The sequence below is a fragment of the Melopsittacus undulatus genome, chromosome 16 (genome assembly GCF_012275295.1).
Source record: "Melopsittacus undulatus isolate bMelUnd1 chromosome 16, bMelUnd1.mat.Z, whole genome shotgun sequence".
In the NCBI taxonomy this organism is placed as follows: Eukaryota; Metazoa; Chordata; class Aves; order Psittaciformes; family Psittaculidae; genus Melopsittacus; species Melopsittacus undulatus.
Genome location: NC_047542.1, coordinates 3,209,494 through 3,324,217, shown reverse-complemented (window position 1 = coordinate 3,324,217; position 114,724 = coordinate 3,209,494). Strand labels below are relative to the sequence as shown.

The 114,724-nt window shown below is 55.6% G+C and overlaps 5 protein-coding genes across 10 annotated transcripts; 4 read left to right on the top strand and 1 right to left on the bottom strand.

Annotated features, from left to right (window-relative positions):
- The first annotated feature begins 6,186 nt into the window (after window positions 1-6,186).
- ATP2B4 (ATPase plasma membrane Ca2+ transporting 4) lies at window positions 6,187-49,861 on the top strand. The gene is made up of 22 exons (XM_034069926.1): window positions 6,187-6,338; window positions 23,124-23,543; window positions 26,706-26,903; window positions 27,640-27,897; window positions 28,607-28,732; window positions 28,825-28,950; window positions 30,534-30,569; window positions 32,054-32,215; window positions 32,300-32,514; window positions 32,606-32,848; window positions 32,954-33,195; window positions 33,448-33,682; window positions 34,596-34,775; window positions 35,393-35,480; window positions 35,589-35,695; window positions 36,538-36,729; window positions 36,842-37,055; window positions 37,763-37,974; window positions 38,579-38,686; window positions 38,975-39,157; window positions 41,225-41,341; window positions 46,256-49,861. The coding sequence occupies exons 2-22, from the start codon at window positions 23,348-23,350 to the stop codon at window positions 46,559-46,561; spliced, it is 3,744 nt and encodes a 1,247-aa protein (XP_033925817.1). The 5' UTR covers window positions 6,187-6,338; window positions 23,124-23,347; the 3' UTR covers window positions 46,562-49,861.
- A 2,499-nt stretch (window positions 49,862-52,360) lies between these two features.
- Window positions 52,361-70,242, top strand: ZC3H11A (zinc finger CCCH-type containing 11A). Of its 3 annotated transcripts, XM_034069748.1 has the most exons (18): window positions 52,361-52,474; window positions 59,066-59,118; window positions 59,470-59,664; window positions 59,868-59,987; window positions 60,699-60,822; window positions 61,250-61,453; window positions 61,610-61,726; window positions 62,238-62,318; window positions 62,701-62,811; window positions 63,513-63,575; window positions 63,838-63,933; window positions 64,143-64,208; window positions 64,733-65,230; window positions 65,834-65,907; window positions 66,433-66,748; window positions 67,040-67,209; window positions 67,801-67,868; window positions 68,344-70,242. In XM_034069748.1, the coding sequence occupies exons 3-18, from the start codon at window positions 59,611-59,613 to the stop codon at window positions 68,606-68,608; spliced, it is 2,427 nt and encodes an 808-aa protein (XP_033925639.1). In that variant the 5' UTR covers window positions 52,361-52,474; window positions 59,066-59,118; window positions 59,470-59,610; the 3' UTR covers window positions 68,609-70,242. The 3 variants fall into 3 exon arrangements, with proteins under 3 accessions (XP_033925639.1, XP_030899717.2, XP_030899716.2); XM_031043857.2 differs by lacking the exon at window positions 52,361-52,474 and having other exon boundaries at window positions 57,687-59,118; window positions 62,238-62,315; XM_031043856.2 differs by lacking the exon at window positions 52,361-52,474 and having other exon boundaries at window positions 57,688-59,118.
- A 198-nt stretch (window positions 70,243-70,440) lies between these two features.
- Window positions 70,441-72,413, top strand: SNRPE (small nuclear ribonucleoprotein polypeptide E). The gene is made up of 5 exons (XM_005143183.3): window positions 70,441-70,527; window positions 70,615-70,641; window positions 71,170-71,232; window positions 71,469-71,547; window positions 72,139-72,413. The coding sequence occupies exons 1-5, from the start codon at window positions 70,474-70,476 to the stop codon at window positions 72,192-72,194; spliced, it is 279 nt and encodes a 92-aa protein (XP_005143240.1). The 5' UTR covers window positions 70,441-70,473; the 3' UTR covers window positions 72,195-72,413.
- Window positions 72,414-74,136: 1,723 nt separating this feature from the next.
- Window positions 74,137-106,476, top strand: SOX13 (SRY-box transcription factor 13). 4 transcript variants are annotated; one of them, XM_034069923.1, is made up of 14 exons: window positions 74,137-74,441; window positions 99,793-99,994; window positions 100,548-100,653; window positions 100,818-100,904; window positions 101,473-101,645; window positions 102,102-102,170; window positions 102,288-102,399; window positions 102,477-102,562; window positions 102,644-102,803; window positions 102,968-103,077; window positions 103,180-103,276; window positions 103,353-103,496; window positions 104,309-104,525; window positions 104,602-106,476. In XM_034069923.1, the coding sequence occupies exons 2-14, from the start codon at window positions 99,794-99,796 to the stop codon at window positions 104,861-104,863; spliced, it is 1,824 nt and encodes a 607-aa protein (XP_033925814.1). In that variant the 5' UTR covers window positions 74,137-74,441; window position 99,793; the 3' UTR covers window positions 104,864-106,476. The 4 variants fall into 4 exon arrangements, with proteins under 4 accessions (XP_033925814.1, XP_033925811.1, XP_033925813.1 ...); XM_034069920.1 differs by having other exon boundaries at window positions 102,285-102,399; XM_034069922.1 differs by having other exon boundaries at window positions 102,285-102,399; window positions 102,480-102,562; window positions 104,602-104,863.
- A 459-nt stretch (window positions 106,477-106,935) lies between these two features.
- Window positions 106,936-114,513, bottom strand: ETNK2 (ethanolamine kinase 2). The gene is made up of 8 exons (XM_031043829.2): window positions 114,244-114,513; window positions 110,936-111,195; window positions 110,530-110,667; window positions 109,284-109,426; window positions 109,101-109,184; window positions 108,801-108,961; window positions 108,100-108,173; window positions 106,936-107,951 (listed from the first exon to the last, which is right to left on the bottom strand). Exons 1-8 carry the CDS (start codon window positions 114,511-114,513, stop codon window positions 107,879-107,881), a joined length of 1,203 nt encoding a protein of 400 aa, XP_030899689.2. The 3' UTR covers window positions 106,936-107,878.
- Between the last annotated feature and the right edge of the window lie 211 nt (window positions 114,514-114,724).

The window sequence follows — 114,724 nt, the reverse complement described above, 5'->3', positions numbered from 1 at the left end:
AAGACAGTGCAGGCTGCAGCCAGCCCTGGCCCTGCTGCTGGCTCCCCTTCCCTGTGTGATTTACAGATGCCGTGAGCTTCATCTCTCCTCATCATGACTCATTTCTTTCTCACTGAGGCTTTAATTTTTAAAGAGGCTCTCTGGGGTGCACAGGGTTTAATACCTGCAGAGGCTCCCATCAGGTGCTGTTGAGCTCTCCCCATCACCATGGATGGGGATACAGGAGGAGGCATGGCTGAGGCTGGTGGCCCTGAGCACCACTGCCATCACTCCTAGGACCACACTGTGATCGACACATGGCCAATGGAACTGAGAACGGGATCCCATTGCTCAGCCCACAGAGGAAGGATGCAGAGAGGATGGGGATGTCCTCACTGCTGGGAAGCAGGAGCTGAGAGGGAAAGAAAGCACAGGGGCCTTGGGAGGGTTCCCTTGGCCCTATAGCCTGTGATAACCCCCAGCCACCAGCGCTGGCTTCACCCAGCTCCAGGGACAAGCTGTTTGTGGAAGGTGGGAATGGCTCTGGCTGCACAAGCGGCCTTGACCTCCCTCTGCTCGAGGAGGAATGGAGCTGCTGCAGGGGCAGTGTTTGCCTGCTGCCATGGAAAGGGATGGGATTGTGTCCCATGAAGCTGGGTTTGTGTCCCATGGAGGGTGCTGGGTCTGTGTCCCATGGAGGGTGATGTTTGCTGGAGGGATGCCAAGCTCCAGCCTGTTTGGATAGTGATAAGAGGGGTTCCCGGCTGTGTTTGCTCTGTGCGTGTCAGGGTGCGAGGGCAGCTCTGTTATCCTGCTCCCAGTGCTGCAACGGCAGCTGGAGATTGCTCCAAGCCCCTGTGTCCAACCTGGCCTTGAGCACTGCCAGGGATGGGGCAGCCACAGCTCCTCTGGGCACCCTGTGCCAGCACCTCAGCACCCTCACAGGGAACAGCTTCTGCCTAAGAGCTCATGTGTGGCAGGTTAAGGCCATTCCCCTTCACCTGTCACACATTTGCACTGTTTCCCAAGGAACTGATGCTCATCCAGGACCAGGACCATTCCCCATAGCAAAGATTGCTCATCACCCCCAAGTCCCACTTCCTAACCCCAGACTGCTGGTCCCAGTGCTTAGGGACCCTCTGGAGCCGCTCTGGCTGGTGAGTGTGGGCATGATGCTCCTCAAGGAAAGCTTCTCCCCCATTGCTGTGATTAATGCCTTGCTCCCACCACGGCCGCCCGCAATCCCATCTATATCCATGGCTCCCCACTCCTCCTCGCCTCTAAAATATTTATAACCCCCTACATTAGGGCTCTTCTGCTCTCTCTTTGCCTTTCTTCTCCTTCCCCTCTGCTTTCCAGCCGGGCTCCCCAAGCCGCACCAGGAGCCGCTTCATTTGGATGTAACTCAGCAAGAGGAGAAGCTGTGAGGGATAATTTGGGCTTTGCTCAGGGAATGCGATGCTTTTTTTTAATTGCAGTCATCTGCAGCTCCTTAGCAATGTATTATTGATGCTTATTATTCAAATAAAGCAGTCCTTCCTTTTTGTCTTCCTGGGGATGCAGTTGGAGCCATTGAATCCTTTCGGTTGGAAAAGACTCTTAAGATCATTGGGTCCAGCACTGCCAAGGCCATCGCTAACCCATGTCCCAGAGCATCACATATACATGGCTTTTGAATGCCCCCAGGGATGGTGACTCCACCTCTGCTCCAGGCAGCCTGTTTGGACATCCCTTTGGATAAAGGCATCTTTTACAGTCTTATCCTCCCTGGTGCAACTTGAGGCTGGTTTATCCTGTTGCCTGATATCTGGGAGAAGAGATGGATCCCACCTCACTACAGCCTTCTCCAGCATCTCCATGGCCTCCTCTGCACTCGCTCCAACAGCTCCATGTCTCCATGTGGGGTTCTTTGGGCTGCAAAGGCAGGATTTTGGGAGCAGCAGGATGAGGGCAGTACCCTCTTGGAGGGCTGCTCCTGACCCCACAGCATTAGGAAGAGGCAACAAAAGGGCACAAACTCCCCCCCTGAAATGGACCTGCTGGGCTTAACCCTACCACTGCCATGCTGTCCCCATCCCTGCTGCATCCCTGTGCCATTGGCCCCATATGGGCTTCGCAGCATCGCTGTGCCGGGTACCAGAGTGCCCAGGCTGGGACCAACAGCATCTCCTGACCCCAGCCCGGCTTCTCCCTTGGCTCTGGAGGGAAGGCCCCAAAGCAGGCTCAGGAGCCTGGGTGCTCCTCCAGCTCCGGGGCTGGCAGCCTGCGAGGGATGGAGCGGCTCTCCCGCTGTCACTTCCCTCTCCTCCCTTTCAGCACTACCCACCGCATTGTCACTCCTGGCAGCAGGGACTCTCCTCAGTCCCACTGAGGTCCCGGAGCTGTTACCGTGATGCAAACACCGAGTCCAAGGTTCCTCCTTTGATGTGAGGAACGAAACGAGGTCGGAACTGGAGGGGAAATGTTCATTTTGAGAGGGAGCTGGGGATGCTGCTGCTTCCCTTCCTCAGGAGGGGACCCCACATCTCAACGTGCATTGCCCTATCCACAGCCTGCTCCATGCAGAAGGAACGAGCTCCAATGTGCTGCTGAGGCTTCATCGCATCCCTGTGCTATGCTGTATCCCCCCCTGCCCACAGGTGCTGGGGAAGGAGCAGCTCAGAGGCTCCTCCTGACAACACTCAGGGTTTAATAACGAGCATTAACACATGTAGAGCCTGTGGTGGCTCCAGCTCCGAGTGCAGGGGTGGGGAAAGGGAAAGCGCCGTCAGTCACAGGGCTCCCAGGGAAAACAGTGCGGCTGTCAGCTCCCTATGGATGCCTTAGGTGAGCAAACACTTTTGTCTCCTAATTACACCCATAAAGCAAAACTGGGCCCAAACCCCCCCCCCCCCCCCCCAATGAAGCAGCTGCTTAATTAGTAATTAACAGGTCTGTTAGAGCAATAGAGAGCAGCTCTGGGAGACGCTTATTAGCAATAGCACGGCAATGGGTGTACTGGCAATGCAATGGCCGTGGGGTTTTCCTGGGGCTGCAAAGCCATGGGGAGCTGCCTTGGAGCAAAGGGAAAGCCCCGAAACAAGGGGAGCAGAGCAGGGAAGGGCTGTGGTGTGATGGGAGCCTTCCATACCCATCACATAGGCAGGAGCCTGAGCCTTGCAAACAGGCATCTGTGGGTGCTGAAGCTCTGCAGTGCTCAGGGAGAGGGAAAAGAGGATGTGGAGGAAGGAAGAAAACCCGAACCCCCTTTTGCACCAGCCCCGTGTGGCTGCAGCATCACTGGGAGCACCTCGGATAGCCCTGACATCCCCAGAGCCATGGACCCCCCGGCATTCCCAACAAAGCCTCTCCCGCAGCAGCGCTCCAGGGTTTATTTATCCCAAGTGAAATCGCTCTCCCTATATTTAGCCCTTGAATAAAGAGAGATTTTACAGATGCCCGACTGCCTTGTGCTCAGGAGTCAGTGTTTCCATTAGAAACCCTGCGGGTCCAATCCTGCTCTCCGGCACCGTGACAAAAACCTTCCCCGCTGCTGGATTTGTCCCTGTGGGGATGAGATCAGGATCTGGCCTCGGGTTTTGATGGGTTTGTAACTTGGCTGATACAACTTGGCTGATTCAATTCATTCTATGCTGAGACTCCACCTCCGAGTTCCCAGCCTGGGAGACATTAAAGGCAAATCCTGACCGAGTTCCATACTGGTTTTGAAGGGAAACCATCAGTTAAGCCTGGTTTTAACACAAGAACCCTGCGGGCTGAGCTTCTTCTATTTTGGGCTTCTTTATTTCATGTTGCTGCTGGGCTCTTTCAGGCCTGCCACTGCTCAGGCCAGGGCCTGCTGCCTGCTTTGCTTACAGAGCACCCAGCAGGAAAGCATTCGGCATAGGAAGAGGTGCCAAGCTCTGGATCAGAGCCGAGGTTCCCAGCGCAGCAGGGTTTAGGTCCCTGCCTGTGGGCTCTGATGCTGCTTGGTCACAGTGGGGCTCTGCTAAGAGGGGAGAGCATTGAGGACCACCAGTCTCAGCATCCCTGCCCTGCCTGCATCCCTGCCATGGGAGCCAATGTGGCTGCAGCAGCTGGAGCTCTGGATAATCCTGGATAATCGGGGGCAGAGGAGTGTGGAATGTGGTTCAAGGCTTGCTGCCTTCTCCTTTTGGGTGCAGAGCCCCCTCACCTCCCCAGGGATAGCAAAGCCTTGTGTGTCCCAGCAATAGAAGAGCGGATGGCCCTGAGACTGAACAGGAAGGAGCAGGAGGGAATCCTGGGAAGCAGGGGCAGGAAGAGCCCTTCAGAGCGGGTTTAGATCCGCATCTTCCACGTATGACCCCAAAACACTCCACAAAGGAGCCTTTCCCTGGGGGCTGTGGGGATGCATTGGTGTGAGCAGGCTCCTGGCTCTCCTCCATGTGCTTTTCCTTAAATGTGGAATGGAAGGGGCTTCCAGTGCAGTGTTTATGGTTGTGCTCGCTGTAATGGAAACACACCGGGCAGGAGCTGCTGAGCTCGGTAATTGCAGGCTGCCACTGCATGGGAAGGACGGTTTCAAACGCATTTGGGCTACTTCAGCGAGCACAACCTCCCTTTCTTTCCCCACCAGGCACAGCCCCAGCACCAGTTCCCTGTTAACAGCAGCTTCCCGGAGGCAGGAAAGCTGATTTCCTTTCAGGACTTCAAATCCAGATGGTCACAGATCCCTCCCAGGCTCACAAACCCTGGTTTAAAGGCCATGATGGCCTTGGGGACTCAGGGGCTGCTTCTCTGCTGCTGGAGGGTGAGCTGGGCACCAGCTGAAAGCTGCGTGTTTCTGCCCCCTTTCCATCCATGGAGCTGAGAAATGGAAGATGCTCAGGTTGCTTTATGAGATGGAAGTGATGAGTGTTCCCTGCCCTTGTCCCAAGCCCCTCTCCAGGTTCCCTGCATCCCCTTTAGGCACTGGAGCTGCTCTCAGGTCTCTGCTTAAGGAGCCTTCTCTAACCCATCTCTTTCCTCCCATCCCCATAGCAGCGCTTTCCCCCTCCCCTGCTGCACAGCACAGGAGCAGCTCACTGCTTTGTGCCGCTGATGGAGATGCTTTATCACACCCAACCCTGCTCCACACTCATTGACTCCAAACACCCTCCCGTGCCCCACAGCTGCCCTGCAATGGGCTCATCCCCTCCCTGTGAGCCCAACGGAAGGAATTCCACCAGCACACGGTTTGGGTTGTGGCTCCTCAAGCCCTTGGGGAGGAATTCCCCCCCCCAAGGAAAGGGCTGCGGGTGCTCTATGGGGCTCTGTGCTCAGCACCATGACCCGCTGTTGCCTTGGGACGGCTCAGGAATGCAGGATTGTGGAGGTGCAGCCCTCGAGGGGGGGAAAAAAACCGTTTCCAAGGCTAATGAGGGTGTGCGTGCACAGATGTTCCACTGGTTTAACTTGCACCGGTTGCGTGCCCAAACGTGGGGATCCCGGCAGGATCAGCGCTCATTTAAGGTTGCCTACACCCAGCGCTGCGGCTGCAGGGATTTCGCACGTGCTTCCCACCCCGCTTCCTGCTGGAGGAGGGATAGGGTTGGGAGCGTCTGCTCAGCCCCATGCAGCTTATGGGGTGCTGGGGGACGTGGGCACCCAAAGGGGTCTCCCAGGGCTGTGCCACACTGGGGGGGGGGGGAGGCTCAGCACACCGCAATGGGCACACAGCAGGTTCTGGTGCTCAACCGCAGTGCCCATGGTGAGCCCCATATGAGGAGCCCCGAACCCACAGTGCCTATGGGGAACCCCAGTTCTGCTCACGGTGCTATAGGGATCAACCCCTCCCCCCCCACACACACACCCCCCCTTTCCCGGAGCGGGGAGCACTGTATGCATAAGGATGCCCTCACTTCTTGGGGTACCCCTGTACTGCTTTGGGATGCATTAATGATACTGGGACGGTTGGGGGGGGGGGGGGGGGGGGGGGGGGGGGGTGCCCACTGGGGTCATTGTACTGCCTGGGGTGGACGGAGTCCCCCATTGCTCGGGGGTCCCTGTATTGGCCAAGTGGTCCTTATATTGCTTGGGGGGGGGGGGTGGGTGTACGTATACGATGCTTTACTGTGGTGAGGGGGGGGTATCCCCATTGCTCCCATAGGATTACACCATCCCCTCCCGTCCCCCTTAAAGCAGCCCGACGGGGCGGGCCGCCACCTTAAGAGAGCCCCTCCCCCGGCGGGTTGGGGCGAGCCCTGCTCGGCTCGGCTCGGCACGGGTTGCCATGACAAGCATTTTCTCCCGCTAGCTCCAGGTCCGTTCCCTTTATATCCCCCCCCTTTTCCCCTTTCCTTCCTTCCCATGGCCAGCCGAGGGGGCTCCGTTGCCAATCGGGCGCTGCAGGGATCGAGGTGAGTGGTTTTTGGGCTGATTTCGGGTGGTTTTAGGGTGTTTTAAGGGGGGGGGAAGCAACGTGCCCATCGCCCCACCCGCGGCTGCGGGTGGGGCGATGGGCACGTTGCTTCCCCCCCATCCCATTCCTTCCCAGTGGAATCACGCCTTCGGACCCCCCCTTCTTTTAGCATATAGGGTGGTGTAAGCTCCATTCAACTTGTTGCCTGCCCTTTGATGGGGGGGTACTGGATGGAATTGAGGAGGGGGATGAGGTGCTGTGGGGTTAATGGCTCCGTAATTCCCATAGGGAAAGGCGGGGGGGGCGGGGGTTTGCGGCAGCACAAGGGTGTGTGTGTGGGTCTTTCCGCATCCATGGGGCACGAAGGAGGTTTGGGGGGGGGGGGAACGGACGACTGCATGGTGTTTGCCTGTGGGTCCCCCCCCCCACACTTTGCCTGTACCCACCCGGCTGATGGGGACCAGGAGGAGTAAAGGGGAGGGGAAAAAAAGGGGAGGAAAAGCGAAATCAAGAGCTAAAAGCGATCCCTGCCCACATGGCCGGCAGGCAGGAGCCTCTTCCGCACCCCCCCTTTTACCCCTTCCCTGCATCCCAAGCCTCCGAGCATCGCTCCGGGTCCATGGAGCACCATGGAGTGTGGTGGGGGTGATGTTTTGGGTGTTCCCTTCCCTGCCTGGCCGGAGGGGAGTGGAGATGTGGCGAGGGGAAGGAATGGAGGAGGGACAATAGGTTATTGTGCTCTTATCTCTGGAGACCTGGGCTTGGGTGGGGGCTTGCATTGCGGAGCTCAAACCAGCGCAGCCTGTTTGTGCCCCGAGGTGGGGTGCAGAGGAGGAGCCCCCCAAGCCCTAATGGGGCAGGCGGGTTTGTGCCCTCAATCTTTCGCTTCCTTGAGCGCTCCAACGCACCCACATTATTTAATCATGAGCAAGAGGAGCTGACGTCCCCGGCAGCCCCACCTCGCAGCAGCACGGGCTTCCCTGCCCTGCTCCATGCGTGTGTCCGCCTGGGTCACCCTCCAAGGAAATCCCAGCCTTGGGATCAGGGGGGCTGGAGCTGCCCCCAGGTAGGGAAGGAAGGGGCTGGGTGGAAAGAGCCTTGGTGACGGTCTTGGGAGGCCTCCCGACCCCTTTGATCCCCTAACGCCCGTTGGGAGCGGATCCCTCGGAGATGTGCGTTCTGTGCCCCGTGCCAAGGCGGGTGCCGCACCGGTGCGGCCCAAGGGATGCTCGGGATGGTGCCGTTGGTGCTGAGCTGCAAACGGAGCTGGGAAGCACCCAGGGCGTTGAGGCAGAGCTTCCCCATTCCTTGTCCTTGCCCTGCAGCTCGGAGCCCGGCCCCTCGGGGTGCGGGCTCCATCCTTGTCGCACCCGGGCTGATGCGCGGGGTCCTCTGCAGAGCTCTTGCTGCAGGCGAGGTGGGGTGAGCGCTGCGGGTACAGTTTGAGGGGTGCCGGCTGTTGTTGGGTGTTGTTGGGTGTTGTCGGTTGAGCGGCTGACGGAGGGAATTCCCTGCTGGGGATCCGGCTCCTGCCGTGCGCTCTGTGCCTGGTGGGGATCTGTTGGTGCCGGTGTGGATGGAGCAGCAGGAGCTTGGGATGGGATGTGCTGGGAACCCCGGGTCCTTGGGCAGGGAGGCCTCTGCTGCTCCCCTCCACTGTTGCTCTGCAGCAGAAGCACCGGGGTGGAGCTGTGCCTGGAGTTCCCTCGTCTGCTCCAAGGCCTTCCCCGGCTGCCTGTGCAGGGAGATGAGCCTGCTCCTTCCTTCCCTGCCTGCTTCTTCCTTCCCTGCCTGCTTCTTCCTTCCCTGCCTGCTCCTTCCTTCCCTGCCTGCTCCTTGCAGGGGCTGCAGTTTCCCTTCCTGCTTCTTGCTCCTCTATTGGGCTCTTTGGGATTGTTTTCCACCTTTTCCTGTTGTTTTTCCTTTGCTGTTAGGCCACGAGCAGGGCTTGCCCGCAGTGGTCGCCTGTGCCTGTTGCAGCAGCCCTGGAAGGAGCCTGGTGCTGAGCAGCAGCTCTGCAGTGGGAACTTGCTGCTGGTGCTTCCTTGCTGCTGCCTGTGGCAGGGACCAGGCTTGTGGAGCAGCTCAATGTGGCCGTGGCAATGGGAATGCAGGTCCTTGGATAGGGGAGATGGCTGCTGCAGCACAAGTGGGTACCACCTGCTTGGTGTTCCCCACCTCCTGGGTTGTGCTGGGGGCATCTGGGAGCGGATCCAGGCCGGGTGAGGGATGCTGTGTGATGTGTGTGGGCTGCCTGGAGCTCTCCTGATCGGGATGGATGGAGGCAGAGATGCCCTCTCCATCCTGATTCTGTACGTGTGCAGATCTGGTGTGCAGAGGAGGAGATAGATCTGTGAGTGAGCTGGAAATATGAACCCATCACTCTGGCCCTCGTGCTGTGCCTGGGGGGGAGAATAAGGACCCGTCCTGTGTTGCTGGTGATGGAGATGCTCCTGGGGGATGGGGTGAGGGTGGTTGGTGCCTTCCTCCTCTCAAAACCGGGGCATGCAGAGGCCTCCAGCACTGAGCAGTGATGGGATGGAGGAGAGGGATAGGCAGGTGACAGCCCAGAGCTTCCCACTTCGGGTCCAGCCTCAGGGTCCCTGGGTGCAGCCACAGGAGCCACGCTCCTACCGAGCTAATGAAGCATCTGACTTTGATGTTTTAATTACTTGCTTTTGGCTTTAATGCAGAGGGATAATAGAGTTTCCATGGACTTATAAAACCTGCCCCTCGATTTGTTCATTAGAAAGAGGAAGGGGGGGTGAGGAATCCCAGGCAGGCTCATCCTGGGTAGAGAAAGGAAGAAAGCAAATGCCTGAGACACACGGAGCGCTGGTGTGTCACCCCCTGCATGGTGACTCTTTTAAAGTAGTAATTAAGCAACTTAGATGCTGGGAGAGCTCTCTGTGAGTAACCCATGAGTTCTGTGTCCTCCTGGATTTGTGAGCTTCTGGGAGGGGTCTTGGATTTAAACGTGGGAAGCTGATGCACAGCGATGTGCCTCAGGGGATGTGGGAGTCCTGGCTGGGAGCATCCCTCTGCCTGCACCACCTGGGCAGGAGGGGGAGGGATGTGGGGACCGGGGTGAGGTGGGATTGTAGCATCATGGAATGGTGTGGGATGCAGGCCAACGCCTGCCCCGGGCAGGGACACCTTCCACTAGAGCAGCTTGCTCCAAGCCCCATCCAGCCTGGATGCTGGGTGCTTCTGGGATGTTGGTGCTTCTACATCGTGGCGTCGTCCTAAACACTGTATGGACCGAGGGGGCAGTGCACATTGCTGACACTGGCCCTGCTTGTGGTCCTCTCCCTAAATCCCATCATTAACTCACTCCGGAGCAAGGCAATGGGCATGGGGAGGATCACCCCACTGGGCAGTGACAAGGGCTGGCTCTTTGCATTGCCGAGGGTCCATGGGGAACCCATGGGGCTCTGCTGCTCCCCACTGCGGGGCACGGGGACTCCTCAGCAGGGCGGCAGGAGCCAAACCTTGGCCCCTTGTCCCTGTTTTCTGCTGACGGGGAAACTTTTCCTTCTCCGCTTCCATGGCAGGGATGAGTCGGCAGCAGGGCTGAGCCGGCAGCCAGCGGAGCCGCAGGGGCCGGGCTCCATCGCCCCTTTTCCGCCTGTTTTCTGCCGTATTCCCGTGTTTTCCTGCTGCCGCTGTGCTGGGCAGAGCGCGTAGGAGTCCCTACCCGGAAGAGTTTGTCCGGTGGGGACAGGGAGGGAGGAATCCGATCCCTCCTTTTCCCAGGCTGGGATCCCAACCCGCTTGGCTTCCCGTGGCCCCTTCCAGCTCCCGAGCCCCTTGCGTGGCTCCAGCCTCGGTCCCGGCTGGCACGGGAGAGCCCCCGGCACAGATCCGGTGACTGCTCCAGGGCTCTTGGCATCTCCTCTTTGTCTCCGGCACGGAAAGGTCAGCGCTGCCGAACTCACTGCTCCGGAGCTGGAAATAACCCGGATCCTGGTGCTGATCCCAGCATCCTCCGTGGGCAGAGCAAGGATGGGGCCGGTTGGCGATGCCAGGCGGGGGGGGGGCAGTCACTGAGGCCCGAGGCACTCGCTGTGCCAAGGGCAAGAGCCGGGATCGCTGCTCCCTATCCTGCCTTCCCAGGCTAAAAATAAGCTCCTGTCCCTCATGGAGCTGCCTCTGCCGGGGGGGGGGGGGGGGTGCATGGGACCAGCCCTGCACCGCGGCCTCAGGGCCTGCCTGGGGCTGCCCGTGCCCTTTGCTCTTTGAGCATCGGATCCAGGGATGGGATTTGCAGGTCCGGGCTCGTGTTTCGGACAGGAGGTGTCCGATGCTCACTGTGGTCTCTTGAGATGCTAATTCAGGCCCTGCTGCACCAGATAGAGCTTTACTGTTCCTTCTCCAGCCCGCGCTGCCCCGTAGGGTGCTGGTAGCCCTGGCCAGCCCCATAGTGTGCCCTCGGCTCTCCTCACTCTTGGAGATGCTGATGCTCCATCTCTCTGTGCTTCAGCCCTCCCAGGGTTCAGTGGCATTGCCATGCTCCAGCTCTTCTTCATCTCTTCCCACCCTTTCCCCAGCCACTTGAAGGTAACCCTGGGCTTGCTGGAGCACTTGGTTGTGTGATGCTGTGCGGGTGCTGGTGGAGAAGCTGCTTTGTCACTTACAGCTCGGAGGCTGTTGCTGCTGCAGGCAGCTGTGGGGCATGAGGATGAGGGAGCAGATGGCTCAGTCCTCGAGCATCCTCCTACCTCATCACCCCCTTTCTGCAGGGTTAACCCCCCAGCTCATCACTGCCCTATGGGAGAGCAAAGGCTCCGGCTGTGGCATTCGGGTGCCTGGTGATGCTCCCATGAGCGTGGCACCTGGGCAGAGCCGGCTGCATGCGAGCCCTGCCGTGACATCCTGCTGCAGCTGCCAGCCGGCAGCGTGTGCCGAGCTTCCCGGCATTCCCAGCCCGCTCCCCCCGGCATTCCCAGCCTGCTCTGGAGGGGCAGCCCCGTGGGCACGTGGCTGAGCTGGGATCCGGTGTGGGCTCTGGGATGGAGGCAGGCCTGGAGTGACCCAGCCTGGGAGGGAGATTGTGCTGAATGGGAACCTGGTTAAATATTAGAGCTGCCTATGGAGAAGGGAGAGGTTGGATGGAGGGAGGAAGGGGTTTGCAGAGAGACATCAGGGGAGAGCTGAGAGCAGCTCCAGGGCCTAAAGGGGCTGCAGGAAAGCTGGAGAGGGGCTTGGGACAAGGGCCTGTAGGGACAGGCCAAGGGGTATGGCTTGAACCTGCCTGAGGGGAGACTGAGCTGAGCTCTGAGGCAGAAGCTGTTCCCTGTGAGGGTGCTGAGGCGCTGGCACAGGGTGCCCAGAGCAGCTGTGGCTGCCCCATCCCTGGCAGTGCTCAAGGCCAGGTTGGACACAGGGGCTTGGAGCAGCTGCTCCAGTGGAAGGGGTCCCTGCCCGTGGCAGGGGTTGGAGCTGGAGGAGCTCTGAGGTCCCTTCCAACCCATTCCATGGTTCTATGGCTCAGTGACATGCTGTGTCTGTGGCTGGTGCCGGCAGCCGGTACCACCAGGCTGGCAGCGGCAGAGCCTGATGGGATTTGCTGTGGGGCTGGAGCAGGGCTTGAATTGTGCCTTGTGAGGGTCGCATCCCTGGTGCCAGCAGCGCGCAGGAGGGCAGCTCCAGCACCATCCCACCTCTCTGCATTACTCAGTGCCGGGGGCTTATCCCGTGTGCGGGCAGAGCTGGCAGCGAGTGCCTGGGGGTGCTGGGGGAAGGAAGCGTGGGGTGAATCAGCTGCAGGAGCTGGGACCAGGAGCTTGGCTTGGAGAAGCTGGGAGTGTGGCTGGATCATTCCGGGGTGTCCTGGTGCAGACGTGGCTCTGAGTCACCGCATCCTGCTTGGGGAAGTGCAGGGACCCACAGCTCCCATCCGAGCATCCATGAGGGGTCTATGGGTGCTCACCCGTTCCTGGGGGGAGCAGGGCTGTGCTCGTCACCCTGGGGCACATCTGGAGCTGGGGGGACCCTTCCTACAGGCAGTGTCCCATAGAGCTGTGATGGTGGGAAGCTGCCCAGCCTGCATTTTCCGGTGTGACTGGTGCTGCCTATTTTGAGTTGTCCGAATGAAGCTTGTCTCAGTGATGTCTTCTGAGGTTTATTTGAGGGAGGAGGCCTCAAGGGTGTTATTTCCCAAGTGATGAATGGTTCTGGAGCCTGACCCCAAAGGGGCCGTGTGTCCGAAACACACAAAGGGAAGGACAGAGGAGCTCAGTGTGCCCTGGCGGTTGATTCCTCTTGGAGAGCTTCAGGGAGTACCTGGGGGTGTTTCCTAAGCCTTTTCCTCATGGGGGAAGGAGGAATCAAGCAGCCAAGACCCATTCACCTCCCCATGGGGGAGAACCAGCTGCATATCCTCATTCCGCTCCCTGCTGCAGCATCCTCGGGATACACTGCATCCCTGGGAGCATCCCGCCTGGCTGCTCCATGGAGGATTAAATCCATGGGCTGCTCTTCCTAGGGCAGTTTGAATTCCTTGGCGTGTGCAGCCTATGGGATGGCAGCTCCCTGGGTGAAAGGGGCTGCTTTGCCTGCTGGAGCCATGGGTCAGGGAGCTGCTGGTGGCTCTCTGGGTACCCAGTGGATGCTCAAAGCCTGGGTCCCCTTGATGCAGCCATGGGCCTTGCTCTGGTGAGCCCAGATCCTTCTGCAGTGTGCTCCGGCTCCATATCCGCCCTTAAACCCTGTTGTGCTAACTCCTGACCCCGCTGCCTTTCATCTCTTTCCATTCATTGCTTCCCTTCTTGGTGTTGTTTTTCCCACTCTTTCCATCTCTCCCTGCCTGTGCCTCCTCTCTGTGCCTCTGCTCATCTTCCATGCCTCTGGTCCCGCCTGGCTGGGCAGCAGCTTGGGCATCCCACACTCCTTTACCTGGGAATGGCCCTTCCTCTTCCTCCTTCCCTTCCCTTAGCATCTGTGTGTTTCCCTGCAGGGACCAGCCGGGGGATCCTCTCCTCCTGCAGTTGAACGTGAAATGCATCCAATCCTTGCAGGATGCTGCAGTTTGTGCTGGTGCTGTGTGCAGGTGTCCTCTGCTCCCCAGGGCAGCTGCAGCTGCAGCAGGAGGCTGGAGGTGTTTCCTGGCACTGTGCTTACGGGACTGTCCCTTTTCCCTTTGGAAAGGACAATGAGGGATCCTCCCTTCCTCCTCCTGCTCCCCCCACACGCAGCTGCCTGCACAGCCTGGCTCCAGCTCATTGAGGTGATGGCTTTGGGCAGAGCACTGCTGAGAAGGGACCCAGAAGAGCAGGGAATGGAGGGGCCTCCCCAGTGGTGTAGGTGGTGCTGGGGGACCCCGGATGGTGCTGGGGGACCCTGATCCGAGCAGGCTTCCCTGGCAGTGAGACTTGATTGCTGTATTCCATTGCTTTTGTACTGCAGAGACTGAAACCACTTGCTCTGACCCTGCCTGGGGTCATGGTGCAAGAGGCCGATGGGGAGGATGATGATGGATCCCACAAGGGGATGCAGGCTCATTGCAGGCAGCACAGCTGCCTCCTGTACCTGGCTGTGGTATGAGCTGTATTCCCTGTGGATCGCTGTGCTCCATCCCTCCATCCGCTGCTGGCTGCCAGCAGTGCCCCTAACACCGGATTGCAGCAGTAATCTCTGCCCTATCGCTGCTAAAGCTGCCATTTATCCCCAGATTAGTGCTGGGGCTCAGATCCCACCTCCCTAAGCGCTGGCCATGGGCAGGGAATGTGGAAAGCTTCCCACCGCTCCATGTCCAGCGCAGTGCGGAGCGGCCGGTGTCCGGCTGTCACCCGGGGTGACCCTGGCCTGTGCCATGCAGGGCTGCTTTGTTCCTGTTGCTTGGAATCTGCCGGCCTGGCTCTGGGCACTGCTGGGCTCTGAGCCCCACTGTACAATTGGGGTGTCCTTGTCCTTGTTGTACCTTGTCCCAGCTCTTAAACAAGGGATGCTGCTTGAAGCAGAGCTCAAGCCAAGCTTGGGAATCTCAGCATCGTCACAGGCTGGACCCCAGGGGGGGTGTTTTAGGGGGGCACCATCTCCAGGCTGCCCTCTCCCAGCAGGGTGAGGTGGGATTTATGGGCACAAAGGATGCGCTGGAGGGGGTAGAAGGCACCATCCCACTCGGAGGGATGCAGGAAGTGGGAACCTCACCAGCGCTGGCACTTGAGGAAAGGGATATCCCAGTTTCCCAGTTGGGAGCCTCTGGGGCGTTGCCTGAAGCTGGAGGGAGTGCGTGGGGTTGGAGACGCTGCATAAACAGGGTGGCAGGTCAGGATGGTGCTGGGTGCCTGCGGCACGAGGGTGTGTGCCTGCATGGAGGTGCGACAGGGCCGGGAATGGTGGTGCTGGGGATGGCAGTGCCCAGCACATCAGGGCTCCATTGCTGCATCCATAGCATTGGATTGGGTCCTGTTTTGGGGTGCAGTGGCTGGGAGCGGATGTGCTGTATCCATGAGGATGCTGGTGCTGTCGGCACAGAGCGCTGCAGCAAACACCTCTTGGCAAGGGCTCAGCCTCCATAGGGCGACCTTTAAATGGATTGGCACTTAATTAAACACGGGAGCAGTGTTAAAATGCATTGACACCTTGTGTAGGCAGAGGGCTGGATAAGGCCAGGAATGTGTTGGCTGCCTCTGGATTACCTTGGGGCTGTGGCTGGCGCTTCTGGGAAGCGCAGCTCTAACAAAGAGGCTTTGACGGGCAGATCCCATGCGTGTGTTCCCCATCCATCCTGGCACGTCCCCTCCTGGGTGCCCCCAAAGCATCCATGCAGTGGGATGCAGCCATGGATGAGTGGGAGAGCCAGGCCTGGAGTGGTTGAGTGGGATGTGTGTCCGTTTGCCTGCTGGCTCCTGGTCTCCTCCTTGGCATTGCACACCCTGTGCGTGCAGCTTCGCTTCGGTACCCATCTCTCAAGCAGATCCCTGCTATTGACATCAGTAACCAGCTCTCCAGCCATGGGACATGTGGTGATGTGGAATGGGATGCATTTGCCTTCCTGCACCACTCTGCCTTATCCCAGCAACTGCCTGGGATGAGCTGCTCCTTCCCTGCCCCTCCCCGTGCTCTCCTGCCCATCTGGCTGTGATTTCCCTCTTGTGCTCTGCCCACATTGGATCTCCCGATGATGCCAAGGGGCTTTTGCTCTGCAAGGGTCTCATTTGGTGCCCGGGATGGAGGCTTTCTTCCCTCGGATAAATACTGCCCTTCGGTCCTTCTGCGTCTCTCCCTCCCTCCCTTTAATTAGACTTCTTACTGCATGGAACAGTTTGCAGTTATATATGGAAAACAGCCTACACTTTCCCAGGAGCAGGGCATGTCGGGAAGGGAAACGGGAGCAGCCGGCGCGCTCTCCCTGGGAGCTCCTGTGTTTTTCCTATCGCAGACACGCTTTTCCCGGCTCTATTCCTTAACCCTTTGGAGCAGGAGGGTCCCCACAATCCCCCTGTCAGTGACTCACCCCCTTCCCCTGGAATTCCCCTCTCTGCTTGGACTTTTGAATGGGGAAGCATGGATTTGAGGTCCAGCGCCACGGATACCTCCTAGCCGGGATCATGGGGGAAGGTCTCCAGTGCCCAGCACATCATCCATCCGGGATGTGATCCAGAGCAGGACTGCGCGGGAGCCCTTGGAGCTGGGTTGGTTGGGAGCTGTGGGTGCTGGATCCGGGGGCATCCATCCTGTCCCTCGTGTGGTGAGGGCGGCTGGAGGGATGCTTCCATCCCCAGCCCTTTGCTGTGTCCTCATGGCTGGGATCTGAGCATTGGGTCAGCCCTGTGCTGGCTGCTATGGGGTGGCTGAACTCGATGGGGTTCTCCTGTAGAGCATCCCAGCTTTGGGGGACCCCACTCACCGCTGTGCTAAGTCACCGATGGTCCATGTGGTGTCAAACAAGCTCTGCTCCCCCTGCCTCAGTTTCCCTGTTGGAACAAGAGGGTATTTCTTCGTTCTTGCTGCTGGTTTGGGTTCTGCATTGGGGTTTTTCCTCTCTGCCACACTAGGCAGGAGCAGCTCATTGCGATGCTCCCATTGAGGTTGGTGCTGTGCTCCCCCAGAGACCCAAGGGCTCAGCCTCTCCTCCCGCTTCCAGAAGCTGATGCTTCTCCAAGCTGCTGCTGGGAGGAAGTGACTGGGCCTATTTTAAGCCCCCGGGGATGTTCAGGGTAGGAATCCCCTGTCCCTGTGTAATACTGCTATAAATACCCCTGTACCCATGTGTCCTGCCTGGGTGCTGTTTGCTGGGGAGGCTCCTGGTGCTCTCTGGGTCTGTTATTGCCTGCTGGTTTTCACTGGGTTTCAAGCTGAAGAGGATGGAGAAAGGTGGGAGTTGGGAATGCCGGGATCTCCTCCCTGCTGAGGGCTGGGAGAGCGCTGATGCTGTGCTCAGTGTGGTGCTGCCCCGTGTGTGTAAGGAGGAGGGATGCGTGGGGAGATGAGTCCCATTGGAGAGCATCTGCATCTGGTGCTGGGCTGCCCCATCTGATGGTGGGAGCCAGGAGAAGCTGCGTGGGGATGGAGCATCTGCAGGAGGATGGGATCCCAGCTGCCCATCCCAAGGGATCATCGGTGTCATCTCCCTCCTGCAGCAGGGTGCTGAGACCAGTGAGCATCTGGGTGTGCTATGAACTGGGAGGATCCAGGTTGGTTGGAGCGTGGGGCTGGGATGTGCCGGTTGCTCAACATCCATTAGGTGCTGCAAGAGGAGTTTGAGAGGTGGAGTCCCAGGCCTGGTTTGCTGCCTTATCTATCATCATCCCTATCTATCCTCATCAAGTCCTGCTCTGCAGTCTTGAAGTCACCTAAATCCCAACCCCTTCCCTCTGTTCCTTTGGTCTCGTTCGCTTGTTTTAGGCTGTAAACCCAGCACAAAGACAAGCCCAGGGCTGTGTCTGTGGTGGGGCTGATGTGTTCCATGGGGGAAGCTGATGGGAGCTCCTTGCCCTGCACACCTCTGCACTGGGGCATTGCAAAACACACTGATGGGAAGGGAAAGAGTGAAGAGTTGCCCAATGTGATTCCTCATTGCCTGGTACCCACCGTGCTCCCGGTTGGGGTGTGAGGATCCCGTTTCATGATGCTGTGAGAGGGAGCAGGGATGAATGAAGCCTGGTGCAGGGTCCATGGCAGCCCTGCCAGGGGTGCAGGGCAGCAGGTATGTGCTGGCTGGGGTTTGCTCTCTGTGCTGCTGCATTCCTCCACCGCCTGTGCTACCTTGTAAAGCACAACAGGATAATGAGAGGAGCGGGGCTGATGTAGTGCAGGCGCCGCGAGGAGAGAAATACCAAGGCCTTAGATGGAAACATTCCCCTTGACAGCTCGCCTGGAGACTCCCTCCTTCCCTTCCTTTTCCCACTTCCCTGGAATTCCTCTGCTGCTGCCCCCTCTGGCTCAGGGAAGCCCCGGGGCTGAGGGCAGATTCCTGAGCCCACAGCACCCACCAGGGCTCTGGCAGCTGATGGCTTTTCCATGTGGATGTGAACAGATGCATGGGGATGCAGTGGGGTTTTGGGGACCACGTCATGGATCGCGGCGTGCTCCACGCCCCCGCAGCTTGCCCTGTGTTCTCCTGCCTCCAGCCCCTTCCCTGCCTCTCACAACAGCTAATTGCAGCCCCAAACCTTTTCCTACCTTCGTTAGGAGGTTATTCGTTAAATACCAGGGAAAATGGAGCTGTAATTAGTGGGCTGATGGCAGCTGCTCGTGTTCCCTGCGGAGCGGCCTGCAAGGAGGGATGCTCTCTCGGAGGTTGCCTTTGCTTGCCTTTCACTGGTGCTTTCCACAAAGCCTTGGTCCCCAGTGTGTGGCTCAGAGCTGCCTTTTGGTCCCCAGCCCCTGGTGACAGAGGAGGAGGATGGTGTAGCACTGCTTGGGCAGGGCGATGCTCTGGTTTCTTCCTCATCCATAGAATCATGGACTGGTTTGGGTTGAAGGGACCTTAAAGCTCATCCTGTTCCAACCACCTTCCACTAGAGCAGGTTCTGCTCTAAGTCTCCCCAGAGCCTTCTCTTCTCCAGGCTGACCCCCCCAGCTCTTACCCTGTGCTGGTGTTCATGCTTGGTGCCAGCCAACCCCATCCCAGTGAGGTGATGCCTTGTTGGGGACACGAGGGCTGCTTCATCCCCTTGCCTGTGTCTCCTTGTTCCCGATGTTCGCTCCCATCTGCGGGAAGCGTGTTCCTGGGCACAAGGTGTAGGAGAACCACTCCAGTTCTGGGGGCTGTGGTGATGGTGCCATCGGGACCAGCAGCTCTGAGCCTGCCTCTGTGTGTGATGGCATCACCCTCGCCTGCAGGAACCAGGTGGATTCTGCGTGTCCCCACTCACTGAGGGTGCATAGGACTCAGCTGGGGACTGGGACTTGAGGTTGTGCCCTGCATGGATGCAGGAGGAGGTGATGCTGCCTTTCCATGGGGGTAGAGTGGGAGCAGCCTTGAGCTGGCTCTGGCCCTGCAGCACATTTGCACTGGGGTTGGTGTCTGTGGGTGCAGCATCAGCCCTGCCCTGTGCTCTGTGACTTGGTTACCCCTGGGTTGCCACCAGCACTTCCTGGGTGTTTGCAGCTCCTTTACCACCTCCAGTGTGTGTTTAGTTCCCCCCCCCCCCAGTCTTGTAAGATGAAGGCTGAGAGATTCTTCCCCCTCGTTGCAAGGATTGCTCAGACAATGAAAGGGAGATGCCCAGAGAAGCTGTGGCTGCCCCATCCCTGGCAGTGCTCAAGGCCAGGTTGGACACAGGGGCTTGGAGCAGCTGCTCCAGTGGCAGGGGTTGGAGCTGGAGGAGCTTTAAGCTTCCTTCTCACCCAAACCAGTCTGGGATCCTGGGGTGCTGCTGTCACTGGGGTCTCCCCCATCCCAAGGCTCTCCCACCCCCATAGAGCATCCTGTGGTTGGTGTCACGGGGGGGGCTTCCTCTTGATGGGTGCTGGGGTGGACCCATTGGGAAGGGAAATGCCCCTGGGGCAGCCCCAGGCTGCTGCTGGGGTGGAGGAAGCGGATGCTGCAATGGGAGGAAGAGGTAAGGTCCTGTGGGTGCTGCAGGTCCCTGCCCGGGTCGTGGTACCCAGGGCCTGCAGGAAGGAGCACAGGAGGATGCTCGTGTTGCAGGGAGAAGGGACTCGGATCCGGTTCCCTCATGCTGCTGGTGCAGGATGCTCTGAGTTCTCTGTTTGGCGTATTCCAGCCTGGCTTTCCCTCTTCCACCCTCCCCTGTTTGAGGCATGGCCCTGCTCTGTGCTGTCAGTGTGGACGGTGCAGGTTCCCACACCACGACCTACTCTGGCATCCGTGATCCTGCTCCTCCTCCTTGGATGTGAGCGAGCACTGGTGGAAGCTCAGCCTCTCCATTGGAGCTTTCCATTTCCAAAGGGAAAAATCTTAAACCCAGGCAAGGAATGGGGAATTTTGGGGGTTTGGGTGTTTTTTTCCCCTCTCTGCTTGGCAACATAAGCTGCATCCCTGACAGCTTTACATCGAGTTTACCATGGCAACCTACAGGAGACCAGCGTTTCCAATGCCCCATCCCTGAAGTGGGAGAGGAGATGAGCCCTGGTGGGTGCTGTTGAGGGGCTGGGAGTGAAGGATAGCGAATGGGATGGCCTCTGGTACTGCTGCAGCCAGGCACATGCTTGGGGAATGGGATAAACTGTGCTCCACATGGTCTGAGGGTTGCTCGATGGGCCTGATCCTGCCTGGTGAGCGGGTGGGATCTGTGGCTCTGGGCAGGGGATGTTAATGGCTGGTGTTGCTCTTCCTTAGCCTGGTGCTTCCTGCCCTGGATGCTGGGAGATGTCCAGGCTGGAGCGAGATGCAGGAGGAGCTGAGGTGGGAATTTCCCTCTCCTCCATGGGTGTAGAACCCAGAAGAGCTTGCTCAGGGCTTGCTCCCTCGCTGGTGCTGTGCTGGGGTGAGCAGGATGGTGCTCACCATGGATCTGAGTGTGCAGAGCTGAGAGGATTCATGCCCTTTCCTCCTGGCCCCAGTGCCCAGGCAGCATCTACAGCCTGGTGTGTGCCGGGTGCTGCACCACACAGCCTAGTGTGGCTGAAGGTGTCACACATGGCATGGGTTAGGTACCCCTTGTCCCTCCGAGCATCCTGCTTCCCTGTCCTTCATGCTTCCTCCTTGTGTCCCACTCCGGTGCCAGCCTGTGGCCGTGTTCCCAGCCAGGACAAGGTCTAATGTGGCTGTTTATTATTCCGGGCAGGTTTGTCTGCAGCACCACATCCATCGGCTCCGCTCCTCGCCAGCCTCTGCTCCTTCCCCCGGCCCATGGAGCAGGAGCATCCGTGTCCTTCACACTGCCACCTCCAGACTGCTCCTCGCCTGCAGCCACCCTTGTCCTGCTCAGGGATGCTCTTTGGGGGTGATAATGCATCGCTTGGGGGTCCCATGCAGCCATTCCCACACAGGGAGTCAGGCTTTTCATGGGTGCTCCCCTCTGGGCTGTGTTTTCCTGCCCTGGTTCCTAGGGGACCTCAGGGAGGACCCTTCTGCCTCTCCAGTGCCCGGGGGCTCTGGGAATGAGTTACTGGAGTTGGGGACAGGTTGCTGGATGCTGCTGGAGTCATTAGGAGCTCATTGGAGCGTTGGCTGTTAGGGAAGGCTGAGTGCAGCGCCCTGATTGCCTGGGATGGATGCTTCCAGCCCCTGATTCCTGTGGATCAGGAGCAGGTTCATGCTCTGACCCCAAACGGGGCTGGAGGAGGATGCTCAGAGCAGACAACAGGAGCTTTCCTCCACCATGGTCCCTCCTATCATTAGAGCAAGCCCCTGGGGCTGGCACTGCTGGAAGAGCTGGGAATGGGCTGGTGATGGTCCGTGAGCTCCTCCAGGGGTAATTATGGCCTAGGCTCTACAGTGTTAATTAACTGTCTTTCTCTTAACCTCTAAGCTCTCATCAGAAGTTCTTGGTTGCTATGAAAGAGGGGGGAAAATGAGCGTGTTGAGGTGGGGGAATTAGCTTTTTACTCTTAAGCAGCAGGAGTCTGTTTAATTGGACCTGTCACCTCCTGCCCCCCACTGCCAGCAGCTTCGTGCCTCTAAAACATAGATGAGTTCAGCTCCATGAGGAGCCATGGGGTGACCGGGCTGGGCATGGTCAGGGATGCTGGGTCAGGGATGCTGGGTCAGGGATGCTGGTGAGCTCTGCCTTATGGGGCAGCAGCAATGCTCTGCTCAAGGTGCACATTTGGGTGCCCCAGGAGCTGCAGTGCATTGAGGGGAGGATGTCCCCTGTGCTCCCCATCCCTTTGCTGCCTGCAGTTAGTGAACAGGGCCCTCCTGCAGTGATGTCCCTGAGGTTCCGTTGGTGCCCGTTGCCTCCTGATAACACCAAGAGCCGCCCTGGGTGTTGCTGGTGGGGTTGGAGCTCCCCAGGACCAGGGTGTGCAGGGAGGGGGGTGCAGAGCTGGTGTGCTCAGGGCTGGAACTGGGAGTGTTGGTTGCAGGGTGCTGTTGGGATGGTCCCATGGTGGTCTGGTGAGTCTGGGACGGCTGGCGCAGCCCCTGTGCTCCTGGGAAGCAGTGATGGATGGTTTCCCTCCTCCTTCCCATCTCCTCTGCTTGCTCTGTTGCCTCTGATCCTGCCTCGGTGCTGATGCTGTCTCAGTGACCGTTCCCCTTTTGTTACTCATTTATATTGCTCTAGGAAAGGTTTCATTTCCTCTCCATAAAGAGCCTCCCTTGCAGGCTCTTTGCCTCTGTAGTGCTGCAGAGGTGCCTGGGAGCATCACTGCTGCCATCGGAGCTTGCATCAGAGGAAGACTTTGCTTTCCCCCTCTGACCAGAGCAGCTCCCCCTCCAGTGGACCCCTTCCATAGAGCAGCTGCTCCAAGCCCCTGTGTCCAACCTGGCCTTGAGCACTGCCAGGGATGGGGCAGCCACAGCTTCTCTGGGCACCCTGTGCCAGCGCCTCAGCACCCTCACAGGGAACAGCTTCTGCCTCAGAGCTCAGCTCAGTCTCCCCTCTCTTGGGCAGGTTCAAGCCATTCCCCTTGGCCTGTCCCTACATCCCTTGTCCCAAGCCCCTCTCCAGGTTTCCTGCAGCCCCTTTAGGCACTGGAGCTGCTCTCAGGTCTCCCCTTCAGGAGCCTTCTCTTGTCCAGGCTGCCCCAGCCCAGCTCTCTCAGCCTGGCTCCAGAGCAGAGCTGCTCCAGCCCTCGCAGCAGCTCCATGGCCTCCTCTGGCCTCGCTCCAACAGCTCCACATCCTAAAATTCCCATCATAAAACCCTTTAGGCTGGAAAAGACCCATAAAACCATTGATTCCCACCGTTAACCCAGCACCTTTTAGCAGCTTCCCTGCTTCCTGCCGAATGATTCACTGATGGAAGGTCTGGGTGCTGTGGTCCCATCCTGTCGATGCCATGTCTCGGGATGCTCCCTCCTACCTGCGGTGTTCCGGTGCTCCCGTGCAGGAAGCAGCTGTTTTCCACTGCCGAGGTGTATTTTTAACCCCGGTGAATGGGAGCATTCCTATGTGCTGTGGGGCCGGGTTTGAGTGAAGAACCACCTGGGAGCTCTTCCTGCCCGGCCCCCGCGCTGCCGATGGTTTTCCCTGCACTCAGACACCCCACACAGCCCAGGCCGAGCCTATCCCAGCTCTCTCCCAGCCCAACTCCTGCTCATCCAGGTCCTATGGTGACCTCCAGGGCTGGATGAGCATAAAGGTGCCTCTAAACCACACTCCTCCTGGTGGGTGCCCATCCTTGGGTCCTGCTCCATCCCATGTGCTTACGAGGAGACCTTCCGATGCTGATATTTTTGTTTCCCATCCTTGTTTTTGCAGCTCCAGTTGCTGTGGTATCCAGGGAGCCCTCCTCCTTCTGCAGGAGATGCACGCTGGTCGTTGCTAAGGTCACCTCCGCGGTAACATGCACATCCTGTTTACACCTTTATCCGGAGAAGTTGGGCTCGGATAGAGGCACCTGCTTCACCCCAGGGAAGGGGCATCCCGAGCATCCCCTCAACAGAGCCTCCAAGGAAGGTGCTGCAGGAGCCACCGGCCCCAAGATGACGAACAACGTGGCCGACCACCACCCTGGGAACTCGGTGGCTGAAGGCAACCATGAGGGGGACTTTGGTTGCTCCATGGTGGAGCTCAGGAACCTCATGGAGCTGAGGAGCGCCGAGGCGGTCGCCCGGCTCAATGACTCCTATGGCAGTGTGCAGAACGTCTGCAAGAGGTTGAAGACGTCGCCGGTTGAAGGTAAGGGGCTGTCCTGTGCCTGGGGACCACTTGCTTGGGTGCCTCTGGGATGGAGCTGGTGGCTCAATGTGGTCCCATCCCAAGCCTTGTGGGATGCGTCTGAATGGAATAGTCACTTGAGGTGGAGAAGGAGGTAAAAGAAGAAAGCATCTTCCCTAGGAATCCCCTGAGGCATAGCCTGGAGCCCTGCATCCCCTGGATGGATGGAGGGATGCAGGCAGGGATGAGGAGCTGATGGGGCATAAGAGGGATGTGTGGGAGCTCCTCTCTGCTGCTGCCCCCCAAGTCAGGACCAGCCGTTCCCCCATATAATAACAGTGCTAATGGAGGGCTGTGTGTGCTGGGGGTGAAGGAGAGTGTGAAGGTAGCAGGGGCTGTGTGGAGCTCATCCCTTACCAGCGAGCAGGCGCAGGCCCTGGGTGCCTGTGGGTGTCTTTGCACCCCTTCCTTGGCATTGAAAGAGGGGGAGAGAGCCCCTGCTTACCTGGGCTTGGGAACAGGATGCGGCCCCAGGGTGCTGTGTGGGCTGGGGGCTGTGCCTCGGCGCTGAGAACCCGGTGTTATTCTTAGTGCTGTAAGCTGGGGATTAGCGTGTTTCCCAGCTGTGAGCGGGACCGGGAAGGAGAGACAATATCGGGATGTCATTAGACAAGGGGGGGGAGTCCCGGTGGAAATACCAAGTCCAGGTCACAAAACAATGTGCTTGGCCTTGCCAAAGGGGGAGCGGGATCCTAGGGGCTGGGACGAGAGGGGAGGGGAGGGAGAGGACCCAAAAGGCTCAGCCATAGGCCCTTGGGAAGGCTGCTCCTGGATCCATGTGCTGCTTCCAAGCGCTATTGGGAGTTGCTGTGTGTGGTGCTTCCAGTGCATCCCTGCCTCACATCCCTGCCTCTGGAGCTTTGCTGTGTGTCCCAAGCATTGTCCTGTTGAGCACTGAGAGCAAAGAAAGGTGATTTCCTATAAGCTGGGATTTTTAGGAAGGGAGTTTTAGGCCTGAGTCACCTCTGTCTGATCCCATTGGAGTGAGGTGTTCGGCTCCAGCTGTGCCAGGGCTGTCTATGCTGTGACACCCAGGGAAACCCCAGCAAGGCTGGAAGCTGCAGGCTGGAGCATGTCCCTGCCTCCGTGCATCGCTGGGATCGGGAGTGGGATCCATGTGGGGTGTGTGTGCAGATGGGATTCCCCAGCTGGGGTGTAGGGAAAGATACGGAATGTGGGGAACAGCAGCCACATCTTAGCATGTGCAGTGTGGGATCTGTGTGTGAATTCCCCCATGGGATAATCTGGGTTGGGAGGGACTTTGAAGCTCATCCAGTCCCATGGGCAGGGACCCCTTCCACTGGAGCAGCTGCTCCAAGCCCCTGTGTCCAACCTGGCCTTGAGCACTGCCAGGGATGGGGCAGCCACAGCTTCTCTGGGCACCCTGTGCCAGTGTTCATGGTGTGAAGGGTGAAGGTTTTGCCACCCAAAAGCAGCTTTCCCAGCCTGCAGGGGCTCTGATGCAGGGGGGTGTTCTTCTGCTGTCCCTTGTGGTCTCCATCCAAAGCTTCCCATCCACCTCCCCACTACCGGGTCCCCCCAGCCCCTGCAATGGCACTGGGTGGGAGGGATTTGCTGGCAACCTGGAGCCACGGTGCCCATAGCATCTGCTCTTTGCAATAGGGTGAACTGGAAGCCCCAGCACCTCCCAAACTGCCCCAGGAGGGTGTGGGAGCTCTGGGGTCATGCCTATGGATGGGACATAGGCTTTGGAAGGAGCCACGTGTCCAACCTTCCATGCCCTGTGGCAGCATCCCCAGCCCTGGCGTGAGTCAACCCGCAGCAGTTAGCCACATTTTCCATGCATCCGGCTGCAGCCATTGGGATGGGTGGGAATGGGGCTGGGAGATCCCAGTCACTGTGGGGTGGGGACTGGGCACTGCTCCAGTGCATCCCCTCCCTGCAGCCCGGCTGTAGCCGCAGCAGGAAATGGGATGCATGGAAGGGGAAAGGGATTCATCCGGATGCTTCCTTCTGGATGGGATGGCAGAGCTGGTCCTCCTGGGAGGGCATCGCTGCCAGGCTGCTCCAGGCACAGGGATGCATCCCGGGCCCCTGCCCAGTGCATCTCGGGAGCTGGCAGCAGCCCCATGGGCCATCTTAAGGTGGAGGGAGCTGGGGGGGCTCCGTGCAAGCCTTGGTTAAGGTGGTGCTGGACAAGGGGGGGCTGTTCTCACCTGGGACCCCATCGGCTTTGTAATGGCTTTTAAATGCAGGAGGTGACCAGAGCAAAGTGTCTGCAATTGCTGGCCCATGGCCTGGGGTGGGAAGGCTCCTGTGCCCCCCTTTCCAGCCCCCTTTCCCCCCCCTTTCCTCCCCCCTTTCCCCCCCCCTTTCCTCCCCCTTTACCCCTCCCTTTCTTCCCCTTTCCCCCCCCTCTCTTGCACCGTGTCAGTGATGCTTGGCTGAGCTCAGAGACTCTCCCATTGCACCAGGTCGGTCCCCTTGGAGCTGGCAGGAAAAGAGTGAAGGCTGCTTTGCCCCCCTCTTTCCCCGCTCTATCCCCCCTCTATCCCCCTCTATCCCCCCTCTATCCCCCCTCTATCCCCCCTCTTTCCCCCCTCTTTCCCCCCTCTTTCCCCCCTCTTTCCCCCCTCCTTTCCCCCCTCTTTCCCCCCTCTTGCCCCCCTCTTTCCCCCCTCTTTCCCCCCCTCTTGCCCCCCTCTTGCCCCCCTCTTGCCCCCCTCTTGCCCCCCTCTTGCCCCCCTCTTGCCCCCCTCTTGCCCCCCTCTTGCCCCCCTCTTGCCCCCCTCTTGCCCCCTCTCCCCACGTCCATGGGGCCTGGCTGAGCTCGCAGACTCTCCTGCTGTGCCTGCTCGGAGCTGGCAGGAGCACAGGGATCAGGTGGCTCCAGCGGCTCCGGTGCCAGATTTACGGCTAATTTGATGCCGGCTGTAAACAAGCCGGGCAGTGCCAATTGGCATTAACCGGCACTCGGGCCCTCGCTGTGGCTGCAGCACCGGGGAGAGGCGCCTCATCCTGCCCTGCCTGCTCCCTGCCCCATGGGGGGACAGGAGCCGAGCACTGCATCCCCTCTGCCTGCTCCCCATGGCCCTGTGCAGGCAGGGAGCTGCTCCCTGCCAGGGGGGGGTTTGTTCCTATCTCCATCTCTCCCCTCTCCAGGCTTGTCCGGGAACCCGACGGACCTGGAGAAGAGGCGACAGGTCTTCGGGCAGAACTTCATTCCCCCCAAAAAGGCCAAGACGTTCCTGCAGTTAGTGTGGGAAGCGCTCCAGGATGTCACCCTCATCATCTTGGAGATCGCAGCCATAGTCTCCTTGGGGCTGTCCTTCTACCACCCGCCGGGTGGTGACAATGAATGTGAGTCCCCTGTGGTGGTGGTGGGGCTGCTTCGGCTCCCGAGCAGGAGCAGGGCTTGGGATGGAGGCTGTCTCTGGAAGGCCTCCATGTGGGTCGCTATAATGCAGATGGAGCTGGGAGCCACTTCTCACCCTTCTCATCCTTGGGGTCTTTGGTGTGGTCGCATCCAGACACTGCATTGATGGATGTGTCTGGGCACAGCCGGCACCATGGCACAGCTTGGAGCTGTTCCTTGCTGCTCTCCCAGAAGAGATGCTCAAAGAGCAAGAGCCCATCCAGTCCAGTGGCTTCCCAAGTCCATGGGGCTTCCCTTTGGCTTTGGACATGAAAGGACAATGTTGGCTGTCCCCTGGTAGCTCCAACTGTGACACCCACATGTGGCTGGGCAATGGTGTTGGATAAGTTTCTCCTCCCTGGTGCTGGAGGAGCCAAGCAGGGATCCAGAGATGCAGGGAGATGGTGACTTACTCAAGGGTCAGGGAGCAGAGGGAGGGCTGAGTGCTCCAACTGGGAATAGAAGCCGGTTGTCCTGCCTCTTTCAGCCCAACTTTTGCTACACATGAGAAGTAGAAAGAAGAGGTGAAAACTGGAAGGAATCAGATGCCTCCAGGGATGTGAAACCCCTCTGGTGGGAGCAGGGGAAGCCCTTGGAGCAGCTCAGGGAGGAGTAATTGTCTCTATTCATGTGTTACTCAGTGGGGAGCAGGCACAAACGGGGTTTCTCCTCCGCCTGCAGTGTGTGGCCAATCCACGGGTGGTGTGGAGGACGAGGGCGAGTCGCAGGCCGGCTGGATCGAGGGGGCAGCGATCCTGTTCTCGGTCATCATCGTGGTGCTGGTGACTGCTTTCAATGACTGGAGCAAGGAGAAGCAGTTCCGGGGCCTCCAGAGCCGCATCGAGCAGGAGCAGAAGTTCACGGTCATTCGCAAGGGGCAGGTGATCCAGATCCCGGTGGCGGAGATCGTGGTGGGAGACATCGCACAGATCAAGTATGGTGAGTGGGGATGGATGGGGCTGCTCCTCTGCTTCAGAGCCCTTTTGCCTTGAGGAGGGAGCGTTGCCTCCTCCAGTGGTTCTATTCTGCAGCATGCCATGGCAGGAGCAATGGGAGATGCTGGGGAGGTGATGGAGCTCTGCTCACCTTGCTGGAGCTCAGCCAGGCTCTGCACACAACGTTGGGCTGCTTTAGTGACCTGTGGGACTCAAAAAGGATTCCTGTCCTTGTTGGTGAACCATCCTTTAGGAAGGAGATGTAGCCCTTGGGCTAAACTAGGTCGGGCTCCTTGTGTACCAGGGGGAATGCTCATCCCATGCAGCTCCTGGCAGGAAGGAGATTGGTCCAACACAGTCTTCGTTTTCACACAGAGCTTTTCCCTTTTGCCTTCCTTGGCTGGTGTAATGTGTAGCAGTTTGGGTGGACTGGGAGGCTTTGGGCTGTTGACTCAGTCGAACCAGACGGGAGAAGCACTGATTGAGCAGGAGTCCTCCCAACAAATGCCTTCCTACATCAGGGAAGATTTGGGGCCCATTGGATATCATCTTATAATAGCCATCTGTCTTCAAACACCCATCTGCTGCCTCTCCCCTCTCTAGGTTTGGTCTGAGATCGAATTCTGAGTCCTTTTGCTGATACACAGAGCATCCTTCCTGCACTGGGGTGGGCAGGGTGAGCTGTGCTGACCCCCTCTCTGCTCCTGTCCTAGGTGATCTCTTGCCAGCGGATGGGATCCTGATCCAGGGCAATGACCTGAAAATAGATGAGAGCTCCCTGACCGGGGAGTCAGACCAAGTCAAGAAATCCATGGAAAAAGACCCCATGCTGCTCTCAGGTGAGGAACTGCCAGGGGTTTGTGCTGGGGTAGGCAGGAGATGGGATGTGGTGCTGGTGTCCTGTCTCACCATGGCCTCCCTGCTGTGCCAGGTACCCATGTGATGGAGGGCTCTGGCAGGATGGTGGTGACTGCTGTGGGTATCAACTCCCAGACAGGAATCATCTTCACTCTTCTGGGTGCAGGAGAAGGAGATGAGGAGAAGAAGGTGAAGAAAGGTAAGGAGATCCATTGAAGCTGCCTTTTCCTTCCTGTTGCCTTTCTCCCTTCCTGGGAAGCATCCACTGCTGTGTGTCAGGCTGCCCCCCTCTGTGGGGTGTGTGTTAGTGCCCATGGCCCAGGCAGGTATGGTGAGCTCTGGAGGTGCAGGGGGATCCCTCCCTGCTCCCTGAGGAAAGCCTCCAAGCACCCAGACCTCGGCTCCTTTGGACGTGGCTCCAACTGTCTGTTGCCAGCAGCCATAGCCTGGGGTTATGGGATGGGAGGGGGGTCAATGCTCAGTGGCCGAGAGCGATGCCCCACGGTGCTCATTGCGCAGCCTTGGTGGGAAGGTGAGTCCTGGTTGTCCACAGGGGGATAGAAACCCATCCAGAACCTTGAGACGATCTCTGCTGGCATCCCTGAGCTCCCTGGTGATGGAGGCAAGAGGGGAAGGAGGGTTGGGGAGCAGCCCGGCAGGCTGAGGTGCTCCTCGTTGTGCTGGGACTTGATGCCTTGGTGCTCACATCTCACTGCTTATTGCCCTGCTCTGTGCCAGCTTTAAAGCCAGCATCGGCACAAGCCAGGTTGCGGAAGCTCCTGCTCTTCCCTGTGGTGCTGTGCTCATTGGGAGCAGCCGTGAGGTGCAGGGAGCTGGCAGGAGGGAGCTGCTGGCGGCAGCACCAGGGAGCCCTTCCCGGGATGTGATGCCAGGTGGGGGGAAGCATCCGGATCTGCTCCAGGCTGTGTCTGTGCTGGTTCCTGCAGCTCTGCTCACCCAGGCCGAGCAGCTGCCTCCCATCGCTGGCACAGGGAGTGGAGGAGCGCTTGGGGTTTAGCTGCCAGCTTGGAGGTGGGAGTAAGGGATGAGACGTGGGAATGGTGCTGGTGTGGGAACAGAGGCACCCAGGCTCGGTGCTTTCCCAGCCTTTGAGCTCTGTCACTCAGCCCCACAGCAAACCAAGCTCTGTCACTCAGCCCCACAGCAAACCAGCTCTGTGCCTTGCAGCCCTCGACTGGGGAGTGAAGTGGGGCAGGGGCTTCACCAGCTCATCCCCTTCATGGTGCCAAGGGATGATGGGGAGTAGGTGCGTGAACCCCTTGTCACTCCAGGCTGGCTTCAACTGCAGCGGCCCCATGTTGTATATAGGCACACGGGGCACCCCCTTGCCCATCACACATTTGGGGGGCAAAGCCCCTCCCTCGGGGTGTCCATGGCAGGGGACAAGGCTGTGCCTCCTGTGTGGATCCACCTGCACCCACAGCAGCAGGAGGTAGGGAGCACAGTGCCTGGCATGTGCTGCATGAGGACAAGCTCTGCTGTGTGCTTCCCTCTCTCCAAAGGTCTGAGACACCACTGGGCACCCTTGGAAGCAGGAGGTGCTTTGCAGGTGGGGAAGCCTGAAGCCTTAGGGATGGGGGTGCCTATGGGAGCACGGGGCGCTCCGGAGCCACAAGCTATGGACCGAGTGTGGTGCCAGCAGAGAGCTGAGCCCTGTGTGTGGATCCCATCAGAGCAGGGCTGGCCCTGGGCTGTCCCAGCAGCTGGATGATGACCGTGGGTCCATGTGCTGAGCCCTCCACCCTTTCTCTCTTTGAACAGGTAAAAAAAGTGGAGCCCCCGAAAATCGCAACAAAGGTAACCAGCCTCTCCATCCTTTGAACCAGCACCACACTAACTACTGAGCATTCCTCCTTCCTTCCTTCCTTCTTTCTTCTCATCAGTCTGTGCTCTTTGCTGCTCCGGCAGGACTCTCGCCTCGTTGTCCTGGGAGAGGGTGCAGTGGTCCCGTGGCCAGTGGCCCCAGCATGGTGCCCTCTGGTACCCACCACAGGGCTGTGTGTAGCTGGGATGGGGCTGGTCGGCTTTCCCCAGGGCCACGTTGCCCTGCATAGGGCAGAGCTCTTGTGCAGGAAGGACAGGGCTTTTCCAGCAACCTGGACCACCAACAGAGCATCCCTTTATCACCCATGTTGACACGGGCCTGGCAGTGCCCCTCGGAGGCTGTGCCTTTGCAGGGCTTGTGTTTGGGGAGAGATATGGGTCCCCTGCTGCTGTCTGTGGGGTGATGTCCCATGGGGCCTGGCCAACGTGACGGTTGTACCCTCTCCTCCCATGGCCTCGACTCCGTGAGCGTCTCCTCGCCAGTGTTTCTCACCCTGTTCTTTGCAGGCTGTGGAGGAAGCCCATCCCTGCACCTCTCTCTCCACCTCTCTCTTTCTCTCTCCTCTCAGCAGTTTGAGTTGCTCTCCTTCCCGTCAGACTGTGTCCGGGTGCTTGTTCTGTCCGTGTCGGGTCTGTTGTAACCGTGGAGGTGTCCGATGTGGAGCTGCTGGAGCTACCGGGGTGACTCCAGCAGCAGCAGCAGCAGCCAGGAGGGGACAGGTCCTGGGGGGCCTGCAGGCAGCTTTTGAGGGGGGGTTCCCACCCTCTTCCCATCCCTCTCCAGAACTTCCAGCTGAGCTGGGTCTCCTGGTGCAGACCTTCACCTGGACCAGGCCATTATAGCCACTGAAAGTCCGGCTGTCCCGGGTCCTAAAGACGTGATGGATGGCTCAGGGCTGGGATCCAAGGAGCTGCTCACTCCTCTTCAATCTCCATCCCAATGGCTAACCGTCCCCCTCCATCTCACCCCGTCACTCCCCTGGCAGGCGATTGCTGCTGAGCTGCCCACAGGGCACTGCACAGGTGGCACTGGGAGGGACTGGGGATGCTCATCAGGAGACTGGGAGCACTGGAGGCTCTCTGGGGTCAGCCCAAAAGGCTTCCCCATCTGCTGCAGGGTGCAAAGCACCCATAGGGGAGGCTAGAAGAGACCTGCTTCCACGCCAGACCCTGGCCAGACCCTTGCAGTGCTGCCTTAGAGGTGTGACTGGTGCCAGTGTCAGCTCTGAGGATCCTTTATCCATAGGGCTGGGGTAGATAACAGAAAACTGCCCCATAAGGAAGAGGCAGGGCCCCGGGACAGGAGGTTTCCATGTGCTCGGATGCGTGTGTCGTCGGGAATGGTTCTTGTTCTGGGTTTTCTCTCTCTCACCACCATCTTTCTCAGTGGTGTCCCAGAGGTTTTCCTGGTCTCTCTCCTATTCACACGTGGTGTCTTGTTTTACCCTGGGCTGTAGCTAAAACTCAGGATGGTGTGGCCTTAGAGATCCAGCCCCTGAAGAGCCAGGAAGGGGTGGAAAATGAGGAGAAGGAGAAGAAGAAGGTGAAGGTGCCTAAGAAAGAGAAGTCTGTTCTGCAGGGGAAGCTCACACGCTTGGCAGTCCAGATTGGGAAGGCAGGTAGGTGGCCTTCCATGAGCTGTCCCCTTGCTGTCCCCTTGCCTGGCATCCCCTCACCTCCTGCTCTGGCTCTGCTTCCCCCAGGGCTGATCATGTCAGCCATCACGGTCATCATCTTGGTGCTGTACTTCGTGATCGACACGTTTGGGGTGCAGCGGCGGCCCTGGCTGGCAGAGTGCACCCCCATTTACATCCAGTACTTCGTCAAGTTCTTCATCATCGGGGTCACCGTGTTGGTGGTGGCTGTGCCTGAAGGGCTCCCGTTGGCAGTCACCATCTCCTTGGCCTACTCGGTGAAGGTGAGGCCATGGGGCAATGGGGTTGCCATGGTTATGATGAGGGATTTCAAGGCTTTGGGCTCTGACACGCCTGTTGTGGTACCTGTTGCAGAAAATGATGAAGGACAACAACCTGGTGAGGCACTTGGATGCGTGTGAGACCATGGGCAATGCCACTGCCATCTGCTCAGACAAGACGGGCACGCTCACCATGAACCGCATGACAGTGGTGCAGGCTTATGTGGGGGATACCCACTACCGCCAGATTCCTGATCCTGAAGCCATCCTGCCCAAGACCCTGGACCTCATTGTCAATGGTGTCTCCATCAACTCAGCTTACACATCCAAGATCCTGGTGAGTTGGAGAACTGCAACCTTGTGTGCTGGTCTTCCCACCTGCAGCTCCCATCCTGCTCTATCCAGGTTTGGCATGTGTTTCCCTTTCCTTTTTCCCCTGCAGCCACCCGAGAAGGAAGGGGGGCTACCCCGGCAAGTGGGGAACAAGACCGAGTGTGCCCTGCTGGGTTTCGTGCTGGACCTGAAGCAGGATTACCAGGCTGTGCGGAACGAGGTGCCAGAGGAGAAGCTCTACAAGGTCTACACCTTCAACTCGGTGCGCAAATCCATGAGCACGGTCCTGAAGAACAGCAACGGTGGCTTCCGCATGTACAGCAAAGGAGCCTCCGAGATCATCCTCCGCAAGTAACCATCCTCCTTCAGCACGCTGGTCCTCTCCCCATCCCATGGGCTTTAGGCTGAGATGCACCAGGGAGCTGTTTGGGGGGGGATGCAGGGTGAAGGATGCCCAGTTCTGGAGCAGGGAGGTGCTGCTGTGGGATATGTTTAACTCTTTTAGGGTGACTTTGGGAAAGGGATGGGGAAGCTGGGTGACTGGGGGAGCAGATGCTGGCACCATGTGCTCCTGCCTCACCCTCCATCCTGCTCCTGCCTTAGGTGCACCAAGATCCTGGACAAGAACGGTGACCCCCGGGTGTTCAAGGTGAAGGACCGGGATGAGATGGTGAAGAAGGTGATTGAGCCCATGGCCTGCCATGGGCTGCGCACCATCTGCCTGGCGTTCCGGGACTTCCCTGCTGATGCTGAGCCCGACTGGGACAGTGAGAACGAGATCCTGTCTGACCTCACCTGCATTGCTGTGGTGGGGATAGAGGACCCTGTGCGGCCAGAGGTACTGAACCTTCTCCATCCTGGCTCCTCTGCTGCCATCTCTGAAGTACCCCAGGCTACCAGCTCCATCCTGCTGGCGTTTCTCTCCCCTGCCTGCCCAGAATGGCCTGGTGGCAGGGTGTTTCTGCCCACTCTTTCCCCCCATTGCTAACAGGGGTTTAGTGCATTAGGGTTCTACACCACTTGAGGGCTGCAGAGAGGCACCATACAGGGGCAGTGGGGATTTTGGAGTGGGACAGGGCTGATGCAGCTGGTTCCTCTCACACAGCTCCGCCTCTGCTGGGGCAGGCAGCTGGGCTAATGCAATAAGCCCTCCAATACCTGCCTCCTGATTACATTTTGGAGCTTGCCCCCACTCTCCTGCCTTGCTGCATCTTTCCTGATTAGATGTTCAAGTATCTGGGGCTGGGAATTGCATTACAGATGCCCCGTCTGCACCAGCTCTGGAGGCCACTGATTCAATTTGCTAATTCCTCACTAATATCCTCTTCCCCCACCACTCTGTAATGGCTAAACCCATTAGTGCTGCTGGAGCAGGGTGGCTCAAGTGCCCCCGTTGTGATGGATCGCCTGGCCAAGGCCTGGCGCCCAGCACCGCAGCATGATGGGGGGAGGCAGCGAGGTTGCCTCCCCCTTGGTGCTGGAGGAGCTGCTCTGGACAGGCACATGAGGCTGGGAGCAGGGCAGGCATCTTCTCCAGTCCCCAATGGCTTTCCCTTGATGCTTATGCTGGTGCTGGAGGGGGATTTGTTGGTTCAGCATCTCGTCCGCAGTGTGAGCACTGAGCTCGGGGTGAATGCAGGTTCCTGACCCCACCAGGGCCCCTTCCAGATCCTTTTAGGGAGGATGGGAGAGGAGCTGCCTGTTTCAGGGGATACTTTAAGCATCCAGACCCATGTGTCCTTGTCCCCCAGGTGCCAGATGCCATCCTGAAGTGCCAGCGTGCTGGCATCACGGTCCGGATGGTGACTGGGGACAACATCAACACCGCCCGTGCCATCGCCACCAAGTGTGGCATCCTGCTGCCAGGGGAGGACTTCTTGTGCCTGGAGGGGAAGGAGTTCAACCGCCTCATCCGCAATGAGAAGGGAGAGGTGGGAGAGCAGCCCTGGGGGGGGGGGGGGTTCCTCTTATCTATGGGTAAATGCAGCTGGTCCCTCTGCTTGCTGGGATCTGTACCCAGTGCAACTGAATTATCTGGGTGCTTGGAGGTGGAGGCTCTGTCTTGTCACAGCATCATAGAATGGTTTGGGCTGGAAAGGACCTTAAGATCATCCAGTTCCAGCCCCCTGCCATGGGCACGGATGCCTCACACTAGGCCATGTCACCCATGGCTCTGTCCAGCCTGGCCTTGAACACTGCCAGGGATGAAGCATTTACCACTTCTCTGGGCACCCTGTGCCAGTGCCTCAGCATCCTCACAGTGAAGAACTTCCTTATCTCCAGCCTGAACTTCCCCTGTTTCAGTCTGAACCCATCACTCCTTGTCCTATCACACTGGTCCCTGATGCAGAGTCCTTCTCCAGCATCCTTGTAGCCCCCTTCAGACACTGGAAGCTGCTCTGATGCCCATCCTTGTGGCTTCCTGTGGACTCACTCCAACAGCTCCATGTCCTTCCATGAGGACACCAGAACTGCACGCAGTGCTCCAGGTGGGGCAGAAGGTTCCAGGGGGGCTCCTGCCCCTTCTCACACCTGCTTTGTCCTGCAGGTGGAACAGGAGCAGTTGGACAAGATCTGGCCCAAGCTGCGTGTGCTGGCGCGCTCCTCCCCAACAGACAAGCACACGCTGGTGAAAGGTGAGCTGCTGCCTCCCACTGTCTCATCCTGCTCTGCACGGGGGCTTTTGCAGCCCAGACCCTGCCTTTGGGGCTTAGTTTCCTCTCAACTGCTTATCTCTGTTCCAGGCATCATCGACAGCACCATTGGTGACCAGAGGCAGGTGGTGGCTGTGACTGGGGACGGGACCAATGATGGCCCAGCTCTGAAGAAAGCTGATGTTGGGTTTGCTATGGTACGGATGGGCAGTGGATTTCCCACTCTCTTTGGGTGCAGAACTAATGGCACACTTGGTTATTCTCATATTTCTGGATTAGCGGAACTTGATTTGGAGGTTTGGTTTAATTCTCATTAAATGCATAGCAAAAGATTGATGGAAAGCACTCAGTGGGATGCTGCCTTACTGGGCTCCTCCATCCCAGCTGCAGGGACCACGTCAAGCTGCAGGTACCATGATCCTTGCAGGGACCTTCCTGGCCCTGGTGGCTGAGCTGTGGGGTCAGTAACTCACCCAGTGAGCCACCATGGCATGGTTCATCCCTGCAGCTCTTCATCCAGGCTCTTCACGTGCAGGAGCAGCCCTGCCATGGGGCCAGGCACTGAGCTTTGCTGGGGGCAAAGTGCTGGACCTCCAGAGAGTGGGGAGCAGAGGGGACATGGCACAGCTCTGTCCAGCTGCATCTGAAGCTCACACCCTGCAGCAGCAGCCTGGGTGTCCCTGCCTGAGACAGAGCCGGCTCTTTATGAGCCTCAGTGCATTCAATCACTGCAAAGCAAGCGCCTCTGTGTGCCAGCAGGGAGAAAAGCAGCGAGCTCAGCTCCTGCACAACAAACGTGGCCAGTGTGGGGCTGAAAAGCAGCAGTGACCCAGAGCCCATGTGTGTTCTTGAAGGCTTCACTGCTACAGAGCCTCTGCACCCCTGGGTGCTGTGGTAGAACTCACTGTCAAACACAGGATGGGCTCTGGCTCCTCTGGCTCTGGTGGGTTTCTCTCTTGGGAAGAAGCAGAGCCAGGCAGATGCCAGGCATGGAGCTTGCTCCATGACTCACCCCTGTGCTTTCTCCCTGCTCCTCAAGGGCATCGCAGGCACGGACGTGGCGAAGGAGGCTTCGGACATCATCCTGACGGACGACAACTTCACCAGCATCGTCAAGGCAGTGATGTGGGGCCGCAACGTCTACGACAGCATCTCCAAGTTCCTGCAGTTCCAGCTGACTGTGAACGTGGTGGCCGTCATCGTGGCCTTCACGGGGGCCTGCATCACGCAGGTAAGGGGGTGCTGGGCTGGGTGGGAGGAGAGCGGAGGCTCCTGTGACACCAGGAGGGAGAAGAGGGTGGGTTTGGTGGTGTGATGTGTTCTTCCCCCCATTCTCTCTGCAGGACTCGCCGCTGAAGGCTGTCCAGATGCTGTGGGTGAACCTGATCATGGACACCTTCGCCTCCTTAGCCCTGGCCACAGAGCCCCCATGTGAGTCCCTGCTGCTGCGCAAGCCCTATGGCCGCAACAAGCCGCTCATCTCCCGCACCATGATGAAGAACATCCTGGGGCATGCCGTGTACCAGCTCGCCATCATCTTCACACTGCTCTTTGCAGGTGAGCTTTGAGGCCCCAACAAACAGGATGATGGTCAGAAAGGGGCAGATGTCCCAGCCCTGCATCCCTTGTTCTCTGTGGTCACTCGGTGGACTTGTGTTGGCCAGGACAGAGCTTATTTAATCATAGAACTATGGAATGGTTTGGGATGGAAGGGACCTCAAAGCTCCTCCAGCTCCAACCCCTGCCACGGGCAGGGACCCCTTCCACTGGAGCAGCTGCTCCAAGCCCCTGTGTCCAACCTGGCCTTGAGCACTGCCAGGGATGGGGCAGCCACAGCTTCTCTGGGCACCCTGTGCCAGCGCCTCAGCACCCTCCCAGGGAACAGCTTCTGCCTAAGAGCTCAGCTCAGTCTCCCCTCGGGCAGGTTCAAGCCATTCCCCTTGGCCTGTCCCTACAGGCCCTTGTCCCAAGCCCCTCTCGAGCCTTTTTGTAGCCCCTTTAGGTACTGGAAGGCTTAATAATAACAGATGGGAAGCAGAAGGGTAATAAGGAAGAGGGGTTTTAGTTCTAGAGGCAGGAAAGCAGCTTTTCAACATCTTTAAGCATTCATTGGGGGACTCCAACTGGGTCAAGGGATCATCAGCAAGAGCCCATGGTCCTAATTCCCCCTCCCGCAGTGCGAAACAGAAGTGAGGAGCCAGGTTCTCACCTTCTCTCTTCCCTGTCCTTCCCCATCCCCTCCCCGGTCCCACTTGTCTGCTTAGGGGAGAGGTTTTTTGACATCGACAGCGGCCGCAATGCCCCGTTGCACTCACCACCCACCGAGCACTACACCATCGTCTTCAACACCTTTGTCATGATGCAGCTGTTCAATGAGATCAATGCCCGCAAGATCCACGGCGAGAGGAACGTCTTCGAGTCCATTTACCGCAACCCCATCTTCTGCTCTGTGGTGCTGGGCACGTTTGCAGCTCAGGTGAAGCTTTGGGAATGAATGGTGGGGCTGGGATGGGACTGTGCCACAGGAGGACCGGTGTTTGCTGCAGTCGCTGCCCTCAGCTTGGTTCTGTCCCTTTTATTCTGCTCCAGCAGCTTGCTGGTGACACAAAGCCTGGTTATTGGGGTCTAGAGTGTGTTGGGAGGTGGCAGGGCCAGGCAGTGCCTCTCTGGTGTCCTGTGAAGTTAATAACATAGGTCATAGATCATTGAATGGTTTTGAAGTTCATCCAGTTCCAACCCCTTGCCATTGGCAGAGCTGCCTCACACATGTTGCCCAAGGCTCTGTCCAACCTGGCCTTGAACATGCCATGGATGGAGCAGTCACCACTTCTCTGGGCACCCTGTGCCAGCACCTCAGCACCCTCCCAGCAAAGAGCTTCTGCCTTATCTCCAACCTGAACCTCCCCTGTTCCAGTTTAAATCCATCACCCGTGTCCTGTCTGAGGTCCTTGGCTCCTCCTGTGATCCCTGGGAGGGGGGGAAGAGCTGTGTGGCCTTTAGGGGACCCTGTGGTCCCATGGCTGCGCTATGCCAGCCCCTGCAGCTCCGTAGTGTGTGACTTGTTCTCTCCTGTGCTCTAGATCCTCATTGTGGAGTTTGGGGGGAAGCCGTTCAGCTGCTCCGGGCTCACCCTCAGCCAATGGTTCTGGTGTATTTTTATCGGAGTGGGAGAGCTCCTGTGGGGCCAGGTAAGAGCCAGCCTGAAGAGCACCCCATGTGCCATGCACTCGCAGCCCAGCCTGCCTTGTCCTCCTTGTCCTCCCTGGTGTTAAGGCAGCTTTGCAAGGGGGGATGCTCCATTCGAGCTCCATCCCAGCAGTGAGGAGGGGAGGTTGTGCATCTGCTCCTTGTTCCCACCCTGCTTCCAAGCAGTGCTCTGCGGGTGTCAGCTGAGTCCTGGCAGTTTGTTGCTTGCCTTTGGTGGTGGACTCCACGCTTGCCCCAACGTGCAAGCTAAGGAGCTGCTCTCTCCCCAGCTCATCTGCACTGTCCCAACCAGCCACCTGAAGTTCCTGAAGGAAGCTGGCCATGGCATCACCAAGGAGGAGATCCCAGAGGAGGAGCTGCCTGAAGACGTGGATGAGATCGACCATGCTGAGATGGAGCTGCGGCGTGGGCAGATCCTGTGGTTCAGGGGTCTCAATAGGATACAGACACAGGTACTGTGGGGCAGTGGGGACGGGGGGGGCTCTTCCTTCTCTCTCTTTCCTTCTTTCTCTTTCTCTCCAGGGGCTCTGCCTGGAAAGAGGCTGCTGCTCAGAGGATGCCATCACCTCCTGGGCTAGACTTCTCCCACCACCTGTGCCTTTCTGGTTGGGAAACCAGGACAGCCTGGGTCTGGGCCAGGGGAGGCACAAACCTGTTCCTATGTGGAACACAGTGTCCTGCAGCCTGAGGCCGGATGTGCTGCTGATGGGCACCTCATGCAGCACAGGAGGGTGCTCAGAAGCTGTGGGGTCAGGGCACGGAGCCTCCAGGGCTCTTGGAGGTGTCAGCTCTGAAGCTGCTCCTGGTCACTGTGGGGCTGCTGCTTCCAGAGGGGAATGTGCCCAAGAGGAATCTGCCTGCAAGAGAGCCTTGCTGCTCTCACTCCTCTGCTGTCCTTCCTGACAGCTCTTTGGCCAAGGGCTCTTGCCACCCCTCCCTGCCAGTCTGCAGTCCTCTGGCCTGGAGCTCTTGGCCGCATGGCACACAAAGGGAGGAGAATCCATCTGTTAATGTGGTTTCTACATCAGCTCTTTCTCCCTGACTCAGTTTTTGCCTGAAAGGGTGCGTTTTTGAACCCTGGAATGCTGCTGGGCAGGGCAGGGGGAGCTCCCTGCAGTGAATCACTGTCTCTTGTCTTTCCTCAACACCGGGGCAGAGCTGCCCCATGGAGGAAAGCTGTAGGTCTCCCATGTCCCCTGGCATGCAGGGCTGCTGTGAACCTTCTGTTCATCCTCCTCTGCCCCTCCAACAGATGGAGGTCACCAGGGTGGCCCAGACATGGAGCGAGCACAGCAGCCGTTCAGTGCTGTGTTAACTTTGCTTCTCTGTGAGCTCTTGTCTTGATGCTTTCATGATGAGGGAGAGCCCATGGTGAGGGGCAGAGGGGCTTTTGTGCAGCCCAGGGCAGTGCATGGGGCTGAGCTGACAGCTCTGTGTGGCTCGTTCACATGAGAGATGTGCTGGGAGCACTGGGCTGCTCTGGAAGGGTCCAGTTGCATATGAACAGCCCCAGTACCAGTGGCCACGTGTGCCGCTGAGGCTGAGCCTCACAGGTATCTCCCTGCAGCTGGAATGGATTTGGGCTGAAATGAGCTCTTGCAACATGAAGAACGTTCCTGGATGCTGGCACGTCCTGGAGCCTCTTGAGCAGAGCAGTGAGCAGGTTAACCCGAGCATCCTGGGGCTTCTGTCCTGACTCGGTGTGTGTTGGAGAGCACAGGGCTCTTCCCTGCAGGACTCCTGTGCACTCAGGAAGGGAGGTCCCTCTATGCAGGGGGATCAGCCTGGAGGAGTGAAGCAGTGTGTAAAACACCTCCAGGGTGAGCGTGAGGGGCTGGAGGAGGTGTCCCTCCCTAAGGAGCTGTGCAGCCGAGGCTGTGCTCTGGTCAGGATGGGGCTGGAAGCCACAGTGGTACCTGGATGCTGCTCGGTTCCTCTGGCCTCGGTGTACAGTGACAGAGGAACTGTGGCTCATCCACTGAGGGTGCTTCCCTGCCGCATCCCTGCGAGCCCTGTGCAGAGCGTGAGCCTGGGGCAGAGGCTGGGACACCTCCCAGCATGGCCGGCTGCCATGGAGCATCGTGTGTCCCAGGATTCAGCCTCTCCATGTGCATCCCATGGGCTGAAGGCCCAGAAACCCTTCCCAGTGCAGTTTTCCAGACCCCCGGCTGCCAGCTCACACCTCTGCCCACCCCTCTCTCTGTCTCTGCTCCTCCTGCAGATTGTCGGGATAACCCAAGGTGTTTCCTCTGTCGCTCCCTCCCACCACAGCCTCCTTCTTGGTGGTGGGATAAACCCTGAGCCTGGGACCTCTCCTCTGCTCCCAGAAATGCCAGCCACAAACCCGGTGTGGGTTTATGGGAGTGCGGGGTGGGGGGCTCCCTCCTTCCCACCTCTCCATCCTCCTTCTTCCTTCCTGTCCCTGTGTGTCTGCCCAACCTCCCTGCTCCCTTCCATCCCCATCCCCTCTCCCTGTCTCTGGCCGGGGCGACGCTATCTCACTCTCTGGTTCTTTGCAGATGGACGTAGTTTACACATTCCAGACCGGCGCCTCCTCTTTGCAGGGAGCCCTCAGGAGACAACCTTCCATCGTGAGCCAGCACCACGATGTAAAAAATGTTTCTAGCCCAACCCATGTAGCTCTTTCCTCCGTCAATTCCACTCCCACCACTTCTGCTGTTGCTGCTGCTGCTGCATCTCCTCCTGCGGGCAGTGAGTGATAGTCTATTACAATGCATGACTTCTAATAACCACAGAGAGCACCTGCACCAACCTAACCCAGCCTGTTCTCTCTCCCTCTAAACCTTGACTCACACTCATTTCCCAAATGAAGGATGGGGCGGGAGAGCGTTTTGAAAAAGGAATAGTTTTTATGCAGTTGCATCTTTAACCCTGCTCCTTTCCCCCCACCCCATCCCTTGTTGCTTCCTCCAGTTTTACCTCTTCTCCTCCTTTGCAGGACTGATGTTTGAGTCCACCCTCCTGAGGGGGGCCAAAAATTGGTGGTTCTAGTTAGAGAACCTTTGTGTTCACGAGCAGCTAAAAAGCATTGCTGTGAAAAGGGCACACTGCACCCAAGAGGTGTCATTGCCTTCCCATGCGGCTCTGCCCAGCCCTGGGATGCCCCAGCAGGGCAGGGATGGGCAGAGACGATGCTTTACCAAAGCTGTTTGGAGGCAGAGTGGCTGCTCAGACCCTCCCACAGTACTGAGTGTGCTATTGGGATGGGCTGAGCCGTGGTAAGGGGCTGCCTGTGTGCTCCCTGCCTCTCGCATGGCTGTGAGAAGGGCTCTTTGCTCCTCCGTTGGGAGAGCAGCCGGTTACCGCGGCTCAGCCAGCCCATGGTGATGCATCAGAGCTGCCCAAAGCCTTGCAGCTCAACCTGCTGTTTCAGAGCTGGCTTGTAAGCAAGCAGCATCCCCATCCTGCCTGTGAGCTTGCATGCTGTGAGATGGGGCTGAGTGAGCCCTGGAGCTCGGCAGGGACAGCACCAGGCTCCACCGGTGCCCAGCTTGTTCTGCACACACTGAGAACCAGCGTGTGCAGACCAGACACACGCGACTCTTGCATGCAAATGGAGATGGAAAACGTGGCCCTGCTGAACACCAGTGGGAAAGCTGGATCCTGGATCTAGCTGTGGGCTTCCAGTCCAAAGGAAAGCCCTCTCTGGTGCAGGGCCCCTCTCCGTGTTCATTGTGATCTGTATGGACGGGCTTGGGAGCACATGAGCGTGGATTCTCTCTGCAGGGCTGTGCCAGGCTGGCTGTAGGTAGTGTTTCCCTCCTGGATAATTGGCTTTTTTATTGCACAGTCATTTTCTGTGTTCTGCTCTTATTGAAGAAAGACCCTTGGTGACTCTTGGACTAGCTTTCAGTCTGCACTGTTTGTGCACGGTGGGAGAGAAGAGAGAATTCCTGATCATTTTGTTTTCTCTCTATTTAGCTGATGCTGATGCTCGAAGTTGATTCTGTTTAACCCCAGTGTTTCTGAAGCAGCGCAGCTGCCTTCTGTTCCTGACTGCATCCGTGCACCACCGAGACTTCCTAATGGGAAGGAAACCTGCTTAGAGGGGTCTCAGGGTAGTGGGCTTGGGTGGGTGAGACCAAACCATGGCTTTTTTGCAGTCTGTGGATGAATGTTCTCCCTGATACGCAGCAAGGGGCTAGATAACTTGGATAGCTTGTGCCTTTCCAGGCAGCAAACAGCTTGACAAGAAGCTAACCCAGGTTGCTAAGTCTTCCCTCTGTTTCCTGCCTGGACTTCTCTCTGTTTCCCTCTGCTGCTTCCCTCTCCTCTCTCTATTCCCTCCCTACAGATTAACAGTGTCCCTCTGCCATCCACTGCACTTTTGAGGGATGTGCCCCTCTGGAGTGCTGGAGGAGAAGGAATCTCAGCAATGACCCTCAGGAGATGGTTTGCAGGGCTGAGCTGGTCTCCCATGGGGGTTTTGCCCTGCTTTGAGGGAGCTGGGCAAAGCAAGTCAGGGTCAGTGGTGGAGCTGCTGCTGGCTTCCCACAGAAGATGTCATTCCCATCTCCACGTGAGCAGTGGGGTTTGCCCAGCACATTGTGGTGCTGCAGGGCTGGTTGTGAAATGAGAAGGATGGAGGCTGTGCAGGTTGTGGGTGGAAAGGAGGGAGGTGGGATGTTGGCTCGGTGGGGAGCGTTTTGGTTTTGCTCTTTCAGAAGGCAGTTCCTTACTGTTGGATTCCTTTGACAAGGGAACAGCTGAATTAATTTCACAGCAGTTACTGACAGAGATGGTTAAATCAAAGTAAGAAGAGCTTGAGGAAAGCCATGGCTTAAGTTTATTGGTAGAGCAGTGATGTTTCTTGTGAGCAGTGATGAAGTTCATTGAAGGCAGGGATGTGGTAGATGGGGTCTGGACTCACCAGTGCTTGAGGCAGTGAGGCAGGTAGGGCTTCTGTGAAGTTATTCCTGCCTCTAAGCTTGTAGCAGGCTGCCCAATTCACTTGGGCTCTCTTGGTTGTGGTTGGTTCAGTTGGGTTTGCACACTGCATTATAGGGGCAGGTGCTTTTATCAGTGCTTGCAGTTGCTGTTGTTAAGGTGTGGATGATGTGACAGGTTCTTGGTAGAAGGTGGCCTGCTTGGTGGTCTCCTTTGTGCTGTGCATTCACACTGAACACTGAATTTACCCAGGATCTGCCTGTGGGGGTTAGTGCAGCAAACACAGCTCTGGATCTCTGTTCCCAGCTACATAAACCATCCCTTTTGCAGGCCAGCTGGTGCTCCAGCATCCCGGGGGGTACCTGGCCCACACTCCTCTCCTCATGAGTGCTTGTCATCCAGCTCGTGTGTGTGTGCATTGGTGTGTGCAGAGCTGGTGTGTTTGTTTCCAGCTGGGATGTGCTGAGCCCCGTGCCTGGGGGTGCCACGTTGCTGCCCCAGGGAGGGCAGCACCATCTCTGAGCCAGATGGGGAATGGATTCAGCCCTCCCGAGAGGGGAGCCCTGGAGCATCTCCCAGGTAAAACCTCCAGGGATCCAGGCATGAGACTCTGGGTTACCTCTCAGGTCTGGTTTTGTGAATACTCTGTGCTGATACCAGAGATCCCCAGGAAGCTCTCGCTGGCTGTGCTGGTTGGCAACTTCCCTCCTATCCTGCCTGTGTACCAGACTGAGGTGGACACTTTAACCCAGCTCATCTCACCAGGAAGAAGGGTGTCTTCTCTGTTCACCCACCAGATCTACAGCCCAGAACACACACACATCTTTATCTGCCTCATCAGCTTGCAAGGGGATATGTGAATCAGTCTCTCTCCAGCAGCTCTGCACTCCTTGGGCAGTGGTTGGGTGATGGGGAGGTTCTCAAGGTGTAGCTTAGGGATGCTGCGGAGGAGCACCCCTTCTGTGGGATGTGTGATCTGCTCCTTTTTGCGCCCCAGCTTCAGTCCCCAGGGATGCCATGCAGGGAAAACGGTGGGGACTGGGTTCCTTGGGTGGTGAGAGCAGATGAAGGTAGCTCCTGCTGCTTCCACGGGGCAGGAGATGGAGCAGGATGACTGGCACTGCTACAGAGAGGTGTTAACCAATGTCCCTGCTGTGCCCAGGGATGCTGAACAAAGTCTCACAGTGTTCTGGAGGCATTTCCTTCCCAGAGGAGAAGTGGAACAGATCTCCCGCTCCCAGATGACCTCTGCTTAGCAGAGTAAAGACTTCTCTTGCTGTCATAAGACACATGAGAGCTTGTGCAGGATGCTTCGTGCTTGCTGACAATGCTTCCTCCTCTAGAAAGGCAAGAGATGTCCCAGTTCCCTTGGGAGACCCTGAGCTGTTCGGTTTGTTAGCTCTGCTTCAGAACCCCACATACTGCATCACTCTGCTGCAGTTGATGCTATCTGACATCTTTCGGAGTGATTATAGCCCCAGTTCACCCAGGACAGCTGGAGCTCTGCTGCACTTGGGATGCACAAGTCATTGTCTCATGCATGTCAGTGCCTGCACTGGGGCAGAGGGTTCTGCTGCAGCCCTATGGTGCTGCCACCTCCTGCCCCTCTGTTCACTGGGTCTGATGCTTGTCACCCATCCATCCAAACTGTGACTTGGCTGCAAGGGAGGCCAAGAGCTGGAGGCCTCAAGGCTGGATTTCCAGAGGAAATGGAGGGATCAGTGAATCCATCACTTGCTTGTTTCCAGACCTCTCCATTCCAGTGCTATGGAGGTAGCAGAGCCATACCCCAGTTGTCCAAACCGGGCTCTGGATCTGCTTGGAATACACTGAGTCTGGCTTGTGGCAGGGCTGGCAGCCTGTGGATGTGTGGCCAGGCTTTCTAGCAGAGTTTGAGGTTGTTTCTCATGCAGAGCATCCAAAAGAACAACGGCCTTTGGAAACTGCTGGGTCTTCTTCAGCATGTAGGGAAGGATCCAGAGCTTCAGCCCAGGATCCAGGTGGCAGCTGTGTGGGCAAACTCGCACAGATCTGGCTTCCTTCTTGCATGTTTAGCTGGGTCCAGTTTTAGTGCTCATGGCATCCACTTGGACCTGCTGCTTCACATGGGCTTGAAAAGTTTGTGACACCTTTTTGAAGCCCATTCCTTTCTATAGGTCTAAACCCAAACTAGAACACACACACACGTGGCTCCCACAGTAGTTTTTTGCTGTTTGTCTAACCCACCTCTTTTTTGAGTCGTAGTTCCACTTGTCCTCGTTTGTACACACAGATAACGCGTGCGCACCCATAATGACAACTAATGCATTTTGGCTTCTGTTCATTGGAAGTGATCTGGGGGTTGGTTGTGGTTTTTGAGTTGTTTTGTGTCTTTTCTTGCAGCTTCTGAAGTCGCCCCATAGTCGGTTGATTCCCCATCACACACCTAGTGCCTGAGTCTGATCCATGCTGGCCCTCCTAGTTCACCATAGATGTTTCATTTCGACTTAGCTGTCTGCTCAGTGGTGGTTCTTGTTGTTGTTGTGCTTTTTGTTTTCTTGTGTCTTTATGAGTTACTTTGACTTTCTCCTGGGAGCTCTGGCCCCTCCGAGCAGGTACTGACCCCTCTTCTGTTTATCCCCCCCGCTCCTCGCCTCCGGCAGATCAAAGTGGTGAATGCGTTCCGTAGCTCCTTGTACGAAGGCCTCGAGAAACCCGAATCCAGAAGCTCCATCCATAACTTCATGACTCACCCAGAGTTCATCCTGGAGGAAGACGAGCCTCGAACACCATTCCTTGACGGCGCTGAAGACGACCCCGAGACTGACGGACTCAAAAAGCGAGGTGGGGGTATCCTGGGGGGATCTACACCCCTCAACAGAAATAACAATGCAGTGGACAGCGATCAAGCTGAGCTCACCGTTCCAGAGCCCGAAAGCCCCATACACAGCTTGGAGACATCAGTTTGACCTTAGAACTTTGAACCCCCTCTCCTCCTCCACCTTCGCCCCTCGCCCTGTGTGACACCGGCACCAGTAACTGATCACACACTGCGGTCACTTCGTGTCAAACTGCTCATACGTATATCATTTTGGTGTTTCATTTTGGGGGGGGTTGGTTTGATTTGGGGTTTTTTTGTTCTATTTTTTACCATTATTTAGCAGTGGGAACCAGAGTACCACGATGCTGGGTGTTGGGAGAGAGGCGAAGCCAAACTTGTGCATCTCCATCCCTCATTTTCAGTGGTACTCGCCCAAGTGAAGCAGCCAGGTTATTTCCTCTCCGAGAGTTGGGCTCCATGTGTCTGATGTTTGGGGGGGGGGGTTGTCACATTGCAAAATGCATGTTCAAAGGAAGTTCAAGTTGTAGTCTTAAACGCACGTGCTCAGCCTCGGGGCTGGGAGCATTTGTGACTTTGATTTTTTATTTCTTCTTTTTCTTTTAGGGTTTTGTTGGGGTTTTTTTCTTCCACTTGTGGTTTTTAGGGTTTTCTTCTAACAGTGGGGTTTGTTCTGTGCTTGTGGGATTTGCCCCCCAGAACTCCCCAGTGGGAAGTGGGGGAGAAATGACAAATAAATGAAAAACCAACCCAGCCAGGGGAAGGTGTTTACTCACAGGTTTGACAGATACAGGGATGTATACACCAGTCTTCCACCTTGAAAATGGTACCTAGCCTTTGCAGTTCCTCCTCCATGTGTATGCGCACACACTCCTCTCTCTGTTTCCATTGGTAGATCAGGAATGAAGGTGACTTGGCTGTAACCTTGCTGGATGTAAAAAGCTTCTGGTTTCTCTACAAAGCAAGGCGGAGGTGAAGTGGCAGTAGAAGGGTGGTGAAGGAAAAGCCCACGGTTGTGGGAAGGGCTCCTTCCTGGGGAGTCTTAGGGATTAATCTCTTCTGCTTTTGAAGAGCTGTGAAGGGAAGAACCTTGCAAAGGTTGAACAGCTCCTGCCAGTGAGAGCAAAGGGACTTCTGCCTGTTCTGGCATGTCTGTAGTGTTGGGTTAAATAAGCCTTTTGCCTTGGAGTCCAAGCTCTGGTTAACTGCCGAGGAACCCCAGAGGATGCTCCAGCCATGCCCACCAGCTCTGCGCATCGCTGCCCAGGTGTTAGCAGGCTGAGTGGAGAACAAGCATCAGGTTATTTACCCTCCAGTGGGTCAGCCTCACAACTGTGGAAGGGATAAGTCAGGTTCAGTCTTTAGGCAGTGGAAGGGGAGGAGGCTCTAGCACCCATAGCAGGACCCTTGATTTGCCTGAGGTGGCAGGTTGGTTGGTTGGCTGCAGGTCTTCCAGTGAAGGTGCTGCATGGAGGCTTTGCCTTGCTTCCTACTTTCTTGAAGGTCATCTCTTCACCCTGCATCCTGCCTCACCTTGGTCTCTTGTGACTATTTGGCAGGAGTCCTGTTTTAGTGGACCAGAGGCCCCCCCAGTGTCCTCTGAACTTGACCCTCTTGTGAAGCCATGGGACTGAGCAGGAGGCAGCAGTTTGCTTTGCTTGGGTTTAGTTTCTTCCCCTTGCTGGTGCACCCCTGGTTACTGGCCCCAGGCAGGCAGGGCTGGAGGAAGCTCCGCTGCCTTCTCTCCTTCATCCTGTTTGGCTTGGTTGGAAGCAGAGAGAACGTGGTTGTAACTGGCTGTACCACATCATTGTGTTTGCCTAGCCTCCATCCCTGGAAGCAGAGAGCTTTGAGCAAGAGGGGGGGGCTGGCTGGTTTCTTCTTTCCTTTCCTTTCTGAACGCACAGCAGAATCTCCCGTGCCTTCTCCAAGCACTGCCTGCAGCACCACCTGCCACTCGAGGGCCCAGTTCTTTGCCAAGAAATAAGTGTTCCTTAACCACCAACACAAACCAAGTGTCTTTGTTTTGTTGCCAGCCCAGCACCAACTCGTCCCTTCCTTGGGGTGGGAGGAGGGAAGGACGAGCTCACCCCATTCCTGCCCGGAGGAAAGGTCCTTCTCCCAGGTGTCCTGCCTCGGTGCTGGCAGAGGGGGGGAAGGCTGGGCTCTACACTGCCAACAGCAAGAAGCAATTGCCACCACTGCCCATCTCAATTGCAAATTCAATGTCAAGCCCCCTGCCCTCCCCGTTCCTTCCATACACGAGCTGAGACCTACCCTGGGCAGGGCAAGGGGGGTTATTGCCAAGTGGCAACAGGAGAGCCAAAAGGGGTGGTTCTGGGGTTTGAGGCTGTACTAAAGGTGACATTGCTTCAAAGATCACTTTTTTTCTATGTTAAATATTTGAGAAAAAAGAAAAAAAAAAAGGTGAAAATATGGTGTTCTTACACAGAAATATTTATTAAATACTTTGGGGGGGAATGCACCAATTTTCTTTCTTTTGATATTTTTTTAATACCTCAGACCTGTTGCAAAGACTTAAACCAACAACAAAAAGCCAACTTTGGAGGCTCTCAAAGTTGCTCCCAGAAGGTTGCCACAAGGGTCTGGTTGGTCCTGAGTTGATCTATTTTTGTTGTTCTAGTTTCCACATTAGGGGTGGGGGGGGAGAAAGAAGAATTCTATATAAATATTATGCAAAAAAAAAAAGATATGAAAAAATATAGTTTTCTTTAGCTCAGAAACTGATATTTTTACGTCAGCCATATGTATTTTGTTTAAAAGACAAAAAAACTAACTAAGCCTTGAGTCGCGTGGCTGTGTGACAGCAGTTCACAGGCGGATGCCAGTCAGCTTCCTTTTCTCCAAGCAGCCATCTTTATACTAGATGTTAGTTGGATGACAGAAATGGGGTTTTTATATATATATATATAAATTATGTTGGTATGGCTGGTTGCTTAAAGTATCAGCGTTTATTGTGCATACATCCTTCTCTTTGGGGTTTTTTTTCCCTGTAAAGTATGTTTTCTATTTAGTTTCTGTGATATACTGGCAGCAGATTGGGTTAAGTTATTGAGGATGTTACAAAAGAGTTGGGGGAGATTGGTGCTCTACGTTGAAAGGCATGGTCAAGCAGCATGAACTTGTGGGGACTCTCTGCAACATGCCTTGAAAAGGGGGAAATATATATATATATATTATTATTTTCTGCTTTGTTTGAACTGCCACGAGTGTGCACGGGGGGAGAGTGCCATGCCCGACAGGAACCGAAGTCATACCCTGTGCTCCGTGTTAACTTGCCTTGGAATGCTTTGTTATTAAAACACTCTGAACATATGTTTGCATCCAGTTCTTAATACCAGTAGGGTCGCTGCTGGTGGTGGTGGTGGATTTAATGTGAAATAAATTGGCAGATTGGTACCAAAGACATTACACCACGTCCCGTGTGTGTTGCTGAACCGGCATTTTTAGGCATTTGCATTCTGTGATGAGGTTTCCTTTGATTTGCACAGGGGTTTTACTTCAAAGGTTTTTGTGCAATAAGCTTGGAGGAAACTTTTGAAACAATCTCAAGAAGGAAACAAACTAAACCAACTTTTAGCATGGGCAGCCTCTGGCTTTCCCCAGTCGAGGAGAAGCCATCCTGTAGTGCTCAGCCCCTTCAGAAATGCTTCTCGGGGGTGACACGACATTGGGGTGAATGGAAAAGCCCCATCCCAGCTCCAGGGATGCCGTTGCCCTCCTGCGGGGACCAAGCACCTCAAAGAAGAGTCCCTGCAAGCTTTGTACCTCTTGGCGCAGGACAGATGTACCCGTCTGCCATCGCTTCTCACTGCTTGGTCCAGCTCCTTCAAGTTTATCAAGCCATGGAGCACGCAACCCATAAACCATCCTCCTGCATCCCAGCCCTCCCCAATGGGGCTCGGTGATGGGGGGACCCCTCTCCTACCTGCAGGGCAATGCCTGGCTGTTCCTCTCCAGCATCTCTCTGCTACCCTGCCATGGAGCTGGGCTGATGTCTGGCTCTGCCTCCGTTATCCTCCTGCTCAACAACAGAATGGAGTTTTCCTTCAGCAAAGCCCATGGCTAAAACTGCCTTTAGTTTATTTCCTCCCCTTAAATAAATATATATATATACAGTATTAAATCAACATTTATGTGTGTGTATATATATTTACGCAATGCTCTCACAACAAACCTTTCTTTTGAAGAGGGCACGCAGACCTGAGTTGTTTTTTTTCTTTTCCAGTAACTAAGTATAATAAGCACTGGTATTTTTGTACAAAACCCCCAAAAATACAAAACAAAAGACTATTATGTGGTATGCATGACATTAAAACAAAAAACAATGGTGGTTTCAAAGCAATATGTACCCTGGTGTGTTTGCCATATCCTAGAGTCCAGCTTCAAGTGCACCTGATCTGTAATGCATTTTGATATTAATCTCTATGTACAATGTTTTGCATGTAATTTATATGGTTCTCGGGGAGAAAAACCAAACTTGAATGAATTGTCAGTTGGTGGCTTCTGAGACAACAGACTCCAAGCAGGGATAATAATCCAAGTGGAAGCAAAAGAGTGGTTGAGGGGTGGGAAAAGGGGGTACATAGGAATCTGAAGGGGGAGAAGGGTCCTGGTTTGGAATCAATAAAGCTTTGGCTGTTGAGCAGAAACACTGCGCGAGTGCATCCAGAGAATAAAATGTGCCCACGTGTACCTGATGTGTGTCCACCAGCCTGTGAAATCCATCCCACATCCTTTAGGATGCTCGGGCTTCCCATGGGAGCAAGCTGGAGTATGGAAGTGGGGCCTGTGGGGTGGGAGGAGGGATGGGCATCAGAAGCATCCCATCCCTGAGCAAAGCCCAGCACTGGCTGACAAGGGACGTCCACACCAGCATGGCCGGGCTGTGCACTGAGGGGGCCTGGAGCAGATCCTCCCTCACCCCCTTCCCTCATGGCACCTCTGAGGTGCTGCATGGTGGAAGTTGTGATCCCCGGTGCTCAGGGACTGGCTTCAAGCCGTGTCCTCACTCTGTGCTGGGGCTGTTGTGCCTCCATAGAGGCACAGATAAGGACAACGGGCAATAAACCCCCTGAAATACCCGATTCCCAAGCGTCTGGAGCTGTTTTAACTCCCTGCCTTCAATGGAGGACTGGTTGCTTCTCTGTAACACCAAGGCCCAGCCATGAGGGGAAGATGGAGCTGGGGGAGGCTGTAGGGATGGGGTTCAATCCAAACCTTGCCCACACTGACCCTTGGAGCTGGGTGACATGAACAAGGTGCAAGAGCTTCCCTGTGCAGCCTCAGCCCTGCTTTCTGCGGCGGCATCCATGCCCTCTAACACCTGGGACACCGGGATGGAGGGAAGCAGCTTGAGGTCTATGATCTACCATGGAGCCTCCCATGCACCTCCCTCCTTTGCCAGCACCTCAGAGATGTCCCCAAGGCCGAGGGCGAGCACTGGGAAAACCGGCTTAAAACATAACACAGCGTCCAGCTTGGAAAGAGCAGCTCTGAGGTGAGGCATTGCCACAAGGAGATGGCTCCCTCAGACACCCCGGCCTGGCGCCATGATGGGCAGGGCGCACACCCCGACTGGAAGCCGGGTGCAGGGCACCGCAACCGGGCTAGAGATGGAGGGGAGGGGGGAAATGATCCCATTCCCACCGTGGCGAAGGGATTTGTCCGGAGCTAAAGGAAACGCTGGGATTCGTCGGAAAACGGCTCAAAACTCGCCCGCCCGCTTATGTGTTTACGCTTCCTGCCCGCCCGCCTTGTTTATCGGCGCCGCCCGCCCCTCTGTGCGGCTCCAGTGGGCGGAGCTCCGCCCCACCCGACTCCAGCGGCCGGAAGTGGCGGGCGTGAAGCCGCTCCGCCCGCCATCTTGGCAGCGGGTGCTTGAGGTTGCCCGTGCGCCGGCGCCATCTTTGAGGCTGGCAGCGGGGGAAGCAAGAGCCCGACCGGCGGCCGTGGCGGATCGAGGCGACGGCGGTGGCGGCAGCGGCGGTTCCCTGGGGTTCGGTAAAGTCCCCGCTCGCCGGTAACTAGAGCCGTTCGTAGACCGCAGGGGCTGGGGAATGGCCTCTCACCGGCACCGGCTCCTCTGCGCTCCCCTCAGAGGAAGCAGGCCGCGGGCCCCGGGCCCGGCGGGGCGGGCGCCACAGGCCGCGGCCCTGAGCCCTCCGCTGTGGGGTGTCCGTAGGCAACGGAAGGGGGGTGCTGGGGCAGGTCGGGGGCTCCGCAGACAGCGGGAGGGGGGAGGAAGCGTTGTCCCCGGCCTCGGTGGGGCTTTGGGGACGGGGAGTGCTTCCCCTGTGCTCGAGGTAGGCCCCAGGCCCCGCTCCCCCATTACAAGGCCGCAGCTCTCCCGTTCCCTACCCCGGCCCTCCCCTCCGCTGTTAGTCCTGTAGGGCCTGGCTCTGTCCCCTCCGCCCCGTTCCGGTGGTCTCCTGGGAAACGGAATGCTCGGGCAGCCCCGGGGGGTCGGGTTGAAGGTCCCAGTGCAGGTGCTTTACAAAGGTATGGGGTTTTTCAGTTAAACCCTTGTGTCTTCCCTCTGTAGCAATGCGTATAAGGGGCGTGCTGTAATGTAGTCATCTGACAAATTGCTCCTCCGTTTCCTGAAGGAACTAATTGCCTTCAGGATCTGACTAACTCTGGATGCACCCGGTTGTCATCTTAATTTCTCCTTTAGGTTGCTTAAAAGAACCCAGTTGGGTGACATTTGTTGTTGTTTGTTAAGAATTGGATCCAAGAGGTTTCTGTTTTCTTACGCTGATGCTCATAATGGAAGTGAAAAGTGATTTTTGCTGTTGCAGGGATGAGTGTTGGGAGCTCATGGAGTGTTTCCAGAGCTGGTGTTCTGGGGTACATGCTGAGATGGAGCTCTGGGCTATCTGTGGTTCTAATATAAACCACTGTGTTATTTGGTTGTTAAAAGAAGGTCTCCTGAGGACAGGGGGTTTTGAAAGGGTGTCAGAAGCACCACTGTGGCACACGGGTGAATTTGGACACACATGAAAGTGCTCCAGCTGAACAGATAGGCTGGATTTCTTGCTGGGTAGTGAGGTGTTCCAGGAGGAAAGCCAGTCTGGAGAAAACTTCCTCTTTCTGGGGCTTCTCAGCTCAAAGGGAGCCTTTCCAAATGGCTGCTTCCAGGGGAACCTGGTTCTTTTTGAGCTCCAATACAACGCTTGGGGAGGGAGATGAATCATCACAGTAAATTGCTGCCGGGGCCTGGTGTTGGTTTCAGCTAAAAGACCCTTGTTCTTTCTCTATTTCTCAGTATCCCAGTCTCACCCAGGAGTAGCTGTAGCAGCTTTAGCAGTGTCCTTGTTTTGGAATTGATTCCTGATGGACAATTAGGAGGAAAAGCCAATGGACAGAGAGAATAATAGAGAGCCACCCACTAAAAATATAGGAAGGAAAGGGTTATGCATTAAGGGAAAGCCACCACATAAAAAATTGGTGCTATGTAAAAATCAGTTAGAGATTTGGGACCTGCAGGTACTGTTACACCTGCATGTGCTGCTGTCATGCCTGGTGCCTGAGCAGGATGGAAAGAGCTTCCTTGTGGACCACAGTCTGTTAAAGCACCCATGGTTGCCTGAAGAAGAGCAAAGACTTCAGTTGTGGGACACAAAAAGACTCCAGACCATTCATGGCAAGCCAGGTACTTGTCTGAGGACACTGACTCCTTGGTGACATCTCCATGTTGAGTATGTTGGCTGTCTCCCTGATGATGTGCTAACAGTGGTGTTAGCAGCAGGAGGACTGGTGTTTCAGCTGGAAGAGGAGATGAGTGGACTGCAAAATGTGTCTGGGGAAACGTGAGCTATCAAAGAGATTGGCCATGGATATGGCTCGTACTGGCACAGCCCTTGCAGTAGTTGTGGATTCTGGAGCATCTGGAAAAGACAGAGGGAGTTTACTTCATGAAAGCAATACTGCCAGAAATACTTTTGGTGACAGAAATTAGGACAAATGCATCTGTTGTATGGAACTTCTCGGTTGACCCCCAGCATACCTGGCACACTCCTTGCAGTGCTGGGCAGGGACTTGCCTCAGCACTTCAGCAACACTTGCAGACTACATGTCCTGGACCTCTGTGATGGTGCTGCTGCTAACCTGAAGCTTGGGAAGCACTTCTGGGTTTTTCTACTGTTCCACACAAAGTTTTGCTCTGTGAAGGTGATGTATTGAGCTAAGATAGGCTTAGTTGGACTTTAACATCTCCAGGCTTGGTTGTTCCTGTTCCATCTTTGACTACTGAGTGTGTGCTTGGTTGAAGAAAAGACATGAATCTTGGCCATGGGACTCAAGACTCTCAACCTCATGCTGCTCTGAAGGAGCTCAGATATGAAAATGCACTTAAATAACAGATTAAAAGAACTATTATAAAACTGATTATTGAAGATACTCATCTGAAGGCCAACTTATTAGAAGTTCATACAGATTGCAGCACTAGACTGTCAGTTCTATCTCTAATGTGACTGTATGGCATTGTAGAAGAAACATTTTCCACGGCTTTGGAGAAAGCATAACACAAAAATACACATTTAACTCCTGATATGTGGACCCTGAACCAACCACAGACAACCTGACAGTGTTGGCCCACTGAAGATCTTTGGATACACTGCAGCATCAGAGGTCCCTTTTTAGAAAGCAGCTCCTTCCCCCTGGCTTTACTAAAACTTGTGCAGTAGGAAGTGTCCTACAAGAACCAAGTTACCAAATTCATGTGTGGCTTTCCCTTAATCCCTCACTGGCTTTCCAGCTCCTGACAACACCACTGAGCTTGTGCACACAGCGCTAGGTTAAAACTAATGATTTGAGCACAGGAGCACTGAGAACAGGTTAGCAGGCACTTAAGAGATTTCCTTGTTCATGCTGCTAAGGCCCATCAAATTCTTCAGGAACTCCAGCATTCAAACCGTCTTCCACAGGATCACTTGAAGCAGGAAATTGCTGTTCAGTGAACCTTTCATTACCTTTTATGTGTTAAAGTGACTTTAAACCAGCAGAAGGTGAAGCAGCATCCTTCCCTGAGGGAGAATGTGGCTATTCTCAGTTCATTCCAGTAGTCCCAAGTGTCTGATGGGTACAGAATTCTTGGCCTGCAGGTGGAGGCCGGTGGAGAACTGTAGTTCTTAATCAACTGCTGCCATCAGTCCTTCTGGCTTTGCAGAGCATGTAGTAACTTTCAGCTGAAAGGTATTATTGTCACTCTTGGACTGGGAAATGGGTGAAACTGATCTTTTACAGAGCTCAGATCTGAATGCTTTGTCTTGGCCAGGTCACTAGGTCCCTGCTTTGAGTAATTCCTTCTGCATCTGTATTCAGTTCAGGGTTATTCTTTGACAGCCAGTCAGCTCTTTCAGGAACAGACTGATTTGCCTCTTTGAAGGAAGAATGTCCTCAATCAGATCCCTGAAGTGTCACATCTTCAAACAGAATTGCTCTAGTGAGGGGCAGCTGTGCCTCCCAGTAGTAGTAACTCACACCACAACTCATTGCTCTGACTTTCAGAGATCACGATGAAAGATGATCCTGACTTGGTGGCAGAGGAAGCTGGGCCGATCATCTGCTTTCACCTTTGCTTTCTTGGCTGGCAGCCTTGTGGTCTTTGCTCTGCAAGGCTCTTGAGTGCTGTCACGCTCACTCAGCACATGCCTGCAATCCATCTCTAGGCAGCATTTAACAGCTAGAGTTGACTAAAAGAAACGTAAAGAGTAAAAATGTTGAGTATTCTGCTTCTGCTTTGGACAAACAAGCCTTAGATTTACAGAGAGAGTGAGATGTTTTAGCAAGAGGTTGTTCTGCACTTCAGATTCTGGTGCTCCTCCTTCCTTGTCATCCAACTATTCCAACAAACACGGGTGTTAAGCATCTTTATTATCTTTTAAGAGGTTAAAGGCACAAGGTAGAGCAGCAGGAGAGACTGCCCAAGTGAAATACTTCATACCTTATAACCAGAAAATGCCCATAGGTAGGTGCAGTAATACTTCCCTCATGCATTTGTTGGAGTGTAAAACCATCCTGTTTGTTCCCTTCTTGTTCCTTGATCCAGGACAAAGGCAGGGCAGCAAGCTGGAGGGTCAGAGCAGGGAGTAGGGCTGTTTCTTCAGTTCCAAGAATGACAAGCTTGTAAAACAGACTACACACTCTCCTTGTCCTATTTATCTTCCCTTGGTCAAAGGTAGACTTTATGGCACTTGTTGACCCAGAAAATCCTGACCCCCACCCCTACTGCATCTGTAGTTCTTTTATTTTTCCTAAAGGAATTCAAAATCTCTTCACCCAAAATCTTTGATAGATTTCTGGAGAGAAAAAAAGGGTTTAAAATTCTCATCAGCTTCCATGAGAGACCTGCTGAGTGCTCCAGAGTTACTCATTTTTACTCAAGAGTTTCAGGGGTTAGTTCAGTTGATCTCTGCTTAGTGCTCAGGTTGTGTGTTAACTGCTCCAAGGTTAAAAAAAGAAACCCAAAGAGGTTTTAAGTTAACCTTTTTTAAAATAAAAGGATTTTTTTAAATCTTTTTTTTGTGGGTGGAAAATTTGGTGGTTTTCTCTTGTGTTTCTTTTAAAGTTTTGCTTTTTTTTCCCCATTCCTTAAACAAGATCCATTCACATTCTGAACAGCTCTTGAAGTCTGCTCAGGAATATAGAAAGCAGCAAGCACAGTGCTGAGCTGCTCCAGGGGGATTTCTTTTCTCCCCCATGGTAGTGGATAAAGTAATGTTGCATTGTACAGGTGTCTCTCACTTCCTAGGGAAAAGAAATGCTTCTAGACTGTGAATTCCTTCCCATTTGTGTTTGAATGGCTCTGCTCAGCAAAGCAGTGGTCCTCAATTGCCATCTATTTCCTTGTTGGCTTGTGCAGACTCGAGAGGCGTGCTTGAAATCTCATTGAACTATCAATGGTATTTGGAACACGTTTGGAGAAAGGCTTCTTGGCAAAGCTCTCCATGAAGGAGCACCAGTAATTTTTAGCAGTAGATGCACAGGGATCTGTATGACACCAAGTCTGTTTTGGAAGGTGCTGAAGGTCAAAAGCAAATAGTCCCATCGGTACTGAGGAAGCAAAGAAGCCCTTGCACTTAACCACTGCTCTTATTCCCTCTGTCAAGCGGTCAAAACCCAGTAACTAATATGAGAACCCAATTTTTGCTCTCTTTATTTTAGATTTGGGAAAATTCCCTGCCAAAAAAAAAATATCCTGGGAAATTCACTAGTGTTTGTGTGAGTAAAAAGGTTCCAACCTTTTATCCTTAATTTGTAACAACTGTTTCATTCAGTTTTGTCCAAAAGGCTCAGAAACACTTTGCACAGAAATGTGCAGCATTTTAGTGAAAGAGGTTAGAATCACTTAAAATTGAACTTTATCTGGTCTGGTTGCAGGTTTTATGGCATTTAGTATCTTAAATAAGAATCAAAGCATCTGACTTCACATGAAAAAAACCCCAAATTGCTTGTAGTGAAATAAAATCAGTTCAGCTCTGGTGGCACCAAAAACTCATCCCTGTTGAATTGGACCTAAGCCATCTTTCCAAGCCTCCCATGAACTTACACCAGTGGCTGATGATGGATATATGGATTAGGGAACAGCATATGATGGCAAATTCGTAGTGTTTGCTCTGCTGTGAAAACAAATTCTTTCCTAAACCCAAAGGAATTCTAAATTGTTAGTATCATGCAGCCATGCCACTGGCCAAGTGAACATTTCCCTGCTTCCCAAAGCTTGTCATACCCTGACGTGCTGCCTTCCTGCTGGTGATTGATTGCAACTCGACGTGGCTGATGGGGGCTCAGAGCTGTTCTCCACTCGGATATCATACAACATGTACTGTGCACGTGTGTGTGTGTTTCCACTGTATGCATGTACAGACCTATGCATCTTTGTGTGCTGGCCTCAGATCACCCCTGTTCCATATTTCTTCCTATAAAAAGCATCAGCCTCAAAGGCATAGTCATCAAAATATTCCGTAGATCTTTGATTTTTGCCAGTTCCCTCCAAATGAGAGACTTTGTTTGCAATCTTCTGTGGCAGATAGCCCCAAATTCACATTTTTCCTCTCACCTTTCCTGACTTTGTTACCCCTCACTCTTGCTGTGTGTATAAACACAGATGTGTATGGAGATACATATTTGTGGGTTTATACACACAAAGTCTGTTTTTTGCTGTACAGGTCATAAAGATGGGGGAAGATTTTTGTGTTTTCTTAATAGGTGAAGAAATCTTGAAGACCAGAAATTGCAACCTTACTGCATTTTAAATTAAAAACCAAACCAAATTAAATGGCAATTGCCCGGCTGTGGAAGATGGAGCCTCATTTTTGCAGCCACTTTGAATCACAAGTTCATCTTTAAATGCCCTGGGTTGTTTTTTTTTGTTTTTGGTTTTTTTCCTCTTTTTTTTTGTTTTTTCCCGTTTTGAAGAGCTAACTAACCCTGGCTGTCTCCAGTCTGACAGTATTCCAATGGACTTGCTTCCTCCATTAGTTGTAAGATGTTTAAAAGCACATCCTATGTTTGAATTGTGGATGAGAGGTTCCCTTGGCAATGTGAGGAGGAAAAGTCTTTCTACCCCTTTATTATTAATTCACGGATTCAGTGTTGGTTCGGCCTACAGGAGAAGTTAACTGGAAGTCTTTGAAGATCAGTATCTTTGCTGAAGTTGGCCAGGTACGTGAACAGGGGGATCTGTGGGAATGGGAACAGAATGTTACTGTGTCAGTTATGTTTTATAAGAATTACTAGTTAACCATTGAGTGATAACTCAAACGTATGGCCACATTTTTAAGACTTGGGCTTCCAGCAGTAGTGTCTTGTGCTCTAAGGCATGTAACTATTGCTAAGGACACGGAAGAAAATGCTTGCTGACAAAACCCATGCAGCTTCACTTAGTATTGGGGTAGTTTTGTAACCAGCTGATTTCAAGATGTTGCCCTCTCCTAAGAGATTAATTTTATTAGCAGGAAGCAGCTGGAAGAATGCTCATTCCTCCATTATTTTTCACTTGATGCCTTCCTTTAGGGTTACTTTTAAAAAGAAGATTTCACTGACCAAGCCAGTAGAAGATTTCAGTCCAAGAAAGAGAAGCCAGCTTCAGACTGGAAGACTGGAGGAAGTCGCTGTTGAGTGAACCTGTAGAACCATACTAAGGCTTCGTCCATTATGTCTAACAAAGGAGATGACTGCTACTTCTATTTCTATTCCACGTGCAACAAGGTATGTTTGGGTTTCTTTTGCTTTGGGCTCGGTTTCTTTTTTTCTTTGTAGTTTTAAGAGAGGAGGGGGAAGAGTGAGAAGAAACCCACAGACTCCTGTTAACTCAATAAGCAGTTAGTCTTGGCTGCCAGTTCTGAGATCATGGGCATCTTTTTTAGGCTGTACTGTTTCATTTACCTTTTTGATTCCCTTTTTGGCTCCAGGGAGACAGCTGCTCCTTCCGCCACTGCGAAGCTGCTCTGGGAAATGAAACAGTCTGCACACTCTGGCAAGAGGGTCGCTGTTTCAGGAATATCTGCAGGTTCAGACACATGGAAATCGATGTGAGTGTTTGCCTAAAGATATGTTCTCAAAATAAATCACTGAAAGCAGTTTTCCATTGCTGTAGGTGGACTGAATGTGCTTTTACATTGCTTTAAAATGATGCTGGGAGGGTGGGAGGAAGTTAGGAAAGAAAAAGATCAATTTCTTACGCGTATCTCAGCACGAAATTATTGCATTAGGTGCTGACATTATGCCCTTAAGAGGAAAGAGCAACCACATTGATATGACTGCTTAAATGTGGTAAAGCAAGGTGGCAGCAAGCAGCCTGCACTCACCTCCTGAGGGCTGGGCTTCATAGTGGCCCCTGGATTTAATCTGATGCCATTCTAATCTCTTGGGGTAGTACAGGGTAGGGAGAGAAAACATGGGAAGGAGACAAGGCTCTGAAGATACACTTTGATAGATTTAACTGGGCAATTGAAGACATTTTTCCATCTGAATAATCCCAGTATTTCACACACTGTATTAGTTTAGCCCATGTGAATTGATGTGTGAGAGTGCCTGTCTTCTCAAACTGCGTAGGAAAGGTAGGTAGTATGTTGTTGATACAGCTAAGCTTAGCTAAGGCTAAATTGTTATAGCTAAAATACTTCTAGTGGTAAATTGACCTTTGAAGTGATGCGTAAGCACTACACAGCCTGTGGTGGGAAATGTCTCTTTGCAAATCAAGGTGAGTGTCACCACGAGGTTTGCTTTCTCTCTGTCCTCAGAAGAAACGCAGTGAGATTCCTTGCTACTGGGAGAACCAGCCAGTGGGCTGCCAAAAATCCAACTGCGCTTTTCATCACACCAAAGGACGTTACGTTGATGGACTCTTCTTACCTCCAAGCAAAAGTGAGTTTCTTGGGTCCTTCTTCTTGAAGGATTAAGTAGTTAATCTTGAGTATTGCTTATGAGCGGGTACAATGCTGTAGAGCACATAAAGGAACTGCTAGTTTATGAGGTCAAGGAGAAGGCTGCAGTCAGGTGCTCAGCTAAACAGCATGTCATTCTGGTATTTAATCCTTTCTTTCATGCTCACCTCTGTGCTTTGTGGGATCTTTGCCTTTCAGGTTGCTTTCCCCTCATTTAATCCTTTCTGGGTGGTGAGGCTTGAGATCTGTGCATGAAGGGAAACATTGTTCATAGTGTAACCTGGTTGGGGAATAGGTAACTCAACTCAGTAGTCAGGTGGATTATCTGCCATATCTACATAGTGAGTGCAACATTGGGGTCAAAGTTCTGAATGGCTGCATAAGAGCTGCTCTTCCTCTTCCTCTAGCTACACTTCCAAGTCCACCTGAGTCTGTGGAAGATGATGCTAAAATGCCTCAGATGTCACTGCAGCAAAACAAACTTTCTGTTCAGTCAAATCCCTCTCCCCAGCTGAGGGGGGTGATGAAAGTGGAAAACTCTGAAAATGTCCCAAGTCCTACACATCCCCCAGTTGTAATCAATGCTGCAGATGATGATGAAGATGATGACGGTGAGCATTTTTTCTCTTAAGTGAATGTGTAAATCACAGAATACCTGAATTGTGTAGTGGATCATAGACTGAAATGTCATCTGGTGAGCTGCATAAGCATGAGAAATCCCATCTGATCCTTATTCTGCAACTGAATAGGGTTTTTTTGCTTTTCAGACCAGCTTTCTGAAGAAGGGGATGACATTAAAATGGCCATCCAGCAACCAACAGCAGAAACCCATAATGGATTGCGGATAATTTCCACTAGGAAATCCAGTGCTAATTCCAAGCAAGGTATCCCAACAGCTCTCATAGAGGGGATTGGAAGGAGGATTTCACAGTGAACTCAAAAGTATGTTCTAAAACTGCATTAGAACACAGGGACAGCTGTCAGGTATTCCCATGAGCTCATTCCTGTCTAATGATATCACATGTGCCTTGCTCAGACAGGTGAACTCCTCCTTGTTGACTTCTATAGAACAAAATAGAGCCACAGAGTGGAGTTGAAAAGCCTACAAGTGTGTCCTTCCAAGCAGTAGAAAGCCATACCTAATGACAGAGGAATCTAGTATGTAGATGGATTAAAATACTGCAAACTGTAGGTTTTACCCTGTAGGGTGGGAGGAGAAAGGTGCCAATTCCTTACCAAAGTGCCATCTGTTGTATGGCTGGTATTTTTTTACTTGAGGGGAGTGTTGGCAGGGTTTATTCAAAACACTTTGGGAAGTTTTTGAACTGGTAGAAGCTGGAGGCTCTGTGTGTGCCTTTCAGCCTCAGTTGCTCAGAGCCTGCTTTGTGTTTTCAGATGATAATTTGAATTTTGGAATAAAAACGCTTGAAGAAATCAAATTGAAGAAACTAAAGGAGAAAACAAAAAAACAAGGTGGTGAGTTAATAGCCCCTATTTCCTTTGCTGCTGCCTTTTCTTATCCTTCTGATATTCCCTGGATAGTTAGCTGTGCACTGGGGAATACAACCCTTTGCAGTGTTGGGGCCAGGATGGGAGATGATTGCAGCTGAGAGCTGCTTGAGGGCCAGAATTCCTTGTTTAGCTGGAGGTCTCGAGCTACTTTGGCATGCCGCCTGTTTTCTTAAGCTCAGAGAGCTGGTATTCTAGATTGGAAGTCCAAGGGCAAATCAGAAGCAAAGTGCACTGGTCATTGTATGTTGGACAGGAATGAATAACTAATGGCTTTGGTCTTTGTGATAGTTCTGTTTGGTTGGATTCTTTTCCTAAGCATCCTTCTGTTTTGCTTGCTCTGATCCAGAAGGTCCTTCAGGAATTTCTGTTCATCCCCTCCAATCTCGGACTATTCCTGTGCCAGAAAAGGAGAATGTACGGACAGTAGTGAGAACTGTAACACTGTCTGCAAAGCAAGGTAACAGTGAATACTCTTGTTGCCATGTCATGGCTCCTAAACAAAAAGCTTAACCAATAATGAAGATAGTTCAGACACATTAGCCTGCTGGTTGGATTTTTCTCATTGAAACCATGCTTTTATCCTTAAAGGAAAAGATTTAGTATTTGTAGGTGCTCAGTTGTGCTGCAGTAAAAGATCAAGAAGTGTTCTTAACAGCCTGACTTCAAGCCATAGCTAATCATACATTAGCACCATCCTACAGACTCTCAAACGTGCTTAATTTGACTTCAGTTGAGAAGTTGAGTGAGATTTGTGAATGAGTGCATGTGTTGACAGCATGTGACAGGATTGATGCTGGGGTTAAGTGCAGAGAGAGAAGGTGATGTCAAAACAAGTGTCAGTGTGCAAATGAGGTATAACTGGGGACAAAAGGAAGGGAAGACCTCTAGAAGATGGTGTTGTACGGGGGGCCAGTTCCAAAGCATTGAAGAGGGTGACAGTGGCAGGTGCACGCAGTGGTGATATGAGTGATATAAATGATAGTGTTTAAATCCACACAAATACTTTTTAAAGGTAAAAGGGTGTAGAACTACTACTGGTAGCCATTCGTTTGTGTTGTTTTGGCTACCAGAAGAGTGTCTTTTGGGGACATAGGCTAGAAAGACAATGCTTTTACTGGTTCCTGGTTTCTGTGTGCTAGAGATTACCCTTTGTTTTAGGGGAGGAGCCTGTGATTCAGCTGAACATTGCTGAGAGATTGGGCAAACGGAAAGCCTCCCCAGGTAAGAGCTTTTTGTGAGCTGTGGTTTGGGTGATCTTACCGAAATGTGACTGGGTTTAAGGGGTCTGATTTGCTATATGCAGGAGGAAAACACATTATGGCAGAGAGCTGTATTGACTGCAGAAACTGCAAGTTGTTTTAGCAACTGCGAGGCAAATACAAGAAAATATACCTGGAAGCACTGAAATTTGTGGCTGAGTGTTCTCAAATCCTCCTCCAGATAAATGTTCTTAAAGTATTTCTTGTTTCCTGTCTCTTTGAAGCTGCTAAAAGTGTCATTCCACTGAAGCGCAACCTTGCTGAAAGGCTGGGGAAGAAGATAGACATGCTGGAGAATGCTGACAAAGCCCCCAAGAGAGGTACAGCCACTAACCTGACATCTGGATTTGATGCACAGATTGTCTGGGTTAGGTTTTCTGTTTGTCCTTTCTTCTAACGGTTCTTTGTGTGTCTTGGTTGAGGACTTGAGGTAACTTGGAATCCCAGTGATGTCCTGTCTCGTTTCAAAATGTGAACACAAGATTGGGGTTTATGCAGTCTCCCTGACTCTTTCTTTTCTGTCTTGTAGTTCAAGTCCCCAAGTCTCTGAAGGAGAGGCTAGGCTTGCCCTCTGAACAGACCAGCACAGAGACAGGTAATAACTGGCTATTAAATAGGCCTTCTCCTTTTTTCTTTCCGTGAGCTTCCAGACAGCCCTAAAAGTGAATTTAAATGATCTGCCTGATTCTTCTTGCTTGAGTGCTGAACTTGCCCTGCTGGCTGCTGTCAGATCTGGCTCTGTGTGTGCTTTCCTCTTGTGCCTCAAGGTTTCATGTTCCTGCTGCAAGCCATCAGAAGCTGCAGGATGCTTAAGCACAAGTGGGATAGAACCACTGCCAGGGCAGGACTTTGAGATCCTGACAGAGAAAGACAGCCTGAGAAAGGACCAAAGTAACATACACTGATAGGGCTTTGTGCCACAGCTCTCTGCATAGCACTGGTTTGCAAAAATACAGATGGCTTAAAGGAGGAGAAGGTTATGCAGAATGATACTGTCTTAAAGGTGCATTCTTGGGAACACTCAAACCTGGTTTTCTTTAGTACTGTGACAAATGTTGGGGGGCTTTACATCTTGTTGGACTCGCTTGAAATCTCAATGCTTTTCTTTGATGATGCCAGAGAAAGCTGCGAAGCCGACAGGAGAGTTCCACGTGAAAACACTGGAAGAAATTCGCCTTGAGAGAGCTTCTCAGCGACGAGGAGAACCTCCAGCTAAAGCCCAGGCTGAGGGACGTTGTAAAGCAGAAGACCCCAACTCGGGGGCAAAACCTTCCCCTGCAGTTCGCATCAAAACTCTCTCGGGAGCCCTGGCTGAAAAAAACCAGAAGCGATTGGAAGAAGAGAAGCAAAAACCAGAAGAGCTTCCTCCCAAGACAAAAGCTGAGGGAGAGCCCAGGAAACAGAGCGTGCTGGCTCCATCTGTGCCCAGCAGAGTGCCTCTGGCAGAGCCGGTGGGGAAGGCCAAGCCAGGGGAAGTGCGTATTAAAACCTTGGAGGAAATCAAGCAGGAGAAAGCTCTGCGGCTGCAGCAGAGTGGAGAAAACGTGCCAGCTCCACCAGCACAACCAGAACCCACCCCGACTGGGAGGAGATTGTTGCGGATCACCAAGCTGATAGGTAATGGGATGGTTTGGTAACTGCTTCCCCTGTTAAGCAAATCCAGTTTGCTCAGGATTCTTGTTGCTTTTCCCCCTCTGTATACTAGAGGATAAAAGAGTTAAGGCTACAAAGGTAAAAATGGACCAGAATATCCAACCATATTATTTCCCATGAATTGCAAGAGTTTTCTGGGTTTCCCACTGGAAACCTTGTTCATTGAGGAGCTTTGTAGTTGAATTCCTCTCTTCTGGGGTTTTTTTCTGCTGCCTGTTTGTTACATGAGGTCTTCCCTGTGCTGAATCCACGTTTACCTTCCTTTTTGGCATGTGTTAACTTCCTGGTATGTGTTTGTGAGCTCATATCAACATAATGTGAGGGCCGTTTTTTGTCCAAAGTGACAGAGTATTAAAGATCTCATTGTTAAGATGATATAACCCATGTAAAGAGATAATGTGATGGAGGGAAAGAGAGGTCCAGTGCTGCAGGGATTGTTTCCTGTAGCCTCTCCCTTTGTCCCACTATTAGCCAGGAGGAAACAAACACGCCAGGGAGGCAAAGAGAACCAGGTTGCTTTACTTCTGCTGTTGACAACTTCATTCCTGTCTTGTTCTTGTTTTAAAGCACCTGGAAAAGAAGAAAAGAAGGTGGTGGAATTGAGCAGGCCTTCTCCCAAAGCTGTCTCTTCACCTTCAGAGGTGAGTCCTTTGTGAAGACATACATATATTCATTCCATTCCTGGTAAGTTTTGTTATATTTTGTTTGCACCTCACTGCATGCTCTTCTCTTCCCACGTCTGGTAAGTGCTGCAGTGAAGCCGTCTGTTGCTTTCACAGTGTTTCCAGACAACACTGAGATCTGCAAGCTTTGAATTAATCTGCTTGCACCTGACAGTGCATGAGAAACCCAGTTAAGAGCAGATAAAATCTGTGAGATTAATGTGAAGGGAATGGTTTTGTTCAAGTTTCTCTAGCTTAAACAGAATATAATAAATTACAGCTAGAGCCTTCTGCTCTATTAAAGCAGCTTGCTGTGCTGGGAGTTGCAGGCTTTTGTATTCCCATAGCAAAGCAGCATGGATCTTGTTACAGGCAACATGGTATGGAAAAAAGGTCAGGTCTGAATGGTCATAACATGCTCTGTTCCACACAGAGCATTTCAGAGGGATTGCAACTCAGGTTTTCTTTTTGTCTTATTAGTCCTTTGCTTTTGTTTCTTTCCAGCTCTCTGATCAGAGCACAACTAATTCTAAAGTTCAAGTGAAGAACCTTGAGGAGATAACGAGGGAGAAGCGGCAACTGAAACACCACCAAGAAGAGAAGCTTCAGAAGGAAGCAACTTCTGTGCCTCCTTCTGTTGAAAAACCCATCAAGGACAAAACTCCACCATCAGGGAGCCCTGAAGCTTCAGGGTCAGCGCATCACTTTGTGAAGAAGACATTGGTGAAACCTCTGGAAGATGGGGTTGAAAGCCCAGGGAAAGAAGCTGCTATATCACCAGGGAAACAGGCAGCTCCACTCCAGGAACGGAAAGCTAAGAGTAGGTGTTGAGACTGTGTTAAAGAGTTCCTTTAGGTCTTGCTTTGAAAAAAAATAGCAATTTTCATGTTGTAACTGACTCCTTTTTGTAACTTCTCTGATCCTTTTTATGGCGTGCTGGTAAATAAGAGTTTACTATATGGAAAGTGCTGCTGGAAATCTGGGCAATGACAGTGTAATGTAGTGGCCAAATCAATTTAACTAGGAGGATGATGGAACTAATAGGAGAGAACCTCTTGGTTATTTCTCCAGAGGCAGAGCAAGACTGATGATGTTCTCTTTTTTCCTCTAGCCAAATCCAAGGCGTCCCTGAAGGCTCCAGATGGGAAAACCACCTCTCCCACAAAGTATACCCTGAAGCGTAAGGCAGCTGAGAGTCATCCCTCTGCCGTGGCAGCTGTGAAGCCCTTGAGTACCACTGGTGGTGACACAAAGGAGCCTCCAGCTAGAAAAGCAGCTGTGGTAAGGACAGTGTCTGAAGCAGTAGTGGGTCCCTGCTAAAATGTATGCCCAGGTTTTACACTCCTCTTGGAGAATACATGGAAAATCACCATGTTTTACAGGTCTCTGTTCCCTTTGATATCCCAAAGTGCTCTGTCAGATGGCTGTAGTGCCATCCTGCTTTTTATTAGGCAAATAGCAATGCTTCCATTAATACTCTGCTGGGATTCTCTGTGGTGTGAAGTATTTTGTCCATTAATGCTGCATTCTTAAATACACACAGTCATTAGTAAACTTGAGCTTATAGAATAGTGGAATGGTTTGTGTTGGAAGGGACCTTAAAACTCATCAGTTCCAGTCCCCTGCCACAGTCAGGGACACCTTCCACTAGAGCAGCTTGATCCAAGCCCCATCCAACCTGACCTTGAGCACTGCCAGGGATGGGGCAGCCACAGCTTCTCTGGGCACCCTGTGCCAGTGTTCATGATGTATATTGAGTGAATCCTAACTTCAGGAGTGCTTTGGTTCAGCAATGCCAAGGGAGAGGCAGCAGAGGAATCTACAAAGAGGTCTTTTACCTATGTATCATAAGAACTGTCTTGCTGCTTCTAGGCCATTGTTCCTGCTTTGCCAGAGGACAGCCTCAGCTCCATACCAAGGGGAGAAAAACCCCAAACCAGGTAACAACCACTACTTGTTCTTTTTCTTGATCATTGTGTTTTCACATGTGGAAAAAGTGTAGGTTTGACATCATGAATCCAAAGGAGCAATTAGCCTGCAACAGTTGTCTAGCAGTCAGCAGAAATACGTAGATTCTTTCTTTCCAATGCTGGGGGTTGGTACAGCCTTTCAGTGACTTCGTGGGGTTTCTGAATGCCTCCAGAGGTCGACTTCTTAACCTTTTAGCAGTCAAATTAGTAAAGATATCTGGCCACAAAATGGAACTTCTTTGCCAGGTTCTGTCTTCATGGAGAGATCCCCAGACAGATGTACCTGCTGATACAGTCAGCCCTAAAAGTAGACTTAGATTAATGGAGTAACCATGTGTAAGGTTGAGGTGTATGAGGGCTTAATGAAGCTTAAAGAGCTGATTTGCAGAAACCATCTCTGGTTGAGCAATGCCATACACTGATTCACTCTCTCTTGTTCTTCAAGCCCTGAGCTGCACATGGGAAGCCAGGCAGGCTCTGGGGCACAGTCAGAGCTCTCAAGCTCAACTTCAACTTCGTCCCAAGTGGCAGCGAAGACACGTCGGCTGAGCTCCACCGGGGCTGGGAAAGCACCTTTGTCTGTAGAAGATGACTTTGAGAAGCTGATTTGGGAAATCTCAGGAGGCAAACTGGAACCAGAAATTGATCTGGACCCAGGGAAGGATGAGGACGACCTCCTCTTGGAACTGTCAGAGATGATCGACAGCTGAACTGCAGGATCTTAACATTAAACCCAACAAACAAAACAAAAAAGAAACTAAGAAATTAAAACTCTATTTTTCTGCTGGATACCCAGAGGTGGTGATCCTTTTTGTAGCTGAGGCTTTGCAATGAGTCTTAAAGCACAGTTGAACTGGTAGAAATGGGCAGTATCTGCACTCAGTTGTCCTACATTTCCCTGCTGGTCAGAGTCAAGGTCCTGTGCATCCATTCTGTGACTGTCAGTGGCTGCTGTCGACGTTGGGAGGACAAAGCACTTGTTTCTTCTGGGACAGAGCTCCCCAGCTGCAGACTCTGGTGGTTGTGAACTGATGTACTGGTGCAGTGATGCTTTGAAGGCTTAAACCTAAAGCTCCTTTCTTCTTTCCCCCCTCCTCCTTGACAAACCTCAACGTTCAGCACGTTTCAAAGCCTTGGTAGTCTCATTTCTTGGACAATTGCTATCTAAAGCCCGGAGTTACTATGTCAACTCTTGAGTTTTATTTATGTATGTTATCATTTGGACTTTAATCTGTTAGGGCAACTTAATGCAAATAGCGAGGTGAGAGGGAGCAGGATAATGGAGTGGTTTGGACCAAATGTGCTGCCAGGGGCAGTGGTTGGGCTCAGTCCATCCTCAGGGATGATAAGACACCAGTGTGAAAAGCAGCAGCTCTGCAGCACAGCTCCACGACCCCCTCCTGCTTTGTTGTACTATACCAAAGCTGGGGGGGGGGGGGGGGGGGGGAGAGGGACACGACAGTGCATTTTGCTGATGTGAATCCTGGTAGGATTTTGGGATGGGTTGTCAGGATTCCTCTGCAGGAAACTGCTGAAGGAAGGATTGGTTTAAGTGCCTCTCTGTTCCAGGAATCACTCCCCCAAACTGCTGGATCATCTGGGAGGTGGCAGCTGCTTGGGCTGACGTTCGAGCACTGTCGTGGCCCCAACCCGTAGAGGAGCATCTTCCTTGGAAGCTGGTGCTGCTGCGGGACCAACCACACTGCTGCTGCCTGGGAATGTCCTGGGAATCCTCCCTCAGCCCCTGCCCCTCCACCAAGGCTTGTGCTCCGGGTCCATGCAGGAACTGGAGCCAGGACAGGGGCTTTGAATCTCACTTTGTGTCCCCCATGCCAACTGCTGAGACCGGGGTCTGTGCCCCCCCAGTGCTCACGTTGGGTGGCACATAGATGTTCAGTTCTTTCCTTAAGTTTTTGAAGGACTTCACTCTCCCTGCTCTCACGTGAAGCTGTCAGGGCCCTCTGCCCTTCACTTGTAAATACGTTCTCTTTGGAAGAAAACACTTGTGTGCTTTCATAATGCACTGTGATGTCTTTGTTCCGAGAGGAGGAGAAAGGTTGGAAACCAAACTGCTGTTGAGGCTCCGCAAGGGTTCACCCATCCCTTCCCTTGCCAAAGGACGGAGGGGCTGCAGCGAGGAAGAGCACGAGGGCCGGGTGAGGAAGGGTCTGGCCCCGGAGGGGGGGTTGATGTACACCATGCTCTGTAAATATTTTATTCTCCCATTTTCTAGTTGTATTGTATTTCAGGCAGTGAATGACCCGCCGCCTCCCCCCCACTCGCACTGTTCCACACAACAGCAGTTAACAGTGTTTTTAATAAACCTGCCATCGGAGCTGTGTCACTGAGTGCTCATGGGGACCCAAAGGGGTTATGGATGGGGTGGGGGTGGGTGATAAGGGGCTCTGGTGGGGATGAGGGAGCTATAGAGGGGGATATGGGGCTGACAAGGGAGCCAACCCTTCAGCCGGAGCAGTAGAGACGGCAGTCCTCCCGCCTGCCTAGAGCGGCCGGGTCCTCCAGCATCCCACAGTGCCTTGCGCGGCGGCAGCGTGTGGCGGCGGCCGGAGCAGCCATGGCGTACCGCGGGCAGGGCCAGAAGGTGCAGAAGGTGATGGTGCAGCCCATCGTATCCTTGCTGTGGCCGGGGGGGGGCAGCGGGAGGCCGGGGGGGGGGGGATTGTGGCTGCACCGAGTCCTTAACGCTCCGCTGCAGAACCTCATCTTCCGCTACCTGCAGAACGTGAGTACCGGGGCCCTGGGGGGGAGCGGGGGTCCGGGAGGCGAACCGGGCTCTGCCGTGTGGTGCTGGAGCAGAGCCGCTCGTTACCGGGTCAGGCTTACACAGAGTTGGGTTCAGTCTCACACAAAGCTGGGCTCAGGCTCACACAAAGCTGGGTTCAGGCTCACACAAGGCTGGGTTCAGGCTCACACAAGGCTGGGTTCAGGCTCACACAAAGCTGGGCTCAGGCTCACACAAAGCTGGGTTCAGGCTCACACAGAGCTGGGTTCAGGCTCACACAAAGCTGGGCTCAGGCTCACACAAAGCTGGGTTCAGGCTCACACAAAGCTGGGCTCAGGTGGAACTTTGATCCCGGTGGTGTTCTCCGGGTCCGGGCCGTCAAAAGCGGGTCCAAACAGCGTAAAAACCATGTGAGAGACACAGCTCCAGGCGCTGTGGTGCCCGTTGGTGGCGGGATCAATGCATGGAGCACAACTGCTTGGTGTGTTCACAGCCCTTTTGTTCCCTCTCTCCTCTGTCGCTCTGCAGAGGTCCAGGATCCAGGTGTGGCTCTATGAGCAGGTGAACATGCGGATAGAAGGCTGCATCATTGTGAGTATCGTGATGTCCTCGTGGGCTTGTGTAGAGCGGGGGTTGTATCTTCTGTTTCGCATTCATAAAGCTATTTGTGTGAGGAAAAGCCAAGTGCAGGAGGGGTGGAAACGCTTCATGTCTCCCCAGTGAATAGTCTTAGTGGTCAGGTCAGCACAGGTAATGGTTTGTGTCCTTGTTGTTGAAGTTTAGACCAGGGCCCTCAGCTCCCTGCCTGTTTTATCCCTCATTTTTAGGGGTTTGATGAATACATGAACTTGGTGCTGGACGATGCGGAGGAGATTCACTCCAAAACAAAGTCAAGGAAGCAGCTGGGTAAGCCCATGGGGGTGACCTGGAGCCTGAGCTTCCCTTCAGCCACACTTCAGAGCACAAAACACACATCTGGGAGGTTGAGTGTGGGGTACAGGGAGCAGGCAGTGGCCAGGTCTTGGTTCCTGGGCTGGTGGTTTGCTTGAGAACCTGTCTCTGCCCCAGACCTGCTTTTGTGTTTCCAAAGTGGCAGCACTGGGGCTGCATAGGCAGCTCCCAGCACCTCGGACCTGTGCTGTGGTATCACCAAATCAAAGCTGGGAACCACCAGAGTGCTGGTGTTTAATCCTCCTTGAGGAGCACCAGCAGCACTATGGGATGAGCAGCAAGTCCAGGCTCTTGGTGGGAGGAAAGCTGCTGCTCAAACACCCAGTGCTGGAGGGGAGGTTGTGTCTGATGTGTTGCAGTGTGAATCGGGTCTGGGGTGTTGCTCACACCCAGCAGTGCAGCCGTGGGGGGCTCTGTTTCTGATCAGAACCAGGTCTCTTGTGGTGGAGGTGACCTCTCACAGTCACCTTGACTGGTGTGAAATGGTTTTTGGAAGGTAGGAGGTTATTGTCAGGGTTTGTCTCATTTCCTTTCTCTGTGTTGCAGGTCGGATCATGTTGAAAGGGGACAATATCACCCTGCTGCAAAGCGTTTCTAACTAGGATGTGTTGTTCTTCACTTAGAACAACGGTTCTGGGGCTTCAGAGGGAACAAAGAGCTGGTGGGAGCAGGACCAGCTCATAGAGAGGGAGTTCTGTGTAGCTGGGGTCACCGGCAGGGCTCAAACCTGCCCCTTCCCTTGTGTGAGTGATTTTGGGCTTTGTGGTTTGAAACAGCGATGATGTGTGTCACAAATAAACGTTTTTCACCATAACTGTAAAGGGAAATCTGGTGGTTTTCTGCCTCAGGCCCTCCCCTGAGGAGAGAAGGGGGAGAAATGTCCTCAGGGTGATATGTCACTATGGATCCATGAGAGATGCTTGTGTGTTCTGGGGGGTTCCAGCTGTGTTGGTGTAAGGTGGGCTCCTCTATAAGTGATGTGTGGTCCTGCAGCTCACATAGTTCTAGTGAGGGGCTTGTGGCTGGGCTGTAGGAATGCAGCATTCCTAAACTTCACTGGTAGGCAAGCTCCTAAAATCACTTGTGTTTTCAAGTCAGGGCAGCTGCTTTGGATTAAATCTCTCTTGCTTCTTTGGGCAGTCTCGAGTAAGTAAGTTGGGATATCAGATGTATCAGTTGGGTTTTATCATGCTGGTTTATTTTCATCACCCGTTTGAGGATCTGGTTGTTCAGTTTAAGGCTCCCCAAGAGCTGAATTGCTGATCACATGGAACAAAGTGATGTTCCCTCACTTATGTGGGACTGTTGGCCCCTCTACTGCTTTTCTGATGGAAAGAGAGAAGAGGAAGGGTTTGGCTGTAATTGCTCCTCAGGGACTAAGGTTGCTGCGATGGTGATACATTAATCCTACCACAGAGGCTGCACCAGGTACCATATAATAAAGCTTTTGGTATTCCAGAACTTAAATTTGTGGATCATCTTAAGCCTGAAAACAGAACACTGCCAGGGATGGGGCAGCCACAGCTTCTCTGGGCACCCTGTGCCAGCGCCTCAGCACCCTCACAGGGAACAGCTTCTGCCTAAGAGCTCAGCTCAGTCTCCCCTCTCTTGCGCAGGTTCAAGCCATTCCCCTTGGCCTGTCCCTACAGGCCCTTGTCCCAAGCCCCTCTCCAGGTTTCCTGCAGCCCCTTTAGGCCCTGGAGCTGCTCTCAGGTCTCCTCGTGAGGAGCCTTCTCCAGCTGAACCAACCCAGCTTTCTTAGCCTGTCCTTTGAAGTAATTATTTCTCTTTCCAAATGTAACTTTACAAACAGTGTATGTTTAGAAGAAGCTTATTTAATGGGCTGGGTTGCATCATGTCACTTGGCTCCACTTTTAATCCAGGGCCACTGGAATAACACTGGCTCAGAGCCTGCATGGCTCCGTCCTCCTTCCGCCTCACACGTGGCTGGCGAGTGGCTGCTCCTTGGAGAAGAGCTGGATGTGAGGAGCAAAACCTGGTTCTTAGCAGCAGCACCACTGCCAGCTCCAAACTGTGCACGTGGAGTCACCGTAAGGCCTCCTAAAGCTCCTCTGCTCCCTGATAGCATCAAATTAGCGCCAGCGAACATCAGTATTGGAGGAGGTTGATGATGGGAGGAAGGAAGCTCAGGGGTAATCTGCTCTGAAGCATCTCACGATAAGGTACCAAAATGGGCTGTAATGACATGCGTGGGGGAGCTGCAGAAGGAAAGGAGAAGCTCCCCAGCAGGAAGCCATGAAAACGGCACAGAGCCTGCAGGAGAGTCCAGGAGGAAACACAGCCCCATTGTTTGAGGAGCTCTTGGCACCCGAGTGCTGTGGTCCAAGAACACAGCTTCCAGGCATTGCCAGCCCAGCGACGGGCCGCAAAAACAATTCCAAGCTGGCTTCCCAAGAAGCACTTGTCTGTCCTCATAAAACCACACCACTGACTCATCTAAACGCTTGCTGGTTTGTTTTTAACCCCGAATCCTTCCAGCTTCCTGAGTGTTTCCAAGCTGCAGGGAGCAGGAAGGTAAACGTCTGGAGGGAGCTGCTTGGAGCTGTGCAGTGCCAGACTCAAAAGCTCCCTGCAGAAGAGTGCGGTAGACAGAAGAGGGTGCTGCGGCCTCGGCCACCTCCCTGCCCCTCCAGCGGAGTTGTCACAAGGAACACGGAGTTCCCGCAGCATTCAAGCGGCTTTCCTGGCTCCAAACAACCTGGAGGAGAAGCAGAGTGGTGCGGGGCTGCCCTCCGATGGGTGACCCTGTGCCCCCAGCTCCTGGGCTTCCTGCTGCGGAAGGGGATGAGGAGTAGAAGGTTCTGGTTCTGGCATTGAGGAGGAGCAAGGTAGAGTGAGTGCTTCCAGCTGGGCTCTGTGCTTGGAAAACTCCCCTTGTTTGGCTTTGCTGCTGCCTTGGTGGTTGCTTTTGCAGATGGTCCTTGGTCCTTCTGTGCATGAGGGGTGGTGGGTTCGAGGCTCCTTTTGAAGATGCCTTGAGGTGGGATATTGAGGAGTGCCCCAGTGCTGGGCTGTGGTGCTAATCCCACGCTGGAGTGTTCCTGCATCTCTAGGTTTGGAGCAGAAGGTTTCCTCAAGCGCTGCCAGCACTTGGGGGGATCTGTCAGCTCCCAAAATCCAGCTTGGATACCATCCCCCCGCACCCCAAACGGCTGTTTGGTAGGAGCAGAGCTCTCTCTTTGTTAAAAACAAGTGATTGAGACCTGCTTCTGTGCCAGCGCTGGCACAGCGTGTGTAAAACAGAGCTGGTGCTCCAGTTGGAGACCATTGCGCAGGCTGGGACAGGCGAGAGCACACTCACATCCAGCTGGGGCTCCCCACAGTCTGAGTTTCCTCCTTTAGAGGTGATCCCACCTTTAACCAGCCCTGGAAGATGCTTTGAGTGAATGTTTGTGCCTTTTCCCTGCCTGTGGCTATGGGGTTCTGGGAAAAAAGGCTCCAGTTCTTCCCTTCTGCACTGGGAATTGCTTGTCCTGGCCCAGCCCAGTCCTTCTCCGTGCTTGTGAAAGAGTCCCCCGAGGAGCAGGGGCAGTGGTCCTGCCTTTCTGGAGGGGAGCAGTGTCTCTGTGGTTCTTTTGTAGGACATTGTGATTTATGGGATGGTTTTATGTGTGTTTGAAGTTCAGTTTGAACCTAGATCCCAGAGCCAGCCGCCTGCCCCCAGGTTGGTGCCTTTCCTGGCTCTTAAAAGGCATCACTGCACCTTTGCTCAGGGATGCAGGACATGGCCTGTGCTGGCAGGAGCATCACAGACAGGAGCAGACACCTTGTGTCCGTGGCCACTTGCTGAGCCTGGGCTACCAGCAGCATGTAGTGTGTTTGCAGGCCTGTGACCTGTGAGTGTCTGTGGAATTAGGTGGGATGTGTGGCTGTACAAGGGGAAAATCACCTTTCCTGTGCTCTGCCACCCTCCTTAAGCCCTTCTCACCACCTCCTGCTTTAGTGCACGTTATCAGGGAACTGATTTCAAGTGCTGGTATGTTTTAAGGCTTGTGTGCCTAAAAATAATAGCATCAAACAGACAACAGTGGAAGGTCAAGGACTTTAATGGTTTAGAAGCTGTCCCCTTAGGGCACCATCGGAACATGGAAAACCCGTGTGGAGGGCAGAGGCAGGAGCCGGGATACACTCTGCTGCTCTCCCCTGTTCCCTGCCTGTTCTTATGCCAGCAATGGAGCTGTTTGGGATTGTTTTCACCATTTCCATGGGCAGTAAAGCCGATCCCTGCTCTGGCTGGGAGCAGGGTGGTACCGGCAGCAGTGGGATGCCAGGAGCAGAGGAGCTGTCGCCACGAACTGGCTCCAGCAGGTTCTGTTGGTGGCAATGCCCCAGTCCCGTCTCCATTGGCAGCCCACACACAAGGTGCCCAGCATGGCAACCCTCCCCCCCCCCTTCACATTCAGACCCACCAGGGGCATCATTGCTATTGTTTGGAACATCACTTGGAAAAATGGAGCTCCGGGCACTGTGCCTGCCCTCGGTGGGGACACTGCCACACTCCCAGCACTGCCTGCCCCCCGCGCCGCTGCCTCACATACCAGGGCCCTCAGTGTGGAGCTGGATTGGCCCCACTGCCCCTGTCCACATCCCTCACCCTAACCTGGCCTTTATTCCCCTATTTCCAAGGTCTCGCATCGACCCCATCACCCCAAAGACAACCCTGTTCCCAGTGGTTTTCCTCCCTCCTGTGCCTCCAGCTGTGATGTTTAAGCCTGATTTCCCCCACACTTGGCTTTGGGATGTGTTTGTATCCAGCATTCTGGGCTTGTCCTGAATGAGACCGGTCTGTCTGCAGTGGGAAATAGAGATTGATGTTTACAGCTCTGCTCCGTGGGGCAGGATTTGGGATCTGGATGGGCTGGGACACAGCCATGAGGTAGCTCCAGGTTTGGACAGCTTGTTTGACTATATGTGAGTATTAAGAACCAGGATGCTCAGGTCCTGTTCTAGTGCCTGCCTCACTGCAATAGGTGTCTGAAGGCTGAGCCTTCCTGCAAGGACCAGAGCTTCCAAAGCAAACTGCCCTTTGCTGTGCATCCAGCCCTGATCCTGCTGCTGCTTTGCCTTATCTGCCATTCTCCAGCCTCTTGTCTGTGAAATAGGAGCAATATCTAATAGTCCCCTGGGGGGTGATGGCTGCTGGCTGGTGTGATGCCCTCAGCTGAGTGGAACAGCGCTGGTGCTGCCTCCCTGCCCCTCCTGCTGCCAGCAATCTGGTCCATCCATAAAGCTGAGATTTCCAGGGGTGTTTCTCTTCTCCTCCCTGTTGGGGGGTTAAGAGTTAAGGAGACTCTTTAGGAGGTTGCTTTTCACTTTGTAACTGAGCTAAGAGGGAGCCTGGTCCAGGAGAGGGATGCTTAAAGGTTGAAAGGGTTGTTTGGCTGCGTTTTATACATGAAGATGCTGCAGCATCAAGGGGAGCTTTGCCCTGGCCGTGCTTTGTGTCAGCACCAGCAGCCCTGGGCTGCTCTTGGGGCCCCTCTGCCCCATGCAGGTGTTGGGGGGACAGGAGCAGCACCAACGGGAGCCACGCTTTGGTGCAGCAGGTACCAGCATCCGCTCTCGAGAGGGCTTTGTTGTGAGCGGGGTTGGGAGCCCATCCCTTTATCGTACATCAACAACAGAGCCAATATTCACATCGAGGAAGTGAGATAAGATCCGAGCCCAAGGTGGGCTCTGAACGGGGTGTGTGAGACAAGCACAAGTCTGGGGGGGAGAGGGACAGGGGGGCTGCGGTGGGAGCGCTTTATCTGAGAGGAAACGGCACTGTTGAGGGGGGGCCGTGTCCCTGTGTGCCTGTACATGTGTGTGTGCACCCAGGCTGGGGCTGGAGGCTCGAGGGGATCCCGGAGAAGGAGCCAAAGCAGCTCCTAGGGCCGTGGGGTGCAGTGTCCGGGGGATGGATGGGGCCCTTGGTGCAGGCTCCTCAAGGGAGGAGGCATCATCCCCTTGCTCCATGGGCAGGGCAGGCAGTGCTGCAGTGCCAGGGTCCAGCTTCTCTTATCTCACAGCTTCCATTGATCCCCAAACAAATCCCTCCGTGCTTTGTCTGGAAATTAACCTTGGATGCATTTGGGAGGCAAGGTCCATCCTCATGATTAGAGGCAGTGGGAATTCCCAGCGTTAAAGCACAACCAGACAGGCCCCGGTTGAATTATACCTTTATCAGCTGCAGTTCTTCCCTCTCTTTGAAAGCCCCAAGCCTGGTATTTGCTCTTGCAAAGCCGAGCTTGGTCTTGGGCTACAGCAGCCTGAGATGGGCTTTACCCCTTGGAGGGTACCCAGGGAGCCACATTGATTTGGGCAGTGGATGCTTCCTCCCCTTCCTGGCTGCTGTGAGCAGCCTCATGCTGGAAGAGCATCCCTGGGGGGAGCCTATCTCTTCCCTGCTCCATCAATCTCCCAGCCCACCTCCGGAGGGCTCAGCTGTGGGCTGGGAATGGCTCCCGGCTCCTTCTCCCTCCCCCAGCCTTTGCATAGCACCCACATTGATTTTCCATAGGAAGGAGCAATGCAAAATAAGCTCCTGGGCTTGGGGTGCTGCATAAACAGCAAAGGGAGGACCCCGGGGCTGTGGCATCAATGATACCATTGATACACATTGGTACTGGTGGAGAAGTGGGGCTTTGCTATGGAGCTTTCCTTGTCCTGTGTGCATGGGGAATGTCAGTGTTGAGGGGATGCTGGTTGGTGAGAGGAGGAAAGGGAAATATAGGAATGGTGCAAAGTGGCCATGGGGCAGCTCCTATGGATCCAGAGAGGGGAGCAGCAACCAAAGCCCCATCCAGCAGTGGCTCCATCCTGGCAGCAGATGTGGCTTCAGCTCCCATCGTGCATGGGTTTATCCCCCTCACCCTGGTGTGCTGGGGGCTGCAGGGACAAAACCCTCCCTGCTCTCACCCCATCTCCATGGGGCACAGGGGGGGTCTCTGCATGCTCCCATGGCCCAGCAGGGTGGTGGGGAGGGAAACATGGAAGCTCATGATTTAGTGTCCCACACACAGCGCAGGGTTGGCCCTGGGGAAGCCTCCATCCACTGCAGGCCTGGGATCTGCAGGGAAAGCAAACAATGGGATCCCCAGAGACAACAATGCCCCATTGTCCTTTGAAGCCAGAACAATGAGACAATGGACCACAGTCTGCTCCCTTTATTCCCAGGCATTCCCCCCCCCCCCCCCCCCCAGCCCTGTCCTGCAGCCTCGGGGGCTCACACCCTCCCTAAGGACCCTCATCCCACTGCATCCCTCCCATCCATCCCAGGGGGAGTCTTGGGGTTCCTCGTGGCCTCCCCACCCTGAGAGGAGGAGGAGGAGGTTTCTTGCAGGCTCTGATCCATCAGCAGGAAGGGATGGGAAAGTCCTCTTGGATCACGAGGGCTCTGTCCCGGAGAACAGCAGCACTTTGTTGTCTCCCAGGATGGCCACTGTCAGCTCTGGGTTTCCTGATGGATCCTCCTCAATGCCTGGGCACTCCCAAATGCTCTGCAGGAGCATAGGGAAGAGGCAGGAGGAGATGGGTGCAGGGGGAACCCACCAGGCTGGGGGGAAAGCAGCAGATATGGGGTACAGGGGATCCTCAGGACCCTTCAGGAGCTTTAGAGCTGCTTTCCTCATGCTCTGCCCTGGCTGCATCCTGCTATCCCTAAGGATATCCCTGAGCTGTTCCTTGCATCTCTGTGGTTCTGCAGCACCCAGTCACTGTGCAGTGTAGGGGAGATCCTGAGGGGGGCTCTGGGCAGTGGGGATGCTGCCACTGGGTGCTCTCATCCCTTACTGGTGCCCAAGAAGAGGGGATAGGAAAGAGCCAAGCTTGTGTTAACCAGGGCCTGGCCTGCTTGGATAAAGGCTCAGATCCCGGTCCTGGCTCCGGGAGCACCGATCTGTGCCTCTGCTTCCCTGGCGCTGGGTCAGTGCTGAGTTGGGGTCCGATGTGCCCTTTTCCCAGTGCTTCTTTGCCACGGAGGGAAGAGGGGATCCCAGTGCCTGGATTGGGGTCAGGGGACCCTGGTGTCCCCAAAGGCCACCACCAGCCTCCTCCTGCCCCCTGCCCAGGGAGCTCCAGTTACCTATGGGCAAAGCAGCCCACCTGAATAGGTAATGAATGGGGGAGAGGAAAGCACCCGGAGCGCATTGTGCTTCCAACGGGAACAATTGCTAAATACAAATCACAGCGAGAAAAGGGGGAGAGGGAGAGACAAAAGCCCGAAGCCCATCACAAAGGAGAGGAATGAAATGGGAAGTAAAGTCAAACAAAAAGGAGCTGGGCTGAGACAAAAGAAGGGAACAATATCCCCGAGGCAATAGGCTCCTGAACAATGGGGACAGTGACAGCGGCACAAAGGCACAGTGTTTGCGAGTAGACGTTATCTCACACAGCCACTGGCAGGCCTGGCCCTGGCGCTTCTATTTTCAGGGATGCTTTTGTGCGGCGCTGAACAATGTTCCTTGCATGGCTGCAGATAGGGATGAGGGGGGTTCGGGTCATTCGGGCCCTCGCTTTCCTTCGCCTTCCCGGTGCCAGCTCTGTGATAAACCCACGTTCAGCCCATGGCAGAGTGGGGCAGGGACCCACCGGTGTGAGCATGGGTTGGTAGGTCCTGCCTGGGGCAGGCTGGGCCCCTGGGGCAGCCGGTGTGAGCAGGGTGGTGCCTTGGGTGACTCAGAACCGGGCAGACCAGAAAGATGGCTTTTCCCTGCTGCTTTGTTCCTGGCAATGAAGCTTTTAACCTCTTCGGTGCCCTCTGTGATGAGCGCAGCAGGATGGGGCTCACCTCCTCCTTGGGCAGGTTGCCCATCCATTGCCCATCCATTGCCCCCCGAAGCATCCTGCATCCTCAGCATCCCTGTGGGATGCGCCATGGGAGCTGGTGTGTGGCTGTTCCCTTTCACAGCCCATGATGGAGAGTTCACCTGGAAAACTGGGGTATGTTGTGTCCAGCTCTTCCTGGAAAACCTTCCTTTGGGGCCTTCCCAGTTGTATCCCAATGTCTGGTTCTGTCTGGCTGCATTGTAAGCCCAGGGTCACGCTCGTGTGGTTATGAGGGGTTGTTATTGCAGGGTGTTATCAAAGCACCCCATCTGCAGCACCCAGACACGTTGTGATGCTCTTGGATCTGGAGTGGGATTCCCACAAAGCACCCATCCCATGCTCATGCCCTTTTCCCCTCTGGTCCCATACTTGGAAACCCATCCCTCCTACCCCATCCCACCATACCCCGAACCATGGGGACATCACCCAGGTACCATAAGTGACTTGGGAGAGGAGAAACGAGGGTGCTGTGAGGATGGAGCCCAAGACACCCCCGTATCGGTGCCGATCTCCCCAGACACCAGTGTGAGCAGATGGGCTCCGCTCGGGCTTTGAAGAGCTGCATCTTCTGATATCGATCATGTTATCTGAGGGTACATCCTGTTGCTAAGTTTGGCTGCTTCCTCCCTTCAACAGCTGTTTGTGCAGCCACAGCTGCTCTCAGCCTGCACCATGGGGATGCTGTGTGATGGGGGGGCCTCACTGCTCCCAGAAATGGACCCTGGGCTTTGTTTGGCTGTGATAGAGCAAGCTCCCATGACCCAGAGTGTGTGTTTGCAGCCCAAAACCACCCTTATGGAGGCTGCATCCCTGGAGTGTGAGCAGCAGGTTAAGAATGGAGAAGGCTCCTTAAGAGACCTGAGAGCAGCTCCAGTGCCTACAGGAAAGCTGGAGAGGGCCTCAGGACAAGGGATGTAAGGACAGGCCAAAGGGAATGGCTTTTACCTGCCAGAGGGGAGACTGAGATGAGCTCTTAGGCACAGGATGATGCTCTTTGGTCTATGAGAGGTGAGCACACACCTTGCTCTGGGCAGCCCTTTGTGGCCATCACCCAGACCTCGGGGCTGGAGCTCTGCCCGTGTTGGGGTTTTCTCTCTGTCTCTTTCTGATACAATCTGGTGAAGTTGGAGCTCTTGGCTGCAATTTGCTGCTGTTTAAACCCTCGCTAACCCTTAACGTCCTAATGACAACAGTAATGATGCTCTGAGCATCCTGCAGTGCCACCCGTCTGAAGATTACACTCTAATTAATTAAGCCCTGATCTCCCCCCTCTACTTCCCTTGCTGAGGAAGAAATCACTGAGAGTCTCTTAAGAAAGGACATAAAGGCAGGGAAATCCAGGCAGCAAACCAAGACAAATGGGGATTTGGAGACAAGCTGGGCCTGTGTGACCTGAGGAGTGGACCAAGAGGGAGAGAGGATAAAAATGCCAAGCACAGCCCGGCCAGAGAAAACAACCGGCAGCTTCAAAACCCGGGCAAAGAAAAGCACCAAGATGAAGGGAGTGACAAAGCATCAAAGGGAAGAGAAACCAAAGGCGTCGGAACAAAGGACAAGCTGGAACAAAGGACCAAAGAGGGGAGAACAAAAGCACTAAATAGAAAACAAAGGCAGGGGACAAGAAAAGCCCCTCTGTGGGGCTGAGCTGGAGGGTCCTGGGTGGTGCTGTGGGTCCCTGCTGGAGCCGGGCTGGCGGAGGGTGCTGGAGCCCAGTGTCGCCTTTGAACTGGAGGCAATGGGCTCGGCCCCCCCATTGACGGCTCCCAGCATCCCGCTGGGTGGTCCGGCCATCCCATCCATCCCGTCCCTCCCCATGTGTGTCTCTGGCATCACCCCCCTGTGCCCTCTACCAAACCCTCCCTGGCCCAGCCCTATGGCATGGGAATGGATGGGGATGCTCCCAAGTGGCTGCATCCTCCCAGCCTGTGGCTTTCCCATAGGAGAGGAGCCATGGTCTGGTGCTGTGTGTGTGTGGCTGGCCTGGTCCAGCCTGCTGAACTGGGCTCTGGGACTGCAGTTCCCATTGCCTGGATTAGGAGCAACAGCAGCATCAGGTTGGGAATAGGGATAGTTGCAGAGATGCGAAGCTGCTTTGTCTCCTGCTCCTGTCAAATCCCTGTTTGGAGCTGAAGGTCCCTGGTGGGGTTGTTGGTCTGGCTGGGTTACCTGTGCTGCCTTGCAGGGGGATGTGGTGGGTACCCCCAGGGCTGGGTGGCTGGCATGGGGTGAGGATGGTGGTGGTGAATGAGAGCCCCACTGGAGCTGGGGTGCTTGTAGCTGTGATGGTTTTGGAGTGGGCACTGATTTCAGTGTCAACCTGGCAGTGAAAATCCCCCTTCCAGACCCAAAATGTGGTCCCTGCTCTGTTCTCCATCACCTGCCCTGGCCAAAGCCACCCTCCTCCACCAGCACGTCACCCACAGCAATGCAGGGAGGGGGCCAGGGCACTGTTTTAGCAGGGTTTGTACAGGGATTTACCATGGTGTGTGAGCCCTTTCGGCCACAGCATCGTGGGCTGTGCTGCGGGGACCGTTCCCATCATTCCTCAGCAGGTATTGCTGCTCATGCACTGGCTGTGATTCCAGCTCTGCTCTCCTGCACCATCAGGATCTGCTCGATCTTACTTTGCTTTCTGGACGAGCTCTCTCTGAGCGTTGGTTTAGAACTGAGCTGCTCCAAGTGCGCTCCCCATAGAGCAATCCTGGAACATCTTGGTTTTATTATGGCCAGATTAGAGCCTGTTGTGCTGTGGGCGGACTCGTTTGCTCAGCCCCGACTCCCTGCAGTAGCAGAGCACTTCCAGCGCTGGGGAAGAAGGCAGCACGGAGCTTCCAGCTGCTGGGAATGCCTCTGAAGTGGCCAGGATAAATCGTGGTGTTTGGGTGGAAATCATTTGTAGGTTAATTCACTGGAGCTCACCCATCACCCTGCTAGGAGCCCAGGAGGGAGACGCTGCCAGCTTGGGAATGCTCTGGGATGTGCTGCTTCCACAGCCATGGTCCCCAGTATAGGTGGCCCAGTGTATTCCCATTTGGAGCCTGTGGAACCAGGGGGGCTGTAGGAGCTCTGCCAGGGAGGTTGATGCAGGGAATGGCATCACTTGGGAAGCAAGGAGCAGGTATGAGACCATCGTGACAAGCTGCCGATCACCAGGGATGCAGAGGGCTGGGAGAGACAGGTCCTTGGTGCTTGCATCCCTATGGACTATGGAGCCGGATACAGCGGGGTGAATGGAGGGTAGCCCCAGAGCCACTGTGGTTCCAGAGGGTTTGGGTACTGTCCTATCAGCTCGGGTTTAATGGGCTGCAGATGTCTGTCTGTCCATCCGTGCGAGACCACAGCATGGGCTCCCTGTGCCTGCAGTTTGGGACACGGTGCTGGTCCCATCAGGAGCATCCAGGCTCAGAGCCTCTGGCTGGGGGCTTGACACTGGGTTTGCTGATTGCAGGGGACCTTTTGGGTCCCCCCCTGTTCCAGCACAGCTGAGAAGAGCAGCACAGCCCCTTGCTGCAGATGGGGACAGTCTGGAGATGCCGTCATCCCACATGCATGGGGAGATCACGGGATGCACAAGGCAGGCCTGGAATTGGAACGTGGGGATGATTTGGACCCCATCATCCCCCCAGCAGTGCATGGCCAAGGCTCCTGTATTGCTCCTCTCCTTCCCCTGGCCCTGCTTGTGCTGCTGCTTGTCCAAAGCCTTGGCGCTGCTTCTTGGGATGCTCTTGGGATAACAAGCCCAAGGATAACGTTGTGCTCGGGGGGGTTGTGAGGTCCCCCTCTTCTACCACATGCTGTGAGGGGGGACTGCGATGGAAGCAGGGAAGGGAGGCAGGAAAGGGACCCGATGAGCCCAATCCCTGCGGTGTGGTGAGGAGCTGAGCTGGTGGCTATAGGGGTGATGCCACCTCAGCATTGCCACCATGGCAGTGACCTCACAGACAACATCAGCACCTACAGCATCATCTTCCCTGTGTTCTCATAGGGGAGCTGCCCAGCAGCACCCACATTGCTCCCCATTAGCTCTGCAGCTTTCCCAGGCTGGTGAGGAGCAAAGCACATGCCCATTCCCAAACAATGGGCCCCCGCTTCCGTGCAGGAAGCAAGGTCGGATTTGTTCTCCCTGCTTTGCCCCCTCCAGCCAGTTCTAAAGGGGCCAAGCCATTGTCTGAACCATTTCCATGACTCAGTCACCAGTATCCTGCGATCGGAGGCTGGGATTCACAGCCAGCACAAAGCAGGAGGCCTGGCTCCATGGGCTCCGGCCCCGGACCAGGGTGGGGGGCTTGGGAAAAGGAAGGGGAGCACTGGATGTGCCTTTCCCCTCCGTGCCCCCTGTGCTGGATCTTTGCCCCCATCAGCTTTCCTGCTCCCTCCACCCATTGTCCCGGCTTCCTTGTGCTGAGGGAAGCAGAAAGCTCAGGGAGGGAATGCGGAGTGGGAGTTACTTGGAGCATCCAGGTAGAGAGGGATGGAGCAGGAGCTGAGTGAGCCCTGGGAGACCCTGTCTGACAGGATGGGGACTGTCCCAAAGCATCATCCTGATACCCTGTGGTCCTGGAGATGCCTGGAAGGTCCTTGGCATGCCCAGCAGGTCCTGGAGGATGCCCCATGGGTCCTGGGAATGCCTCAGGTGGAGGTGGAGCTGGGGGTGTAGGTGGACATGGGGAGGAGCAGAGCGAGGATGGGGACAGGATCCATGGAAGCTCCAGTCTGGAAGGTGATGCTGGACCCGGGGGGGACGACATTCCAGGCCCTGTGAATGCCACCAGGAACACTGGGGATGGGGAGGAAGGAAAGGAAAGTGAAAGTCCATCCGGCCGGGCTGTTGCTATGGCAACACGAACAAAGCTCCTGCTCCCCCTTTTTTGGCTCCCTTGTGCTGGTCCTCGGCCCCTTTGTGGGTTGTTTCCCTGTCTGGGTTTTGAGGATGTGATTCCCACCTCCCCCTGCCCCTGGAGCAGCTCCGGGGTTGCCATGGGCTCATTTGTGCATTTGGCCAATGATAACCTGGGACTTTTGGGGCATGGGATGGCACCAGGACCCCAAAGTGGGGAGGGGAGGGTTGGCTGGTGCAGGGGGAGCTGCCTTCATCCTGCCCTGCTGCATGTGTGCTGCTTGCTGCACAGCCAAGGGGATGCTGTGTCCTCTCTGGGCCTCAGTTTCTCCATCAGTGAAATAGGAATGTGGACCCCTGAGCTCCTTGGTGCTTTTGGGTCTGGGGGTGCTGCCCTTGGTTTCCCAGCGCTGCTGTGTTGGTGTGGGGAAGGAAACAGCTTGGATCCAATGGGAATTTTCCCTGCTGGTAACACATAAACTGTTTTATTTCCATGTTGATGTAACGTGATGGAGATTTCATCATACCGAAAAGACTTTGTCAACATTCGTTTGGCCAAACCAACCTCCTCCTCTCCAGCTGCGGCACCGTGTGGCTCCCAGTAAAGTGGGTTCTTTTCCTTTGGGAAGGTGGGTGATGGCATTCCCATCACAGCCACTGATGGGCTATGGGGTGCGCGGGGTGAGCTCCTCACCCAAGGCCCTATTTCACTGTAGATGTTGCAGCTGGGTTATCCAGGTTATCCAGCCTGTATATCCATTGCCCACTGCTCTTCCCAGCCCCATGGTGGCTGTCGTGGTCTGGGGGTGCTGTGGGCTTGGGACGAGCCTTTGGGGTCCCTCCTGCGGTCCCGGGGCTCTCTGCAGCCGGGCTTTGTTCCAGCCCCTTGCTGCGAGCGGCTGGGAGGGGGGGTCCGGCGATGCCCCCCCCCCGTTTGTCCCTCAGCCTTTGGGGGTGTCCGGCCCCTCCGCAGGACCCCGGCGCTGTCAGTCGAGGGTCCCGAGGGGAGGGACGGGGCAGTGGGGCCGCCCCGGAGCCGGCTCCTGGCTGGCTGGACCCGTGTCCCTCCTCCTCTTCCTCCTCCTCCTCCTCCTCCTCCTCCTTCCCTTCACCTCCTCCTCCTCCTCCTCGCTCCCTCTCTCCGCCTGGCGCTGGGGCAGCTCCCACCGGGGCCATGGAGCGGAGCTGAACCGGGGGCGGCGGCGGAGCCCGCACCGGCACCGGCGGCAGCGGCGAGCGGAGCGCAGCGCTGCGGAGCCGTGAGTGCGGCCGAGGGCACGGGGGGGGGGCAGCGCAGAGAGCATCCTCTGGGTCCCGGCGGAGCGGGGCTGGGGGGGAGCGTGGCAGGACCCCCCCAAAGCACCTTTGCTTGAACAGGAGAAGGGACAAGGGGGGGGTGCAGGATCCGTCCTCGACAGCCCCGTCCCCGCTGCAGAGTTAGGGGTGCGAGCTCTCCTCCGAGCCCCCCCCCCCCCCCCAGGGAGCGCGGCAGGCAAAGGGTTAAGCCATGGGCACCCCCACCCCCCAACCCGGTCTTTGCCCCTGCTGCCGGGGGTTGCTCCCCGAAGCCCCCTCCCTGGGACCCCCATTCCAAGGTTTCTTGCCCCTTCCCGCTGTGGGTCCCGGTGGGTGCTGCCTGCCCCCTCCCCGGGGGGGTGCTGGGGATGGGGGATACGGGGGGCAGCGGGGTGAGAGGCTGACGCCCCCCCCCCATTCAGGGCTCTGGGGGTCAGAGCACGCCGTGCGGCACAGACGGACACCAGGGCCTGGCCACCGCGTGGGGTTGGGGCTGTGTGCGGGTGTTGGGACCCTGCGGTGCTCTGGGTCCCCGTATCTCGTCTCCATCCATGCCTTGTCCCCATCCCTCATCCCCGACCACACCATGGCACACATGGGGCACCCCTGTCTCGTCGTGCGTCTCCTGTCACCTGTGCAAGACACGTTTGTTGGGGAGAAGCGAGCTCTGCCTGTTGTGACAGTGTTGCTCCAGCCAAACTTGCCGGGTGTTTGTCGGGGGTTGTTGTAACAGCAGCAGCGATAGAGACCGGGGTCAGCGCTAAATGCTGGCTCCTAAAAGCGGATGAACCTTGTCACTGAGGTTCCACCTTCCCCAGCAGCCATGGTGGGTCCTGCCCGTGCCTTGGAGTCGCGTGTCCGACCCATCCTGGCCACGTTTGGGAACTGGGGGGGCTGAAACCGAGGGGGTTGCACTAAGGGGTCCCACAGCCACCGAGCGTGCAGGGCTCTGGGGAGCAGAGGGGTGGGAGATGGAGCATGGCCCCAGGGACCTCCGCAGCTCCACATGGACAAAGTTAGCGGTGGGAAGTGAAAGCCCATCAGGAGCTGCATCATGGCTGGGGGAGAGGATTCCCTGTGAAACACACAACTAAACACAAAGCTTTGCTGCTCCCCCCTCCACCTCCTGGTTCCCAGTGTTCATGCAGGGGGTCGGTGCCAGTGGGGGATGATGCCCAGGACATGCTGCAGACCGTATTGTTTGAGTCTCGGTTACAGCTTGTGAAGTACCTTGAGCATGGAAAACACTTGACTTCCAAAGCTGGAGAGTAATAGATTTTAAGAGTGAAAAAGGACCATTAGCTCAGCTAATGTGATTTCCTCCATAGCACAGAGCAGATAATATCACTCAGTTACTCTCCTATTGAGCCAATAACTCGTGTTTGTAATTCATGCAATTTCCTTTTAGTTCAATTTAATTTGGTACAGAATCCATTCTGTTGATACTGATACAGTACTTTTTTCTTTGAAAGCCTGCGATTTTGGAGGCTTTGTGTTAAAAATAGCCATTGTCCTTTAGAAAACGTGGGCAACTAAAGGCAGTTTCTGTATCATTCTGGGAGAAGCACATTTTCACCAGCGTCTCCCTGGTGTGTGTTTGTTCCCTTCGGGATGGGCAGGGGGTTTGCATCTGATCTGGCACCTCATGTCGGGGTGAAATCCCTTTGGAGCAGGGTAAGAGAAGCAGAGATCCCAGATCTTCCTCTTGGTGCCATCGGGCAGCTCAGCTCTACCCGTTGCTGTTTTCACCCCATCCAAATCAGAGCACCCAAATCCTCCCTCCCCTGAACGTCCTTCTGACATCCAATTGTGTTCCAGCATGTCCTGGGGGGAATTGCAGGACTTCTTGTCTCCCTGCCCACACATCCATTTGCTGAAGGGGTGCGGGGGGAGCCGTGCCCTGGCACACTGGGATGAGGGGACATGGAGCACATCGTAAACTTGTTATGTGCTGAAGGGGGTTTGATGGCGCTCCGGGATGCAGGGGTCGGGTTCTTCCCTCAATCCGGCCTTACAGGGGGGTTATTTTTACACTTGCTGGGGCACTTGTCCCTGCTCTCACTGCCCATTCCCTTCCTGGAACCCACTGGAGCAGGTCCAGGGATGGGCTGAGGGGGGTTTTGAGGGCCTGGTGCTCTGTGAGTGCTCAGGGCTGGGGACATGGCAGGGCTCATGCAGGCTGTTGGAGGGATGCAGTGGCTGCTGGCCAGAGCATCCTCGGGGTGCTGGAGTCATCCTCTGGTGAGGGGATGGGGTGGCTGAGCAAATCCCTGTGGGATCCAATGGGCTGTGCATGGGATGCTTTGCTGCCTGCCAAGGGAAGCTGGGGTCACCTCTGCTGTCCTCAGCCATCCCATAAGCTCTGCTGGGAATCCTTCCCATTCGCTGGGATACAGCAAAGCCAGACAAACTTGGAAGGGTTTTGGTGGGGTTCTGGCACTGCAGCAGTGCTGGTAGCTCTGCTTTTGGGGGTCCCATTGCAGACTGGCAGGGCTGGAACAGCCCATCCTGCCCAAGCCCCGCTTTACCTGCCCGCCGCGATGCTGCGTTCCAAATACTCCAGCTTTACCCCATTGCAAACACTCCCTGTGGGTCGGGCCGGCTTTGTGCGAGCACATGGAAGTGCAGGGATCAGGAAAGCTGCTATTCCCGAGGAGGGAGCCAGCCCTTCCCAGCCGGCTGCGAGGGATGCGCTGTCAGCTCCGCTTGGGAAGTTCCCAACCAGGCTGATGAAGCACAAAGTGCTTCTTTTCCTGGAGCAATGGGTTTGTTTGAAGCAGGAATCACCCGCTCCGGGCAGGGCATCACAACTGATGTGCTGGGGAAAGCGAGCGGCCTCTTTTGTTCTCTCCTGCGGCCCTGACAAGCAGAGGAGCAGTGATGAAACACTTTCATTTCATAGAACCAGGGAGTCCTGAGGCTGGGAAAGAGGTTTGAGGGCTTTGAGCCCAACCGTTAACACAGGATCGAGTCCATCACCTCCTTATCCCTCCCTGATGGGTCAAAGCCCCCTCTGCAGGAGGGAGAGCTCTGGACCAGGGTTGGGTCCATTCCAGCATCGCAGCCACCCCTGACAGGGCAGGGCTGGGCTCTCCAGTGCTTTGGCTGCTTTATTCTTCCCAAACTCGGTTGAGGTTTTGGGTTCGTTGCCCTGGGGGAGATTTGGGTCACTCGGGAGCTTTCCACGATGCAGCTCTGAGTTTCCACCACGTTTTAACCCGGTCGAGAACACGTCAAAGGGAACTCAATGAGTGCAGTTTGTGACTGTTGGGAAAGATCTTGTTGTGCTTTACCCCTCATCCGGTGCCTTTTTCGGGGGTAACTTTAGGAGTGCTCTGCTCCTGTGGATGGAGGCTTCTCACTCCGGGTACTGTGTGTATGGGCTCCTTGGCATCGCCGCTGCCAGGGTCCAAGGCATCAGCTTTGGGGTGTTGCTCTGCTATTTGGAAGTGCTGCCTCCTCCTCCTCCCTTCCTCCCACTCTGCTTCCACCTGCTCCAGGGCCACATGTCCCAAGCTGGAACCTCTCCAGCCCCAAACAAGGGCCCTTGGTCTGCCCAGCTCGGTGCAGGGGCTGTGCAGGACCCGGCCTCGTTGCATGGAACACCCCAACTGTGTGCATGGGTCAGTGCAGTACCAGAGCAGGGGATGCAGAGGCTCAATCTGCATCTGTACAAGTGCATTGGAGCTTGTTGGGGTGAAGGGAGCTGCTGATAAAGCCTCATCCCCTTTGCCCCCATGCACCCCCAATGTCTCTGCAGCTGCTGTTAGCTCCAATGTGCTGTTTTCCACAGGGAAAGCTACTTACATGACCGTGGTACCAGAGGGAAGCTCCCTTCCCAGCCATTGCAGCCCTGCAGCAGAGGAATGCAAATTGGGCGATGGATGGGAGATAGCTGGAATTCTGCCTCTCCATCATTTAATGCTCCATTACCACCCAGGCCTGCTCCAGGCATGTGACCATTAGGGAAGATGTGGTCTGGTGGCTTATCACAGAGGAAGGAGATAACAGGGGCTCATCATTACAGCCTCCTGATGACCCCTGTGAGCCCAGGACCAAATCTGCTGCTTTAACTGTGCTTGATGGGCAGCTTGGGGCTCTTCGTTGTGTGTTAGGGAGGAGAGAGGATGAGAGTATAAAGCAAGTGGGGCAGCAGGGAGCCCGGGGGGGGCATTTGAACCTCTTTGCCCATGTAAAATGAATCAGAGAACCCCAGACTGGTTTGGGATGGAAGGGACCTTAAAGCTCCTTCAGCTCCAACCCCTTCCACTGGAGCAGCTGCTCCAAGCCCCTGTGTCCAACCTGGCCTTGAGCACTGCCAGGGATGGGGCAGCCACAGCTTCTCTGGGCACCCTGTGCCAGCGCCTCAGCACCCTTACAGGGAAGAGCTTCTGCCTAAGAGCTCAGCTCAGTCTCCCCTCTCTTGGGCAGGTTCAAGCCATTTCCTTGGCCTTTCACGTGTAAAACGGGGCTATCTGAGAGGATGGAGGAGCAGGTACCCGATGGCATCACCTTCACTGCAGCCGTTCTGCTGCCTCCATGGTGCTGGGGCTGCACCTTCCACTGCTGCCGGGTGAGAGCCAGAAATGGAAACTCTTTGGCCATCAAAGTGAACCCGGTGTGTTCAGTGTGGCCATGTGCTGTACTCAGCACCCATCGCAGCAGCATCACCCAGCGCAGCTCTTGGGTGCCTGGATGGATGTGGGTTTGCAGTGAGCAGCCCTCATCGTGCCCCATAGTCTTCCTCTCTCGCTCTGCCTGGGTGTTGCTAGTGGTTTGCTGCTGGTTTGCAGGCTGGGGATGTGCTGGGTGGCAGAGCACGGCGGCTCCAGTGCTGAGCGGCCCATATCCCTCCTTCCACCATGTCCCCACTGTATCCCTGCGGGATATGGAGAGGAGAAGCCTCTCAGTGTGTGGGACGACAGGACCGGGGTCTATGAGGAGGCTTGGGCAGGCACGTTGGTGTCCTGACACTGGGGCCAAACTGGGGCCATGGGACAAAGCTGCAGGGCAGGATGGGGGGTGCGTGTGAGCTCCCCCAGCACCATCCCCTCTGTTTCACCTAACAGTGCGCCGATGCGGGGGTAGGAAAGGCTGTGCCCTGGCTGCCAGCCCTGCCTGCTGCTGCCCACGAGGGCGCAGGGAATGCCAAAGCCCGGCTTATCTTTTGTCTGGAACAATAGAGGGCTCGGCCCTATTGTTCTACCTTGCACGCCCAGCCGGAAAGCGGGTCCCCCGGGGCAGAGGCTGGACAGGAGTGGGTATGGGCAGGGACAGCCTGTGCTGCCTGACCCTGTGTGGGTGCTGCTGCCCACGGGGAGCTCAGCTCTCTGGGACCTCTCCTGTTGTTTTTGTCGCTGTGCCACAGGGATGTGAGGAGCTGCTGGTCCCAGGGCTGCAGGACCCATCCGGGCAGGGGCTGAGCCGTGTTTGCCTCTCACAGAGGTTGTGGTTTGGGTCTTCAGGGCGGCATCGGACACCTCTAGTCCCCCTTGTCCTCCCCGTGCTGCCCCAGACCCACAGCACCGTGGGGAGCACGTTCCTGCCTGTTCCTGCCTGTGCCTGCATGGGCAGAGCAACTGTTCCTGCCCGCAGCTCCACTAAACCATATGGGAGTGTGCTGGGACACAGCACATGGAGGCAGGAGCTGCTAAAGCACCAAGCTTGGGAACCCCAGCGGAAAACGGGATACATGGGATACAACAGGGAAGGGGGGAGCATGACACAGGTGCCATCGGGCACAAAGAGCCCCTTGTGCGCTTGTGGGGCAGTTGGATGCCCCAGTGCTAACGGGGAGGGCTGCAGCTTCTTGCTGTGTTCTTATTGTGCGATGCAAACGATGCTGGTGGAGCAGCAGGAGCTCGTTCCCAGTCTCTGCTCCCATAGAGGAGAGGAGCCTGGCTGCACAAGCAGGGATCCATGGGCTTCATGAGAGGGGACAGGAGGGATGAGGTGTGAACCCAGCCCTGCAGGATGGCCGTGGTTTGGAGTGTTGCTGCATCCCTTGGTACCACTGATGGTCTGAGCCCCATTGCTGCTGCAGGATGCTCAGCTCGGGGCAGCACTGTGGGCACGAGCTGCCTCCCGAGCCTGAATCCACACTTAAACCGTGGGTAACCCCAGCACAGCCACCACCATCGCACGGATGAAGGGGAGAAATGAGCCCCAAAGTGTTTTCCTTGGGGGTCTTCTTCCAGACTCTTCCGAGCTGCAGCACAGTGGGAGTGGAGGTAGGGCCTCCATCAGGGTGAGGATGTGATGCTGTGGGGCAGATCCTTCAGACCCATCCTTCAGGATGCTTCTGCTTCCAGAGGGGAGGGTGAGGATGGCCCCGGTGCCTCGGGGGCAGCTCCCATTGCACCAGCATGAAAAGCTGTTGCTGAAGTGTCAAATGGCCCCAGCAGCTGGAGCCTCCCCACTGAATGTGGGCAGCAGCTGGGCAGGGCGAAGGGGCTCCTTTGTCCCCCCATGGCCAGGCATAGAGTCAATCACGGAGCCATCTCGGCTGGAAAAGACCTTTAGGATCAAGCCCCACATGTGAGAGTTCAGACATAAGGATCTGTTTGTTGCAGCTCAGGATGCCATCCAGAGGGATCCCAAAGGAATCTGGGGACTGTGTCCCATGGTTTGAGGCTGCTCCCATGGGCTTATTTGCCATGTGAGAGGCACTGGGGCTGGCTCCAAGCATCCTTTTGGTGCCTGGCTCACTTAGAGAAACACAAGTGCAACCAAGATGGGATAATGGGAGTGTTCCCAAAGCTTGGGGCAGCTGGAAAATAGCGGAAGGTGTAAAATGCACCGAGAAGCTCAGCAGGGGTAGGGGTGATGGATGCCGCTGATGCCATAGGATACCATGGGATGGGTCCTGCACGGCACAGACCTCACCCGTGGGTCCTCCTTGGTGTGGGGCGGGGGAGGAATGAGGTCTATGGGGTTCGCCCCTCCTCAGCCCATAGGGAACCGTTGTTTGCGAGCAGCAGAGTCAGACGGGCCCCGGCTCTGCCGGGAAACGCTGAGTGAGGGAAATCACATCAGAAACGACACCGATTTCGGCCCCGATAAGCCCCGAGGCTGCTTCTGGTGAGGGGAGGCAGAGGAGGTGCTAACGGCTTCCATTGCCAGGGTGAGTTGGCCCCGTCCTTTGCCTCCTGAATCCCCCTTCATTCCCTTCGGCTTTGCGGATCTTTCCCAGCTCCTTCCCCAGCGCTGATGGTTTGGTGGGGATGGGATAAACTGGGGAGCGCGGAGAGGGAATGAGCTGCGGTGATGGGAAGGGGGTTGGGAGCAGCACTGGGTGCCAGGGAGCTCCCCCAAACACCCAGCACTCCACTTGGGGGTGCTGGCAACAGTGGGGTCTCATCCAGCCACCCCGGTGTGAAGGGACTCACAAGGCGGGCAGGATTTGCTGCCTTGTTTTGCATCCATAGGAAACCTGGTTTAAGAGTTATTTCTGATATGCGAAAAAAGGAGAGAAAGTGTAAATTTGGGCTCTTCAGGGTAAATACCTGTTTTTAGAGTAAATATCTGTTCTTTGGGGTAAATCCCTGTTCTTCAGAGTTCTTCCTGCCTGTGCTATCAATCGTTAGTTTGATGTGATGCTTCTATGATTCCCTACACAGGGAAAGGTAGGAAGGGTGAAGGAGAGGGATGCAATAAGAAGGTGGGGGGGGTCTCTGGTAATGTTAAGGTCTGGGGTTTGGGCTTTTCCCTGTTTAGACCCGCAGGGAAGGGGAGTTTCTTCTCTTACCCCTTTGCCCCATCCATCCCTGCCCAGCACCCCCTTGTCCCACCAGCACCCCTGCTTTTAACCCTTGACAAGCAGCCCTCCTGCCTGCGAGGGTAAAACACCCTCATTGAGTGGAGGGAGGATTCCCAATGCTCCCTGCAGACTGTGTGGTCCCAAGGCCAGGAAACGGGGATGAGCAGCGCCGTCCCTGCCACCACGTGAGATCATTCCTGCACCTTCTTCCTCTGTGCTTTGCATGGGTTTGAGTAATTCCAGCCCGATGGAGTTTCCTCCACTTCCCTGATGAGCTCATTCCCTGTCCAATAAATCCCACAACCAGGAAGTTCCACCTGAGATTCAGTTTAATGAAACCATCCCTCGCAAGGGAAAATGTGTTTGGGTTGTGGCTCTGAGGACCTGAGCCAGTTTACACCCGGGGAGGGAAGGATCCGGCTGCCTCTTGGTGTTGGATCTCGTTCTTTGGCTGGTTGTTGTCCATGGGCACCCCTGGGTTTTGGGTTGCTGGGGGGCAATAGGGACAGGAGCAGCTGAGTAATCCCTTATGGTAGGACAGGAAGGTGTTTAGCAGCACTGAGTGTCCCTCTGCTACTTCATGAGAAGCCAGCACAAGGTACCGAGAAACCAGAGTTAGCAGCAAGGTGGAAACTGTGAGTAAGAGGGTGAGAGGTGGCTCAGTTAAACCATCCAATGGCCCCAAGTACCCACAGGCAATGTCTTGTGCTTGTCTCATCGGTGTCATGGGGGGCTTCCCACCTGCAGCATCCTGGTCTCCATCACCTCAGGTCCGGCCGGTCCCTCTGACCCATGGCACTGAGGGGTGAGGTGCAAGTAGGATTGCTCCAGGAGACATGGAAAAGCAGGAGATGAGGCTCTGGGGGCAGAGCTGCCCTCGAAGGACTCCATCTGCTTGGTGCCATCAGTGCCCTGGGACAACCAACATGGAGCTGGGACCTCCCATGTGATGGGGACAAGCACCCAAAGAGCATCTTCTTCCCCTTGCCACAGCCTTTGAATTCATCTCTTTCTCCCTATCTTACAAGTGCTCACTTAAGTGAATTTAGTGATAAATAGGGGTTATTTTCTCTCCCCTCTCAAGTTTTGAAGAGCAGGATTGATGCCATTTCCCCCCGAAGCCTCTGCTGGCATGCATCAGACAGATACACATGCATCAGACAGATAACGCATTTTGTTAGCATGGAGGCCTTTGAGGAAGGCAGGTTGGATTTTGGGGGATAGAATTAGTAAATGCTGTGCTAGCTGGATGTAATTCCTTCAGGATTAAAGCTTCCAAGCGCTGTGTGGTAACAGGAGACCTGTGTTGCTGCTTTTCAGCTGTGTAGATGGAGAATTGATGCTCCCCTTCCTTCAAAGGGCAGCCCTGCGGCAACAGGAGCTCGTCCAAGGGTGAAGGAGGAGACATCACTTGTGGGGTTGAGGAGGGGACAGAGGGGACCTGGGTGCTCTGGGTAGCACAGGTCAGGGGTGAGCCCTGCTCCTTCCTGCACTGTGGGTTTCCATGATGCTGATGCTCTCACTGTAGCATCACCGCTTTACTCTGACCCCATAGGGATGTTTCTGGATGTTATCCTTCAGGGGGGAGAAGTTGCCTTCAGGGAGCTGCTGGTGGATGGAGATCCCACAAAGACCGGTCTGTTTTGTGGGAAATCCCAGCTCCCACTGGCACCAGAGCTCTTCCCATGGGATCCCAGGTCCTGCCAGGATGGAGAAGGGGCAGTTGGGGTCTCTTTGGGGTGGCTGCTGCTGGGTAGGATGTGCCTGGCGGCTCACAGGGGCACTATGGCCGGTCCTAGCACTCAGGTTCCAGCCTCTTGCTCTATTCTCCTACCCCCCAGGCCATTCCTGTCCCCAAACCCCCCCTTGCCACCCAAGATCTCCCTTCTTGGTGCTGCTGCTGCAGCTTTTCCGGCACCTCGAGCTCTCAGCAGCGACGGAGGTTGCGGCTTTCACCACTGCAGGTGAGATGCTGAGAACAGCCCGAGGATGCAGAGAGCATCACACAGCTCTTCCGCTGCTGCACAGCCCATGGGGGACACGTGTCCCTCGGGTGCTGCTGCCCATGGGGGACACGTGTGGCTGCGGCTCTCACATAGGGCAGCATTGCTGGGGCTGATTGAGTTCAGCATCCAGATCCATTCTGGGTTTCAAACCTGCTTTTTCAGCAGCACTAAACCTTGCCCTTTCTGACCTGATGGATCCCCATCCATCCCTGCGGGTGGCAGAGCCTGCATCCCTGCTCTCACCTTCCCAAGGAACAGCTCACGCTGGTGGGATGCTCTGCATCCCTAGGGAAGGAATGGCAGCCCCATGAACTTCCCACTCTCCTCAGCCGTCCCTGTCCATCCCTGCCCGGGCACGCTGGAGGAAACCATCCATTCTTTTATGTGCGAAGGCGGAAACGCTTGGAACCGGCTTGGAAAGGACATTCCAAGTCTGGCAGGAAAGCAGCCGCTTGTCTGGCAGGAGATGGGCTATTGTCTGTCCCGGTGGCCGGCCGGGATTCCTCGGGCCCTGCTTGGTCTGTGTGTGCCTTGTTTTCCCTCTGCCCTCCCTGCCTCGGGGGTGCTGGGGGCTGTGGGTGCTGCCCATGGATGGGGTGTGCTCGGTGATGGTGTTGCACTGCCCTGGCTCGTTGGCATCGCTCTGGATGTGGTTGTTCCCCTTTGGGTTTGTGCCCTGTGTGTCTCTGGGATCATTACCTAGGCCATGGGGGTGGGATGCAGGCATGGGATGGGTGGATTTGTTTTGGGATAAGTGGGGACCACGCTGGGATGCTGAAGGGAAGAGTCTGCTGTAATGCAGACTGAATATCTTATCTATCTATGTATCTGTCACCTATCTATCATCTATCTATCTATCTATCTATCTATCTATGAACTGATAAGATTTCTGCTGGGACTGAGGAGAAAGAGGAAGGAAAAGAGCCCTGAGAACCTCTTCTCTGCCCTGGTCAACCTGATGGGCAGGTTGGGGCTCCCCCAGCCACCCCCCCCTTAGTGCCCTTCTGTGGGAGCCCTTTGCTATTCCCTAGGGTGGGATCAGCCCAAGGGGGAGTGCTGGGCTATGGGGCAGGGTATGGGACCAATCCTGCATGATGGGGCTGATGAAGGTGGCTGTGCCGATGCCCTCACACTCCTCCTCACATGGCAGTACAGGAGGCTCAGTGTATTTGTGGCTCTCTGGCTGATACCTTTGCAAAGAGCTTGGGTTTCAGAAACCTCTGTTCCTGCTTCATCCCTGCAGACACAGACAAGTGCCCTCTATAAAGCCAGCACTGCCCAATCCATTGGGAAGAGGCTCTGGGTCCTGGAGGGGCCTCAGCATCACCCTGGTGCTGGGCAGGATGAGGGTTTGCTAGCACCTTACCCCCATTCCCCGTGGCTTCAAGCCGTTGTGCAGCAGCACAGAGGGGCAGATAGGATCTGCTGGTGGCAGGAAGGGTGGCACAGCTACCCGGAGAATGGCAGGACGTGCCGGTTGTGGGTACGCATGGAGAAGGGAAAGCTGCCACCATCCCGAGAGATCCCGGCCCTTGGACTTGCTGGGATGGGGTTTGGAGGCGCAGGGAGCCCACAGGGCATCAGCGCTTTAGGGTTTCGGTGCTTGTGAGCTTGAGTCCCTGTTGGGCTCCCTAAAAGGTCCTCACCAAGGACTCATGGCTCCCAGGGGTCCGGTTTGGTCCTTGGTCCATCCCAACACCATTCCCTTCCTCCCTCTCTGCCCTGCGTTAAATGGGGAATGTTAAAGGCATAGATTTGTTCCCATCCCAGTGCCAAGGCAATTGTTCCGTCCCTATTGTCTGCCACAGGCGGCCCCTGAGCTCAGCACCTGAGCCCCAGCACCAGCCCTGTAACAAGATAACGGAGCCGGTTTCTCCTTTTTCTTCCCTTTTTTGTTTGGCAGAGCCTGTGATAAAGCCACAATGAGGCCCCTTTCAAAGAGCCTATTAAAGTACCGGCCCCATTTTAAGAGTAAACTTCCAGTGGCACCGGGAGGGTCAGGACAATAGGAATGTGACCTGCTGGAGGAGTGGGATGCTGCTTTTGTGCCTGGCAAACTGAAAGCACCGGAGGCATCACTCTGCTGCAGCACAGAACGGGCACATGGGTAGCATCCCATTGCAGGGCAGATGCAGGATGCGTCGAGGAGGGGGTTTTTGTGCCCTTAAAACCCCAAAAGGAGTGGAAGGAGGAAACATTTATGCATCCTCGGGTCCTGATGTAGGAAAGCACCCAGGGCACAGCGCTGCATGCACAGCGCATCCCTGCCTCAGTTTCCCCACCTGTAGCACAGACCATGGGCAGTGGGGCAGGGCAAACCCCCCCTTTGGGAGCCAACAGAGCCATGGGCACAGCTTCCTCCTTGGCTGAGGCAGGTGATGGGCTTGTGGCCACGGATCAGCCACCCCAGCACGGCCTGGCCGAGGTGATGCAGGGCAGGAAGGGCCGGTGCAGGATACGGGGCGATGCCGATGATGGGAGGAAGCTGCGGGGCTGGGGAGCGCGGGTTTGTTCAGCACAGGGCAAGGGAACCGAGATTAAACAAGGCCCCGCTAAGATCAGAAAGGCTGGCGCGCACAGTGCCCTATTGTGGAGCTGTCACACTTCCCTTTACTTTATTGCTTTTGTCCAACACCCCATTGTTCCACTTCCTTTTGTCCCCTATTCACAGCCCTGGCTTTTCATTACCCAGCCGGCCTTGTTGTTTTCGTTTCTTTTGTCTGAAGTTCCTGAGAGGAAGGTTTTATTTTCAGCAGTTTGATTAATTCGCAGCTTGAGCTGGGCTTTGTTTGTTGTGTAATTGCTGCCCCCTTGGCTCGGCCCCTCCACCCCACAGCACTCATTTGGGGGGGGGGGCAATGACCCCGCAAGGTGTAGGATGGAGCAGAGCGCAGGGGTCCTGGTTATGGGGAGGATGCTCGCCCCATCCCACCTCAGCATCCCCTGTGGTCCCACAAGCTGGATGCTGGTAGTGGTGAGGGTCAACCCCTGCCCTAATGGCCTCCTGTTCCCGTTATTCCTCCCTGCTTGAGGGATGTTCTTAGGGGAGCCAGGCTGAGAGAGCTGGGCTGGGGCAGCCTGGACAAGAGAAGGCTCCTGAAGGGGAGACCTGAGAGCAGCTCCAGTGCCTAAAGGGGCCTTGAAGATGTAAGGAAGAAACCTATGGTGAAGGTGATGAGGCCCTGGCACAGGTTGCCCAGAGAAGCTGCAGCAGGACCAGGATTTGCCTTAAATCCCATCTCCAGGTCACTTCCATTAGGACTTTGTTGCTCCATTCCCTTCCCAGCCCAATGTATGAGGGGCCCTATCTGAACCCCTGAAATCCCTGCAAATCCAAGCTAGAAAAGGCCGGAATAAGAGCTCATGGCAAACCCCAAGTGTGTCGCCATTGTCAAACCCTCAGCCCAGGACACCTGCTATGGGGCCAGGCTGGATATAGGGGTGTCTGTGCTGACAGCCGCTGTGTCCTGCAGGATGTCCATGAGGAGCCCTGTTTCTCCACCGCTGGAGCTCGATGGCGCAGGCACCATGGTGAACTGCACCATCAAGACGGAGGAGAAGAAGGAAGGAGGCTACGAGACCCCCCCGGGGGCTGCCCCCAGCACCGAGCCCCATCCCTGTGACCCCCCGGGGCCCCCACCAAAGGACAGCAGCGACCCCCAGGCCCTGCTGCAGGTGGGTCTGTGACACACACACAGACTGCAATGGGCTCCCAATGGGCATCGTGGTCCCCATGGGCTCCTGGCACGGGGGGGTTGGTTTATTCCTCATCCTATGGCTCCCCCCATGGCTGTGGTTGATGCTCCCAGGGCAGCCCTGTCACCTCCACACCTGCTCCATCCATTCAGCTTCCCTTTTGCATTGCTTTTGGGTGTTCTCTCCCCCTCAGCACCAGCCTCAGCCCTCCCTGTGCTGCAGTGTGGGGATCAGAGCTGGGCAGCCTAAAACAGTAGGAACCTCCAGGATACAGTCAGAATCCCAGCCTGGTTTGGGTTGGAAGGGACCTTAAAGCTCCTCCAGCTCCAACCCCTGCCATGTTCAGGGACACCTTCCACTGGAGCAGCTGCTCCAAGCCCTATCCAGGTCTTTGCTGCATGAAGAGCAGAGATGCTCTCAAGCCAGGCTGGGGGTAACGTGCCTGGTCCAGCAGTCACTGGGCAGGTCTTGGAGCATCCCATCACCCAGCTCGTCCTGGGGACATCCCCATCAATAACCCTGTGTGTGGCAGGAGTCCCCATCGCCCACTGGTGATGCACTGGAGCCCAGGAGCTCTGCCTTCGAGCCGGCCGTCGGCAGCCAGGACAAGCTGGACTTCAACAGGAACCTGAAGGAGGGTAAGAAAGGTTCCTTTGGGACCGTCCCTTTGTGCCCCTCAGTGTTTCCCAAAAGTGGGGAAAAATGCCCATTGTGGGATGGGAAGAACCATCCCGTACCGTGGTGCAGAGCCTCACTTGTCCTCTCCCTGCTCCTCTGATCCCATTCCCTGCGGTGTGGACAGTGATGCCAACCATTGAGAAGCTATTGTCCAGTGACTGGAAGGAGCGGCTGCTGGGCCGGAGCACTGCTGAGTCCAAGGAAGTGAAAGGTGAGGTCAACATTAAGTTGATGTTTTTGGGGATGAGCATCTCTGGTGAACACCTCTTTATGCCTCCACAAGCATCAGCAATTCCCTGGCAATGCATCACCCACCAGCACCCAATGGTGGTGATGATCATAGAACCACAGCCTGCTTTGGGTTGAAGGGACCTTACAGCTCCTCCAGCTCCAACCCCTGACCCCTTCCACTGGAGCAGCTGCTCCAAGCCCCTGTGTCCAACCTGGCCTTGAGCACTGCCAGGGATGGGGCAGCCACAGCTTCTCTGGGCACCCTGTGCCAGCGCCTCAGCACCCTCCCAGGGAACAGCTTCTGCCTAAGAGCTCAGCTCAGTCTCCCCTCTCTTGGGCAGGTTCAAGCCATTCCCCTTGGCCTGTCCCTACATCCCTTGTCCCAAGCCCCTCTCCAGGTTCCCTGCAGCCCCTTTAGGCACTGGAGCTGCTCTCAGGTCTCCCCTTCAGGAGCCTTCTCTTGTCCAGGCTGGTGCAGATGATGATCGAGCAGCATCACCCTGTGCTGCTCACCCTCGCCAAGCCCCTGTCCTCTTGGTTTCCCATAGGAACCCAGGAGAGCCTGGCAGAGAAGGAGCTGCAGTTGCTTGTTATGATCAACCAGCTCTCTACGCTGCGGGACCAGCTGCTGACAGCCCACTCTGAGCAGAAGAACATGGCCACGATGCTCTTCGAGAAGCAGCAGCAGCAGATGGAGCTGGCGCGGCAGCAGCAGGAGCAGGTGGGTGCCTATGGGCAGCCTGGGAACCATCCATCCCATTGGGATCCCTTTGGGATCTGCTGGCTGTGGGTGCAAGGACCAGGACAGGATCCCCTGGCAGTGGTGGTGGGTTTGGGGTCGGGGGCAGCATCACTTCTCTGCCCAGAAACCCTCATCCCCAAAATTCCCCATCTCACTCCATGGTGCTGGGGGCACCAGCGACAAAGCAGATGGGAACTGCTCTCTTTAACATAATAAAACCACACTGGGTTCTTCCTGCTCTCTGCTCCTTGAACACCTTTTCCCCCTCTCTAGTGGCCCATACGGTGCTAAGGGCAGGTGATGGGATACCCCTGGGCGGGGGTGACACTGTCCCTCCCTGCCTGTTTCCCTGTGCCCATTGAAGGGGCTCAGGGGCAGCTCCCCATAGCCCTCATGGGGGTGCTGGGCTGAGCCCCACTGCCTCCCCTCTGCCAGATCGCCAAGCAGCAGCAGCAGCTCATCCAGCAGCAGCACAAGATCAACCTCCTGCAGCAACAGATCCAGGTAGAGGTGGGGGACACCTCTGTGTGTCCCCATTGCCATTGCAAGGCTGACTGCAGCCTCCTGGGACCACCATGGCCCCCACCACGGTGCTCTCTCTGTCCCCTCTCCCTCCAGCAGGTCAACATGCCCTATGTCATGATCCCTGCCTTCACCCCCAGCCACCAGCCTCTCCCAGTCACTCCCGACTCCCAGTTGGCGCTCCCGATCCAGCCCATCCCCTGCAAACCAGGTCAGTGGGGTCCCCATTGCTGCCCCAGCCCCTCGGGGTGTCCCTGTCCCCACAACCCCCTCTTGCTCTGTCCCCAGCAGTGGATTACCCGGTGCAGTTACTGCACAGTCCCCCTCCTCCTGCACTGAAGAGACCCGCCGGCTCGGGCCACCTCCAGATGCAGGTACAGCCCCAAATCCCTCCATCACTGGGGCTGGGATGCTGCAAGGGGCTGCGCATCACCCCCTTGCCCCCTGTGCCACAGGAGACCTCGCAGCCGCTGAACCTGACAGCTAAACCCAAAGGATCTGACCTCCCCAGTGCCTCCAGCTCGCCCAGTTTGAAGATGAGCGGCTGCCAGTCCCTCACACCGAGCCATGGGGCCACCAGGGACCTGCAGAGCAGCCCATCCAACCTGCCTCTGGGTGGGTCCTCCACTGCCTTCCCTGATGGATGATCCCATGCCACTTCCCAGGGACAGGGGACCTTGGGATCCCTTCTCCCTGGGGTGGCTGGGAGCCCTCATGGTGGTTGCTGGGGTGGGCTGGGGTGTTGGATGCTGGTGTTGATGGTGCCAGTGTCCCACCAGGGTTCCTGGGTGAAGGCGATGCCATCACCAAAGCCATCCAGGACGCCCGGCAGCTGCTGCATGGGCACAGCGGAGCCATGGATGGAGCATTGAGCAACCCCTACCGCAAGGTGATGGTCACCAATTCCCCTTCCCAACCTCACCATCCACAGAGCAGACCCAGGTCTCCATCCGTGGGCTTGGAGCTGGCTCCTGACTCTGCTCTCCTGCAGGACCACGTTGGGATGGATTCCTCCCCGGTGAAGGAGCGGATGGAGGAGCCCCCTGCCCACCGGCTGGACGAGGCTCTGCTGAGCTGTGAGATGGATGGTGAGGATGGTGGAGAGCACCACGGTGTGAGCTGGTGCTTGCTCCATCCTCTGGCATCCTCTGGTTTCCCTCGCAGGCTCCCGGCACTTCCCGGAATCCAGGAACAACAACCACATCAAGAGGCCCATGAATGCCTTCATGGTGTGGGCAAAGGACGAGAGGAGGAAGATCTTGCAGGCCTTCCCAGACATGCACAACTCCAGCATCAGCAAGATCCTGGGTGAGTGCTGCGGATGGCAGTGCGGGGCTGTCATCCTCATCCCCATGGTGGGCACAATGGGTGGTGAGCTGTGAGCTGCGTCTTGTCCATGCCTTTAAGCAGGGGGGATACCTGCAGATGGATGAGTGCATGGACAAGGAGATGGTGGAGGACACCCAGGCACCATGGGCAAGGGGTTTGCCTGCTGTCGTGCCTCAGTTTACCTGGGCCTCCCTGCTTGTGGGGCAGGAGCTCCTTGGGGAAGCTGGGCCATGCTAATGGGTGAAGAACACCAGGCAAGGGGCACACAGGGACTCACAGGAGGATTTAGGTGATGGGGGGATGTCTCTGGAGGTCCCCAGCCCAAAGCCCTGCTCTGAGCCCAGACAACTCCATAATCCCATCAGGATGCTCAGGGATGTGTCCTGTTGAGCATCACCAGGAATGCTGAGGATCTCCAAGCACATCCTGCTTGTCTTCCTCTCCCCAAAACTGGACCCTGGACCAGGGGATGAATCCCCCCTCTCCACCAGCCCCTCTCCCACCCTGGCTGTGCTTTGTGCTGGCCAGGGTGCTGGTGACAGTGACAACAAAGGTCAGGCAGTGCGAGCCACACTGCACAGCCTCTTGTAGCTACAGCACCTCCTCACCATAGCTTGGAGGGGATGGAAAGCCATGGGTTGAGAGGCCAGGGCCTGGAGCAGTCCATGTGCCATTTGGACAAGGGATGGTGTGAGCATGGAGTAGCTCCTGCACTGGCTGTGCTGGCTGGGAGCTGGTGTCACCGCAGCAGGCAGGCTGTCAGTGATGCTCTGCTGCTCCCATCCATGCAGGATCCCGTTGGAAATCCATGACGAACCAGGAGAAGCAGCCCTACTACGAGGAGCAAGCCCGGCTGAGCCGGCAGCACCTGGAGAAGTATCCCGACTACAAGTACAAGCCCCGACCCAAACGAACCTGCATCGTGGAGGGGAAGCGGCTGCGGGTGGGCGAGTACAAGGCACTGATGAGGAACCGGAGGCAGGATGCTCGGCAGGGCTACGTGCTCGGGTAACGCATCCCATCCGAACGGGAGCAGGGTGAGGAGCATCCCCCCGGATACTGATTACATTCCCGTATCCCACAGGCCCCAGGGCAGCCAGATGCCCCCCAGCTCCTCGGATGTGCTGTACCCGCGGCCGGTGGGCATGCAGCTGATGGAGCACTACCTGCCCCGCAGCATGGAGCCCAGCATGCCCGTCATCGTCAACACCCGCAGCCTCAAGGAAGGGGATGCAGGGGAGGACGGGCACTCGGTGCCTGATGCTGACATGTTCCGCTACAGCGAGGAGGAGGACTCGGAGGCTGAGGACAAGAGTGATGGAGAGCTGGTGGTGCTGACGGACTGAGCAGGGCCAGGGGGGATGCAGGAGGGCCGCTTGCCACCAAAGAGGAGGTCACAGCATCCCCCTGATGTGATGGGGCTCGTCTGAAGGGCTGTGCTGGGAGCAGAGGAAAGCAGGAGTCCCTGCTGCCTGCCTGCAGATAGGTCCTACAGAGGTGGGCACCCAGCATTTTGGGTAGGTGCTGCCCTGGGGGGGGTGATGAGCAGTGATGTGCTGCATGGCCAGGATGTGCCCACCATGGGCAAGCTGGTGAGGGCTGGCTCATCAGCAGGGGCATGGGCAGCTGAGGCCACATGGGATGCGGGTACCACTGCTGCTGAGCTGTCACCCTGGGAGGGACCTGAAGGTATCCAAGTATGGAGAAACCTCCAGAGCATCACCCAGGGGTCTGCTGCAGAGACCCTTTACCTGCAGTAGCTGCCAGCCCTGGGACACGGGATGGGGACACGGGATGGGGACACGGGACAGGGACACGCTCACCCAGCCCCGCTCTGCCCTCCCTGCTGTGTTTCCCACTTGGTCTTTAGAGCCTGCCAGCAAATTCCCATGGAGCCATTTTTAGCTCCCTCCTGGCCCGAGCACCAGCCAAGGGCTCCAAGGAGCCCTTTATGCTCCTGACAGCTCTGGCCCACTTCGCACATCAAGCGGGTGCCTGTTCCCTGGCTGCGGTGTGGGTTCGTGTCCCATCCATCCCTGGGCACCTCCTGCCCCCCAGCTCCGGGATCTCAGGCTCTGCCTGTGCTCTGCAGTGCAAAAACCTCCGAAAGGGAGAGAAAGAGAACAGCCATAGAAAGATAACTCCAGAAACCCCATCTTGCTGCAGGCAGAGCCCAGCCTGGAGGCGTTCGGGTGCAGCTCGGCATGCGTGCATGCAGTGTTCAGTGTTCCATGCAGTGTCAGTGTTCCATGCAGTGTCAGTGTTCCATGCAGTGTCCGGTGTTCCATGCAGTGTCCGGTGCTCCATGCAGTGTCCGGTTGTGCACAGAGCCCTTGCACCGCCCTGTGGCAACAGCAAGGAACAGACACCGCAGCTCCGGCTGCAGCCCCGCACTGCATGGATCCCTTGTTGGGATGCAGGAGCTGCAGCAGGGGGATGGATGGAGCCCTGCATGGGGGCTTTGCAGCAGACCCACATCCTCAGCCGCACAGTGGGGGTCCAGAGCAGCAGCTCTGCAGCATCCAGGCCCCAGCGCTGCTCCCCTGCATCCCATGGGCTGCCATCGGGATATGGCTCATCCAAGGGAGCATCCTGCCTCCTCAGCCAGCCAGGAAACACCTTGCTCCTCTCCTGCTCTTCGTCAGTGCTTTATTTATTCCCCATCCCTGTGCTGCTCTGGGGCTGGGGTCCCTGGGGTTAGGGTACCAGTTCCAAGAGTGGGATGCGCTCTGCTGCAGAGGGGCTGGAAGCAGATGTGCCCACTGAAGATGCAGTTTTTCCTCTCTCTGGTTCTCTTTGGGTATTTTTTGTTCTTCTGTTGATTTTTTCCTTTTTTTTAAGATTGTAAATATAGATAGAGCTTTATTTTGTTAATAAGACCACGAGTAACTTAACCTGTATATTTCACATACTTGTTTACAACTGTCTCCCCCACCCCTTGCCACAATAAAGATGACTTTTGGAGCAGAGAGCTGGGTCTGGGCTTTTGGGGAAAGCCAAGGGCTGGATGGGAGCTCGCAGCCCAGACAGATGGGGGGTGCTTGTTTCCCCCCTTCCCTGCCCCTCTTCTAGCACAGCCTTCTCCTACAGGGCTCCCTGCCTGCCTTGCACTTGTGCTGCTGCTCAGCTCTTTATCCTGCCCTGTCCATCCGTCCATCCATGATGTGCCCCAGCCTGCTCCTTCTTCCCCCCTCTTTCATGGCAGCAAGGTTGGGGTTCAGCCTCTTCCCCCCCCTGTGCTCACTCCAGCTGTAGGGATCCAGGTGCACCCCCAGGGATGCTCCCCCTGCTCCTGCACCCATCCCCATGGATCGGCCAAGCCCCATTTCCAGCTACCAGCAGCTTTTATTTTGCACCAAGACAAAACAGATGCAACAAGAGTCCTGGTTCTTGCTGGGGCAGGGGCCTGCATGGAGGGGACAGGCTCCTTGTGCCCATACCCTTGCTGAGCAGAGAGGTCCAATTCCACTCCCCCAGCTGATGCACAACCACTGTCATGAGCTGGACAGTGCTCAGCAGGCCAGGATCACCCATGGTGGTACTGAGAGGGGATGAAGTGCCCAGCTCATGGGATGGGTCAGCTCTGTTCAACCTCCTACCCCTCACATGGGCACCATAGGGATGATGCACATGTGAGGGGCAGGATGGCGAAAGCAGAGCTGGGATGCTACAAGGGAAGCCATGAAGCTGATGGCAGTCTGGGAGCAAAAGCAGAGCACAACAGAGGGTGCAGGCACCCACCGGCAGAACCACACTGGTTGGTCCCAAGCCCATGTAGCTCATGGCTGGGGCTATGATAAAAGGTCCTAAGCTCAGAGACAGCCCCATGGCCAGGATCAATTTGACCCAGCCGAGGGACTGCTCTGGGACTGGGAGCCCAAGTGGCATCGAGCAGGCAGGGCAATGGGGACAAGGGGAGCAGCAAAGGCAAAGCGGGTGCATGGGGCAGCAAAAGCAACTGGGCAGCTCTGGGGACTCCTGAGCAGATGGGGGGACTCATTTCCCCCCTCGGGGTCAGCACAGAGGGAGCAAACCGGGTGCCAGGCGGAGCAGCAGCGGTGCCAGCAAGGCACAGACCTGCCGGGCACCAGGCTCAACGTTAAGGCGATGGTAAAGGCTTCCTCACATAGACAGGGGCCTCTCCGAGGCCATGGCCCTCTCTTAGCATCTCATGGTCCAGTCTTGGCAATGTCCAGGGTCTCCTTTCATCGGTGGCTGGGGCAGAGCTCTCCTCTCTTCCCCCTTCCCACCATCCGGACCTGCCCTCGCGCCCCGGCCGGGCTGGGAATGGGGCGAGGGGGATGCGAGGGCTGTGGGTGCAGCAAGGACAGAATAGCTCAGGGTCTCAGAGGCTGGAGATGCTATTTAGAGACCTGCAGGGCTGTGACCACCGGCTTCATCTTGAAGTACTGTTTAAACCTTAGCTTTGCATATCTGCCGAGAGGAGAGAGGGATGCCCATGAAGCCCCTGGCTGCAGAGGGTCCTTCCAGCATAGAGGAACCATTGGGATCCTCTTGCTCCTGTAGTTTAACATTGAACTGCTCTGTGAGACAATGTCCCCCCCATCCCTGACAGACTCACCTTAAGAAGTTAAAGTCTATGGTAGAGTACTTATCCTGGATCAGGCCCCAGCATGCCCAGAGGAAATGGGATGCCTGCAACAAACAAAACAAGGATCAGGAATGGGCACAGTGCATCCTTGCCTGCAGGATGAGCTGCTCATGCTTTTCCTGAACAGGTCCCAGAAGCCCCATGGCTGTGATGACAGGACACAGGGTGGCAGCCAGCTGGGCATGGCCCATGTGTTTGGTTTGATACCCTCTGGAGGCTGGTCCCAGCCAGAGAAAGGGATGCAGGAGGAAGGATGCTGAAGAGCGGCACAGTGTGCTCAGGGTACCAGCCTCTGCATCTGCAGCTCAGCCAGGAAACCAGCCAGTTTTACATCCCAGGTTTCCAGAAGACAGGCAAATTCCATGAGGAGACAAAGCCAAAGAGGGCTTCCTCATGCTTGGCTCTGCCTGGCCTCCCTGAATGGATGCCCAAGGCCACAGCTATCAGAAGCACACACTCCCTCACCATGTATCAGTGGGATGGCAGGTACCCAGTGCTATCTTTGACCCAGCCCATGGTCCCGGTGCCTCTGAGGTGCATCCAGGCTCTTTGTGCCCCCAAACCCCCAAGCTGGCTCCTGTACCCCCATCCTCACCAGCCCAGCTGCAGAGGAACCCATCCCATGGGCAGCCCTCAAGTGATGCCGGCTCCTTCCCATCTCCACCACTCACCAAAGCAAACTTGTTCACTTGCACGTAGAGAGCCTCCAGCTCCTCCTCAGACACCCCCTGGTCCCCCTGGGTGAGCTGCTTGTAGGCCTGCAGGTAGGAGCGCAGCCACTGGAGCTGGGTGTCCTTGCTGGGGTAGAGGCTGTAATCCACCTCCTTCACACCTGCAAGGGGAGCAGCAGCACTGATGCCCCAGGGGCACAAAGGGAGCCTTTCCCCAGGGCAAAGCAATGGGATCACTGGGCTCTCCCCATGCACTGCCTATGGGGCACCTTCAGTGCCATGGAGATGAGCCCAACCCACCTGCAAACTCATTGAAGTGGTTTCCAATGTCGAAAGCCTGGTAGTTGTAGCCGGTGTATTCATAGTCTATGAAGCGAACGTGCCCTGTGGAGGCAAAGGCAGAGGATGTGAGAGGGGCTGAGGATGGAGCTGCCGGCCCTGGGGAGGTGGGTGAAGGACAGACCCCTCCACACGGCCACAAACCTCGTGTCCCATCATAGATGATGTTCTTGCAGAGGAGGTCATTGTGGCAAAGCACAATGGGGGATCCCAGCTGGGAGAGGGTTCCCTTCATCCAGGCCAGCTCCTGTTCCAGTACCTCCAGGCTGGGCACATCCTGCTGGAGGCTGGGGAAAGGGATGGGGTGGAATCACTTCTGCTCATGGGAGCCTCCCTGCTTCCCTTCTCAGTGACACAAAGCAGGGCAAATGAGGCCATGTGTGGTTGGGGAAGGCAGGTTTGGCTGCGTGGGACCCAGGGAGATGCCACAGGGCAGCTCCCTTCCCTTCTCCCCCCCTAACATCCGCATCCAGCCCCAAGCTCCCAAAGCACCCAAGTAACCCGCAGGCAATGGGAATGTGCTGTGCTCTGCCAGGGCACGTACTCTCTCCCAAGTTCCAGTTCCAGGAAGAGCTGGTTAATGATCACCTCATTGACTTGGGTAAAGTCTGCAGCAGATACCTGCTGTGTCCTGCTCAGGGGACAGGTTAATTATTCGCTTGCCATTGGGTTCATTCACCTCCACAACCTCCTGGGGCTGCCCGACCCCTTTCCACACACCCCGACACTCACCTGGTGTGAACCCAAGGCACCCAGCAATGGGATGAACTGGTCTGAAGTGGGAGCTGGTTGGTCTAATCTATACTGGCTGCTTCAATCTATACTGGTTTTCTAGCACCTCATCCATCAGCTCAGCCTTGCTGCTTAGATCCCCACTGTAAGAAGGGCTTGAGCTTGAACTTCCTTTAGGAAGGGCTTAAAACCCTTCCTAGAATAGAACCCTTCCTAGAGGATGATTACTAGAGCAGGGCTCTAGCTCAGGCCAGATCCTGCCTGGGTGCTGTTTATACACAGATGAGAGCTATCTCTGCTCTAACACAGCACAGGTCACCCCCAAACTGGCAGGAGACACCTCCATCCCACCACCTCTTGCGGCTTGGCCAAGAGTTAGCTCATGGAGTAATCCTGATCCAGATCTGCCTGCATGGCTGGATCCATGACCCTTCCAAGGCCAGGTTGGACACAGGGGCTTGGAGCAGCTGCTCCAGTGGAAGGGGTCCCTGCCCGTGGCAGGGGTTGGAGCTGGAGGAGCTTTAAGGTCCCTTCAACCCAAACCATTACCTGGGACCTGGGGTTCTTCCCCCCAGTCCTGTGCTTGGAAGACTTAGGGATGGGTGGGCAGCGGATGCCCAAGCCAGAGCCTGGCTCTTTGGGATCCCTCTGCCTTTACCTGGGGTTGGATACCTTTGGGCTGAGATCCGTCTTCACGAGGGTGAGGTATTTGTGCAGCTTCTGCCAGAGGATGGGCTTGGGGAGGCTCCCGTTGGCATGGATGGCATGTACCCGGGCCATCTCCTGCGCCACCAGCCTGCAGGGAACATGGATGTAGGGGTGAGAGGTGGCCCTGCATCAGAGAACCATGGATGGGTTGGAAGGAGCTTTAAAGCTCATCCAGTTCCAGCATGGAGTTAAACCCAGCTGTGCTGTGGCTCCTTTAGCACCCAGCGCACCCAGGTGATGTCTGGAACAAAGGCAGCAAGGGGGAGAGCTGGAAGCACAGAACAAGCCCCTCCATGCGGAGCAGCACCAGTTCCCCTGTCCCATGGCTCATCCCAGGACATGGGGTCCCTGCCCACCTGAAGATGTGGGGTTCCCGCACGTGGTCGGGTCCCAGTGCGATTCCCGGCAGGAACTGGTAGCAGAGCCCATTCTGGAAGGCGCAGTAGAGGTCAGGGGCACAGCCATGGGCACGCAGCACCTGGAAGTTCCTCAGCTCCGTGTCCCTGTCCACAAACAGCTCCGTCTTCCTGCCATAGACACGGACCAGCACCGCATCCGCCATCCCTTCATCCGTGTAGCAGGCCACGAGCTTGTTGGTGATGCCATCGGTGAAGAGCTGCAGGGCACAAGGGTGGCAGAGGCCATGCCTGTACATCCCTGCCATGTCAGCAAGGTGTGGGGGGAACCTCCCCACAAGCAGACCCCATGGGGAAAGGCAGAAACAGGGAATGGGTCAAAGGAAGCACGAAGCAACTGCACCAAGCAGGTGCTTCAGGAGGAAATCCTGCTGTTTTCCACCTGGGAGCTCAGGAATAGCTCGGGCCAGATGTGCATCCAGCACACTTGGCACCCGCACAGCGCCGGGAATCACTCCCAAACCATCCGCGTCAATCCTTTGGCACCAAACGAAAGGGACTAAAACCACAACGGCAAACACCAGGGAGCAAACACATCCTCATCTCCTCCTCCCGACCCTCCCCGCGGCGCCGGGGCGCTGATAGGCAGGGATGTCTCTGCTGGGGACGTCTCCTGTCATCGCTCTGATGGCTCCTCACAGATGGAAAGGGAGTTTTGTTCTCCCTCAGCCCGGCCTGGCCTCCTGCCCGTGCACATGCAGGGGCTGCTGCCACCCCTGCTGCCTGCGCCAGCTCCTGGCCCCATCCTGCTGCTTTCAGCTGCCTGCAGTGCACTGAGGGGCTCAGGCTCTGTTACCCCACAGGAAACCCCTGCCCCATCACCCCCATGCAGGATGCTCAGCCCCACACGGTCCCCACGTGGTGCTGAGGCTGAGCTGCACCCCATGACAGTGCTTTCCTGATCCCATCTGGGAGCGGGTGTGCTGTGGAGCAGGAGGGGGGCGAGGGCACATGCTCCAGCAGCAGCATTGCTTGGGAGTGGGATGGATAATTTTAGACATCCCACTCAGTAGCTCGCGCTCCTTCCTCTATAGGGTGCCTATATATAGGGTGTGCTCAAAACGCAAAGCCCTGGAATGAGAACACCCATAAGGGGACAGTGCTGAAGCCCCTGGGCTGCTGTGGGATCCCTTGAACCTTCCCAAGCACTCAAGCTGCTTTTCCCAGGGCAGATAATCTGTTCCCATCACGGTGCCACACTTGGCTCTGTCCTCTCCTTATCCCTTCTCCAGAGGCCAGAAATCCAGCAGGCAGGAGATGTCAGAGCCCATCCATGCACCCCGAGGCTGGTGTCCATCAGGCTGCAGGTGAATGGCTCCACGTCAAGATACTTTGCCTGCAGAGCCCTTGTGCTGCTTTGTTTTGCTGCTCAGCCCCTTCCCGCAGGTTTAATGGGATTACTGAGCCTTATCCCCCCCTGAATTCCAGGCCACTCACTCTGGAGACTCACACGTGGTTTGTCAGCACCCTGCACACAGCACGCAGGGGCTCGCCTGGTTTATTCCAAGGAATGAACACGCCTCTTGGGAGCTGCCCGGTGCTATTCCTTATGCATCCAAAGCACAGTCAGCTGTGAGCAGGGCTGCTGCCACCAGCCCAAATCCTGGCCCTCTACAGCTGTGGAGCGGCAGGAAAGGGGAACAGGAGTGCAGGGGACCTTGTCATGCCCAAACCATTGCAGTCACACTGGAATCCTCACAGGGGGGTGGCTCCAGGTCACTGCTGCTGGATGAGGGATGGAGGAGTGTGTGCTTCCCAGGGAGCATGCCTGGCTGACTCATGGATTTGCCTGTGCTTTATCCCTATGGAGGTGTTTCTGCCTAGGACACAGCTTAAAGGATGACGAGCAGGAGGCCTGGGAAGTGGGCACAAGCTGGAGCACTGGGGGCTGAGGAGCTGCACTGCATCTAACCCATCTCCCATCCCCTGCCCCAAGTACCAGGAGGGTTTTCCATGTCTCTGGCACAGCCCCTGCCAACAGCTGAGCACCGGCACCAGGCGAGGAGGTGGTGTGAGCTGGGCACAGCTCCAGGGTGAGGAGGAGAGGGAAGGGGATGCTAATAGGAACCAGCTGAGGAGCAGTGCACGGCTCCAGTCCCATCCCGAACAGCTCTTAAAGAGCAGCAAAGGGAAACCAAACCGGAGGGATCCCCCCAGCTCCTAAGGGATTTTTTGCCCTTTCTCTTTAATTAAAAGCACCCTCATGCATACACAAGCTGCTCTCGAACACTGACCCCCTCTGATGCCCGGAGACAGCCTGGATGCCAGAGCTGGGTCCTTCCCAAGCAACCATTGCCACTGAGGTCTGTGCTCGGTGCTGCACAGAGCCCGATTTCCTGCCCCTACAACTCTGCTCTGAGGAGCTCCAATTCCCAGCTTCCTGCCCATTGCCATCTGCCCTTTCATATGTGTTTTCCTGCAGCCTCTTGTATTTAATTACACATGGCTATTAATGGGCTTTTAATGACACTCCAGGCACACTGGAGGACACGGACACGCACGTGTGTGTGTTTATGTGCACCCACCTCCACATTCCCATTGCCAGAGCGTGGGGAGAGCACAGGCACCCCCAGCCTTGTGCTCCCACCCCTGGGCAGAGATGAGGAGGGGGAAAGGGATTCCTATGTCAGGCAGCTGCAAGCCCCTCTCCCAACCCCTGCCAGCTCCGAGCAGCCAAACCCTGTCCCATGCAAGGAGCCTGGCGCTGAATCCCAGCTCCAAATCCCAGCTCCTATCCGGATGCATGCTGAAGCCCACATAACCTGGCAAAGGTGTAAGCCAACAAGTAACCCAAGCACAACCTGCTCCCTCCTGCGAGCAGTACTGGCTGCAGGTTGGGGTGCAGCACCTGCAGGTGAATGTGGAGGCACCAGCGATGCAGCCCCCCAGCCTTCACCCACTTATATCCCCCTATGGGGACACACTTGCATTCAGTGACTGCTGAGGGGGTCCCCAAAACCTGCCGGCGGGGGGATGTGGGTCGGTAGCATCGCACCTCTGCACATCCAAGAGTGGAGGGGAGAACTGGGGATGGGGGACAGGACTTTGTACCCCCCAGGCACCTCCCCACGCTGGGTCCTACACCCACCCTCATGTGCACCTCGTACCCCCCCAGCTGCCCCCTAGAGCACCCCGCAGGGAGCCCCACAACCGCCTTTGGGTGGACCCTGTCCCCCAGTGGATGCTCCCCGGGATGGGGAGGCTGGAGCTGGGGTCCCCGCTCTGTGTCCCCCCCCGGAGGGGTTTACCTTGGTCTTCACCCTGTCCGGCTCCCAGCCGGGTCTGAGCTCCCGGACCAGCCGCAGAGCTCCGGGCACGACGTCGCCTTCATCCACCGCGATGCGGAGGTGGGGCAGGGCCGGAGCCCCCCCGGGGCCGCCCCGCTCCGGTCCCAGGCAGTCGGGGCAGGGACCGGGCGGCCCGGCCATGCCCAGCTCCCCGCTCCCGGAGCCCATGTGCCGGGGGCTGCGGCGGGGCCGGCGGCCGCGGGGAGGAGCCGGCCGCCGTTGGGAAGCCATGAGTCACCGGCCCGCCCCCCGCGGCAGCGCCCGCCCGCATGGTGAGGTCAGCGGGACCCGCACCGGGAGCCCCGCACCGGGAGCCGCATCCTGGAACCCGCACCGGGATCCTGCTCCTTGGAAACCGCACCGGGATCAACATCCTGGAACCCGCACCGGGATCCGCATCCTGGGATCCGCACCGGGATCTGCATCCTGGAACCTGCACCGG

Excerpts from the sequence above, each read along its gene's own strand:
- ATP2B4 (XM_034069926.1), top strand. The coding sequence starts at position 23,348 with ATGACGAACAACGTGGCCGACCACCACCCTGGGAACTCGGTGGCTGAA. Across the intron at positions 32,216-32,299 it reads AGTCCAGATTGGGAAGGCAG|GGCTGATCATGTCAGCCATC; the intron begins GTAGGTGGCCTT and ends TGCTTCCCCCAG. Across the intron at positions 32,515-32,605 it reads CCTTGGCCTACTCGGTGAAG|AAAATGATGAAGGACAACAA; the intron begins GTGAGGCCATGG and ends TACCTGTTGCAG.
- ZC3H11A (XM_034069748.1), top strand. The coding sequence starts at position 59,611 with ATGTCTAACAAAGGAGATGACTGCTACTTCTATTTCTATTCCACGTGC. Across the intron at positions 59,665-59,867 it reads TCTATTCCACGTGCAACAAG|GGAGACAGCTGCTCCTTCCG; the intron begins GTATGTTTGGGT and ends TTTTGGCTCCAG. Across the intron at positions 65,231-65,833 it reads GCGGATCACCAAGCTGATAG|CACCTGGAAAAGAAGAAAAG; the intron begins GTAATGGGATGG and ends CTTGTTTTAAAG.
- SNRPE (XM_005143183.3), top strand. The coding sequence starts at position 70,474 with ATGGCGTACCGCGGGCAGGGCCAGAAGGTGCAGAAGGTGATGGTGCAG. Across the intron at positions 70,528-70,614 it reads AGGTGATGGTGCAGCCCATC|AACCTCATCTTCCGCTACCT; the intron begins GTATCCTTGCTG and ends GCTCCGCTGCAG. Across the intron at positions 71,233-71,468 it reads GGATAGAAGGCTGCATCATT|GGGTTTGATGAATACATGAA; the intron begins GTGAGTATCGTG and ends CCTCATTTTTAG.
- SOX13 (XM_034069920.1), top strand. The coding sequence starts at position 99,794 with ATGTCCATGAGGAGCCCTGTTTCTCCACCGCTGGAGCTCGATGGCGCA. Across the intron at positions 99,995-100,547 it reads ACCCCCAGGCCCTGCTGCAG|GAGTCCCCATCGCCCACTGG; the intron begins GTGGGTCTGTGA and ends TGTGTGTGGCAG. Across the intron at positions 103,497-104,308 it reads CAGCATCAGCAAGATCCTGG|GATCCCGTTGGAAATCCATG; the intron begins GTGAGTGCTGCG and ends CCATCCATGCAG.
- ETNK2 (XM_031043829.2), bottom strand. The coding sequence starts at position 114,513 with ATGGCTTCCCAACGGCGGCCGGCTCCTCCCCGCGGCCGCCGGCCCCGC. Across the intron at positions 109,427-110,529 it reads CCAAAGGTATCCAACCCCAG|CCTCCAGCAGGATGTGCCCA; the intron begins GTAAAGGCAGAG and ends CCCTTTCCCCAG. Across the intron at positions 109,185-109,283 it reads CATCTATGATGGGACACGAG|GGCACGTTCGCTTCATAGAC; the intron begins GTTTGTGGCCGT and ends TTGCCTCCACAG.